Genomic DNA, 144,179 nt, shown 5'->3' with positions numbered 1-144,179 from the left:
AGAGACATGGGGCCACTTGCTCTTTCATCAGGAGCCCCCAAGAAGCGCCCACAGCAAATTTGGGGCTTCTAGTACTTGAGGAACCCTAACCCTAACCTTAACCCTAACCCTAACCCTAACCCTAGCTTCAGCCTTATTTCAATGCAAGTCTATGGGGTGAAATTTCAACTTTGTCCTAGAGACATGGGGCCACTTGCTCTTTCATCAGGAGCCCCCAAGAAGCGCCCACAGCAAATTTGGGGCTTCTAGTACTTGAGGAACCCTAACCCTAACCTTAACCCTAACCCTAACCCTAACCCTAGCTTCAGCCTTATTTCAATGCAAGTCTATGGGGTGAAATTTCAACTTTGTCCTAGAGACATGGGGCCACTTGCTCTTTCATCAGGAGCCCCCAAGAAGCGCCCACAGCAAATTTGGGGCTTCTAGTACTTGAGGAACCCTAACCCTAACCTTAACCCTAACCCTAACCCTAACCCTAGCTTCAGCCTTATTTCAATGCAAGTCTATGGGGTGAAATTTCAACTTTGTCCTAGAGACATGGGGCCACTTGCTCTTTCATCAGGAGCCCCCAAGAAGCGCCCACAGCAAATTTGGGGCTTCTAGTACTTGAGGAACCCTAACCCTAACCTTAACCCTAACCCTAACCCTAACCCTAGCTTCAGCCTTATTTCAATGCAAGTCTATGGGGTGAAATTTCAACTTTGTCCTAGAGACATGGGGCCACTTGCTCTTTCATCAGGAGCCCCCAAGAAGCGCCCACAGCAAATTTGGGGCTTCTAGTACTTGAGGAACCCTAACCCTAACCTTAACCCTAACCCTAACCCTAACCCTAGCTTCAGCCTTATTTCAATGCAAGTCTATGGGGTGAAATTTCAACTTTGTCCTAGAGACATGGGGCCACTTGCTCTTTCATCAGGAGCCCCCAAGAAGCGCCCACAGCAAATTTGGGGCTTCTAGTACTTGAGGAACCCTAACCCTAACCTTAACCCTAACCCTAACCCTAACCCTAGCTTCAGCCTTATTTCAATGCAAGTCTATGGGGTGAAATTTCAACTTTGTCCTAGAGACATGGGGCCACTTGCTCTTTCATCAGGAGCCCCCAAGAAGCGCCCACAGCAAATTTGGGGCTTCTAGTACTTGAGGAACCCTAACCCTAACCTTAACCCTAACCCTAACCCTAACCCTAGCTTCAGCCTTATTTCAATGCAAGTCTATGGGGTGAAATTTCAACTTTGTCCTAGAGACATGGGGCCACTTGCTCTTTCATCAGGAGCCCCCAAGAAGCGCCCACAGCAAATTTGGGGCTTCTAGTACTTGAGGAACCCTAACCCTAACCTTAACCCTAACCCTAACCCTAACCCTAGCTTCAGCCTTATTTCAATGCAAGTCTATGGGGTGAAATTTCAACTTTGTCCTAGAGACATGGGGCCACTTGCTCTTTCATCAGGAGCCCCCAAGAAGCGCCCACAGCAAATTTGGGGCTTCTAGTACTTGAGGAACCCTAACCCTAACCTTAACCCTAACCCTAACCCTAACCCTAGCTTCAGCCTTATTTCAATGCAAGTCTATGGGGTGAAATTTCAACTTTGTCCTAGAGACATGGGGCCACTTGCTCTTTCATCAGGAGCCCCCAAGAAGCGCCCACAGCAAATTTGGGGCTTCTAGTACTTGAGGAACCCTAACCCTAACCTTAACCCTAACCCTAACCCTAACCCTAGCTTCAGCCTTATTTCAATGCAAGTCTATGGGGTGAAATTTCAACTTTGTCCTAGAGACATGGGGCCACTTGCTCTTTCATCAGGAGCCCCCAAGAAGCGCCCACAGCAAATTTGGGGCTTCTAGTACTTGAGGAACCCTAACCCTAACCTTAACCCTAACCCTAACCCTAACCCTAGCTTCAGCCTTATTTCAATGCAAGTCTATGGGGTGAAATTTCAACTTTGTCCTAGAGACATGGGGCCACTTGCTCTTTCATCAGGAGCCCCCAAGAAGCGCCCACAGCAAATTTGGGGCTTCTAGTACTTGAGGAACCCTAACCCTAACCTAACCCTAACCCTAACCCTAACCCTAACCCTAGCTTCAGCCTTATTTCAATGCAAGTCTATGGGGTGAAATTTCAACTTTGTCCTAGAGACATGGGGCCACTTGCTCTTTCATCAGGAGCCCCCAAGAAGCGCCCACAGCAAATTTGGGGCTTCTAGTACTTGAGGAACCCTAACCCTAACCTTAACCCTAACCCTAACCCTAACCCTAGCTTCAGCCTTATTTCAATGCAAGTCTATGGGGTGAAATTTCAACTTTGTCCTAGAGACATGGGGCCACTTGCTCTTTCATCAGGAGCCCCCAAGAAGCGCCCACAGCAAATTTGGGGCTTCTAGTACTTGAGGAACCCTAACCCTAACCTTAACCCTAACCCTAACCCTAACCCTAGCTTCAGCCTTATTTCAATGCAAGTCTATGGGGTGAAATTTCAACTTTGTCCTAGAGACATGGGGCCACTTGCTCTTTCATCAGGAGCCCCCAAGAAGCGCCCACAGCAAATTTGGGGCTTCTAGTACTTGAGGAACCCTAACCCTAACCTTAACCCTAACCCTAACCCTAACCCTAGCTTCAGCCTTATTTCAATGCAAGTCTATGGGGTGAAATTTCAACTTTGTCCTAGAGACATGGGGCCACTTGCTCTTTCATCAGGAGCCCCCAAGAAGCGCCCACAGCAAATTTGGGGCTTCTAGTACTTGAGGAACCCTAACCCTAACCTTAACCCTAACCCTAACCCTAACCCTAGCTTCAGCCTTATTTCAATGCAAGTCTATGGGGTGAAATTTCAACTTTGTCCTAGAGACATGGGGCCACTTGCTCTTTCATCAGGAGCCCCCAAGAAGCGCCCACAGCAAATTTGGGGCTTCTAGTACTTGAGGAACCCTAACCCTAACCTTAACCCTAACCCTAACCCTAACCCTAGCTTCAGCCTTATTTCAATGCAAGTCTATGGGGTGAAATTTCAACTTTGTCCTAGAGACATGGGGCCACTTGCTCTTTCATCAGGAGCCCCCAAGAAGCGCCCACAGCAAATTTGGGGCTTCTAGTACTTGAGGAACCCTAACCCTAACCTTAACCCTAACCCTAACCCTAACCCTAGCTTCAGCCTTATTTCAATGCAAGTCTATGGGGTGAAATTTCAACTTTGTCCTAGAGACATGGGGCCACTTGCTCTTTCATCAGGAGCCCCCAAGAAGCGCCCACAGCAAATTTGGGGCTTCTAGTACTTGAGGAACCCTAACCCTAACCTTAACCCTAACCCTAACCCTAACCCTAGCTTCAGCCTTATTTCAATGCAAGTCTATGGGGTGAAATTTCAACTTTGTCCTAGAGACATGGGGCCACTTGCTCTTTCATCAGGAGCCCCCAAGAAGCGCCCACAGCAAATTTGGGGCTTCTAGTACTTGAGGAACCCTAACCCTAACCTTAACCCTAACCCTAACCCTAACCCTAGCTTCAGCCTTATTTCAATGCAAGTCTATGGGGTGAAATTTCAACTTTGTCCTAGAGACATGGGGCCACTTGCTCTTTCATCAGGAGCCCCCAAGAAGCGCCCACAGCAAATTTGGGGCTTCTAGTACTTGAGGAACCCTAACCCTAACCTTAACCCTAACCCTAACCCTAACCCTAGCTTCAGCCTTATTTCAATGCAAGTCTATGGGGTGAAATTTCAACTTTGTCCTAGAGACATGGGGCCACTTGCTCTTTCATCAGGAGCCCCCAAGAAGCGCCCACAGCAAATTTGGGGCTTCTAGTACTTGAGGAACCCTAACCCTAACCTTAACCCTAACCCTAACCCTAACCCTAGCTTCAGCCTTATTTCAATGCAAGTCTATGGGGTGAAATTTCAACTTTGTCCTAGAGACATGGGGCCACTTGCTCTTTCATCAGGAGCCCCCAAGAAGCGCCCACAGCAAATTTGGGGCTTCTAGTACTTGAGGAACCCTAACCCTAACCTTAACCCTAACCCTAACCCTAACCCTAGCTTCAGCCTTATTTCAATGCAAGTCTATGGGGTGAAATTTCAACTTTGTCCTAGAGACATGGGGCCACTTGCTCTTTCATCAGGAGCCCCCAAGAAGCGCCCACAGCAAATTTGGGGCTTCTAGTACTTGAGGAACCCTAACCCTAACCTTAACCCTAACCCTAACCCTAACCCTAGCTTCAGCCTTATTTCAATGCAAGTCTATGGGGTGAAATTTCAACTTTGTCCTAGAGACATGGGGCCACTTGCTCTTTCATCAGGAGCCCCCAAGAAGCGCCCACAGCAAATTTGGGGCTTCTAGTACTTGAGGAACCCTAACCCTAACCTTAACCCTAACCCTAACCCTAACCCTAGCTTCAGCCTTATTTCAATGCAAGTCTATGGGGTGAAATTTCAACTTTGTCCTAGAGACATGGGGCCACTTGCTCTTTCATCAGGAGCCCCCAAGAAGCGCCCACAGCAAATTTGGGGCTTCTAGTACTTGAGGAACCCTAACCCTAACCTTAACCCTAACCCTAACCCTAACCCTAGCTTCAGCCTTATTTCAATGCAAGTCTATGGGGTGAAATTTCAACTTTGTCCTAGAGACATGGGGCCACTTGCTCTTTCATCAGGAGCCCCCAAGAAGCGCCCACAGCAAATTTGGGGCTTCTAGTACTTGAGGAACCCTAACCCTAACCTTAACCCTAACCCTAACCCTAACCCTAGCTTCAGCCTTATTTCAATGCAACCTAACCCTAGCTTCAGCCTTATTTCAATGCAAGTCTATGGGGTGAAATTTCAACTTTGTCCTAGAGACATGGGGCCACTTGCTCTTTCATCAGGAGCCCCCAAGAAGCGCCCACAGCAAATTTGGGGCTTCTAGTACTTGAGGAACCCTAACCCTAACCTTAACCCTAACCCTAACCCTAACCCTAGCTTCAGCCTTATTTCAATGCAAGTCTATGGGGTGAAATTTCAACTTTGTCCTAGAGACATGGGGCCACTTGCTCTTTCATCAGGAGCCCCCAAGAAGCGCCCACAGCAAATTTGGGGCTTCTAGTACTTGAGGAACCCTAACCCTAACCTTAACCCTAACCCTAACCCTAACCCTAGCTTCAGCCTTATTTCAATGCAAGTCTATGGGGTGAAATTTCAACTTTGTCCTAGAGACATGGGGCCACTTGCTCTTTCATCAGGAGCCCCCAAGAAGCGCCCACAGCAAATTTGGGGCTTCTAGTACTTGAGGAACCCTAACCCTAACCTTAACCCTAACCCCTAACCACCTAGCTTCAGCCTTATTTCAATGCAAGTCTATGGGGTGAAATTTCAACTTTGTCCTAGAGACATGGGGCCACTTGCTCTTTCATCAGGAGCCCCCAAGAAGCGCCCACAGCAAATTTGGGGCTTCTAGTACTTGAGGAACCCTAACCCTAACCTTAACCCTAACCCTAACCCTAACCCTAGCTTCAGCCTTATTTCAATGCAAGTCTATGGGGTGAAATTTCAACTTTGTCCTAGAGACATGGGGCCACTTGCTCTTTCATCAGGAGCCCCCAAGAAGCGCCCACAGCAAATTTGGGGCTTCTAGTACTTGAGGAACCCTAACCCTAACCTTAACCCTAACCCTAACCCTAACCCTAGCTTCAGCCTTATTTCAATGCAAGTCTATGGGGTGAAATTTCAACTTTGTCCTAGAGACATGGGGCCACTTGCTCTTTCATCAGGAGCCCCCAAGAAGCGCCCACAGCAAATTTGGGGCTTCTAGTACTTGAGGAACCCTAACCCTAACCTTAACCCTAACCCTAACCCTAACCCTAGCTTCAGCCTTATTTCAATGCAAGTCTATGGGGTGAAATTTCAACTTTGTCCTAGAGACATGGGGCCACTTGCTCTTTCATCAGGAGCCCCCAAGAAGCGCCCACAGCAAATTTGGGGCTTCTAGTACTTGAGGAACCCTAACCCTAACCTTAACCCTAACCCTAACCCTAACCCTAGCTTCAGCCTTATTTCAATGCAAGTCTATGGGGTGAAATTTCAACTTTGTCCTAGAGACATGGGGCCACTTGCTCTTTCATCAGGAGCCCCCAAGAAGCGCCCACAGCAAATTTGGGGCTTCTAGTACTTGAGGAACCCTAACCCTAACCTTAACCCTAACCCTAACCCTAACCCTAGCTTCAGCCTTATTTCAATGCAAGTCTATGGGGTGAAATTTCAACTTTGTCCTAGAGACATGGGGCCACTTGCTCTTTCATCAGGAGCCCCCAAGAAGCGCCCACAGCAAATTTGGGGCTTCTAGTACTTGAGGAACCCTAACCCTAACCTTAACCCTAACCCTAACCCTAACCCTAGCTTCAGCCTTATTTCAATGCAAGTCTATGGGGTGAAATTTCAACTTTGTCCTAGAGACATGGGGCCACTTGCTCTTTCATCAGGAGCCCCCAAGAAGCGCCCACAGCAAATTTGGGGCTTCTAGTACTTGAGGAACCCTAACCCTAACCTTAACCCTAACCCTAACCCTAACCCTAGCTTCAGCCTTATTTCAATGCAAGTCTATGGGGTGAAATTTCAACTTTGTCCTAGAGACATGGGGCCACTTGCTCTTTCATCAGGAGCCCCCAAGAAGCGCCCACAGCAAATTTGGGGCTTCTAGTACTTGAGGAACCCTAACCCTAACCTTAACCCTAACCCTAACCCTAACCCTAGCTTCAGCCTTATTTCAATGCAAGTCTATGGGGTGAAATTTCAACTTTGTCCTAGAGACATGGGGCCACTTGCTCTTTCATCAGGAGCCCCCAAGAAGCGCCCACAGCAAATTTGGGGCTTCTAGTACTTGAGGAACCCTAACCCTAACCTTAACCCTAACCCTAACCCTAACCCTAGCTTCAGCCTTATTTCAATGCAAGTCTATGGGGTGAAATTTCAACTTTGTCCTAGAGACATGGGGCCACTTGCTCTTTCATCAGGAGCCCCCAAGAAGCGCCCACAGCAAATTTGGGGCTTCTAGTACTTGAGGAACCCTAACCCTTAACCCTAACCCTAACCCTAACCCTAGCTTCAGCCTTATTTCAATGCAAGTCTATGGGGTGAAATTTCAACTTTGTCCTAGAGACATGGGGCCACTTGCTCTTTCATCAGGAGCCCCCAAGAAGCGCCCACAGCAAATTTGGGGCTTCTAGTACTTGAGGAACCCTAACCCTAACCTTAACCTACCCTAACCCTAACCCTAACCCTAGCTTCAGCCTTATTTCAATGCAAGTCTATGGGGTGAAATTTCAACTTTGTCCTAGAGACATGGGGCCACTTGCTCTTTCATCAGGAGCCCCCAAGAAGCGCCCACAGCAAATTTGGGGCTTCTAGTACTTGAGGAACCCTAACCCTAACCTTAACCCTAACCCTAACCCTAACCCTAGCTTCAGCCTTATTTCAATGCAAGTCTATGGGGTGAAATTTCAACTTTGTCCTAGAGACATGGGGCCACTTGCTCTTTCATCAGGAGCCCCCAAGAAGCGCCCACAGCAAATTTGGGGCTTCTAGTACTTGAGGAACCCTAACCCTAACCTTAACCCTAACCCTAACCCTAACCCTAGCTTCAGCCTTATTTCAATGCAAGTCTATGGGGTGAAATTTCAACTTTGTCCTAGAGACATGGGGCCACTTGCTCTTTCATCAGGAGCCCCCAAGAAGCGCCCACAGCAAATTTGGGGCTTCTAGTACTTGAGGAACCCTAACCCTAACCTTAACCCTAACCCTAACCCTAACCCTAGCTTCAGCCTTATTTCAATGCAAGTCTATGGGGTGAAATTTCAACTTTGTCCTAGAGACATGGGGCCACTTGCTCTTTCATCAGGAGCCCCCAAGAAGCGCCCACAGCAAATTTGGGGCTTCTAGTACTTGAGGAACCCTAACCCTAACCTTAACCCTAACCCTAACCCTAACCCTAGCTTCAGCCTTATTTCAATGCAAGTCTATGGGGTGAAATTTCAACTTTGTCCTAGAGACATGGGGCCACTTGCTCTTTCATCAGGAGCCCCCAAGAAGCGCCCACAGCAAATTTGGGGCTTCTAGTACTTGAGGAACCCTAACCCTAACCTTAACCCTAACCCTAACCCTAACCCTAGCTTCAGCCTTATTTCAATGCAAGTCTATGGGGTGAAATTTCAACTTTGTCCTAGAGACATGGGGCCACTTGCTCTTTCATCAGGAGCCCCCAAGAAGCGCCCACAGCAAATTTGGGGCTTCTAGTACTTGAGGAACCCTAACCCTAACCTTAACCCTAACCCTAACCCTAACCCTAGCTTCAGCCTTATTTCAATGCAAGTCTATGGGGTGAAATTTCAACTTTGTCCTAGAGACATGGGGCCACTTGCTCTTTCATCAGGAGCCCCCAAGAAGCGCCCACAGCAAATTTGGGGCTTCTAGTACTTGAGGAACCCTAACCCTAACCTTAACCCTAACCCTAACCCTAACCCTAGCTTCAGCCTTATTTCAATGCAAGTCTATGGGGTGAAATTTCAACTTTGTCCTAGAGACATGGGGCCACTTGCTCTTTCATCAGGAGCCCCCAAGAAGCGCCCACAGCAAATTTGGGGCTTCTAGTACTTGAGGAACCCTAACCCTAACCTTAACCCTAACCCTAACCCTAACCCTAGCTTCAGCCTTATTTCAATGCAAGTCTATGGGGTGAAATTTCAACTTTGTCCTAGAGACATGGGGCCACTTGCTCTTTCATCAGGAGCCCCCAAGAAGCGCCCACAGCAAATTTGGGGCTTCTAGTACTTGAGGAACCCTAACCCTAACCTTAACCCTAACCCTAACCCTAACCCTAGCTTCAGCCTTATTTCAATGCAAGTCTATGGGGTGAAATTTCAACTTTGTCCTAGAGACATGGGGCCACTTGCTCTTTCATCAGGAGCCCCCAAGAAGCGCCCACAGCAAATTTGGGGCTTCTAGTACTTGAGGAACCCTAACCCTAACCTTAACCCTAACCCTAACCCTAACCCTAACCCTAGCTTCAGCCTTATTTCAATGCAAGTCTATGGGGTGAAATTTCAACTTTGTCCTAGAGACATGGGGCCACTTGCTCTTTCATCAGGAGCCCCCAAGAAGCGCCCACAGCAAATTTGGGGCTTCTAGTACTTGAGGAACCCTAACCCTAACCTTAACCCTAACCCTAACCCTAACCCTAGCTTCAGCCTTATTTCAATGCAAGTCTATGGGGTGAAATTTCAACTTTGTCCTAGAGACATGGGGCCACTTGCTCTTTCATCAGGAGCCCCCAAGAAGCGCCCACAGCAAATTTGGGGCTTCTAGTACTTGAGGAACCCTAACCCTAACCTTAACCCTAACCCTAACCCTAACCCTAACCCTAGCTTCAGCCTTATTTCAATGCAAGTCTATGGGGTGAAATTTCAACTTTGTCCTAGAGACATGGGGCCACTTGCTCTTTCATCAGGAGCCCCCAAGAAGCGCCCACAGCAAATTTGGGGCTTCTAGTACTTGAGGAACCCTAACCCTAACCTTAACCCTAACCCTAACCCTAACCCTAGCTTCAGCCTTATTTCAATGCAAGTCTATGGGGTGAAATTTCAACTTTGTCCTAGAGACATGGGGCCACTTGCTCTTTCATCAGGAGCCCCCAAGAAGCGCCCACAGCAAATTTGGGGCTTCTAGTACTTGAGGAACCCTAACCCTAACCTTAACCCTAACCCTAACCCTAACCCTAGCTTCAGCCTTATTTCAATGCAAGTCTATGGGGTGAAATTTCAACTTTGTCCTAGAGACATGGGGCCACTTGCTCTTTCATCAGGAGCCCCCAAGAAGCGCCCACAGCAAATTTGGGGCTTCTAGTACTTGAGGAACCCTAACCCTAACCTTAACCCTAACCCTAACCCTAACCCTAACCCTAGCTTCAGCCTTATTTCAATGCAAGTCTATGGGGTGAAATTTCAACTTTGTCCTAGAGACATGGGGCCACTTGCTCTTTCATCAGGAGCCCCCAAGAAGCGCCCACAGCAAATTTGGGGCTTCTAGTACTTGAGGAACCCTAACCCTAACCTTAACCCTAACCCTAACCCTAACCCTAGCTTCAGCCTTATTTCAATGCAAGTCTATGGGGTGAAATTTCAACTTTGTCCTAGAGACATGGGGCCACTTGCTCTTTCATCAGGAGCCCCCAAGAAGCGCCCACAGCAAATTTGGGGCTTCTAGTACTTGAGGAACCCTAACCCTAACCTTAACCCTAACCCTAACCCTAACCCTAACCCTAGCTTCAGCCTTATTTCAATGCAAGTCTATGGGGTGAAATTTCAACTTTGTCCTAGAGACATGGGGCCACTTGCTCTTTCATCAGGAGCCCCCAAGAAGCGCCCACAGCAAATTTGGGGCTTCTAGTACTTGAGGAACCCTAACCCTAACCTTAACCTAACCCTAACCCTAACCCTAACCCTAGCTTCAGCCTTATTTCAATGCAAGTCTATGGGGTGAAATTTCAACTTTGTCCTAGAGACATGGGGCCACTTGCTCTTTCATCAGGAGCCCCCAAGAAGCGCCCACAGCAAATTTGGGGCTTCTAGTACTTGAGGAACCCTAACCCTAACCTTAACCCTAACCCTAACCCTAACCCTAGCTTCAGCCTTATTTCAATGCAAGTCTATGGGGTGAAATTTCAACTTTGTCCTAGAGACATGGGGCCACTTGCTCTTTCATCAGGAGCCCCCAAGAAGCGCCCACAGCAAATTTGGGGCTTCTAGTACTTGAGGAACCCTAACCCTAACCTTAACCCTAACCCTAACCCTAACCCTAGCTTCAGCCTTATTTCAATGCAAGTCTATGGGGTGAAATTTCAACTTTGTCCTAGAGACATGGGGCCACTTGCTCTTTCATCAGGAGCCCCCAAGAAGCGCCCACAGCAAATTTGGGGCTTCTAGTACTTGAGGAACCCTAACCCTAACCCTAACCTTAACCTTAACCCTAACCCCTAGCTTCAGCCTTATTTCAATGCAAGTCTATGGGGTGAAATTTCAACTTTGTCCTAGAGACATGGGGCCACTTGCTCTTTCATCAGGAGCCCCCAAGAAGCGCCCACAGCAAATTTGGGGCTTCTACTACTTGAGGAATCCTAACCCTAACCCTAACCCTAACCCTAGCTTCAGCCTTATTTCAATGCAAGTCTATGGGGTGAAATTTCAACTTTGTCCTAGAGACATGGGGCCACTTGCTCTTTCATCAGGAGCCCCCAAGAAGCGCCAACAGCAAATTTGGGGCTTCTAGTACTTGAGGAACCCTAACCCTAACCTTAACCCTAACCCTAACCCTAACCCTAACTTCAGCCTTATTTCAATGCAAGTCTATGGGGTGAAATTTCAACTTTGTCCTAGAGACAGGGCCACTTGCTCTTTCATCAGGAGCCCCCAAGAAGCGCCCACAGCAAATTTGGGGCTTCTAGTACTTGAGGAACCCTAACTCTAACCCTAACCCTAACCTTAACCCTAACCCTAGCTTCAGCCTTATTTCAATGCAAGTCTATGGTGTGAAATTTCAACTTTGTCCTAGAGACTTTCATCAGGAGCCCCCAAGAAGCGCCCACAGCAAATTTGGGGCTTCTAGTACTTGAGGAACCCTAACCCTAACCTTAACCCTAACCCTAACCCTAACCCTAGCTTCAGCCTTATTTCAATGCAAGTCTATGGGGTGAAATTTCAACTTTGTCCTAGAGACATGGGGCCACTTGCTCTTTCATCAGGAGCCCCCAAGAAGCGCCCACAGCAAATTTGGGGCTTCTAGTACTTGAGGAACCCTAACCCTAACCTTAACCCTAACCCTAACCCTAACCCTAGCTTCAGCCTTATTTCAATGCAAGTCTATGGGGTGAAATTTCAACTTTGTCCTAGAGACATGGGGCCACTTGCTCTTTCATCAGGAGCCCCCAAGAAGCGCCCACAGCAAATTTGGGGCTTCTAGTACTTGAGGAACCCTAACCCTAACCTTAACCCTAACCCTAACCCTAACCCTAGCTTCAGCCTTATTTCAATGCAAGTCTATGGGGTGAAATTTCAACTTTGTCCTAGAGACATGGGGCCACTTGCTCTTTCATCAGGAGCCCCCAAGAAGCGCCCACAGCAAATTTGGGGCTTCTAGTACTTGAGGAACCCTAACCCTAACCTTAACCCTAACCCTAACCCTAACCCTAGCTTCAGCCTTATTTCAATGCAAGTCTATGGGGTGAAATTTCAACTTTGTCCTAGAGACATGGGGCCACTTGCTCTTTCATCAGGAGCCCCCAAGAAGCGCCCACAGCAAATTTGGGGCTTCTAGTACTTGAGGAACCCTAACCCTAACCTTAACCCTAACCCTAACCCTAACCCTAGCTTCAGCCTTATTTCAATGCAAGTCTATGGGGTGAAATTTCAACTTTGTCCTAGAGACATGGGGCCACTTGCTCTTTCATCAGGAGCCCCCAAGAAGCGCCCACAGCAAATTTGGGGCTTCTAGTACTTGAGGAACCCTAACCCTAACCTTAACCCTAACCCTAACCCTAACCCTAGCTTCAGCCTTATTTCAATGCAAGTCTATGGGGTGAAATTTCAACTTTGTCCTAGAGACATGGGGCCACTTGCTCTTTCATCAGGAGCCCCCAAGAAGCGCCCACAGCAAATTTGGGGCTTCTAGTACTTGAGGAACCCTAACCCTAACCTTAACCCTAACCCTAACCCTAACCCTAGCTTCAGCCTTATTTCAATGCAAGTCTATGGGGTGAAATTTCAACTTTGTCCTAGAGACATGGGGCCACTTGCTCTTTCATCAGGAGCCCCCAAGAAGCGCCCACAGCAAATTTGGGGCTTCTAGTACTTGAGGAACCCTAACCCTAACCTTAACCCTAACCCTAACCCTAACCCTAGCTTCAGCCTTATTTCAATGCAAGTCTATGGGGTGAAATTTCAACTTTGTCCTAGAGACATGGGGCCACTTGCTCTTTCATCAGGAGCCCCCAAGAAGCGCCCACAGCAAATTTGGGGCTTCTAGTACTTGAGGAACCCTAACCCTAACCTTAACCCTAACCCTAACCCTAACCCTAGCTTCAGCCTTATTTCAATGCAAGTCTATGGGGTGAAATTTCAACTTTGTCCTAGAGACATGGGGCCACTTGCTCTTTCATCAGGAGCCCCCAAGAAGCGCCCACAGCAAATTTGGGGCTTCTAGTACTTGAGGAACCCTAACCCTAACCTTAACCCTAACCCTAACCCTAACCCTAGCTTCAGCCTTATTTCAATGCAAGTCTATGGGGTGAAATTTCAACTTTGTCCTAGAGACATGGGGCCACTTGCTCTTTCATCAGGAGCCCCCAAGAAGCGCCCACAGCAAATTTGGGGCTTCTAGTACTTGAGGAACCCTAACCCTAACCTTAACCCTAACCCTAACCCTAACCCTAGCTTCAGCCTTATTTCAATGCAAGTCTATGGGGTGAAATTTCAACTTTGTCCTAGAGACATGGGGCCACTTGCTCTTTCATCAGGAGCCCCCAAGAAGCGCCCACAGCAAATTTGGGGCTTCTAGTACTTGAGGAACCCTAACCCTAACCTTAACCCTAACCCTAACCCTAACCCTAGCTTCAGCCTTATTTCAATGCAAGTCTATGGGGTGAAATTTCAACTTTGTCCTAGAGACATGGGGCCACTTGCTCTTTCATCAGGAGCCCCCAAGAAGCGCCCACAGCAAATTTGGGGCTTCTAGTACTTGAGGAACCCTAACCCTAACCTTAACCCTAACCCTAACCCTAACCCTAGCTTCAGCCTTATTTCAATGCAAGTCTATGGGGTGAAATTTCAACTTTGTCCTAGAGACATGGGGCCACTTGCTCTTTCATCAGGAGCCCCCAAGAAGCGCCCACAGCAAATTTGGGGCTTCTAGTACTTGAGGAACCCTAACCCTAACCTTAACCCTAACCCTAACCCTAACCCTAGCTTCAGCCTTATTTCAATGCAAGTCTATGGGGTGAAATTTCAACTTTGTCCTAGAGACATGGGGCCACTTGCTCTTTCATCAGGAGCCCCCAAGAAGCGCCCACAGCAAATTTGGGGCTTCTAGTACTTGAGGAACCCTAACCCTAACCTTAACCCTAACCCTAACCCTAACCCTAGCTTCAGCCTTATTTCAATGCAAGTCTATGGGGTGAAATTTCAACTTTGTCCTAGAGACATGGGGCCACTTGCTCTTTCATCAGGAGCCCCCAAGAAGCGCCCACAGCAAATTTGGGGCTTCTAGTACTTGAGGAACCCTAACCCTAACCTTAACCCTAACCCTAACCCTAACCCTAGCTTCAGCCTTATTTCAATGCAAGTCTATGGGGTGAAATTTCAACTTTGTCCTAGAGACATGGGGCCACTTGCTCTTTCATCAGGAGCCCCCAAGAAGCGCCCACAGCAAATTTGGGGCTTCTAGTACTTGAGGAACCCTAACCCTAACCTTAACCCTAACCCTAACCCTAACCCTAGCTTCAGCCTTATTTCAATGCAAGTCTATGGGGTGAAATTTCAACTTTGTCCTAGAGACATGGGGCCACTTGCTCTTTCATCAGGAGCCCCCAAGAAGCGCCCACAGCAAATTTGGGGCTTCTAGTACTTGAGGAACCCTAACCCTAACCTTAACCCTAACCCTAACCCTAACCCTAGCTTCAGCCTTATTTCAATGCAAGTCTATGGGGTGAAATTTCAACTTTGTCCTAGAGACATGGGGCCACTTGCTCTTTCATCAGGAGCCCCCAAGAAGCGCCCACAGCAAATTTGGGGCTTCTAGTACTTGAGGAACCCTAACCCTAACCTTAACCCTAACCCTAACCCTAACCCTAGCTTCAGCCTTATTTCAATGCAAGTCTATGGGGTGAAATTTCAACTTTGTCCTAGAGACATGGGGCCACTTGCTCTTTCATCAGGAGCCCCCAAGAAGCGCCCACAGCAAATTTGGGGCTTCTAGTACTTGAGGAACCCTAACCCTAACCTTAACCCTAACCCTAACCCTAACCCTAGCTTCAGCCTTATTTCAATGCAAGTCTATGGGGTGAAATTTCAACTTTGTCCTAGAGACATGGGGCCACTTGCTCTTTCATCAGGAGCCCCCAAGAAGCGCCCACAGCAAATTTGGGGCTTCTAGTACTTGAGGAACCCTAACCCTAACCTTAACCCTAACCCTAACCCTAACCCTAGCTTCAGCCTTATTTCAATGCAAGTCTATGGGGTGAAATTTCAACTTTGTCCTAGAGACATGGGGCCACTTGCTCTTTCATCAGGAGCCCTGCTCTTTCATCAGGAGCCCCCAAGAAGCGCCCACAGCAAATTTGGGGCTTCTAGTACTTGAGGAACCCTAACCCTAACCTTAACCCTAACCCTAACCCTAACCTTAACTTCAGCCTTATTTCAATGCAAGTCTATGGGGTGAAATTTCAACTTTGTCCTAGAGACATGGGGCCACTTGCTCTTTCATCAGGAGCCCCCAAGAAGCGCCCACAGCAAATTTGGGGCTTCTAGTACTTGAGGAACCCTAACCCTAACCTTAACCCTAACCCTAACCCTAGCTTCAGCCTTATTTCAATGCAAGTCTATGGGGTGAAATTTCAACTTTGTCCTAGAGACATGGGGCCACTTGCTCTTTCATCAGGAGCCCCCAAGAAGCGCCCACAGCAAATTTGGGGCTTCTAGTACTTGAGGAACCCTAACCCTAACCTTAACCCTAACCCTAACCCTAACCCTAGCTTCAGCCTTATTTCAATGCAAGTCTATGGGGTGAAATTTCAACTTTGTCCTAGAGACATGGGGCCACTTGCTCTTTCATCAGGAGCCCCCAAGAAGCGCCCACAGCAAATTTGGGGCTTCTAGTACTTGAGGAACCCTAACCCTAACCTTAACCCTAACCCTAACCCTAACCCTAGCTTCAGCCTTATTTCAATGCAAGTCTATGGGGTGAAATTTCAACTTTGTCCTAGAGACATGGGGCCACTTGCTCTTTCATCAGGAGCCCCCAAGAAGCGCCCACAGCAAATTTGGGGCTTCTAGTACTTGAGGAACCCTAACCCTAACCTTAACCCTAACCCTAACCCTAACCCTAACTTCAGCCTTATTTCAATGCAAGTCTATGGGGTGAAATTTCAACTTTGTCCTAGAGACATGGGGCCACTTGCTCTTTCATCAGGAGCCCCCAAGAAGCGCCCACAGCAAATTTGGGGCTTCTAGTACTTGAGGAACCCTAACCCTAACCTTAACCCTAACCCTAACCCTAACCCTAGCTTCAACCTTATTTCAATGCAAGTCTATGGGGTGAAATTTAAACTTTGTCCTAGAGACATGTGGCCACTTGCTCTTTCATCAGGAGCCCCCAAGAAGCGCCCAAAGCAAATTTGGGGTTTCTAGTACTTGAGGAACCCTAACCCTAACATTAATCCTAACCCTAACCCTAACCCTAGCTTCAGCCTTATTTCAATGCAAGTCTATGGGGTGAAATTTCAACTTTGTCCTAGAGACATGGGGCCACTTGCTCTTTCATCAGGAGCCCCCAAGAAGCGCCCACAGCAAATTTGGGGCTTCTAGTACTTGAGGAACCCTAACCCTAACCTTAACCCTAACCCTAACCCTAACCCTAGCTTCAGCCTTATTTCAATGCAAGTCTATGGGGTGAAATTTCAACTTTGTCCTAGAGACATGGGGCCACTTGCTCTTTCATCAGGAGCCCCCAAGAAGCGCCCACAGCAAATTTGGGGCTTCTAGTACTTGAGGAACCCTAACCCTAACCTTAACCCTAACCCTAACCCTAACCCTAACTTCAGCCTTATTTCAATGCAAGTCTATGGGGTGAAATTTCAACTTTGTCCTAGAGACATGGGGCCACTTGCTCTTTCATCAGGAGCCCCCAAGAACCGCCCACAGCAAATTTGGGGCTTCTAGTACTTGAGGAACCCTAACCCTAACCTTAACCCTAACCCTAACCCTAACCCTAGCTTCAACCTTATTTCAATGCAAGTCTATGGGGTGAAATTTAAACTTTGTCCTAGAGACATGTGGCCACTTGCTCTTTCATCAGGAGCCCCCAAGAAGCGCCCACAGCAAATTTGGGGTTTCTAGTACTTGAGGAACCCTAACCCTAACATTAACCCTAACCCTAACCCTAACCCTAGCTTCAACCTTATTTCAATGCAAGTCTATGGGGTGAAATTTAAACTTTGTCCTAGAGACATGTGGCCACTTGCTCTTTCATCAGGAGCCCCCAAGAAGCGCCCACAGCAAATTTGGGGTTTCTAGTACTTGAGGAACCCTAACCCTAACATTAACCCTAACCCTAACCCTAACCCTAGCTTCAGCCTTATTTCAATGCAAGTCTATGGGGTGAAATTTCAACTTTGTCCTAGAGACATGGGGCCACTTGCTCTTTCATCAGGAGCCCCCAAGAAGCGCCCACAGCAAATTTGGGGCTTCTAGTACTTGAGGAAACCTAACCCTAACCTTAACCCTAGCCTAACCCTAACCCTAACCCTAGCTTCAGCCTTATTTCAATGCAAGTCTATGGGGTGAAATTTCAACTTTGTCCTAGAGACATGGGGCCACTTGCTCTTTCATCAGGAGCCCCCAAGAAGCGCCCACAGCAAATTTGGGGCTTCTAGTACTTGAGGAACCCTAACCCTAACCTTAACCCTAACCCTAACCCTAACCCTAGCTTCAGCCTTATTTCAATGCAAGTCTATGGGGTGAAATTTCAACTTTGTCCTAGAGACATGGGGCCACTTGCTCTTTCATCAGGAGCCCCCAAGAAGCGCCCACAGCAAATTTGGGGCTTCTAGTACTTGAGGAACCCTAACCCTAACCTTAACCCTAACCCTAACCCTAACCCTAACTTCAGCCTTATTTCAATGCAAGTCTATGGGGTGAAATTTCAACTTTGTCCTAGAGACATGGGGCCACTTGCTCTTTCATCAGGAGCCCCCAAGAACCGCCCACAGCAAATTTGGGGCTTCTAGTACTTGAGGAACCCTAACCCTAACCTTAACCCTAACCCTAACCCTAACCCTAGCTTCAACCTTATTTCAATGCAAGTCTATGGGGTGAAATTTAAACTTTGTCCTAGAGACATGTGGCCACTTGCTCTTTCATCAGGAGCCCCCAAGAAGCGCCCACAGCAAATTTGGGGTTTCTAGTACTTGAGGAACCCTAACCCTAACATTAACCCTAACCCTAACCCTAACCCTAGCTTCAACCTTATTTCAATGCAAGTCTATGGGGTGAAATTTAAACTTTGTCCTAGAGACATGTGGCCACTTGCTCTTTCATCAGGAGCCCCCAAGAAGCGCCCACAGCAAATTTGGGGTTTCTAGTACTTGAGGAACCCTAACCCTAACATTAACCCTAACCCTAACCCTAACCCTAGCTTCAGCCTTATTTCAATGCAAGTCTATGGGGTGAAATTTCAACTTTGTCCTAGAGACATGGGGCCACTTGCTCTTTCATCAGGAGCCCCCAAGAAGCGCCCACAGCAAATTTGGGGCTTCTAGTACTTGAGGAACCCTAACCCTAACCTTAACCCTAACCCTAACCCTAACCCTAGCTTCAGCCTTATTTCAATGCAAGTCTATGGGGTGAAATTTCAACTTTGTCCTAGAGACATGGGGCCACTTGCTCTTTCATCAGGAGCCCCCAAGAAGCGCCCACAGCAAATTTGGGGCTTCTAGTACTTGAGGAACCCTAACCCTAACCTTAACCCTAACCCTAACCCTAACCCTAGCTTCAGCCTTATTTCAATGCAAGTCTATGGGGTGAAATTTCAACTTTGTCCTAGAGACATGGGGCCACTTGCTCTTTCATCAGGAGCCCCCAAGAAGCGCCCACAGCAAATTTGGGGCTTCTAGTACTTGAGGAACCCTAACCCTAACCTTAACCCTAACCCTAACCCTAACCCTAACTTCAGCCTTATTTCAATGCAAGTCTATGGGGTGAAATTTAAACTTTGTCCTAGAGACATGTGGCCACTTGCTCTTTCATCAGGAGCCCCCAAGAAGCGCCCAAAGCAAATTTGGGGTTTCTAGTACTTGAGGAACCCTAACCCTAACATTAATCCTAACCCTAACCCTAACCCTAGCTTCAGCCTTATTTCAATGCAAGTCTATGGGGTGAAATTTCAACTTTGTCCTAGAGACATGGGGCCACTTGCTCTTTCATCAGGAGCCCCCAAGAAGCGCCCACAGCAAATTTGGGGCTTCTAGTACTTGAGGAACCCTAACCCTAACCTTAACCCTAACCCTAACCCTAACCCTAGCTTCAGCCTTATTTCAATGCAAGTCTATGGGGTGAAATTTCAACTTTGTCCTAGAGACATGGGGCCACTTGCTCTTTCATCAGGAGCCCCCAAGAAGCGCCCACAGCAAATTTGGGGCTTCTAGTACTTGAGGAACCCTAACCCTAACCTTAACCCTAACCCTAACCCTAACCCTAACTTCAGCCTTATTTCAATGCAAGTCTATGGGGTGAAATTTCAACTTTGTCCTAGAGACATGGGGCCACTTGCTCTTTCATCAGGAGCCCCCAAGAACCGCCCACAGCAAATTTGGGGCTTCTAGTACTTGAGGAACCCTAACCCTAACCTTAACCCTAACCCTAACCCTAACCCTAGCTTCAACCTTATTTCAATGCAAGTCTATGGGGTGAAATTTAAACTTTGTCCTAGAGACATGTGGCCACTTGCTCTTTCATCAGGAGCCCCCAAGAAGCGCCCACAGCAAATTTGGGGTTTCTAGTACTTGAGGAACCCTAACCCTAACATTAACCCTAACCCTAACCCTAACCCTAGCTTCAACCTTATTTCAATGCAAGTCTATGGGGTGAAATTTAAACTTTGTCCTAGAGACATGTGGCCACTTGCTCTTTCATCAGGAGCCCCCAAGAAGCGCCCACAGCAAATTTGGGGTTTCTAGTACTTGAGGAACCCTAACCCTAACATTAACCCTAACCCTAACCCTAACCCTAGCTTCAGCCTTATTTCAATGCAAGTCTATGGGGTGAAATTTCAACTTTGTCCTAGAGACATGGGGCCACTTGCTCTTTCATCAGGAGCCCCCAAGAAGCGCCCACAGCAAATTTGGGGCTTCTAGTACTTGAGGAAACCTAACCCTAACCTTAACCCTAGCCTAACCCTAACCCTAACCCTAGCTTCAGCCTTATTTCAATGCAAGTCTATGGGGTGAAATTTCAACTTTGTCCTAGAGACATGGGGCCACTTGCTCTTTCATCAGGAGCCCCCAAGAAGCGCCCACAGCAAATTTGGGGCTTCTAGTACTTGAGGAACCCTAACCCTAACCTTAACCCTAACCCTAACCCTAACCCTAGCTTCAGCCTTATTTCAATGCAAGTCTATGGGGTGAAATTTCAACTTTGTCCTAGAGACATGGGGCCACTTGCTCTTTCATCAGGAGCCCCCAAGAAGCGCCCACAGCAAATTTGGGGCTTCTAGTACTTGAGGAACCCTAACCCTAACCTTAACCCTAACCCTAACCCTAACCCTAACTTCAGCCTTATTTCAATGCAAGTCTATGGGGTGAAATTTCAACTTTGTCCTAGAGACATGGGGCCACTTGCTCTTTCATCAGGAGCCCCCAAGAACCGCCCACAGCAAATTTGGGGCTTCTAGTACTTGAGGAACCCTAACCCTAACCTTAACCCTAACCCTAACCCTAACCCTAGCTTCAACCTTATTTCAATGCAAGTCTATGGGGTGAAATTTAAACTTTGTCCTAGAGACATGTGGCCACTTGCTCTTTCATCAGGAGCCCCCAAGAAGCGCCCACAGCAAATTTGGGGTTTCTAGTACTTGAGGAACCCTAACCCTAACATTAACCCTAACCCTAACCCTAACCCTAGCTTCAACCTTATTTCAATGCAAGTCTATGGGGTGAAATTTAAACTTTGTCCTAGAGACATGTGGCCACTTGCTCTTTCATCAGGAGCCCCCAAGAAGCGCCCACAGCAAATTTGGGGTTTCTAGTACTTGAGGAACCCTAACCCTAACATTAACCCTAACCCTAACCCTAACCCTAGCTTCAGCCTTATTTCAATGCAAGTCTATGGGGTGAAATTTCAACTTTGTCCTAGAGACATGGGGCCACTTGCTCTTTCATCAGGAGCCCCCAAGAAGCGCCCACAGCAAATTTGGGGCTTCTAGTACTTGAGGAAACCTAACCCTAACCTTAACCCTAGCCTAACCCTAACCCTAACCCTAGCTTCAGCCTTATTTCAATGCAAGTCTATGGGGTGAAATTTCAACTTTGTCCTAGAGACATGGGGCCACTTGCTCTTTCATCAGGAGCCCCCAAGAAGCGCCCACAGCAAATTTGGGGCTTCTAGTACTTGAGGAACCCTAACCCTAACCTTAACCCTAACCCTAACCCTAACCCTAGCTTCAGCCTTATTTCAATGCAAGTCTATGGGGTGAAATTTCAACTTTGTCCTAGAGACATGGGGCCACTTGCTCTTTCATCAGGAGCCCCCAAGAAGCGCCCACAGCAAATTTGGGGCTTCTAGTACTTGAGGAACCCTAACCCTAACCTTAACCCTAACCCTAACCCTAACCCTAGCTTCAGCCTTATTTCAATGCAAGTCTATGGGGTGAAATTTCAACTTTGTCCTAGAGACATGGGGCCACTTGCTCTTTCATCAGGAGCCCCCAAGAAGCGCCCACAGCAAATTTGGGGCTTCTAGTACTTGAAGAACCCTAACCCTAACCTTAACCCTAACCCTAACCCTAACCCTAGCTTCAGCCTTATTTCAATGCAAGTCTATGGGGTGAAATTTCAACTTTGTCCTAGAGACATGGGGCCACTTGCTCTTTCATCAGGAGCCCCCAAGAAGCGCCCACAGCAAATTTGGGGCTTCTAGTACTTGAGGAACCCTAACCCTAACCTTAACCCTAACCCTAACCCTAACCTTAACTTCAGCCTTATTTCAATGCAAGTCTATGGGGTGAAATTTCAACTTTGTCCTAGAGACATGGGGCCACTTGCTCTTTCATCAGGAGCCCCCAAGAAGCGCCCACAGCAAATTTGGGGCTTCTAGTACTTGAGGAACCCTAACCCTAACCTTAACCCTAACCCTAACCCTAACCCTAGCTTCAGCCTTATTTCAATGCAAGTCTATGGGGTGAAATTTCAACTTTGTCCTAGAGACATGGGGCCACTTGCTCTTTCATCAGGAGCCCCCAAGAAGCGCCCACAGCAAATTTGGGGCTTCTAGTACTTGAGGAACCCTAACCCTAACCTTAACCCTAACCCTAACCCTAACCCTAGCTTCAGCCTTATTTCAATGCAAGTCTATGGGGTGAAATTTCAACTTTGTCCTAGAGACATGGGGCCACTTGCTCTTTCATCAGGAGCCCCCAAGAAGCGCCCACAGCAAATTTGGGGCTTCTAGTACTTGAGGAACCCTAACCCTAACCTTAACCCTAACCCTAACCCTAACCCTAGCTTCAGCCTTATTTCAATGCAAGTCTATGGGGTGAAATTTCAACTTTGTCCTAGAGACATGGGGCCACTTGCTCTTTCATCAGGAGCCCCCAAGAAGCGCCCACAGCAAATTTGGGGCTTCTAGTACTTGAGGAACCCTAACCCTAACCTTAACCCTAACCCTAACCCTAACCCTAGCTTCAGCCTTATTTCAATGCAAGTCTATGGGGTGAAATTTCAACTTTGTCCTAGAGACATGGGGCCACTTGCTCTTTCATCAGGAGCCCCCAAGAAGCGCCCACAGCAAATTTGGGGCTTCTAGTACTTGAGGAACCCTAACCCTAACCTTAACCCTAACCCTAACCCTAACCCTAGCTTCAGCCTTATTTCAATGCAAGTCTATGGGGTGAAATTTCAACTTTGTCCTAGAGACATGGGGCCACTTGCTCTTTCATCAGGAGCCCCCAAGAAGCGCCCACAGCAAATTTGGGGCTTCTAGTACTTGAGGAACCCTAACCCTAACCTTAACCCTAACCCTAACCCTAGCTTCAGCCTTATTTCAATGCAAGTCTATGGGGTGAAATTTCAACTTTGTCCTAGAGACATGGGGCCACTTGCTCTTTCATCAGGAGCCCCCAAGAACCGCCCACAGCAAATTTGGGGCTTCTAGTACTTGAAGAACCCTAACCCTAACCTTAACCCTAACCCTAACCCTAACCCTAGCTTCAGCCTTATTTCAATGCAAGTCTATGGGGTGAAATTTCAACTTTGTCCTAGAGACATGGGGCCACTTGCTCTTTCATCAGGAGCCCCCAAGAAGCGCCCACAGCAAATTTGGGGCTTCTAGTACTTGAGGAACCCTAACCCTAACCTTAACCCTAACCCTAACCCTAACCCTAGCTTCAGCCTTATTTCAATGCAAGTCTATGGGTGAAATTTCAACTTTGTCCTAGAGACATGGGGCCACTTGCTCTTTCATCAGGAGCCCCCAAGAAGCGCCCACAGCAAATTTGGGGCTTCTAGTACTTGAGGAACCCTAACCCTAACCTTAACCCTAACCCTAGCTTCAGCCTTATTTCAATGCAAGTCTATGGGGTGAAATTTCAACTTTGTCCTAGAGACATGGGGCCACTTGCTCTTTCATCAGGAGCCCCCAAGAAGCGCCCACAGCAAATTTGGGGCTTCTAGTACTTGAGGAACCCTAACCCTAACCTTAACCCTAACCCTAACCCTAACCCTAGCTTCAGCCTTATTTCAATGCAAGTCTATGGGGTGAAATTTCAACTTTGTCCTAGAGACATGGGGCCACTTGCTCTTTCATCAGGAGCCCCCCAAGAAGCGCCCACAGCAAATTTGGGGCTTCTAGTACTTGAGGAACCCTAACCCTAACCTTAACCCTAACCCTAACCCTAACCCTAGCTTCAGCCTTATTTCAATGCAAGTCTATGGGGTGAAATTTCAACTTTGTCCTAGAGACATGGGGCCACTTGCTCTTTCATCAGGAGCCCCCAAGAAGCGCCCACAGCAAATTTGGGGCTTCTAGTACTTGAGGAACCCTAACCCTAACCTTAACCCTAACCCTAACCCTAGCTTCAGCCTTATTTCAATGCAAGTCTATGGGGTGAAATTTCAACTTTGTCCTAGAGACATGGGGCCACTTGCTCTTTCATCAGGAGCCCCCAAGAAGCGCCCACAGCAAATTTGGGGCTTCTAGTACTTGAGGAACCCTAACCCTAACCTTAACCCTAACCCTAACCCTAACCCTAGCTTCAGCCTTATTTCAATGCAAGTCTATGGGGTGAAATTTCAACTTTGTCCTAGAGACATGGGGCCACTTGCTCTTTCATCAGGAGCCCCCAAGAAGCGCCCACAGCAAATTTGGGGCTTCTAGTACTTGAGGAACCCTAACCCTAACCTTAACCCTAACCCTAACCCTAGCTTCAGCCTTATTTCAATGCAAGTCTATGGGGTGAAATTTCAACTTTGTCCTAGAGACATGGGGCCACTTGCTCTTTCATCAGGAGCCCCCAAGAAGCGCCCACAGCAAATTTGGGGCTTCTAGTACTTGAGGAACCCTAACCCTAACCTAACCCTAACCCTAACCCTAACCCTAGCTTCAGCCTTATTTCAATGCAAGTCTATGGGGTGAAATTTCAACTTTGTCCTAGAGACATGGGGCCACTTGCTCTTTCATCAGGAGCCCCCAAGAAGCGCCCACAGCAAATTTGGGGCTTCTAGTACTTGAGGAACCCTAACCCTAACCTTAACCCTAACCCTAACCCTAACCCTAGCTTCAGCCTTATTTCAATGCAAGTCTATGGGGTGAAATTTCAACTTTGTCCTAGAGACATGGGGCCACTTGCTCTTTCATCAGGAGCCCCCAAGAAGCGCCCACAGCAAATTTGGGGCTTCTAGTACTTGAGGAACCCTAACCCTAACCTTAACCCTAACCCTAACCCTAACCCTAGCTTCAGCCTTATTTCAATGCAAGTCTATGGGGTGAAATTTCAACTTTGTCCTAGAGACATGGGGCCACTTGCTCTTTCATCAGGAGCCCCCAAGAAGCGCCCACAGCAAATTTGGGGCTTCTAGTACTTGAGGAACCCTAACCCTAACCTTAACCCTAACCCTAACCCTAACCCTAGCTTCAGCCTTATTTCAATGCAAGTCTATGGGGTGAAATTTCAACTTTGTCCTAGAGACATGGGGCCACTTGCTCTTTCATCAGGAGCCCCCAAGAAGCGCCCACAGCAAATTTGGGGCTTCTAGTACTTGAGGAACCCTAACCCTAACCTTAACCCTAACCCTAACCCTAACCCTAGCTTCAGCCTTATTTCAATGCAAGTCTATGGGGTGAAATTTCAACTTTGTCCTAGAGACATGGGGCCACTTGCTCTTTCATCAGGAGCCCCCAAGAAGCGCCCACAGCAAATTTGGGGCTTCTAGTACTTGAGGAACCCTAACCCTAACCTTAACCCTAACCCTAACCCTAACCCTAGCTTCAGCCTTATTTCAATGCAAGTCTATGGGGTGAAATTTCAACTTTGTCCTAGAGACATGGGGCCACTTGCTCTTTCATCAGGAGCCCCCAAGAAGCGCCCACAGCAAATTTGGGGCTTCTAGTACTTGAGGAACCCTAACCCTAACCTTAACCCTAACCCTAACCCTAACCCTAGCTTCAGCCTTATTTCAATGCAAGTCTATGGGGTGAAATTTCAACTTTGTCCTAGAGACATGGGGCCACTTGCTCTTTCATCAGGAGCCCCCAAGAAGCGCCCACAGCAAATTTGGGGCTTCTAGTACTTGAGGAACCCTAACCCTAACCTTAACCTAACCCTAACCCTAACCCTAACCCTAGCTTCAGCCTTATTTCAATGCAAGTCTATGGGGTGAAATTTCAACTTTGTCCTAGAGACATGGGGCCACTTGCTCTTTCATCAGGAGCCCCCAAGAAGCGCCCACAGCAAATTTGGGGCTTCTAGTACTTGAGGAACCCTAACCCTAACCTTAACCCTAACCCTAACCCTAACCCTAGCTTCAGCCTTATTTCAATGCAAGTCTATGGGGTGAAATTTCAACTTTGTCCTAGAGACATGGGGCCACTTGCTCTTTCATCAGGAGCCCCCAAGAAGCGCCCACAGCAAATTTGGGGCTTCTAGTACTTGAGGAACCCTAACCCTAACCTTAACCCTAACCCTAACCCTAACCCTAGCTTCAGCCTTATTTCAATGCAAGTCTATGGGGTGAAATTTCAACTTTGTCCTAGAGACATGGGGCCACTTGCTCTTTCATCAGGAGCCCCCAAGAAGCGCCCACAGCAAATTTGGGGCTTCTAGTACTTGAGGAACCCTAACCCTAACCTTAACCCTAACCCTAACCCTAACCCTAGCTTCAGCCTTATTTCAATGCAAGTCTATGGGGTGAAATTTCAACTTTGTCCTAGAGACATGGGGCCACTTGCTCTTTCATCAGGAGCCCCCAAGAAGCGCCCACAGCAAATTTGGGGCTTCTAGTACTTGAGGAACCCTAACCCTAACCTTAACCCTAACCCTAACCCTACCAGCTTCAGCCTTATTTCAATGCAAGTCTATGGGGTGAAATTTCAACTTTGTCCTAGAGACATGGGGCCACTTGCTCTTTCATCAGGAGCCCCCAAGAAGCGCCCACAGCAAATTTGGGGCTTCTAGTACTTGAGGAACCCTAACCCTAACCTTAACCCTAACCCTAACCCTAACCCTAGCTTCAGCCTTATTTCAATGCAAGTCTATGGGGTGAAATTTCAACTTTGTCCTAGAGACATGGGGCCACTTGCTCTTTCATCAGGAGCCCCCAAGAAGCGCCCACAGCAAATTTGGGGCTTCTAGTACTTGAGGAACCCTAACCCTAACCTTAACCCTAACCCTAACCCTAACCCTAGCTTCAGCCTTATTTCAATGCAAGTCTATGGGGTGAAATTTCAACTTTGTCCTAGAGACATGGGGCCACTTGCTCTTTCATCAGGAGCCCCCAAGAAGCGCCCACAGCAAATTTGGGGCTTCTAGTACTTGAGGAACCCTAACCCTAACCTTAACCCTAACCCTAACCCTAACCCTAGCTTCAGCCTTATTTCAATGCAAGTCTATGGGGTGAAATTTCAACTTTGTCCTAGAGACATGGGGCCACTTGCTCTTTCATCAGGAGCCCCCAAGAAGCGCCCACAGCAAATTTGGGGCTTCTAGTACTTGAGGAACCCTAACCCTAACCTTAACCCTAACCCTAACCCTAACCCTAGCTTCAGCCTTATTTCAATGCAAGTCTATGGGGTGAAATTTCAACTTTGTCCTAGAGACATGGGGCCACTTGCTCTTTCATCAGGAGCCCCCAAGAAGCGCCCACAGCAAATTTGGGGCTTCTAGTACTTGAGGAACCCTAACCCTAACCTTAACCCTAACCCTAACCCTAACCCTAGCTTCAGCCTTATTTCAATGCAAGTCTATGGGGTGAAATTTCAACTTTGTCCTAGAGACATGGGGCCACTTGCTCTTTCATCAGGAGCCCCCAAGAAGCGCCCACAGCAAATTTGGGGCTTCTAGTACTTGAGGAACCCTAACCCTAACCTTAACCCTAACCCTAACCCTAACCCTAGCTTCAGCCTTATTTCAATGCAAGTCTATGGGGTGAAATTTCAACTTTGTCCTAGAGACATGGGGCCACTTGCTCTTTCATCAGGAGCCCCCAAGAAGCGCCCACAGCAAATTTGGGGCTTCTAGTACTTGAGGAACCCTAACCCTAACCTTAACCCTAACCCTAACCCTAACCCTAGCTTCAGCCTTATTTCAATGCAAGTCTATGGGGTGAAATTTCAACTTTGTCCTAGAGACATGGGGCCACTTGCTCTTTCATCAGGAGCCCCCAAGAAGCGCCCACAGCAAATTTGGGGCTTCTAGTACTTGAGGAACCCTAACCCTAACCTTAACCCTAACCCTAACCCTAACCCTAGCTTCAGCCTTATTTCAATGCAAGTCTATGGGGTGAAATTTCAACTTTGTCCTAGAGACATGGGGCCACTTGCTCTTTCATCAGGAGCCCCCAAGAAGCGCCCACAGCAAATTTGGGGCTTCTAGTACTTGAGGAACCCTAACCCTAACCTTAACCCTAACCCTAACCCTAACCCTAGCTTCAGCCTTATTTCAATGCAAGTCTATGGGGTGAAATTTCAACTTTGTCCTAGAGACATGGGGCCACTTGCTCTTTCATCAGGAGCCCCCAAGAAGCGCCCACAGCAAATTTGGGGCTTCTAGTACTTGAGGAACCCTAACCCTAACCTTAACCCTAACCCTAACCCTAACCCTAGCTTCAGCCTTATTTCAATGCAAGTCTATGGGGTGAAATTTCAACTTTGTCCTAGAGACATGGGGCCACTTGCTCTTTCATCAGGAGCCCCCAAGAAGCGCCCACAGCAAATTTGGGGCTTCTAGTACTTGAGGAACCCTAACCCTAACCTTAACCCTAACCCTAACCCTAACCCTAGCTTCAGCCTTATTTCAATGCAAGTCTATGGGGTGAAATTTCAACTTTGTCCTAGAGACATGGGGCCACTTGCTCTTTCATCAGGAGCCCCCAAGAAGCGCCCACAGCAAATTTGGGGCTTCTAGTACTTGAGGAACCCTAACCCTAACCTTAACCCTAACCCTAACCCTAACCCTAGCTTCAGCCTTATTTCAATGCAAGTCTATGGGGTGAAATTTCAACTTTGTCCTAGAGACATGGGGCCACTTGCTCTTTCATCAGGAGCCCCCAAGAAGCGCCCACAGCAAATTTGGGGCTTCTAGTACTTGAGGAACCCTAACCCTAACCTTAACCCTAACCCTAACCCTAACCCTAGCTTCAGCCTTATTTCAATGCAAGTCTATGGGGTGAAATTTCAACTTTGTCCTAGAGACATGGGGCCACTTGCTCTTTCATCAGGAGCCCCCAAGAAGCGCCCACAGCAAATTTGGGGCTTCTAGTACTTGAGGAACCCTAACCCTAACCTTAACCCTAACCCTAACCCTAACCCTAGCTTCAGCCTTATTTCAATGCAAGTCTATGGGGTGAAATTTCAACTTTGTCCTAGAGACATGGGGCCACTTGCTCTTTCATCAGGAGCCCCCAAGAAGCGCCCACAGCAAATTTGGGGCTTCTAGTACTTGAGGAACCCTAACCCTAACCTTAACCCTAACCCTAACCCTAACCCTAGCTTCAGCCTTATTTCAATGCAAGTCTATGGGGTGAAATTTCAACTTTGTCCTAGAGACATGGGGCCACTTGCTCTTTCATCAGGAGCCCCCAAGAAGCGCCCACAGCAAATTTGGGGCTTCTAGTACTTGAGGAACCCTAACCCTAACCTTAACCCTAACCCTAACCCTAACCCTAGCTTCAGCCTTATTTCAATGCAAGTCTATGGGGTGAAATTTCAACTTTGTCCTAGAGACATGGGGCCACTTGCTCTTTCATCAGGAGCCCCCAAGAAGCGCCCACAGCAAATTTGGGGCTTCTAGTACTTGAGGAACCCTAACCCTAACCTTAACCCTAACCCTAACCCTAACCCTAGCTTCAGCCTTATTTCAATGCAAGTCTATGGGGTGAAATTTCAACTTTGTCCTAGAGACATGGGGCCACTTGCTCTTTCATCAGGAGCCCCCAAGAAGCGCCCACAGCAAATTTGGGGCTTCTAGTACTTGAGGAACCCTAACCCTAACCTTAACCCTAACCCTAACCCTAACCCTAGCTTCAGCCTTATTTCAATGCAAGTCTATGGGGTGAAATTTCAACTTTGTCCTAGAGACATGGGGCCACTTGCTCTTTCATCAGGAGCCCCCAAGAAGCGCCCACAGCAAATTTGGGGCTTCTAGTACTTGAGGAACCCTAACCCTAACCTTAACCCTAACCCTAACCCTAACCCTAGCTTCAGCCTTATTTCAATGCAAGTCTATGGGGTGAAATTTCAACTTTGTCCTAGAGACATGGGGCCACTTGCTCTTTCATCAGGAGCCCCCAAGAAGCGCCCACAGCAAATTTGGGGCTTCTAGTACTTGAGGAACCCTAACCCTAACCTTAACCCTAACCCTAACCCTAACCCTAGCTTCAGCCTTATTTCAATGCAAGTCTATGGGGTGAAATTTCAACTTTGTCCTAGAGACATGGGGCCACTTGCTCTTTCATCAGGAGCCCCCAAGAAGCGCCCACAGCAAATTTGGGGCTTCTAGTACTTGAGGAACCCTAACCCTAACCTTAACCCTAACCCTAACCCTAACCCTAGCTTCAGCCTTATTTCAATGCAAGTCTATGGGGTGAAATTTCAACTTTGTCCTAGAGACATGGGGCCACTTGCTCTTTCATCAGGAGCCCCCAAGAAGCGCCCACAGCAAATTTGGGGCTTCTAGTACTTGAGGAACCCTAACCCTAACCTTAACCCTAACCCTAACCCTAACCCTAGCTTCAGCCTTATTTCAATGCAAGTCTATGGGGTGAAATTTCAACTTTGTCCTAGAGACATGGGGCCACTTGCTCTTTCATCAGGAGCCCCCAAGAAGCGCCCACAGCAAATTTGGGGCTTCTAGTACTTGAGGAACCCTAACCCTAACCTTAACCCTAACCCTAACCCTAACCCTAGCTTCAGCCTTATTTCAATGCAAGTCTATGGGGTGAAATTTCAACTTTGTCCTAGAGACATGGGGCCACTTGCTCTTTCATCAGGAGCCCCCAAGAAGCGCCCACAGCAAATTTGGGGCTTCTAGTACTTGAGGAACCCTAACCCTAACCTTAACCCTAACCCTAACCCTAACCCTAGCTTCAGCCTTATTTCAATGCAAGTCTATGGGGTGAAATTTCAACTTTGTCCTAGAGACATGGGGCCACTTGCTCTTTCATCAGGAGCCCCCAAGAAGCGCCCACAGCAAATTTGGGGCTTCTAGTACTTGAGGAACCCTAACCCTAACCTTAACCCTAACCCTAACCCTAACCCTAGCTTCAGCCTTATTTCAATGCAAGTCTATGGGGTGAAATTTCAACTTTGTCCTAGAGACATGGGGCCACTTGCTCTTTCATCAGGAGCCCCCAAGAAGCGCCCACAGCAAATTTGGGGCTTCTAGTACTTGAGGAACCCTAACCCTAACCTTAACCCTAACCCTAACCCTAACCCTAGCTTCAGCCTTATTTCAATGCAAGTCTATGGGGTGAAATTTCAACTTTGTCCTAGAGACATGGGGCCACTTGCTCTTTCATCAGGAGCCCCCAAGAAGCGCCCACAGCAAATTTGGGGCTTCTAGTACTTGAGGAACCCTAACCCTAACCTTAACCCTAACCCTAACCCTAACCCTAGCTTCAGCCTTATTTCAATGCAAGTCTATGGGGTGAAATTTCAACTTTGTCCTAGAGACATGGGGCCACTTGCTCTTTCATCAGGAGCCCCCAAGAAGCGCCCACAGCAAATTTGGGGCTTCTAGTACTTGAGGAACCCTAACCCTAACCTTAACCCTAACCCTAACCCTAACCCTAGCTTCAGCCTTATTTCAATGCAAGTCTATGGGGTGAAATTTCAACTTTGTCCTAGAGACATGGGGCCACTTGCTCTTTCATCAGGAGCCCCCAAGAAGCGCCCACAGCAAATTTGGGGCTTCTAGTACTTGAGGAACCCTAACCCTAACCTTAACCCTAACCCTAACCCTAACCCTAGCTTCAGCCTTATTTCAATGCAAGTCTATGGGGTGAAATTTCAACTTTGTCCTAGAGACATGGGGCCACTTGCTCTTTCATCAGGAGCCCCCAAGAAGCGCCCACAGCAAATTTGGGGCTTCTAGTACTTGAGGAACCCTAACCCTAACCTTAACCCTAACCCTAACCCTAACCCTAGCTTCAGCCTTATTTCAATGCAAGTCTATGGGGTGAAATTTCAACTTTGTCCTAGAGACATGGGGCCACTTGCTAGAGACATGGGGCCACTTGCTCTTTCATCAGGAGCCCCCAAGAAGCGCCCACAGCAAATTTGGGGCTTCTAGTACTTGAGGAACCCTAACCCTAACCTTAACCCTAACCCTAACCCTAACCCTAACCCTAGCTTCAGCCTTATTTCAATGCAAGTCTATGGGGTGAAATTTCAACTTTGTCCTAGAGACATGGGGCCACTTGCTCTTTCATCAGGAGCCCCCAAGAAGCGCCCACAGCAAATTTGGGGCTTCTAGTACTTGAGGAACCCTAACCCTAACCTTAACCCTAACCCTAACCCTAACCCTAACCCTAGCTTCAGCCTTATTTCAATGCAAGTCTATGGGGTGAAATTTCAACTTTGTCCTAGAGACATGGGGCCACTTGCTCTTTCATCAGGAGCCCCCAAGAAGCGCCCACAGCAAATTTGGGGCTTCTAGTACTTGAGGAACCCTAACCCTAACCTTAACCCTAACCCTAACCCTAACCCTAGCTTCAGCCTTATTTCAATGCAAGTCTATGGGGTGAAATTTCAACTTTGTCCTAGAGACATGGGGCCACTTGCTCTTTCATCAGGAGCCCCCAAGAAGCGCCCACAGCAAATTTGGGGCTTCTAGTACTTGAGGAACCCTAACCCTAACCTTAACCCTAACCCTAACCCTAACCCTAACCCTAACCCTAGCTTCAGCCTTATTTCAATGCAAGTCTATGGGGTGAAATTTCAACTTTGTCCTAGAGACATGGGGCCACTTGCTCTTTCATCAGGAGCCCCCAAGAAGCGCCCACAGCAAATTTGGGGCTTCTAGTACTTGAGGAACCCTAACCCTAACCTTAACCCTAACCCTAACCCTAACCCTAGCTTCAGCCTTATTTCAATGCAAGTCTATGGGGTGAAATTTCAACTTTGTCCTAGAGACATGGGGCCACTTGCTCTTTCATCAGGAGCCCCCAAGAAGCGCCCACAGCAAATTTGGGGCTTCTAGTACTTGAGGAACCCTAACCCTAACCTTAACCCTAACCCTAACCCTAACCCTAGCTTCAGCCTTATTTCAATGCAAGTCTATGGGGTGAAATTTCAACTTTGTCCTAGAGACATGGGGCCACTTGCTCTTTCATCAGGAGCCCCCAAGAAGCGCCCACAGCAAATTTGGGGCTTCTAGTACTTGAGGAACCCTAACCTTAACCCTAACCCTAACCCTAACCCTAACCCTAGCTTCAGCCTTATTTCAATGCAAGTCTATGGGGTGAAATTTCAACTTTGTCCTAGAGACATGGGGCCACTTGCTCTTTCATCAGGAGCCCCCAAGAAGCGCCCACAGCAAATTTGGGGCTTCTAGTACTTGAGGAACCCTAACCCTAACCTTAACCCTAACCCTAACCCTAACCCTAACCCTAGCTTCAGCCTTATTTCAATGCAAGTCTATGGGGTGAAATTTCAACTTTGTCCTAGAGACATGGGGCCACTTGCTCTTTCATCAGGAGCCCCCAAGAAGCGCCCACAGCAAATTTGGGGCTTCTAGTACTTGAGGAACCCTAACCCTAACCTTAACCCTAACCCTAACCCTAACCCTAGCTTCAGCCTTATTTCAATGCAAGTCTATGGGGTGAAATTTCAACTTTGTCCTAGAGACATGGGGCCACTTGCTCTTTCATCAGGAGCCCCCAAGAAGCGCCCACAGCAAATTTGGGGCTTCTAGTACTTGAGGAACCCTAACCCTAACCTTAACCCTAACCCTAACCCTAACCCTAGCTTCAGCCTTATTTCAATGCAAGTCTATGGGGTGAAATTTCAACTTTGTCCTAGAGACATGGGGCCACTTGCTCTTTCATCAGGAGCCCCCAAGAAGCGCCCACAGCAAATTTGGGGCTTCTAGTACTTGAGGAACCCTAACCCTAACCTTTAACCCTAACCCTAACCCTAACCCTAGCTTCAGCCTTATTTCAATGCAAGTCTATGGGGTGAAATTTCAACTTTGTCCTAGAGACATGGGGCCACTTGCTCTTTCATCAGGAGCCCCCAAGAAGCGCCCACAGCAAATTTGGGGCTTCTAGTACTTGAGGAACCCTAACCCTAACCTTAACCCTAACCCTAACCCTAACCCTAACCCTAGCTTCAGCCTTATTTCAATGCAAGTCTATGGGGTGAAATTTCAACTTTGTCCTAGAGACATGGGGCCACTTGCTCTTTCATCAGGAGCCCCCAAGAAGCGCCCACAGCAAATTTGGGGCTTCTAGTACTTGAGGAACCCTAACCCTAACCTTAACCCTAACCCTAACCCTAACCCTAGCTTCAGCCTTATTTCAATGCAAGTCTATGGGGTGAAATTTCAACTTTGTCCTAGAGACATGGGGCCACTTGCTCTTTCATCAGGAGCCCCCAAGAAGCGCCCACAGCAAATTTGGGGCTTCTAGTACTTGAGGAACCCTAACCCTAACCTTAACCCTAACCCTAACCCTAACCCTAACCCTAGCTTCAGCCTTATTTCAATGCAAGTCTATGGGGTGAAATTTCAACTTTGTCCTAGAGACATGGGGCCACTTGCTCTTTCATCAGGAGCCCCCAAGAAGCGCCCACAGCAAATTTGGGGCTTCTAGTACTTGAGGAACCCTAACCCTAACCTTAACCCTAACCCTAACCCTAACCCTAACCCTAACCCTAATCCTAATCCAACCCTCAACTTTGTCCTAGAGACATGGGGCCACTTGCTCTTTCATCAGGAGCCCCCAAGAAGCGCCCACAGCAAATTTGGGGCTTCTAGTACTTGAGGAACCCTAACCCTAACCTTAACCCTAACCCTAACCCTAACCCTAGCTTCAGCCTTATTTCAATGCAAGTCTATGGGGTGAAATTTCAACTTTGTCCTAGAGACATGGGGCCACTTGCTCTTTCATCAGGAGCCCCCAAGAAGCGCCCACAGCAAATTTGGGGCTTCTAGTACTTGAGGAACCCTAACCCTAACCTTAACCCTAACCCTAACCCTAACCCTAGCTTCAGCCTTATTTCAATGCAAGTCTATGGGGTGAAATTTCAACTTTGTCCTAGAGACATGGGGCCACTTGCTCTTTCATCAGGAGCCCCCAAGAAGCGCCCACAGCAAATTTGGGGCTTCTAGTACTTGAGGAACCCTAACCCTAACCTTAACCCTAACCCTAACCCTAACCCTAGCTTCAGCCTTATTTCAATGCAAGTCTATGGGGTGAAATTTCAACTTTGTCCTAGAGACATGGGGCCACTTGGTCTTTCATCAGGAGCCCCCAAGAAGTGCCCACAGCAAATTTGGGGCTTCTAGTACTTGAGGAACCCTAACCCTAACCTTAACCCTAACCCTAACCCTAACCCTAACCCTAGCTTCAGCCTTATTTCAATGCAAGTCTATGGGGTGAAATTTCAACTTTGTCCTAGAGACATGGGGCCACTTGCTCTTTCATCAGGAGCCCCCAAGAAGCGCCCACAGCAAATTTGGGGCTTCTAGTACTTGAGGAACCCTAACCCTAACCTTAACCCTAACCCTAACCCTAACCCTAGCTTCAGCCTTATTTCAATGCAAGTCTATGGGGTGAAATTTCAACTTTGTCCTAGAGACATGGGGCCACTTGCTCTTTCATCAGGAGCCCCCAAGAAGCGCCCACAGCAAATTTGGGGCTTCGAGTACTTGAGGAACCCTAACCCTAACCTTAACCCTAACCCTAACCCTAACCCTAGCTTCAGCCTTATTTCAATGCAAGTCTATGGGGTGAAATTTCAACTTTGTCCTAGAGACATGGGGCCACTTGCTCTTTCATCAGGAGCCCCCAAGAAGCGCCCACAGCAAATTTGGGGCTTCTAGTACTTGAGGAACCCTAACCCTAACCTTAACCCTAACCCTAACCCTAACCCTAACCCTAGCTTCAGCCTTATTTCAATGCAAGTCTATGGGGTGAAATTTCAACTTTGTCCTAGAGACATGGGGCCACTTGCTCTTTCATCAGGAGCCCCCAAGAAGCGCCCACAGCAAATTTGGGGCTTCTAGTACTTGAGGAACCCTAACCCTAACCTTAACCCTAACCCTAACCCTAACCCTAGCTTCAGCCTTATTTCAATCTATGGGGTGAAATTTCAACTTTGTCCTAGAGACATGGGGCCACTTGCTCTTTCATCAGGAGCCCCCAAGAAGCGCCCACAGCAAATTTGGGGCTTCTAGTACTTGAGGAACCCTAACCCTAACCTTAACCCTAACCCTAACCCTAACCCTAACCCTAGCTTCAGCCTTATTTCAATGCAAGTCTATGGGGTGAAATTTCAACTTTGTCCTAGAGACATGGGGCCACTTGCTCTTTCATCAGGAGCCCCCAAGAAGCGCCCACAGCAAATTTGGGGCTTCTAGTACTTGAGGAACCCTAACCCTAACCTTAACCCTAACCCTAACCCTAACCCTAGCTTCAGCCTTATTTCAATGCAAGTCTATGGGGTGAAATTTCAACTTTGTCCTAGAGACATGGGGCCACTTGCTCTTTCATCAGGAGCCCCCAAGAAGCGCCCACAGCAAATTTGGGGCTTCTAGTACTTGAGGAACCCTAACCCTAACCTTAACCCTAACCCTAACCCTAACCCTAGCTTCAGCCTTATTTCAATGCAAGTCTATGGGGTGAAATTTCAACTTTGTCCTAGAGACATGGGGCCACTTGCTCTTTCATCAGGAGCCCCCAAGAAGCGCCCACAGCAAATTTGGGGCTTCTAGTACTTGAGGAACCCTAACCCTAACCTTAACCCTAACCCTAACCCTAACCCTAGCTTCAGCCTTATTTCAATGCAAGTCTATGGGGTGAAATTTCAACTTTGTCCTAGAGACATGGGGCCACTTGCTCTTTCATCAGGAGCCCCCAAGAAGCGCCCACAGCAAATTTGGGGCTTCTAGTACTTGAGGAACCCTAACCCTAACCTTAACCCTAACCCTAACCCTAACCCTAGCTTCAGCCTTATTTCAATGCAAGTCTATGGGGTGAAATTTCAACTTTGTCCTAGAGACATGGGGCCACTTGCTCTTTCATCAGGAGCCCCCAAGAAGCGCCCACAGCAAATTTGGGGCTTCGAGTACTTGAGGAACCCTAACCCTAACCTTAACCCTAACCCTAACCCTAACCCTAGCTTCAGCCTTATTTCAATGCAAGTCTATGGGGTGAAATTTCAACTTTGTCCTAGAGACATGGGGCCACTTGCTCTTTCATCAGGAGCCCCCAAGAAGCGCCCACAGCAAATTTGGGGCTTCTAGTACTTGAGGAACCCTAACCCTAACCTTAACCCTAACCCTAACCCTAACCCTAGCTTCAGCCTTATTTCAATGCAAGTCTATGGGGTAAAATTTCAACTTTGTCCTAGAGACATGGGGCCACTTGCTCTTTCATCAGGAGCCCCCAAGAAGCGCCCACAGCAAATTTGGGGCTTCGAGTACTTGAGGAACCCTAACCCTAACCTTAACCCTAACCCTAACCCTAACCCTAACCCTAGCTTCAGCCTTATTTCAATGCAAGTCTATGGGGTGAAATTTCAACTTTGTCCTAGAGACATGGGGCCACTTGCTCTTTCATCAGGAGCCCCCAAGAAGCGCCCACAGCAAATTTGGGGCTTCTAGTACTTGAGGAACCCTAACCCTAACCTTAACCCTAACCCTAACCCTAACCCTAGCTTCAGCCTTATTTCAATGCAAGTCTATGGGGTAAAATTTCAACTTTGTCCTAGAGACATGGGGCCACTTGCTCTTTCATCAGGAGCCCCCAAGAAGCGCCCACAGCAAATTTGGGGCTTCGAGTACTTGAGGAACCCTAACCCTAACCTTAACCCTAACCCTAACCCTAACCCTAGCTTCAGCCTTATTTCAATGCAAGTCTATGGGGTGAAATTTCAACTTTGTCCTAGAGACATGGGGCCACTTGCTCTTTCATCAGGAGCCCCCAAGAAGCGCCCACAGCAAATTTGGGGCTTCTAGTACTTGAGGAACCCTAACCCTAACCTTAACCCTAACCCTAACCCTAACCCTAGCTTCAGCCTTATTTCAATGCAAGTCTATGGGGTGAAATTTCAACTTTGTCCTAGAGACATGGGGCCACTTGCTCTTTCATCAGGAGCCCCCAAGAAGCGCCCACAGCAAATTTGGGGCTTCTAGTACTTGAGGAACCCTAACCCTAACCTTAACCCTAACCCTAACCCTAACCCTAGCTTCAGCCTTATTTCAATGCAAGTCTATGGGGTGAAATTTCAACTTTGTCCTAGAGACATGGGGCCACTTGCTCTTTCATCAGGAGCCCCCAAGAAGCGCCCACAGCAAATTTGGGGCTTCTAGTACTTGAGGAACCCTAACCCTAACCTTAACCCTAACCCTAACCCTAACCCTAACCCTCGCTTCAGCCTTATTTCAATGCAAGTCTATGGGGTGAAATTTCAACTTTGTCCTAGAGACATGGGGCCACTTGCTCTTTCATCAGGAGCCCCCAAGAAGCGCCCACAGCAAATTTGGGGCTTCTAGTACTTGAGGAACCCTAACCCTAACCTTAACCCTAACCCTAACCCTAACCCTAGCTTCAGCCTTATTTCAATGCAAGTCTATGGGGTGAAATTTCAACTTTGTCCTAGAGACATGGGGCCACTTGCTCTTTCATCAGGAGCCCCCAAGAAGCGCCCACAGCAAATTTGGGGCTTCTAGTACTTGAGGAACCCTAACCCTAACCTTAACCCTAACCCTAACCCTAACCCTAGCTTCAGCCTTATTTCAATGCAAGTCTATGGGGTGAAATTTCAACTTTGTCCTAGAGACATGGGGCCACTTGCTCTTTCATCAGGAGCCCCCAAGAAGCGCCCACAGCAAATTTGGGGCTTCTAGTACTTGAGGAACCCTAACCCTAACCTTAACCCTAACCCTAACCCTAACCCTAGCTTCAGCCTTATTTCAATGCAAGTCTATGGGGTGAAATTTCAACTTTGTCCTAGAGACATGGGGCCACTTGCGGGTTCATCGGGATCCCTCAAGACACAGCCACGTCAAATTTGTTCTTTGCTCCTAATTTGGTGCGCAAGTTGCGTCCGTGCATGTGTGCCACTCGTTTGAACCACAGACGCACGTGGCTGAATCTGAGGTGGAAACCGAGAGCTTTGGTGTAAATCCAGCCACTGATCACTGATGGCATTAAATCAGTGGTTGAGTGCCAGCTTCTTTGATTTTTTTTTACCTTGTTAGGGTTAAGCAGTTGTGACCTACGAGGTCCCATGCAAGCGTTTACACGCTTAGATCGACGTTACGTACACACGCTGGTGTTCTGTGGGAGCCATCGGATGAAGACTCAACACCTGGTCAAACAAAATTGTTTACTTCTGCGCCGCGACACAGAGTTTTAAGGATCTTTTTCACAAATACTTTTAAAGCCAGAAGGTTTTTAAATGTCTCCCATCAATCAAGCTCCTCATGGCAAAAAAAGATCCAAACCTGTAAAGCGACTGGAACATAAAGTCCCTCTGCTGGGGCGTCTGTGTACAAGCCAACGGTCAGTGACCACGAGTGCAGCAGCCAGAGACTTCTTTTTTTTCCCTCCATTCCTGCAGCAATGAGTCATGTGCAATAATGCAACGTAGAGGGAAAGAAAAGCCCAGTGAGGCGATAAGAGAGGGAACGCCGGTCCAGCAGTTACCTGCCTGTTCGTGATCTAAGGCTTGATAAAGCCTCCAGTAGCCTGAGTCACTGCGGTGGCAATGCTCGCTTTCCCTCGAATTCTCACTGCTCTTGTGTGCAGTTTTGACTCGGTTGTTGTGTGTGCGTGAATGTGACGGTGTGGAAGCGTTTGCAAACCTCTCTTCGCCACTCGTCTCCTCTCCACTAGCTGTCAAATATAGCATAAACTGGAACCAGGCTCCATGAAGCCTCTCATTACCAATACTACCCTACAAGGTTCTGATTTCCAGAACAAATACTTGTTACTGTACTCAAGTAGATTTTTCAGGTATCTGTACTTTACTTGAGTAAACTTTTTCTGATAACTTTTTACATTTACTCCCTGCATTTGTTCACAAATATCTGTACTTTCTACTTTTTACATTGGAAGAACATGCTTGTTACTTTTGTGTTTAAAAGTTTTTCAAAGATACAAATTCCGGTGAAAGTAATTTGTTGTTGCTTGAAGTGGAGCTATTTGAACTATGCTGTTGTCTTGTTAAATTTTAGATTTAGATTATTTGAGCATAGCTCAACGTTGGAGTCACTCTGGTCAGTTCAGTCCAGATTGTTCTGTCATAACTTTTTCATTATTGCACAATTACATTACATTCTCACTTTTACTTGAGGAAAGGAGTTGAATCAGTACTTTTACTTTTACCAGAGTATTTTTTTTTTTTTTTTTTTACACAAGAATCCATACTTTTACTTAAGTACAGAATGTGAATTGTTTTGCCACCTTTGCTGATTTCTACAACTACTGCTACTGATTGAGGGAACAGGGCGGAATCCTAAGGTGAACTGGTTTTCCCCAGAGAACTGGCTCACTAACTGGAACTAACTGGGATATTGTACTGAACTGGCGCTGCTGTCAGTCGGTTCAGCTTGCAAATGAACCTTATTAATCGTTCAAAATTAAAAAGTGAATGTCAGACTGCAGAAAGGCTGCCTGATTATGTATTCTGAGTATTCAGTGAGTCACTCAGCCAAGTTTTTCCTTAGCTGCTGAATTGGCGGAAGAGGGTCACTGGTGTGGAACTCAGAAATTTAAACCATATAAGACCATTTCATTAATACTGATGTATAAAAAACAAACAAACAAATGAGAGAGCTATATAAGATATATGATATTATATGATAGACAGGGGTTACAATGTTTCTTAAAAAAAAATGTCTTGCTTTCCGGATTCTGGTGCACGAAACATCCCACAGCATGTTTTATGTCTCCACCAAGGACCACAAGTCAAGGAGACAGGTGGTTTGCACCATGGAGACCCGCGGCATCTTCACATCCATCATACTGATTTCTTGGTCGTTTTTACTTTACTTTTTAAACATGTTTATAAATTGTATGCTCGGTATGGTAAAGCCCACTTCCAAGCCTTGTTGTCGCAACAGGAAAAAAGAGGTGGATCCAGGCTGGTCAGTCACTGGATGTGGTGGAAAAGGGTCATAGTGCTTCTAAACATTCACCAACATCAATAAAACATGGACACACTGAAGCCTTGGGCCTTATATTTAATGCAGTCTGAGGGCACTGCAGGCATGAAGTTGTGGTGCTCCTGAAAGATTTGCATTCATTTAATAATGTATGCTTTAATAATGTAAGTCAGCTGTTTTGTAATCATTCAGTACGTGGAAAGCAAGACTGCTGATTTTGTATTCTGTGTGACACCTTTTTTAAATTAGCTACACGCTTCACACCAAAATTTCAGGTTTCGTTGAGATACTAAAAAAATATCCAATAAACTGTCCAGCCTGATGTCTGAGTAAATTAAAACTGAAAAGATGAAAAAAGGGCATTTTATCAGTCAGTCATCGTGCATGTTTTTTTATACAACATTTTAAAAGTCATTCAAACTTCACAATAGATATATGTGGAAAAAAGTAGGATCATTAATATGTATAAGACTTTAACTCAGATTCAGAAAACTTTATTTATCCCACGCAGGCAATTCAGTTTCCAGCTCCCAGTTCACACAAATAACACAACAACACAACAATCATTCATTGGCCATTCATTGGTTCATATTCTTGAAAGGTGAACAAAGTTCACTTTGTTTTTCGATGAAAACACTTCCTGGGAAGCGCTTCATACGTTTTCTGATGTCCTACAAATTCGTGGGTGTAACTTTGATTTGCAGCCAATACATATAGCGATTCAAAACATATGAATATCAGACACAAAATGCTCTTCAATATTGTATCATTCAAAATCTTGATAGCAGCGTGTATATGTATGTTGTGTATGTGCGGCTGCACCAGGCACATTGAGCCCAAGACAAAGTTCCTTCAGGACAATAAAGTTAATCTAATGTAATCTAATGTTCTCTAATGTAATGTAATGTAGTGTAATCTAACCTGTTTTGCTCTGCACTGCAGGACTTTGATTCTGCATCCTAATGGTAACAAGACCGTGCTGTGAAGGATATTTCAGATCAGTCAGGACTGGTCAGGCTCTTGTTCAGGAACCTGACTTTGTAGAGGTCAGGAAGTTTGTTTGAAGGCCCCCACCAATTTTGCTGCACGCATTCTCAACACCCTGCATGCAGGATTTTCCTCTTTGACAGAAAGTGAGCTGTGCTGGGGGATAAAGTAGGTGATAAGCACAGATTGCACAAAACAGGATTGTTGTACAATCTGCCATCAAACCCACAAAGCGTGCGATTAAAGTCCTTATGCTTATGCGCTTTTTCAGACACCAACCTGCTGAGTTTACTGTTTTTCATAATACCAAAGGAATTTGTCCTGCTGCTTAATTTCAACAACCTAATTGTCCATCACAACAGGTGCAGGGATTTTTCCTACATCTGTTTACTCCTATTTAGATTTTGGCTTTTAGAAAAGATGATCTGCACCAGTTTACAAAAACAACTGACTACAGAACCATTTCCGGAATCATCTCTGCTACAACAGAATCATCTTTGAATGTGATAATGCAGGGGGATTCCACCGGGGGAGATACTCTAAATCTGTTGGAAAAACTGTTGTTTGCTCTCACACGTTGTAAACTCACTCTTAAGAAATCCATCAGCCACCAAATCAGATGATATGGAAATGTTTTTCAACCTGCCTACTAAAATACGGGGATGGATGCAGTTAAAATCAGAGAAGAAATGCCCTCTGGCTTTTTCCAAGTGCTTAACATTACACATGAACGCCTGTCTAGTCTGAGCTTCTTGGCCTTATTCTGAAGTTTTCATGCAGTCTGGCTTTACACACTGCTGCCTCTGTGATGTGTTTCACCAGTGTCCAGTTTGTTCTCACCTCCTGCTTGGCCAGAGTCTTATCTCTGAGTTCCCTTCACATCACCTTGTCAGCCTCTGTCTTCTTCATTTCTTTAATTTTAATTGGTGTGTTCTTGTTTGTTTTTTTTTGCTTTCTCCCTATTTTAATGACAGAGCTTCTCTACCGGGCACACTCCTCGTTGATTGACTTGCACACACATTCTCTCGCGAGCCTCTTTGTTTGCTCATTGAGCTCCTGAGCCGAAGCCACTCTTGATAACTCAGACCTCCCGTTTCCTCGTGTGTTCTTCTGACACGTACAAGACAGAAAATAATAAATAAAAGTGACAGAAAATGAATTTGCATGACAGATAATTTGTCACCACTCTGAAATTGAGCTTCCCCAGACAAACACTCGTGGCGCGCCGGATGTCAAACTGAAATGACATCTCTCGAAGACAGCAGCCCGTCGAGCCGAGAGACACGTCCGTTCAGGAGTGAGGGAGGATAACATTGTATAATTCATGTACCGTCTGACCCGCGTGCCCTGTTAGACTCAATTATTTATAGGCTTTTCCCTCCCTGAATTCACAGATACGTAAAGGAAAGGGCAGGAAGTGCAGAGCTGTAAGTCACACAGGTTTAAACATGCATTGCAACTGTGAATGCGGAGCAACCTCTCTATTGTTGTGAGGTCACACGGTAAACAGAGCAGAAGCGTTGGTATCTCTTCATGACACCAAAAAACACTGAATGGCAGCAATATCCCGAAAATTCCACATAAATCTGGATTCCAGCTCTCTAAATTATTAGACAGCCCTGAGGTTCTGACAAGTTGACCTACAAATTTTCCATTTTTAACTTTATTCATGATGCCCCCCTAAAAGCTTTGCCCTACACTGGTAAAGTTTGTGGATGTTTGTGGCTTTATTTATAATGACTTTGCAAATAAACTGACAGTGATGGAAAATCTAAAATTTAAAATCAAGACTGAATGCAAATGGCAAAAGTTGGTATATTTATAAACCCTGCAAGATTGATACTACACTGACGAAAAAAGATGGATAAAGTTTATTCATTTTACAAAAAGAAAGAAAATTGAAAAGCTGTATCGTCAGAGGTGAAAAGCCTCTGGTTTAATCAATTTATAAGCACAACTGCGGAACGCTCGAAGATTCGTCGAGATCAATACGACAAGAGTTTCATCTTGGAGTTATTATCGGCGAAATGACTTCAGCAGCGAGACTTCAGAAGTGCTTCACACGGATTAGATGTGCGGAGAAAAGGTCTGTAGCGATCGCCCTGGTGTCACTGCAGCCTCCAGTTACAGGACAGGCTGGAACCGCCAAAGATTTAGCGCTGCTGGCAGCTCCCACAAGCCATCAAACTCCTCCATGTCAGCTGTCGGCGCTGCCACCGTCTCCACAGAGGACGTATGGAGGCTAACGTTCTTTAGGGGAGGAGATGGAGGAGGTTGTAAATTATGCACACGTCTATGACGGCAAGATAATCCTTCTGTTTGAAATGAGCGTCACACAAGACTCCACCGCTTCTCTGTGCCAGTGGAACAGGGAAGTTTCGCCTCTTCACCTGCTCATACCGGCTTTTCGTGCACGTCTTTCTTTTCTGGACGGGGGAACGGAAAGCACGCTGTCCTGACAGATTAGAGCTTTGCAGTCTGTGCAGGCACAATAGTTTATGAACAGAGGTATGAAAGAAAAGACAAAGAAAGGATTGCGAGGGATGAAAATAACTATGTTGCTAGCTAAATCTTAGCTGACTGGTGGAGTTAGCTGTATACTCACTAGACTTACTAAACTTACCTCTACTCATTATGAAAGAGCACACTGACTACTGAAACTACATTATGATTACCATGCCCTAACACTACTGAGACTTCACTGATCTGCCCCATTTATATGTCTTGTGAAGACACGGCATTAAGATTGGTTGTGGGTTTTTTTTTTCTAATCAAGCGACCTTCCACAGGATCAGATAGACAAAGTTGTTCATTTCTTTATTCTACCCACAATGTGCTCTTCAAGTTGAACTGTAATTAGCCTTGGCATGATTGGTTTGGAGTCTCACAGAAGTGCATGACTGGTTGTCAACCTGTCATAGCGTTTTGAATAAAACATTGCTCTTATGCAATACATTTTGTTCAAAATTCTTTAAGAATTTAAAGCGACGACAACAACAACGGCAGCAGCATCCACAAGCTTGAGAGGCAGAGTGAGAAAAGATCCTCAACGTGATCTCGTGCGGATAAGTTGCCCTGGTAACGACGCCTATTCATCGCCAATATTTGAGATGGAGAGCTACGATGGCATCTGTGAGAGTGTATAGATGACGTTCAATAGGGTGAGTCCACCTAGAGTCGGATTCATTGTTACTCACAGTCACATGTGACATTCAGTTAATCCTGAGGCCAAGATGATCATCTGGGGTCCAGTGCAATTGATGCTGCGGCTGCAAACAGGGACTGTATTCTGGTGACGACTAGGTGCAACATCCAAGGAGGCGCGGATAGAGTGGATTCATGTCAATCACGGTATTCAATGGTCTCAGGTCAGAGCAATCAGCTTCTACTTAGTGTGGACATAATAAAACAGCAGTTGTAATTGATCCAGCTCTAATTCCAGCTTAATTTGTGTCTAACTTTTACAGCTTTGCATCAATATTCCCGAACATCCTTCTGGGTTGGATGTTGTAATGAGGCAGTTATGGGGGAACCGAGGGCTTTAGTTTACTGGTGAGCTGTCGAGGCTTAATCCCCGCTACTGATTGAATTTCGACCACTGTATAATGCCAGTGCTATACCTGTAGGAGAAACTCCCTGAAGCCAAACCAAACACGTGTATGAGTAACTTTAATTTGAAGTGGCTGGTAAGAAACGGTCACGGCAAATTCAAAGAAAGATTTAGAAAAAGTTTAATTAGCTGGCGATGCTACACAAAAGGCAGCATCTAATTGGTTGTTTTTGTCAGAGAGGTGACTCAAAGCCTGCCTATCTACTTTGAAAGAACATTTTGAGTCATTTGCAGGTTATGCCGGGTTCAATACGAAGTTTCAAATCTTTTCACCTCATTTCACGTCTCGATGCTCTAAACTCTGCACTTCAAATTTCATAGTTTTTTTGTGACTCTTACCACATTAAGTCGTGTTTTCAGCACATCACTGCTAAGATACAGGAAGCCTTCTGCTCACCCTGAGGTGCTCTCGCATAAAGCATTGCATCAATACATTATGCACCGTAGCCCTTTGCAAATTCCACGAGAGCTGAAGCACCCAGAGGTTTGGGGAGTACACAAATTTCCTATTCAGGTAGAACAGGCTCAAAGGAAACTTGTATTGCAGAAGGCAAATCTGGTCAAACTTTCTCATATGCTGGCAATGGTGAACTGTGGAGAGGAGGGGGAGACGCATGCTTTTCCATAACTTTCCTTGTGGTGAAAATTATTGATGGCGAAGTTAGTGTTTGCGAAGTTGTCTGCATTTATTGACACTGTATTGACAGTATCCCATATCACCATGTATTGTCTTTCAACTGACTGCTCCCTTCCATAATACTGCTTACTACAGGCACTGCAGTAGTACTGTAAACGTACTGTATTGTCAGATTTTTTTTCTTGCTTTCTATTAATAACTCAGTTCTATCTGTGAACAGTCAGAATTCGCTCGGATCCCCAGTCGTACTGCAGCAGTAGTGGACCAAAGTCGTCTCCGACAAAACACATTGCCCAGTTTCGTAACAGAACCATGTAACGACGCCACTTGAGCAATGTCAAAAGAAGTAAGTGGGTCATTCTTTTTTCACTTTGCCTCCTTACGACTGAGTATTGCTAACATGACCAAAATAAAGGGCCTATTATTAAATCCTTCCCGGCACTTATGGCCACGAGAGACTTTCAGATATATACTTTCCTGCACGACTCAAAAGGCAAAAGAGAATGTATCAAGACCTAAACCGACCGCACTCAGAGCACTTCCCTCAAATCAATGCCCTGCGCTGGAATGCTGCCCTCAAAGCTGCCGTCGCTACAGCAATGGAAGGTTGTTGTTGTTATTTTTATTTTATTTTTCATCTTCCATCTCCTGTGAGCAAACAAAGGGAAAGTCCCCCCCCACCCCTTCAATCTGAATTTGAATCAGCTCTCAAAACTCAAGGTTCCGTGCTCAAGGTTTCTGGCACCGGTGGATTAGCTGCGAGGATTATCTGTGGGGGAATTTACACTTGAATATGTTGATAAAAGTGATGATTTGCAAAGCCAGTTTTTAGGGTCGGCGTGTGTTTAATTCGCACTGTTGGGATTGAAAAAAAAAATTGCAATCTGAATAGTGTGCTGCCTACAAATAGGTTCCGCTGCCTACAAATGTGCTTTCATTTCCAACTTAAATGTTAAATGCAATATTGATTTACGACTTTAGTAATTGTAATATATAAATGCAAATGAAATAAAAGCAATCAAATGAAGAAATTAAAAAGTCCCAATAATGATGCACAAAAATAGAAATCTCCAGCCTCGGTTTCCACACGCTTTTATGAAACCTGCATGCATGGTAATGACAAACCAACCTGTGTGTGTGTGTGTGTGTGTGTGTGTGTGTGTGTGTGTGTGTGTGTGTGTGTGCAGTTACTAAGGTAACAGTTACATGTGCAGAGCGCTATCACTGCACACAATACATTCTCAGAAAGCGCAGCGAGGTCTAATGGGAGGTTATGTATGTGCTCTGGTTAAACTAGCTGTTAAGACTGATATTATTTTCCCTATGTGATCGTTAGTAGCGACTTACTGTGACAGCTGCTCAGTCAACTTTCCATGACTGCTGCTGATGAAAGAAGCTGCAGCTGCAGCTGCGAGCACAATGACATTAAAAACAATCTGTCTTCCCTGGATCATACAGATTGATTCCCGCCTCGGATCCGAGTCGGTCCTTTTGTTGAAATGACTCTCCAACACCAGTTCACTATTGACGCCTCGCTGCGGCTCCCAGCGGAGCCTGGTGCACCGAGCGGTCGTATCGACGTCATCATCAGACACGCCAAGGGCAACACGAAGGTCACGCAGGCAACAGTGCACGAGTGGTCTCTACTGATTCCCAGAAAAATGATCCAAAAGGAGCACAATTGCCAACTTTCATTCAGAAAAATGAAAGGCCATGACCATCACAGGCCAGTGGCTCGCCAGTAGTGGTAAATCTTAACTTAAAATAGGGTTTCAAAATAGTAAATGGTTCACATAGTTTGAACTGCTTTGTTACCAATAGACATTAGAAATAAGCTGAATGTTTAAATTGAATTGAAATCTTTCAATTAAACATATTTTTACACAACCATCAATAAAGTGCAGGATGGATGGCTTTTACAAAGGAATGCTGAAAAGAACGAGCGATCCTGATTCATAGCCTACTCTACGCAAGCCAGTAACCAGTTGTTCTGATTGGGTTGGGCAGTGGTAGTGCCTGCAGCTATGTAGATTACGTTTTTGAAGGCAAACTCTGTGGAAACGAGCATGAGTTTGCATCGAAAATAAATTTACATTTAAGACAACCCCGACATACGGGACAAACCTCGCCCTGTATTGATTTTTATTTTATTTTATTTTATTTTTAAAATCACATCTACTCACACATTAACCAGCGGTTGCTTGAGTTGCTATTTGCTTAGCATCATCTCCAACCATTCTGTCCTATGACCCCTGACATCAACCAGGAGTTTTCCTCCACACAGCTGCCCGCTCCCATACTCTCATATACTCACATACCGCTACATATTCTCTGGTGGTTTGATGGTTGTGATGTGGTGAAAATCCCAGTAGCTCAGCAGCTACCAGTCTGGCACAAACGACCCCGTTCAAAGTCACGTAAAAAAAAACCTTTCTCTTCCATTTGGATGCTCAGGTTGAACTTCAGTGAGATGCTGTCATCATGACTAGCTGCTGCCATGTGACTGGCTTGCTAGCCATTTGTTTTAACAAGCAACTGACTGACATTTTACCTGCGGAAGAAGAAGAAAAAGCCAGTGGGAATAGTAGCTGGGTCTTCCTCTTATTTTTTCAGCTCGGCTGTGCACTAACTCCAAAGCAGAGGGAAGAACATCTCTGGCTCGCTAAAGTGCAGCCTTGTTTACTGTCATGCACCAGAGATGCGTTTCTTGCCCCTCGTGGCTCTGATGGTGCAGAACAGCAGCTGGAAGGGTGTCCAATCAAAGAGCTCACCTGTCAGCTCAGGACCGGATGTTCACCCTTTGTGGATTGTGTTTGGAAGGTCGAAATGTGAGATGGCTCGTTAAATGCTGGGGTCGGCAAGATTCCGACGGCGTCTAACGGTCAACGATCATACTGTGTGCGCAGTGTTAGTTTTAATCCCTGTTGTCTGATGTCCAACCTTATCCTACAGTTGTTGTTTTTTTTTTTATGCGAGCTGTAAAAATCACAGAACCAGAAACAGATCTAGCTAATGTCGTGGCACAATAGTTATGCAAATGTTTCTAATTAGCATTTTTGTATTATAATAAATTACATTTTGCACTTAATGCTACTATAATGTATTGCTATTACATTTCTCTAAGTTAAGCCTCTAAAAAGGATTTTAGTTTTAATTTATTTAATTTTCCTATTGAGCTTGTTTCATTTAGGAACAATATTACTATTTGACTCCTCGCTGGTACTTTTCTTGAAGTGAGGCGGGACCACTTAGCACAGATTGACAACTATTCAAAGGTCTGGCTGAGTCATGGCACTAAATTCTTTGATAAATTAGAGACAATGACAAGTAATTAATTGAATGACTGGAATCTGCCTTGTAAAATTTCCCTCCAGGACTCACTTGCACTCTTCTGCTCCGCCTCCTGCCGCATTAAGGCTGAACACCATCACGTCTCAGCACTCTGGAGGCTGCCGCTGCTGTCCGCCTCCCTTAGTCACAGCTTGACGTCTCCGTCAACCTGTAGTGACGATTTGCTGGGGACCGGGAGCTTCCTTCCTGCAGACTGTCAGCAGCAGCGAACTTCTTAACCTTCCCTCAGTCACAGCCAAGGAACCACGCAACCCTGTCTGGAGTGAACAGAGGTGCTCAGGAAAGAACCTTTAAAACAAACAGAGAGACTTAGCTGCTAAAGACTGGAGTTCAGATTAAATCAAAGAGACTCAGCATAGGAAGCAAAAGTTGACTAACTTCTAAATTTCTTCTTATCTAACGATAACAATGTCGTGCTGCCTGCACCTTTGGGAAATGATTGAAAAATTTAAAAAACAATTTGAAGGAGACTGAATGCTAATGATTTCCAAATGCCCAAAGACTGAAATGTCAGCGATATCTAATCAGCTCAGTTATCAAGTTTTATGAATTCCCCCACAGGCCTCGGCATGCTGAATCATTGAACCTTGGATTTGTGGAGGCTTTCACTCTTTATTTGCGACCGACTGCCTCGGTCACATTGGCACATCATCTGAAAGATTAATGGAGGGTATCCTCACCAAATCAGCACTTCACCACAGTGGTCCAGACTTAGAGACTGAAAGGTCATGCTGTGGATCTCAATTTGTCTGTTGGAGAGATGAACTAGCGCAGCGGTGCCCAAACGTTTTTCATTGGGGGCTAAAAGGTAATCTCAAAAGACCCGTGGGCCAACACCGCGAAGATCCGTTGACGGTGGGGCGGGGGGCGACCAGCGGAGGTGATCACGATCGTTCGGGTCCTGCTTATATCGTGTCGGGGAGTCCAGCGGTGGAGATTGAAGAATTCCGAGTAAAGTCGCGGGCCACTTAAAATCAGTTGGCATTTGGCCTGCGGGCCGGACTTTGGGTATGCCTGAACTAGCGTTAACACATCTTGACTAAAATGCAAAAACAAATCGATGAAGCACTGAGCAGATCTGAAGGAACCACACAGCTAAGTGCAGCAACACTTCTTACAATCTCACCAGCGACCCTGACTGTCAACATTAGAGAAATAAGCAAGATAGCTACTGACCCGCAAACAGCTTGATCGACATTAGTGACGGTTGCAACAAAAGATCCTCACTTGAAATGCAGTCTTATCGTCTTATTATCTGTGTTATTAATTTTGATTATTTTGGCGATATGCTGCCAAACAGGCTGTTGACCAGTAAAACAAAACAGTGAGCCGAGAATGAGTGTGCCACCTACTGGCTTGGAGGTACAAACGTTATCCACAAATTCTCGCACAATAATTTTTTTTGTGCATCATCCATGAATAAAAAACAAACAAACAAACAAAAACCCCTATACAACAACACAGACTCTACTTCCAGAGTGGAGGGAACAGGGGGTAGGAAACCTCCACCTCCAGGTGGGGGCGAAGGGTGGGAAACCGTCAACAACGACGACAGGCGCCAGACGCTCCCCGCCTCTGCCTGCCGGCCTGACATGCCGGCGCTGTCATTGAGCAGTTGATGTTGTAATAAAGGGACCCTGAGTGAGTAACCTTTGGTCTCGCTGAATTAATGATGGCGCTCGTACATCTGCCTCGTGGCGGAGGAAATCTGCGGAAGGTGGTGAATGTGTTTTGGGGGGAGGGGAGGATGATGATGGAGTTGATGGAGTGTAAATATAGATGCGTACACATACGCTTCCCTGTTGAGTTTGGCGTCTGAATGTCACCGACTGGAGGAATGTGAGTCAGTCCGTCGCTCTGTCACCTCAGGTGGACGTGTGGCTGCGACAGTCAGTCGGCCTTGATGCCGTGCAGGGAGACACACTGGAGTGGGAAAAACTGCGTTTTACCTCACAATGGAAGCATCTGAGGAATTCAAATGCGGAATTGAGATCGCCTACATGCGTTCGAGTGACAGATGCCAGGGGATAAACGGCCTGATGGAGCCGAGCTGCGACCTTTTCACTTCTCCTCCGCCGTCGAGTCAAATGCCAACCGCGACGCCAGGTCCTGAAACCTCGCAGCGGCGACGCTCCAGGTTTTTTTTTTTTTTTTTTTTTGCACTTTCCGGCTTGAGCGGAATCATCACGGAAACGCAGACCCACTGCTTGACAGTCAAAAATAACGGGGGAGTATTTCAATTGGAGGACAAACGGCCTGTCGCAGCCAAAGGAGCAGATCAAACTCCATCCTTCCCTTCCTTCGCATCCCACTTCACACCCACATTTCAACCTACTCGTGCCAGCGACGCGCTGTGAGAAATCCAAAACCTGACAGATAGACTCGAGCTTCTTGTCTTTCGTTCAGGGAAGCAATTCTAAAAATTGTAACCGACCCTCCTGATTCTGGAAGAGGACACTGTGTTTTAATCCCTGCCTCCCTCGGAGTGAGGCTGTAATTAACACGCGACTTTTTCTTGGCCACCGAGCATGCGAGCAAAAAGTTATCTGAAAAATGTAAATGTTAATGTATGGAAATGGTTTTCGTGAAACAGATGCCAGCTCCGTGCCCCCCCCCATTCTAAATTCAAAACATGTCAGTAGGTGTTGCAAAGTATTGGAAACAAGATGTTTACAAGCCTGTTCCAACATTATGTCCTCAACTATATTTGATGGAACTTGGACTGCTTAACATCACTGTTTTAGTCAGATGAGATATACATATACATTTAATATATATATATATATGTATATATATATATATATATATATATATACATATATATATATATATATATATATATATATATATATGTATATGTATATATATATATATGTATACATATAAAATAACTGTTTTATTGGAATGCAACTGAGCAAAAAAAAATGGATTCCTCTATTATAAAAGCAGCTTATATTTACAGTTGGAGTGCTTTCAATTTAATCCTAATCACCCCTGCCTTTGCAAAGTATGAGCTTGATCTCAAGAGGCTCGTCAAGTGTACAGCAATAAAACACATTAAAAGTATCCGAAAAGCATTTAAACTGCTCTTTAAATTATGGAGAACTTCGGAGAGTGGACTTTGTTGTAACAAATGGGGCTTTTAGGTGCACAAAGAGGCCAAAAGGGGCAGATTTGCAGCCCTGTGGTTTTTATTTAAACCAAAAGTCGTATTTATTGACCTATTTAAATGTACACACCTACTTTTTAAAGAGCTCTCCCTCCCGGTCTCGGAAGTGTAGTTCCCCCGATGAAAAATGCAGCAGTCTATTTCCTCATCCCCTCCATCAATCCATCACATTCACCTAACGCATCTCATGTCTCTTGATGTTCAGCGCTCTCCCTCCCGCCACTGATTGGAGGATCAGATAGAATAAACTGCAGAATATGCTAATTTGCTCGCCCACCCCTGCTGTTAGCTGCCTGCTCTGCCAACAGCGCATTACCAGGGAATTACAGTTCAGTCTAATTGCTCATTCACATTCATACAACTCAAAACTCTCCCCCTGGCGAGGTTTATTTGTGTCACTGTGTGGCTGAGATGAAACCATCCAAATACTTTTGACACAAATAGAGTGTTTGTTCCTGGTCCCAGCTTTGCCTTTATTTTGGACAATGTGCAATTATATGCAGAGGGAAATTAAGATATCACAGTTGTGATGGGTAAAAAAAAAATGCTGGGTAAATAAGTTCCTCCAAATATTTTTTTTCCATTTGAATGTCTGGCTATAGTGTTGTTGTATACTTACTGGGTCCAACTTCTGGCATGTTGAATTTGCAGGGCAACACAGTCACCTGGATCCCAGCTCGGAATGTTGTTTTGGACCATGTTTGATTTTTTTGATGACATGGATTTTAATCTTATAAGATATCAGGTGACCGACACCCAACCCAACTACCAGCTTCCCTGAGAAGGCCCCAAAATAGAAAACAGGAAGTGATTGTAAGTCTAGCTACTACTAAAGAGATTAGCATGACTCCAGTTTTATCAGAACGGCATTCACATTTTCACTTGAAGAAACAATATTACTCGATTTGTCTTGATTCTAACAGTAATTTACCTCATCTCTGCTCTTGCATTTTAATCGGCCTCCAGACAAAAGCACCATACTTGCGTGTTTGATTTGCTTACTTCAAATCACCAGCTGTTCTGTAAATATATTTCTGCTCTGCTCTGAGTTAATCCAGGTTTTCGTTGGTTTGAAGGAATCCCACTTCATATAGTATGTGTGTATATCACACATGCCTCCTTTACGGCCATGAATTGACTTGAAGTTCTCAAGGTTGTTCATGCAAACAGCCACCACTTTAGCTCTTTCCTATATGGCCGTCCTGGTCTTTCAGTGTTTGGGGAAAACAGCGGCCTCCCTCTGATGCAGAATCAATAATGGTTACAAAGGAAGGAAGAAGTCACTGGGGGCACTGTCCGCCTCTTTGTCCTTGTGTTCTGGTTGAAATGTTTCACTGAGGTTGAAAAGCAGATCAGGTGACAGTGTTTTTGTATTTGCTTTACAGTCCCTCAGTGAAATGAAGTCCCAACAGGTCGCTGGCATTTTCCATGTAGCCTCCAGCGGCGAAGTGAATGTGCTGACAGCGCAGAACGTGAGGTGATCCAGGCGAGTGACATCGGGCCAATAACGTCATTCAATCTTGATGAACTTAAATGGAAAAGGTGGAACATGTTTAAGTTGATGGTGGAAGAAATCATGTGACACTTTGTTTAAATTGGATCCACAGTTTAGAGGCAAACTGGCCGTGACAGGAGGTTACACATCGAGAGCCGGTGCAGTGACGCATGAACTCCGCTGTGTGTGTGCGTGTGTGTGCGCGTGTATGTGTGTGTAAAAGAGAGACAGAGAACGGGGGCCTTCAAGGATATTGGCTGCTTTTTCAGTGGTTTTTTGAAGTTCAATAGACAGATTGAAGAAGGTCAACGTTCATCTTATTCATACTTTAGAATATTTAATTGATTTTTTTTTTAAATAGAAAACCAGCAATAGGCCTTTCTGTGACATTTTAGTTATTTTGAAGCTATTTATAATTTCTGGCGCTGGTGGTTCAACTTCACAAGAAACCTCAATAAAACACATCAATAAACAATTCTGCTGCACTTTGCTGTACAATAATGGCTTCTAAAAGCTGTTTAAGGGAGTTACTAAAAGCAGAGCTAATGCATCATTACAAGCTTACTACAGGCTATAGGCAGTAAGTGATGGGCAGAGAGAAATAAGAAGTGTTCAGACACACTATGTTGCCGCAAGTGAAATTTCCTACATTTTCCTTTCCAGTCATTTTCAAACTCACCTGTAAACAACCTCTGCATGCGCTGTCGTGACCGTAGTGCCCTCCCCCACCCGCTGCAGCCATTCAACCGCTGACATGTGATCCTCTTGTGTGGGCCTCTAACAGCATTACGTTGTTTTGTTTCAGGCTTCTAATTCTTCGTCTCGGCCATGTTTGGATTTCCTGTTTCTGTTCGCGTGCGCGCTTCCTCCATCCCTGTGTTCCGACTCCGGGGAACCGCTTTGATCTCTATCCATGCAGATTTCGAGTCTTGCCCCTGGGTCGAGCGCTTAACCCTTGCGATTATTATTTATTTATGGCTGTATTGACGCACATGGTGTAAAGACGGTGCGGGCAGGCTGCAGGGAATTGATGTGAAATGTAATTATGGGGCGCTGGAGTGGGCGGGGAAACAATAACTACACTTTAAAAATCATTTTTGCAATTCATTGGTGTAAAAAAATGATCTTGAAACTATGATTTTTAGTTTTGAGGATGAAAAGCTCCACAAGACCTCCACATAAGCGGAAATAAACATGGCTGGATGATCAGTGAGTGCGCCGGTTAATTTACCAGCAAGCTGTGAATGGCGAGCATCCTGTCATCAATGAACTAGACTAATTAAAACGCAGCTGTAAAACACAAACACAACGTACAGGAGCAATTTGCGGCGTTCACACTCAATTAAAGACAACGCCCACAAATTAAATAAAGGAAGTGTTTGAGTGTTGAGGAGATATTTTTGTATGCAGCGGAATCCAGAGAGGGAAAGGATTAAAAGATTTCCCGAGTCTACAATAATTGGTGAAACATTTTAAAACTTACATGAGATTTCCAAAGATTAGTGAGATTTTTGTTTCTTAAAGAGGCTCAGCTCGCCGGTTCTTGCCGCCATCGGCATGTAAACCGCCGTAATGAGGAAGACTGGGATTCAACCGCTACGTGTCATTTGCTTGAGGAATTGACGCAGACAATAATTTATGTACATATAAACAGAAGAAATTAATAAATATATAAGGTGGCGGGGAACCAGGAGAATCGATGCAGCGGTGCTTCAGTCTGACTCCGTGTCCAAACGCTGCTATTTTTATTGCCGATGAGCGTAATTCAGCGGTAAATGAAAGAGCAGTGACAGCCGTGCGGCTCGTGTGTGCTGAAAAGGTGCACCTGAGGTCACTCAATGCATCAAAACCTTCCATAATAAGGGGGTTTATTAATAACAAGTGCATGGACAATGACAAATTGTGTTGAATGGTGAGTTGAGTGTTGGATTTTACAGCTCATTTACAAGAGTTTCCTATTTTGGGGTGTAAACTTGCCTCTGGAAAATATTATTCCACATTGTTCGCTCATTTTTGTGTGCTAAAAACCTGCTAGTTTCAGCTCACTGGTAAACCAGGAGAGGTTCTGAAAATGCAACATCTGAGTGTATACTGTCTGCAGTTTGTTTTTCTGAAACTGTCCAGCACTGTCCAGGCTGTTCGCTGACATAATGAACAGCTGTTGATGAAGGCTTCGGCAAACACCGACACGCACATAAACACAGACCCGCAGCCTCGTAGTGAAGGGGGGGGGACGCACAAATGACCATTTTTTTGCACGTGGCGACAATCAGGAGACAACTTACTAATTAATTATTAACATTCTGGTCAGAATGTTAACAAGACAAAAGGTAACGCCCACTTTTTGCATAGGTTCCTGTTGTTGCTCTGGTCTGGTTAACTGTAAAGTTGGATTGCTGAATTGCTTGAATGTTCACTGTCTCAGAATTCATTCCGTCCGACATTTTGCGAGTTCGCCAAACGCCCAAAAAAATAATAAAAACATCACCTCAAGCAAGGCTATAAACTTTCTTTGAACTACAAGAATATTTCCCCCCACGCATTTTCTAATGCAATATTCTTTGAAACGCACATTCAGAGGCTTGCTGGAAACTCAGCTAATGAAAGCAGCCCTGCTCCTGGCCCTAAAATCTGTGCCACCGTCGCTCAGCCTCGCTGGACACTCGGAGCTGCTCCGCCTAACAATCCCTCCGCCGGTTTTCACACGGTCCCATCCACGCGTCTCCCGAGGACGGAGCTTAACAAGAAATCCTGCTCGCAGCCTCGTCCAGTCAGCATTTAAAATTGGGGCTCCTTGCTGGGATTTGGGGGCAGACGGACCTCGGACTTCCGAGCAAATTTCCAAGAGCAATCGGTGGCAGCGGGCGCACAGAATTAATGAGCTGCTTTTTCCTTTCCATCTTTTTGATTATACAACACAACTGTAAGGAAGCGGCGGATCGGATGGAGCGTGCATGGGATTCGGACAGGCGGATCCCCCCCTGGTGTTTGCAGCCTCGGACAGATGATTGGTGGGGGTGGGGGCTCAACATCTCCCTGCATAAGAATGCAGCTTTGGATTCCAGATTGGTTTTGAAGCGTGCCCAGATGTGAGAGTTTGTTTGTGGAAATACAGCCTGGGTGGTTTTGAGCGGCTTGAATTTCCACTCCACATGCACAAGCTTGGCCATTGATCTGCAGCTTTTATTTTTTTTACTTTATCCCCAGAAAGAGTGGCCACGTCTGAAATCCACTTTAATAATGCCGCACCATCTCGCTCTTGCTTCCACCCAGATGTATAATAAATATCTCCTCACGAGGGGCTTAGTTAATAGGACACAGTTACAGTTATTTATAATCCATTTGCTGAAAGAATAGACTCATTAGTAGCTTGCAGCTGAAATAGATTCCACTGCGCAAACCAGCGGCCCCAAGTTCATTTGTGCTGCATTTATTGATATTTTTGTGGCGGTGGAAGGGGGGGGGGGGTGGGAGGGCGGGGAAGAGGGAGGGGGCACTCACTCTCTCTGATTGGATTAATCAGAGCCCGCCTCCTCAGGGCATTTGGGAATAGGAAGTACACATACTTCTTAATACTTCACTAGAATAGTGATTATATTCGCAGGTGGCCTTCGGCTCGTCGCATGTGTGCAAACAATTAGTCGTCTTTATTCTGTATGTTGAAAAAAAAAAAAAAGTAACAGACTTGAGAAACCATCGGGACAATGCAGTTTTCCTCTGGGGATTGAAGCAACCTTGACAATGTGCTTCATTTGTTTTGTTTGTTTGTTTGTTTGAATAATTGCTCACTGGCGGTATTAAACAAATGGCAGAAATATTAAGAAGAAGCGAGTCGATTATCTGGCAGCAGTTTGATTCAGCTGCTGTGTTTAGTTTAATGCCGAATCTGTCTTGGGTGTGATAGTGATAGAAGGAGAGAGGAGATGAGGCAGAGACACACACTCTGTCATGGTCTGCTTTACTGTTACCTGGTGTATTTTAAGAAGTCTCGTCTCCTCTTGTACTTTCTGTACTTTACTTCCTGTTTCTGTTTCCCGCCTTTTATGTTTTTCACATGTGTCTCGTTGTCAGTCCTGCCCTTTTTCTCACCTGCACTCCCCTGCAATCATGTATAAATAGTCCTTGTCTCCCTTTGTCTGTGTTCGGTCGTTGTTTCTGCTCCGTTGTCTGTGTCTCCAGGTCTACAAGTGTGTTTCCTTTTTAGTATTAGTCTCCCATTTTGTTTTTTGTTTGATTTTTTTTCCCCTTGAGGGCACCTTTCGCTGAGTTTTTGTTGATGAATATTTAAAATCAATTGTTTTCCATTTCCAACACCCGGTGCTGTCTGCATTTGGGTCCTTCCTTCACCACCACGTGGCGCAGTATTTTTGCATTTGCATTTATTCAGCCAATCCAGTCTATCCAGCTCTGTCTGTTAAATATCTGTTAAAAAGTGCAAATTGAGAAATGCGTAACGAAAAAATAAGAGAGATGATGCTGTCGATGGGGAGTTATTACCTCTGGGTGCTGGCTCAGGTGTTTTGTGTTTGCTCGGCTTCCTGCTTCGTAAGTGATAATAAAGCAGAAATCACTCTGCCCTCAAATTACTAAAAGAGAACGTTTCTCTTTTTGCAGACAAAGCTGAAAAGTTTCGCATAGACCGGTTGAAAAATAAAAGCACTCAGTTGTGGTCAAACTTTGGTTTTGCCAGTTCTTCTTTTACACATTTTTTTCCCCCACACTTGGGCTGTGGAACTGAGCCAAGATGGCATCACCCGAATTGTAAGCGAAATGCCCAATCCAATCCCAACAATCCAGAAACCTTGAAGTTATTTGGGAAGAAGCAATTTTCACACCAACACGCTCAGGCACTGAAACCTTGTCGACAAGGTTGAACTGAGTTTTATATTGACAGTTTCCACTGCCAACTGAGACCTTTTGACCTTGCGTTACAGAGCTGTTAACATCCTGAGACGGCCAGTTTGCTAACTACGGTTGTTCCCTTTTCACATCGCGTCTCAAACAGACTCTGTTAGGGGGAACAGATGGTTCCAGTAAGACAAAGAAGCAGATTCACTTGCTCCTTCTCCTTCCAGCAAAAGAGGGCCAACATCAGGAAAGCCACAAGAAGGAGAAAACTGTGGTTGTGCAGTTGTTGTTGTTGTTGTTGTGATGGAGAGGTTCCCAAAACTCTGTTAGACTCCCAGCGTTGAAATTCATGTTCGTCAACAAAAGTTCCTGCATTAGACTGCAAGCGCGACCTGCGCGGTCGCTGCTACATTAGCATTTGCCGAAAGATCCGCCGGGAACTTCTTATTGAGAACTATTTTTCATGCTCTCAATGAGAAATAATGACCTGGGGGGCTGACATGTTGCCATCCCATCTGGCGTCTGGAGCCTTTTCTTCTAGCAGATCCACGGAGTGCTGCTCGGCACCGAGGCAGCGTAAAACCTGACTCGGACACAAGACGCAAGTGTATTAAGGATTAGGCTAACGGGTGACACCGGTGTTATTCTATATTTTCTGCGTACTTAGGGGGAGCCCCTGTGGGAAGGCAAAAATGTCAACATACTGGCTCACACTTGGCTGCTGCTAGGTTTATGCAGGGCAAATTGCGCTGAACACATCATGACTTTCATTTATGCAACTTTGAAGTTTACAAATGCGTCCAGTTAAAGACCCACTCGGTGCCCATCAGCGTGCTGGACATCTGTATTATTAATGCTGCAACGTATGACAGTTTGCAAGCAAAATATCCATAACACAAACTCCAATTGGGCCCAACACATCATTTTATGTGGTCAGTTAGAGGTTGAAAGTGTGTGATTGTCTCCAGATTAAAGTCTATGCTGCTTTATAGTGCACAACGATCATACATCACCTCTCCAGTAAGACATGTTGACTTTGTTGTGAAATATTTCTCCAAAATAATGGAAAACAATGATGTTGAAGGAAGGCATGTCAATGGAAGTTTCGACAATTGATGTAATAACATGTTTGTGAATATTTTTGTATTTGTTGTCGACTTGTTTGTCGACACACAAAATTGAAAGGACTGATGTCATAATAACATACAATTTCTATGTAAGCTTCTAGAAATATTGGCAACTTAACTTACTATCATTTAATGGAGGGAGAGTTACTTAACAATATATCCTGATTCTGAGTCACTCATAAAGAATACACTGCCCAGGTTGTATTCAGTGCTGATGCACCCAGCAGCAGCAGTCCAGGACCGTCAGCGCAGGGTTTTTGAAGTTCTGACTTTTTGAAGACAAAGCCAAGTGGGAATTCTAAAAGTCAGACTTCCAAGTTCCGTCGGAGCTCAAAGCACGGGATGTTTAGTCGCCCCCAAACAATCACTCCTCTGCAATCGCTTTGATGACAAATTGAGCAGTGTTTGATTTAAATGTCAGCAGGGAAATGGCTGCAGTGCTGCTGTATTATATGTACGTGCACACGTGTGAGATAAAGGTCGTCCTTTTCACACTCCGTCACTCTGTCTTTTAACACATTTCTGTTATCGGCTCTGCCTTAGGAAAGAAAAACAGGTCAATTATCTTGTGCATACTGTGTGAGAGACAATTTTAGGTTCTTGCAGACATTCAATCCCGAAAAATTGATTTTCTAATTGGCAGGCCAGCAGGACAAAAGAGGATAGAAACCCCTGACACAACGTTTCCACTCCTCCTCCTTGGTGCTTTTACTTTTCATTCATGTGCACTGTTGAATAATTCATCCTCAGACAAGTCACTTTACATCCAGCTTCTTCCACAGAACATGAGCCCCGGGATCGGATGCCATCCAGTTGCGTGCATATGTTTGATGATTACTGTAATTTTTTCTTTAAAAAAAAAATAATAATAAATAAATAAATGCTTTACCCCATGAATTACTGTCGCGGATGAGGGAACATTGTGATGGTGTGTAGCTCATCCGTCATGTTCATCAATCATAGCTCCACTGTGCTCTGCCTGTGTTTGTGAAAGTCCCGGAGCATTGTATGCTAATATCTAGTCGTCAGACAATTCCTGCGCACTCGCACACACACACACACACACACACACACACACACACACACACACACACACACACACACTCATGCCTACTGGAAATGTAAAGACTTCTGAGAAGGGTTTCTACACTGTTGAGCCATGTTAAAGGAAAAAAAGTATTCTGATATTCTGAGTGACTCAAAGTTCAGCTATGGGCTATACAACACGGCAAACATGCTTGAGATTTGTTACCGCTAGCTTAGCCAGCTAAAAGTCAATGCCTCCTGTTGGTTAGAGTGGAGCGTTCGTCGCAGGTTACAGCCTTGTGTGTTTACCTCCTGGTTGGCTTTGACAAAACACATGAGGAGTAAAGTGAACAATGTCCACCAAGAAAAGGATTCTGTGATGTTTTTTCCATAGCAGCAGCCATGCTAGTCACATTAGCAGCAGCTGTTGTTTACGTGTCAGAGTGGCTTTGCCTTCCTGGTCTTCATCTGCGGCAGCTTGGAGCAGTGGCCGCTCAGTTCTGTACCTTGACTTAATCCCTTTCGTACCTCCAAATCTCTCCAACCGTCAAGGAGGCAGATTGTCCGTGGAAAGCAGCAATTGAAAACCCATTTCTTTTCAATGCATGAGCGTGATTTCAGAGCAGGAAATCCATACGCCACTGTGCCGGAAAAGAAAACCCAGACCGGTCGACCAAATCCAAGAAAAATGTAATGATGTACCTGTCATGGGAAATCCTGTTTGTGATTCAGGCACGTTGTATTTGTCAGACATCACTTAGAGAGAAGCAGTCGTCTCCACTTGGGAGAGTTGAAAAGAAAACCAGTTTCTCATGAATAATATTTTAAAGCGGAACCATTAAAAGTCTTTATCCGCTCCATCGTGCGGGGCTCCTCCTGGGGGACGAGTTCCTTCTTTGTGGATTTTTTTAAAGTGAGAGCTTTTTGTCCTGGGCTTTACAAACTGGGAAGGGGGTGGAGAGAGGAGGCAAGAAACAGTTCTGCAAAATGTGCACACTCAACCTGCCTCTCTCTCTCTCTCTCTCTCTCCCTCTCTCTCTCTGCCACTGTCAGATCAAGATGTGACACCGTGCACACAGCACGTATACAAACGCTTGACGTGCGTCAGACAGTTGTGAGAGGGTGAAATATATCAAAGTGGAATGAGAGGGAATGTGCTCTGATTTTGATTACTTCCTCACGCTTTTCTGCAATTTATTTTAAATACTTTTTCACAGCCACACCTACATGTGCACAACCACACACATGACTGTTTGCCTCTCTTGCTCGGTGTGGACTTGAACAGACCTTTCCAGTATTCTGTGCAAGTAACCCAAACCCATTCTGACCCAAACTTTATTCCAAGCCTTCAGACTCGAATTTATGCAAAAAGTTGTGTCCTTAAGTCGCTTCCTGCCCACGTCCTAAAAATGGTGATAGGAATGGATGGATAGACGGATGGAGGGAACCTCTGCAGTTACTGCTGCTAATGTTGCTATGTGTTCCTTCCCTCCTCTTCTCTTTCTTTGCTTTCCACTCTGACTGGCGCTCTGGATTAATTTCACTCACGACTGCAAAGGAAGAGTTTTCTAGGACCAGGAGGCCTTTAGACCTTTCTTCCCGTATATGCCTCAGGTCTCAAACAGGACAGCTTGAAAAAAAAAAAAAAACACAACAAAACAAACAAACAAAAAACCCACAACAAAACAAAACAGCACAGATAAAGTATGCAAGAAAGGTCTCTGCGCTGACGCTCTTCCTGACTGACTCATTGGTAACAGTCTGCATCTGTGTTTCTTTTTTGTCTCTCTAAAAACAGGAGAGGTGAAAACTCCCGAAGAGATGGAATGAAAGCCGGCAGTCTCGGCTTCAGTCTGTCCGAGGCAGTGATTTCATAAGCACTCCAGCCGTGTTTACGTAATTTACCTCCACTGCCGGGTTTACATGTCGTGCATGAGTGACTTTTGAAGGGCGGTGGGGGCGGGGCGGGGGGGTCGGGCTATCTCCTCGTAAATTGATGACTGATGAAAATCAATTCATCCTTCGAAAAAAAAAAAAAAAATTCGGTCTCCGCACAAAAAAAAAAACAACACCCACACATAATTGAAGTCTGTGGAAGCTCGCGTGACTCGTAAAGAGTGTATAAAATGTATTTTCACTGCTTTCACTGCAGCCAAATTTTCTGGTTCCACGCCTGCAATTTCAGCCTCACAGCTGCGGATGATTTATGCGTGGAAATGCCTGGAAAGAAAAACAGATTGGCAGTGGGGTTTGTCGATGCGGAGAGGACTTCATTTTTATTTTGTGTTTATCACAGGAAACTGTTAATTAACGCCCCACTCCCCCATCCTGGACATTTAAAAACTGGTTGACTCGATCATCGTCTCTTGGGGACAAATATTCCTTTTTTCTCCCCCTTCAAATACTCAAGAAGCCCTGGCCCACAACCAAAAAACGAATAATAGCGCAAAACAGCCCAAGCAATATCTTCACACCCAATGGGGTGGGGTGGAGATATGCTTGTGACCCCCGGTTTAGAGGGAAAAGCAATTGAAAAGGGGACTAAAGTGAAAAACAATCCTTCCCTGTCTTTCATCCCTCATGCGGCTGCTTCATCTCATCGTCCGTGCTGGATAAAAGACAAATCTGTCCACTCAGAGCTCAGCACTTTTTTTATTTGCCGCTGAAAATAGCCCATGTAGCATGTTTCTCTCTCCCTCTCGGTGTGAGTGTGCGTGCGTGTGTGTGTGTGTGTGTGCACATGTGTCGGAGTGGCGTGCTGTGCTTCTTCATTAACATTTTCCACAACTTCAAGCGCCTCCTAATTATCTTTTGCCGTGCCGCGATCGATTGGGCTCGAGATTAAAAAAAAACAGAAGAAGGAAAAAATACAGGAGAGGAAAGAGAGAAACAGGCGTTCAGTCGCGGCGCGTGATGAACCGGCGGCCCGTCCTGCCCCTCCTCCCCAGACTCACCCACCCCCCCGCCAGGTTTTCCACTGTGGGTCGTGTTGTAGTCGGGTTTCCAGCGAATCTATCCGGAGTTGAGGCGCTTTTAACCGGACTCCCTCGAGATTCCTCGCCTAACGTTGAGAGGAAAAGGAGCGATGTGATCACTCAGCGTGCGGAGAGCCGTTTAAAGGGAGGTTGATGTTTTTTAGTCGCGTCGTCACCTACAGGAATTTACCTCCGTGATGCTGAACTCCGCACGCGTCTGGGTGTGTTTTCCGGGAAAGAGTTTGTACCTCAGATGGGGCCATGAAAGCCAGTGTGATTTTTTTATTTTTTATTGGAGGCCTGTTTTCCGTCACACCGGCAGCTGCTTCCCCTATGAATTCACAAGACACCGTCCCTAAAACTTTGCTATAATACAGATATAAAAACCTTGTGTCATCCTCGCGGCTTCATCCCATCGCAGGTAGAAGGATGCAGCTTTCAGAGGCAGGAGGATATTTTCAGCCTCACCTCTCCGGGGACGGGAGACATTTTTTTTTTCCCTTTCCTCATCTCAGTTTATTTTTCGCCATAAAGCTGTCTGATGGGAGTATTTCAAAGTCGCTGGCGAGACGGGCCTCCTTCTGAGATGATAAACAGTCTTGTGTGAGCTCGAAGGAAACACTTCAGGGGGACAATAAAACTCCAGTATTTGGTTTTCGGTGCGACGTCTGCGGCCACGTGTCCACTGCATTGTGTTTGCTGTGATTGCCTCAAAGGTCCTTAAATACTGGGCTTCCTTGAAAGTGGCAGCGCAGGATGGTAGCGAGACCCTTGCTCTATTCATATTATTATATTTATGGGAACCGTTTTAAGGGTCGGATATTACTTTTTTTGTACTGCGAGCACACACTTTTATTTATGGGCAGCATGTTAAGCTTTTACCAACATAAAAATCATAAATCGAGGTAGATTTTACACACCGGATCTTTCAGGACGTTAGAGGCTTTTATTTATTTTGTTTTGCATTTCTCTCTCTAAACCTTCCCAAGCTTCATGAGGGCATCTGGCTGCACATTTATAGGAGTGTGTCAGTGTTGGTTTGATGCCTGTTAAATCCTGTATGGGCCAGTCACAGCTGCTCCATCCAATTGGCTGCTTGACATTACACTTCATTATCACAGTCTACATCCCATAGTGGCACGTTACAAAGACGCGGGGGTCACCTTTAACGGGATTTGTCACTTGGAATCATTCCCCGGCGCTGCTCTTTGAAATAGAAAGCCGCCGCTCGCTGCGCTGGCTGCTTCGGTGTTGTGCCAAAACCTGTCAAGTGCCTATTTTAGCGTTGAGTGTCTATTAGCGTTCAGAAGCAACGTTGTGACTCTTCGATCAATTCCAACTGTTCACTCATGCGATCACCGGCAGCTGCGACCTGCTCTTCCTGTTGTGCCCTGCTGACTGGTCACGCCTGCTTCACGGCCAGGCTGCCGTCAGAGATGATATCGTTTGCTCATCTGTGATCCGTTGAGCGTCCGTCGCGAGCCGGGAACTGTCAAAGAGGGGGAGAGAAAAACAAACAAACAAACAAACAAAAAAAAAAAAAAACTTGGAAGCGCGCCTCTCGCGGAAGGGGAAGCCGAGGGGGAGGGAAGCCCGCGCGTTTCTCTGCGGGAGTTTAATTGACGCGCTGCGCCTTGACGCGTCGCACCGAAGCCCCGCACGCTTTCGCTTCCGCTTCCAACACACTTCGGCGAAGGGCGCGTTGCCCACGTGTGGAATTGTTCAAGTTTTACGGGCCAGCCGTGCGTTTTTGAGCCGACTCGAGTGGGAGCGTGTCGGACAGACGGGCAGAGAACAACCGACAGAGGCTGCGCGCGGGTCCCTGAACGCAGCAAACTCGCGCGTTTTCTCCTTTCGCGCTGGACGTGCGTAAAAGACGGGACACAGCCGCCGGGGAGACGCCGTAGCTGGGTCACTTTTACCAGTTGAGGCGGACAAGTGAGCTCCATCGTCACAGGAAGAAAACATGGTAAGTGTCTCTGTGATTTTGTCCCCATACCTCATTATTTGGTCCTCGTTTCTGACCATTACGCACGGAACTGACGGTCGTACGAGTCATGTAAATATTTGGAAGGCAAATAAACTACGCCTCAGATGTGAAAGCACACATCAAAGATCTGACAGCTCAGCAGTAAATCTGACAAAAATCGCTCGGGATGCAACAGAGCGTGATATTGCCAGCGGCGCGGTCTCAGTCTCGGCAGGACCGTTCGGGAAGATCTCACGGTGAGGGCTATGATGGGGGTCCACAGGGGCTGCTGAGCCTCATGGTGATATATGAGCCCCTATGGGGGGAGTGGGGGGGGAGGGGGGGGATATTAGCTGTGCATTGGATGTTGTGTCAACAGCGTGAGGCAAGTGCCAGTAAACAACTGAAGGATGCTGATTTTGAAGGAAAGGCACCAGGTCTCACTACTCCACCGACTTGTCCAAGATCGGTGTGTACAGATTTATGCAATGCGCACGCACACCCACGATGGTTGGGTAATTCCTATGAACTCCAATATAAAAAAAAACAATGTTAATTAAACAAGGAAAATTCCTTCTGGCTTGTCTATTGGTGATGTTTGGAACTCTGCTGCTTCAGTTACATTTGATTGAGTGCAAAAAAAAATAAAAAATACAGCTGGGGTAGCTGAAGCCGTTCACACCCCTGAAGCAGCACATTTGTTACAATATATAAGAAAAGTGCATTAGAAATCTGCTCCCAGACCACCTTCTGAAAATTCTGCTTGATTTCAATGAAAATGTTGTGTGTTGTGGCAATTTTAGCACTTTATTTATCAATTATTTCATTTCATGAGTGTCTCTCCCCCCCCCCCCCCCCTCCAGAAAATGACAATTACAAAGCTTATTTTGCCATCAGTAGCTGCTGGTTGAGGGCAAGGGACGAGCAGCGCCAGCATCAAGTCCATTTCATGTTGGGGAAAAAAATAGAACCATCCTCTGAGCTCTGGTGCCTTTTCCCGAGTAGACCTCAGGCTCTCTTCAGTGAGGGAGAGAGGGAGGGGAAGGGGAGGGGTCGGAGGGAGTGCGTTGCATTTCTGCTTTAAGTAGCTGACTGATGTGAGAGATTGTCGGGGGGGGAGGGGGGAGGGGGAAATAAAGGAGAACCACCTTGGCGGCGCTGTGATGAAAAGCTCTGTTCTGGCGGACAGCGTCCCTCCATTTCCCACTGAGACTTTTCCTTTCCTCTCATGGCCCATCATTGTTTCGCTTACAGTTGACCCGACACAAGAATAATAACACAATCCGAGTTTCACATCATGCCACCACACCGACGCTCCTTGATATTCCTGTCTTGACAATGGAAACAATGAGTTCTGCTAATGATGCCATTAAATATGTAGATTTCCTGTACAATGGCTGGGTATTCCCTCCTCGTCTTGGGACAGAAGATAATATCATAGACAAGCTTAGTTGTAGCTAATTAGGCAAAGAAGTTCTGGCTTAATAATGAATGCAGGGGGAGGCAATTTATGGTTTCCAGGGAGAATAGCGCCGCGAGATGAACATGATAATCACATGGAGATCAAAATCATTATGTTACCCTGGGTTTTTTCCGACTTCGCTACAACAATCGCGTGGAACAAGACGCTTTCAGTGCTTTATCATTACTGGGCCAGCAAAGGAAAACTCACGCTGCAGGCTGTTGCTCTTCATCTTCTCGGACTACGAGAAACATTCGTTAGCCGCCCTGAGGCTAAAGAATCCGCTTGCGGCACTTTAGGGCGCAAAACAGTGTGCTAATCGTAGAATCCTGAGTTTGGCGATTGGTACGATCAGTTTTTTGGTTCTAAATATATGATTTTCACACAAAAACAAATTGCATTGTCAGCTTTCGGTAGTTGCCCTCAGGCTAAAGAATCCGCCTGTGGCACTTTACAGCGCAAAGCAATGTGTTTATTGTAGAATCCTGCGCTTGGTGATTAATATGATCAGTTTTTAAGGATGTAATTACATGACAATCACACAAAGACAAATTGTATCGTCACTTGTTCTTAGTCTCAGTCTGTAATATTTGGTGTTGTTGTTGCTAAGATGCTGAGAATATTATTTTGGTGCTAACAAGCTTGTTAAACTAAGCCAAGTTGTTCAGTTTTTTTCTTTTATCCATGGAAATATTGTCCAAAATATAATTGCCCAACTCCTCATGATAAGAAGTCACTGCTCACCATCAGGCGAAAAAACACGAGCAGTCTTACTTCTTGCGTCACTAAGCAACAAAATCCGTCACGGTCGCAGTAGCAACATCAAAACTTGGCCAACGCTCGGCAAATGACTTCCGTTTGGTGAAGTTGCCAGAACTTCAAAAGAATTTTTGTCAGCCGTTTGTAGAGCTGAGTTGCGTTTTTTGCATTAATGGGTTGCTATCACAGCGCTGCAAATTCCTGCAGGTATTGATTAATGCGCCGCACATTCGTCGTCGTGCCCGGCAATACACGGCTGATTATTCACTGGCGTGGACTTAATCCAAGAAGCAGCTGAGTTGGTGCCAAGAAGCGGCAGCGTAATCTTTCAAAGCTGCATTTAAAAGGTCTTTTTTTTTAAACGGGAAAAACAACAACTTTTTTCTCCAGATTCGGCTACAGGACGGAGTGTAGCAAACATGCTAAACCACTTAAGGCGATGGAGCATCACCGCGCTGCCGCGGTTTGTTTACAATTCCGTGCAGCACACGAGCGAGAGACGGCGAGGCAGCATCGGCGAATGTCGTCGTCGCCGCTCAGCTGTAAAATACATATTTTTCTCTCATCCCTTTGAAGTAGCCAGCAAATATGTGTGCCACGTGCGAGGAATGTCAATATTGTAACGTGCACCCCAACACCTGTTTCATCCTGTTTGGTTTTTTATATTTCTGCTACGAAGGCTGTAGAACGAATGTGCAGCACAGGATTTCTTTTTTTTTTTCACAGGAGGTTACTAGAGCGGCTCTGAAACCTGGAGGCCAGATATGTTCAACACCCACAGGTTTTTCCTGCAGTGCTACACTGTGTCAAAGGAAACCATTAAAATTTCATATTTGAAAAATGCTCTAAATAAGCCTAAGGCAGAGCCGTGGCGGAGTAAAAAGGCCTCACATTCAAACAGTCATTTGCGTTGGTAGAGCTTTGTGACTAATCACACTCAATACAAATTTTACAAGTGCAAAATTGCATTGTGTAAATTCCCTTTCCTTGTTCTGACAAAATCTCCAGAGATTAGTTCCGTAAAAAAATGTTTTTTACTCTTGCCATTTATTGGATCGGCAAATGGTTCAACTCAAAAATTACTCAATCAAAAAAACATAATGCTTTTACCCCCCCTGGCCCGTCTCTCAGCACCATGAGAGACTTCCAGCATCCAGCACAAATGGACCAACCAAGTTTCCGTCTCACTGTGTTTTGCTTCTGTCATCAAATCCTCTCGACTTCTGCTGCCTAGTCTTCGTCTTTGCAGTGGAATTAAAGCGGTCCAGAAAATTGAGACCAGTATCGGCTGTAATCCCATTGGATTTAGAGGCAGGATTATTCATGTACCAGGGATTGGACTGCGTGTGCTCCCCCTCGTAAAGCAACATCTCTTTCTCACCCTTTGTCTTGATCCCTCCTCCCTCCTTTCTTCCGTCTCACCCCTCAGTGTTTGACTGACGCCATCGGTCACGCCCTCATAATTACGGCGCCGGGCTGTGCGTTGGTACCCCTCCATTTGAAAGTTGTAATTATAGATGATGGCAATTTTCCCTCTTCCAGTGACATCGACCACAGGGGGTGATGTCGGCAGGGCCTGCAGTCGCGGCAGCAGTCCTACCACCGGAGCCATTAGCCGGTCGACTCCGTGCGAATGACTGCTGGTGGGAAAAACAATCTGTTATTACTCAGAAGTCAGACGATGGAGGTCGTTTGAACGCTTGACTGCAAGAATTTTGACGGTAAAGGTCAGAGAGTCTGGTGAAAGAAAAGTAAAAAAGTCGGATACTTTTGAAAATATTACCAGTGTTATTGTCACTTTATTGGGCAACAAGTTCACTCGCTTGATCATAAAGATACGCCCGCATGCCCTCTGAACATCTCTGCAAATAAGAAGGCAGAGCTCATTTGTGACATCTCAGAGAGTTTGGAGCCCTGTATTGATTCTGTCACCACTTGAGCAGGATGGATCTGCGCAGCTCTGCGCAGCTCTCGCCAAAGCTCGCGCTCATTTGCAGCCTTGACATCTTGACTCTGGACTGGAGCAAACACGACGTGCCGGAAAACAGTCGGCCTTGTTGGCTCCACATTAGGGACCTGAGCACGGAGGCACGTCTCTAGCCCAGAGCTCCCCTCCTCCCATCCCCCCGGAGCTTTCAGTACATGGCCGTTCCTGAGCCTGCTTGTAAAGGTGGACAGTAGCACGCTTCCTGTGGACCAGGGCGTTTTCAATGTGATTCATGCAGATTGAAAAAAAACAAACATTCCATGATACCCTTTGTCAATTTGGGAACAGAAGAAAACACGTCAGTCCTTCATCAGACCTGCAAGTCAAATGTGAGTCCACATGAGTCCAGCATCGTCATAAAAGTTCCAACTCTGCAAAAAGAAGACACTAATTAAGCATCGTCCTCCTGTTCGTAGAGACTTTCAGAACCTGCTTGACGGTGTCTTGAATCAAAAAACGCAAGCTGATATTATTTATCTGTAGCTTTTTCGCTCACAACGATATTGAACCCTGTCTTATGCTGGGTCGATATCTATTTATAAACACCATGCAGCATTATGTAAGACGTGCATGAAAACACTGAAGAAAATCAGCATAATTCAAAGTGAAGAGACTTGTGCTCTTGCAAATATGAGGAGGACACGTTGGCCGTTCCTCACTAATATTTCAATTTTATCATTAACCTTTAGGCTGAAGACTTAAATCTCAAGGCGATACATTAACTCGGGTCAGGGTTATGATTAGGATTTGGGTTGGGAGTCAGAGAGCAGAGACAAACTGTGTGTGTGTGTGTGTGTGTGTGTGTGTGTGTGTGTGTGTGTGTGTGTGTGTGTGATTGATCACAAGGCCGACGAATGAAAAAAATAAATAAACAACCACCCACGCATTCATAACTTAGGGGCAATTTCGAATCCCCAATTACCCTCAAGAGTTTGAGTGTGGATGTTGGTAGAAATGTATCCAGCCTCCACGGAGTTTCCGGGCCCGAAGCTGAACACTGAGCCTAACACCATCTTGTTGTGAGGCGACGGCCCAAACCACTGCAGCACCAGACCGTGTAATCACGCTGTGTCCGAGCACAAGCCTTTGAATTAAAGCTCTGTCTCCAGTTGTCACCGAGAGCTGGAGGCTCAATCCAAGAAAGAATCATACATTTTAATCATGGGCCCGGAGTTAAACAGAAAACAGGAATGAAACGGGAAATGAAAACTCACAACCGTGTTTGTGCTTATCGCAGTTGTTGGGTTGATACGTCTTTGTTTGTTTGTTTTTTTGGATGGATCCAAGTGAGTCTCTGCTGAGGATCCCTGCAGTCTGGGTCATCTGCTGCCGAAGCTCCAGATGAGCCTCTTGGTGCTTCAGTGGCACATCGCAGCTCCTCACAACACACACGGAGCTGCAGGGTTCAGTTCCCACTCGGCCCCCAGCCAACACGCTAACCCTCGGCCATGAATCTCAATTTTCATGTCGAAGATAATTAAAACCCCTGGCGCCATGGAACACTGGAAGGATCCTGAATGTCAGGGATGTTCTTAACATTAAGAGATAATACTGTACAAACTCCCTGGTGCTCCCCGGCCTGGGTGCGCCTCCTACACTTCTTTTATGCAAATTCCAGTTTGCGAGTGAATCCGCTTCACTGCCTTTTGGAATTATGTATGAACAATAGATGCATATTGTCTGTGAGGTTTGACAGTAGCTCGGTGGTTCTGCTTGAGGGCGTTTCATGTGGGGAAGAGTTAATGGGGAGTCGGCTGTATACCATCACGTTCTCCTGTGGAAACTGAAATGAAGTAGAGAAGATTTGGAGAACTGGGAATGAAGTGGGGTAGTTGTTGAACACACATTCACCAGTCACTTTTTTTGGTAAATTGCTCGGTTGCTTGTTAACACAACTAGCTAATCATCCAATGACACGACAGCAGCTCAACACATTGGAGTTTAAAGCGAGCATCAGAATTTGGGGAAGAATGGACGCTAAAGTGGCTTTGAATGTGGTGATTGTTTACATTCGCCGATGACACTAGAGTATGCTCCCCTAACGCGTTTAAACAACAGGTTGCTTCGTTTTGGACATTAAAAACGTGTCTTATCATAATCTTTTCAGTCAATATTTTAAATGTGTCACATCACTTGATACTTGAACAAGGCAGACTCCTGATAGGTCGCTTGATCGTGGCTATAGTGGATATCTGGGCTGAAAACAAAACTCAATCAAATCAAACTGACCCCCACATCCTCACATCATTTCAGGGTGGCAGATGTGCTTTTGTTTTCCTTTTTACATCTGAACTATGAGTCCTTGGCCTCATTTGGCTTCAACTGGATGGTTCAAGTAAGAACAATCATGGAGGTTTTGAAAAGAGGGACGTGTGCTTGTGCAGATCAGCCCTTGCGGAACATTTTTGCAGAAGACAGGGAATTTAATTCCCCTTCCACTCTACATTAAGTTTATCCAGCCCCATTTAAACAGCCGAGTGAGTTCATATACAATGAGAAAGCACAACATCTGATTAGGCTTTATTATTCACAGGTAGTTTATTGCTTATTCTAAATTATTACCACCTCAGTATAGCCTCCGGTCCCTCCATCCTTTTTTATTCTCTTCCTCACTTATCCAGGAAGGATATGTCTTTTTTTCTTCTTCTTTTTAATGCAAATCGTAAAGTTTTTTTTTCCATTACTCATACCGCGACCTGGAAAAAACTTGAGCTCCGAGAGGCTTTCACACCGTCCTTTGCAGCACTTGTGGAACAAACATCCGCTGTTGTATCGTGGATGGATCGTTGTTTCTCAACCCCTGTTGTATTACCAACCCTGTACTTTTATGACTCATGCGCACACTCAAACACCAGAGATACACATGAGAGCCCCCACTTTGACATCGCAGGCTTGTGTTGTTTCCAAGTGCAGAGCTTCTTCTCTTTAAACTCATTATGTCTACATGGATTGATGCCGCTGGCCAGAACTTCTTTATGACATTCGGAAATGACCAATTCCCTCTTGGAACATGAGCATGTTCCTAATTTTCTACCGTGTTGAGTGCCGCGCTCGCGAGATCCCGGCACTGCAGTCGGAACATGTAGCTCATTTAAATTCACGGAGATAAGGCATAACAATAGACCCACCAAGGTGACGTAGAGCAGTGGCGAGCCTTCCGCAGTAGGAGAACACTTGATTGGATTTAGGTGGAAAGCGGGGGGTGTGCCATCGGAACGTCGGGAAGCAGGATTTTCCTGCAGGATCTGCTGGATCTGCTTCAGGTTTGATCCGTGCAGGTAGGATTCATGTTGAGTGGAGTCTCCACCTGTCTGCCGTCTAATTTCATGCAAATCTTTTGAAGGTTTGCCGGAAAAAAGGGTCCGTGAAAAGAAAGCAAATGATGCGCATTTCTATTTAACGGCAGGGGCGGGAAACATGTTTTTCACAAGGAGGTGGCGGCGTAAGCACATGCTATAACATGGTAGAACTTGGCAAATCCCATCCATATTTTTCATGGATAGGACCAATGAATATTTTTGTTTTCTTATCTGTTGACACACACCAGCCAACTGCATTGTGTGTCATCCGGAAAGCATAAACAGTCACGATGCATCAGTTGTGTCCTCTACCTGGACTTCAGTTTGCACATCAGTTTAATTGAGAATTCTTAATTGCCTGTTGGAGAGTGTGGATGGTTGTTTGTGTCTCTGTGCGGCCTCTGCGATGAACTGGCATCTTGTCTAGGCTGCAACTCTGCCTTCGCCCCAAGACAGCTGGGATTGGCTGCGGCACCTCTGTGACCCTGAGTGTAGAAAGTGGAGGTTTCCTCCCTCGACGTCAGTTGTTTCCTCCTGACTCTGCATTTCCTTTTCCCGCGTCTTCCTCCTCCTCCTCTGCTTCATCAGCCTGATCGGGTGCACCTGCTCCTTGTTTAGCCCGTCTGACTCATCTGGTATATTAGACTTTGTTCAATGCTTTGCTCTGTTTTGTCGCCATGATAATGCCCCTTCTTATGAAACTTGTGTTTTTTTTCCTTAACTCCTTTTGGATTTGTTTGCACTTTCTGTACCTCTTGGTTTTATTTTCACTGTATAAACTGCTCCTCGATCTTCAAACCCCACGTGCTCCCATGTACTCCCACACTGTGTGAATCCGTTCCAAGATCAGTCGTTTAGGGTGAAAAGATCTTATTATTTCCTCCAGTTTTCACCGTCTGTGCTACAGCTCAAGGCTTAATGGAAGCCGATTGTTCAGGCTGTTTGTTCTCGTTACACATTCATGGTTGTTTTTCTTCTTCAGACACTAGAGTGGGGCCCTGTGATTCTTGAGTGATTTTCCCGGCCTTGGGATTCTAACCTCTCGCTCTTACTTGTAGTGTGTGTCACTAGGCAGCTTTTTAAATTCTTCCGCTTGAAGGTTGATGTGGTGGAAAAAAAGAAAACTGCGTGTTCGAACTAAGCCATAGCAAGTATTCCTCCAAGTGTCATCATATTCAAAAAAAACAACTTTTTTTTCCCACTCAATTTAAGAAATGTGTATCCAGAATATCATTTGCCTTCTGGCATCAAGCATCTACTGATCCCAAATACTTAAATACCAAAAACACCAGCTTTCTGGTGCACACTGCACTTGGTGCAAACTGGTCAAGGTAGCGTGTAAACTCACGATGAGTCAACATGAGTGAGAGCTCAGTAAACACCTTAAATTACACGGGACGTGTCTGAAGTCCATAGATCACCGGCTCCTCGCCTCACACCAGCACGTCCAGCTGTCAGGAGAGCAACACAACAAATCTGATACTCGGGGGCGGGGGGGGTTGTCAAGGTCTGGTTGAATTAGGACAAACATGAACACGGTGACTGCAGATGTTTGATTTGGTGTATTTCTGGCAGTCGGTGTGGATAATGGATAATTACAGCAGTCTTGGTATTAACAGGCAAAAGCGGCGCTCTAATCTTTGCCGTGAAATTAGAGCCTGATGAACGAAACATTCGATGCAATCCTCATTCCCTCTGTTGTTCAGCGGCGGTTGCTGCAAGACTGCCGTCGGTGGGCTGTTCAGGAAGGCAATCGACCAAGAGATAAGGCTTTTACTTTGAGAGCACAATAAAGCAGATCAACTCTTCACACCCAACTCCTAACCACTTTGAGAAGGTCATGCTTGGGAAAATGTTTTTTAAGCACTTGCACCAGCTCGTTTGGAAGAAGTGGTGGTTAAAAGGAGGCCTGTAAAAGGGAACAATTTTTTGGATTTGCTGCAGGTCATTGAGTGACAAACCTGTTAAAAAGAAAGACGGAACGAAAAACTCGGTCTGTCCGACAATGTCAAGGATGACAGCGGCAAGAAAAAAGTTTGGAAAACAAAGTTGTACGTGAAGGCAGCTGTGAAAGGAGAAATTTCTTTCTTTTTTTTCTGTGTATAAACTGTGGCCCCGGGATGGAACAAAAGCCTGATTCTCGGGGTGTGTTGTCTGTGACCTGGGCGAGTTATCAATGCCCTTGTGTGACATCACAAGGAGCTTATCAGAACGTGTTTCAGCACATGCTTCCTAAACAGTAACAAGCCAAAGAAGCAAATGATAGACTTTTCTTCATTTCTGGTTCAAGGTCACGGATAGGCTGCAGACACAGATTATTGGAACGGAGGAAATTTCACCAACGGAACCTCAACGATTATCAACGCAAAGCCGAACAGATTTCAGATGTCTGTTCTCTCCTCTCAGACGCACATTTGCACGCAGTGGGCTTGGACAGGATAATCTGTGCATCAGCTCACCCCTGAGCCCATTCCTAGTGAAGGACCTCTCATGTGTCCTACATTTTGTGCTGGACATGATTCACTTTCTAGGCATGGTGCACATATACAGCGAGAAGAGTGACCCTGGAGAGCCACGTAAAAAGCATCATAGTCCTCTGTAGTGTGAAAGAGGCTTGAGGTATGCTGGGGTCGACTCTATGCAAGTATTTATATCAAGGAAAGATACGGAAGGCAAAGTAACTCTCAGGACAATTGGAAGCAGAGAAAAAGAGGCCAAATTGTTCTGGGTTTTTTTTTTTGTTAACAATCTGCTCCCGTTTTCAGCGGCTTACGGAGAAGATCAGATTATCCTTTCCAGCCTCCGTAATGAGGCTGGAGGTTTTTTGGGGCCCAAAGGTTTGAGGACGCTCCTGTCACACGTGGCTCCCTCTCTCTCTCTATCTCTGCGCTACATCTGTCGGCCACAATGCACCACAAAACCTGCGCGGGTCTCCTTCGATGTCCTCCAGTGGCGGCTCCTGCGAGGATTAATTGATGATTTACGGCCGAGCTCACAGCTGTGGCTGTTTCCTTAAGAGTGGGTGGACGGTTGGAGGGAGGGTGGCGAACACGCTGCTGAAAGCTGCACATGTGCGCACGCTCGTGCACACGTACGCGCCCAGGCAGACGGCAGAAGGACAAACGGCGACTCTCCGCGCTCCCCCAGTGCGCCGGCGAACAATGGGGACGAGATGAAATCCCTGGAGGGCGGAATAAAAAGATTTTATTGACGATTTGTTGAATTGTGCGTTGGCCATTCGTGAAATCTGTTTCCATTTACTTGAGCGCAGGATTGTTGTTTTTTTTTTTGGTTGGTTGAACGGTATTATGGGTACTCCTGTGATTTTGGCCACTGTATTTACACCTCTGGGCTGCAGCTTGCCAGATGTCAGTTCTGCAGCCGTGTTGACTATTCAACATTCCGACTAATTTATATTTTATACCTTCACTTTCTTGCATGTGATGCAGCGCGGCTATCTATAATTCAATAGTCTCATGGCGCTAAACAAACTACAGTGTAAAAAAAAAATAAAAAAATTGTGTTCTCAAATCAAAGAAAGCCTCCTGGGCTGAATGCTTATTAGCAAAAAGGAACCACTGAGTTTGGCTTTGAGGTGGGTAAATAGCCAAAGGAGCTTCTTGGACTGTGATTGTTGTCGCTAGCCAGGGGCGGAGGTGTGGTTTCAAAAGCGGGGGTTCACACCTCGAGGAGAAATGTAGGTTCCCGCATTAATTTACTCCAGCCTATGTAACGTGTGACTTATTGGAGCATAACAAAAGTGAAAAATATCCATGATATTCATATTTTTTTTCAATGTATATATATTCAAGATAATGGCTTACTGGCCTTTTCATGAGACCGTGTGCATCCCTGGGCTTTAAAGCGCCGTGCCAAGGAAGCCATCTGCCAGAACGCCACTTCCATCAGAAAGCGTGCAGTACAAAGAGTCCCCAAAGCCGGAGAAGCCAGCTTTGTGCCGCGGATGAATTGGTTGTGTGGTAGGCTTTCATTCAGGAGCCCGCGATTTGTAGTGTGTCCAGCCTATTAATAACGCTTAAAAAATATTTGCGGTTGAGATTTTTAGCGACGGCTTCGGCAGACTGAGTTACATTGACAGAAATGGTGACGGTTCGAGGGCAAGACCGACATTTTCGCCACATTAAATATGCATACAATAGTCCCTTCTGGAACAAAGCATTCCCTGGCCGACCGCTCCCATATGGCAGCTTGAGAATTGACCGCCGCTCGTGCGCAGCCTGGAGGTGGAAGCAAAGGCTAGTCGTCACTCGGGCGGCTGCTTATTGCTCGGAACAAGTACAGTGGCGCACCAATAAAAGGACACTTTCCCCCGCCTTGCATACCCCGTACAAATTGTTTTTGCTTTATAGAGAAATTACATGAGCTTATTACTGAGATTATTGAGAAAATCTATAAGAAACATTGTCACAGTGTGAAAACGGCAACGGGCCCGGCGGAAGAAATACCGTCTCAATCCACCGTGACCTCTTTTGCAACTCCCCCGCACTCTCTCGCCATTGATGTGCGCATCTAAGCCCCACACACACACATACACACACACACACACGCACACACGTAGTGCACACTTGAGTAAACACCAGACACTAGCTGACAGCGGAGGTAGCCGTGGCTCTACCTCCTCTCCGCTAAATCAATTAGTCCTTCTCCAGAGGAGCTGTGCTGCGTTCGCAGGCCTGCCGGTGTCCAGCGGGTATTGCTGCTTCGCCCCGGCCGGCCAGCGCGCTCTGCAGCATCTGCTTGGACCAGAGCCCAAGCCTTGAAGGGAGGAATTGGATTTGTAGCTAGCTAACCGGGCGTGCTGCGGTGGAGCCGCCGAAACCCTGTTTTAAGCCGTGAGTTCCGCCTCGAGCGACGAGCCTCCTCACCGTCCCTGGATCTTCAATTGCCAAGCCGGCTGCGGAACGCAAATATGTTGGGTTTTTTATGCCAAACAGCCTGCAGTTCAATTTAGACATGGCCTGGTTTTGATTGGAAATCTTTTCCTCTCATTCATTCATAATGAACGTCATTAGCTCATTGTGCTATAAACCAGACCCTGAGAAGATAAGCCCTGTCTTCGACCTGCTCGATGGGTAAACAGATAAGATGCTCACTCATCTCTCTCGCACATTACTCTGTGTGTGTGTGCATGCATGCATGTGTGCGTGTGTGTGTGTGAGAGAGAGTGGGGGAGGCGGGGTGGGGGGGAAATGATCTGCGGCTGTAACATTTGGCAGAATGGCATTACAGAGTCTTGCAACAGATTCGCTCGAATGAGTAAGATCACCCCTCGCCCGCGACAATCTCCTGTCTGAGCCCACTGTGCAGTATTAGAACACCAGTCAGCACGCCGCGCTAACAGACTCTCACTCTGCTGATGCAACTTCGCTCAACTGTCGGCTGCAAGGTCGCCCTGCTGCGTAATGTTTCGCCCGCCGGAGGCCACGGTCGCATGCGATGCATCCGTTCGTGCCTATATGGCCGTCATCAGGGAGGCCATTGACTCGGTAGGATGAGCCGTATGCGGCCGCGCCCTGTGGTTTAAAATGCTATTTGAGCGCGTGCAAATGTAACAATGAAATATACAACACAGGGTTCAAGGGAGCACGTTATTATTATTTAATCAAAGATCTCCTTCGGCCTATAGCGGCTGAGTGCTATTGATATACTGTACAGAGGCGATCCTGAAGTGACTCAAAGGAACTATGAAACAGCGCGATGGTTCCTCTGATGGTTGCACATTTTCTGGAACTGCAGAACTGCTTTACTATTAATCGGCAAGAAGTCAGATGAAACCATTTGCTGCAACAGCAGACCGCCGTGTCTGCGGCGCTTCTCCCAGCTCGAAGGAATCGCGACAGGAGAAGTTGTCGCCGGGTTTGGATTCCACACGCCACCGCAGCCTCGTAGAGAGAAGACAAAGACGTGACATCCTTTTTAAAATATCAGTGCTACTTATTAAACGCAAGTTCTCCTCCGCTATTATATTAGATAAAAGAGCCTAAAGCAAAACATCTCAATCCTTGACCTGATCTTGCCTTGTTTATTACAACGCCTGAGGTAAGAACAGCTGCCTTTTTGCTGCATTGATATAATAATAAAAAAAAAATCAAACTGCCGATCCTGACATCTGACCTGTTTGATTGTGTTTTTGCGTGCGCTGATTGCACCCATTGATATATACTGCGCGTGTCTATACGTTAAGAGGGGAAGTTAATGAAATCAAGACTTATCGGACATCCTTCCAAGATTCTTAATAAGATTAAGATCTCCTGCAGACACGCAGCACCCAGAGAAGCAACCGGGCAGAGCTGCGCGGCCTCATTAAAGTTCCTTTTTATTCGTCTCCATAAAAGATTTTTTATTATTGAGGGCAAACTGAGCGGACATTAGTGGTTTCGCAGTCACCGGGAGAGTCCACGGGCAAACACGTTGGTTTTCATCTGCCTGTTTAATGTCACAGCCGGCCGGCGGTAAGCTCCCCCGGCGCCCCGGCTGTCAGTCAGCGCCGCCGCTCCCATCACGCCGCAGTCAAAATTTGCACGAGCCGGGAACTAAAGCGCTCTTGGAAATGGGCCTTGACACTTGCAAGGCGCCGGCAGGGGAGCCGGGCGTGTGAACTGCTAAACGGCACGAATTTGTTAGCTGGCAGACATCATTGTTTGTTTGCTGGCAGCGTCGAAGGCCGAACGTTCCAAACATCACTGTGCAGCTTTGCCGTTGTGCGAAATAAATAGAAAAGAAAAATAATTAACAACTCCAGAAACTTATTACCGACACTCGACGCTCGTCAACGTTTAACTCTTGGCTTTGTTGTGCGTGAATATTTCATAGCATATTTATTTACTACACTGAGTATTCTGATGTCAAGTTTTTGTCAATTTGAGTCTACACAAGCACAATACAATTTGTTTCCATACACATAGTGGAAAGTCGAGATTGGGTGAAATCTCAGTTTTGGGCAGACTTTCCCTTTAATCCACTCGAATTCAACTACCTTGGCACGGCAGAGAAAATTGTCAAATCACTTTTTTTTCTTTTCATTTTTTTGTGCCAAACTTTTTGACAGAAGTCGCAGTTAATGAGCCGCTCAGTGTGTTTCCACATGTGTTTCTCTACGTCCTTTGAATTCCAAGTGGTCAGTATCCAGTACGCGGCTGCTTGTGAATAATGAATTAAAGCAAACCTAACACATAGGAAAGGAAAAGGAGAGGGGAAGAGAGAGGAGGGGATGCTCTCTGTGGTGATTAACAGGCATTTGATGTCTTTCCTCCCGCCAGGACGTCACATCACACTTCCATGTCTCCTTCTCCATCTTTTTTTCTTCCAATTTTTTTTTTTTACCGCGCTCCAAAGAAAGTCAGCTCACCTCCTTTTGATCATTCCTTGTAGCTCTCACCTGGATACATACATATAAATAAAGAAACAACCCTGACATTTTTGGCGTTGTGCTAATCAGTCTGTGACCGCCATAACGCCAGTGATGATATTTTGAAAATATAGAGAATAGAGTGGAAAAGAAACCAAATATATACTTTTGTTTACATAAAAGTTTATGTGACAAAATGTGCCTACAAAATGTACATCCTTCACTGTCCTGTTGTATTTTCTTATTATTTTATTTACCTACTTGGGGTCGCTAGTACGCTGCTAAACTGCTGTTGCACTGCGACGCAGTCTACAGACTGTATGTTTTGTGACAGAAATGACATGAACATGCATTTCTATTGTTAGTGATAAGCTGTGTTGTGGCCCCATGTTTCCCGAAGGGGATGTGCTGGGTTTGCCGATGTTTCTCTGACATGAACGATGATTGCAGTTCTTTTTCTCACCATTAAATGATGCTAAATCTCACATACTGGGTGTGTAACATGCCTCTCTTATGATTAATCCCACTGACTTTCGTTTTTGCACATTTTCTTATAACTGATGATTTTCTTTTTTACTTTTTACCCGATATTCATGGCAGAATTTTATGTTTTCAAACAGCTGGCCGTGCGTGGGTGTCGATTCTGCGTATTAACTCCATTTGCAGGTCGAGGGCAAAGTTAACCGCGCTCCATTTGCATTCATTGCCCCTGTTGTGTTTTAACTCACCACGTAGGTGGTTTGTATGCATGTGTGCAGCACGGCGGAGGGGATGATGGCGAAGCTGAATGTGACTAATGATCACTCTTCTCCCTCTGCCTCTCATTTTGTTTCTCGCGCAGGATGAAGACGGCGCCGAGGAAGCTGGATGAAAAGTCTGATGACCACTGAAAAGCAGCAACAAAAAGAAAAATACAAACAAACAAAAAAACAAGAACGCCTCAGCTGTGTGGACACAACTGTGAGTTTGTGTGACAGACTGTACAAGGAGAAGCTAATGAATTTAACACCGGGGACCTGAGACAAAGCTGCTCTAATCACTGCATTTTTGTGCAAACCTCAATGAAACTGTCATGGGCTGTATGGATATCGAGCAATTACCTACAGGACGGCTGGGGCGCTTTCCCTTGATCTTCTGGCTTTGCCATGTCATCAAAGACATGAAGCGCAGCAAAGTTTTAGTTGGAACCCTAATTTAGAAGACTTCATGTGGTCTGGGGACACGATAAGAGAGACAACAAGCAGATCTTTGTATCCGGCACCGTCTTCTTCCTACATGCGGCTCCCCGCTTGGCTTTATTGAAAAGGAGGAGCCCATTAACGCATTTGATAGATAGGAAGACTCGGTCCGAAGGTGCTGTGGCTGGCTGGCTGCCAGTAGGAGATGAGATAAGAGAGAAAAGAAGTGGCGGTTCGACGGCCACAGAATACAAATTAGGATTTTTTTCTCTCCTGCAGCTACGCCGGTTTGGCAAATCAATATTGAGGAAGTGAAACTGACAAGCTGGTCGCGATCGGCCGACGGGCGGTGACGTGGACCGGAACACCAGCGGAGCCATCCGGTATTTATTAGCGGACGACGTGAAATTGCATGCCGATGCAAGGCATGCAGAATGAAATCGAGGGGCTAGCAGGAAGTAACGTGAAGCCGGCTAGCTAGTCTGCCTAGATGAGCGCTTCCCTCGTCTGATCTGATCCCTGCGCCGTTGTTTTTTTTGCGATAACGGTGATGTGGCCGCTGTGAGCGTCTAAAGGCAACTCGAGGCGCGATGGAGCTGGACAACAGCACCCTGGACTACTTTATCGCCAACCTCACGGACGCCCCGGCCACCGCGTCCGATGCCGCCTCCTCGCCGCCACCGCCGTGGACCGAGGCCACCCTGCTGGGCCTCCAGATCTCCCTGTCGGCGCTGCTGGCCCTGGTCACCCTGGCCACCACGCTGTCCAACGCCTTCGTCGTCGCCACCATCTTCCTGACCCGGAAGCTGCACACGCCGGCCAACTTCCTCATCGGCTCGCTGGCCGTCACCGACCTGCTGGTGTCCATCCTGGTCATGCCCATCAGCATCGTCTACACCGTCAGCAAGACTTGGTCCTTCGGCCAGATCGTCTGCGACATCTGGCTCTCGTCGGACATCACCTTCTGCACCGCCTCCATCCTGCACCTGTGCGTCATCGCGCTGGACCGCTACTGGGCCATCACCGACGCGCTGGAGTACTCCAAGCGCCGCACCATGCGGCGGGCGGCGGTGATGGTGGCGGTGGTGTGGGTCATCTCCATCTCCATCTCCATACCGCCGCTCTTCTGGAGGCAGGCCAAGGCACAGGAGGAGCTGACGGAGTGCATGGTGAACACAGACCAGATCTCCTACACCCTCTACTCCACCTTCGGGGCCTTCTACGTGCCCACCGTGCTACTGGTCATCCTCTACGGCCGCATCTACGTGGCGGCGCGCTCCCGCATCTTCAAGACGCCGTCCTACTCGGGCAAGCGCTTCACCACGGCGCAGCTCATCCAGACCTCGGCGGGCTCGTCCCTCTGCTCCCTCAACTCCGCCTCCACCCAGGAGGCGCACCTGCACTCCGGCGGCGCAGTGGGCGGAGGAAGCGGCGGGTCGCCCCTGTGCGTGAACAGCGTGAAAGTCAAGCTGGCCGACAGCGTGCTGGAGAGGAAGCGGCTGTGCGCCGCCCGGGAGCGGAAAGCCACCAAGACGCTGGGCATCATCCTGGGCGCCTTCATCGTCTGCTGGCTGCCGTTCTTCATCGGCACGCTCGTCCTGGCCATATGCAAGACGTGCTGGTTCGACCCGCTGCTTTTCGACGTGTTCACCTGGCTGGGATACCTGAACTCGCTCATCAACCCCGTCATATACACGGTGTTCAATGACGAGTTCAAACAGGCCTTCCAAAAGCTCGTGAAATTCAGACGGGGCTCGTAAACGGAAGCCCGGAGGATATAAATTGGGCCGGGGGCAGGGAAAAACATGAGATTACTGCGGAGAACAGGGAGTGGAGAAAGACCAACTGGAATGAAAATGTTGAAAAATGACAAGAAATAATGTCATCATGTCAAAACGTCAATCTTGTGAACAGATAAATGTGTTTTTTGTCTCTCTTTTTTTCTCTTTACACCAACCTGCTGTGTGCCATAGATCCTTAGATTCCTACTGCAAATCCTTTATATGGACCTATGCATGCTTTAAAACAAAAGAGTGAAAATCGTCACCACTTGCTTCCTTGAGAAATGTGGAAAGATGAAGCAAAGTCAGTTTCAGCTCCATCGTCAGCAAACGGCTGAAGAGTCAAAAAATCAGACGACAGCATGGACGGGAAAGCCAATAAGCCATGAAAAAACCGTGTTGTCGTCTCTGTCTGCTGCTCACTCTGTGTCTCTGTGGTGAAACACTCAGAAAACTAGAGATCCGCTTCTAGTCTCACAGCATATGCAATCATACCACTGGAATGTGTGCGTGTGTGTGTGTGTGTGTGTCTGTACGAGTGTGCTTTATGGCAGTTACTTTAATATATGCGCGCACCAGGGATGGAGGGTCGTTGAGGCTCTGACTCTCATGCTCTCATCTCGTCATTACATGGACTGAAATGGAAGCCTTTTTTCCCACCTGAATCCAAGTACAGATATATATATGTATATATATATATTTCTTTATTTCAGACCCAAGAGATCCATATCACATTTAAAAAAGGGGGAAGACAGAGAAAAATAAATATATATATATATATATATATATATATATATATATATATATATATATATATATATATATATATATATACATATAAAAAAATATATATATATATATAGAATATATACAGTATATACATATGGAAGAAGATAACAGTCAGGGCCAACAGAATGCAGTTCAATTTGCTTTTTTTGAGGAGTGCGGGGGGTTGGTGTAAAGTCATGAAACTGTTGAATCATATTTTCTAGATCTTTAATTTCTTACCATTGAACTCAAAGCATCACTTTTTTTATATTCATTTTCTTGTGGTTGTTCTTCATGTGCACCACAAAAGGACAAAATGATTCGGCATCTTAAAGTGACTTTGATTTGAGTTCAACATCTGGTTCAAACCAACAGCTTGGAAAAACACACTCTTTTTTTTTCTTTTTCTTCTCTTTTAATCAGAGGAGATGAAGCCGGAGCGCATTTATTTATTCTGATTATTCTGCCGAGACTCAGACTCGGCGTTATGTTATGTGACACGTTCGCGCTGTTCCATCTGCACGCACGCACACCTCAGTCTGTCACGCCGCTTCAGCGCCACCGCGTCCTCCCCCACCGAGATGAGGAAAACAGGGGTGGGAGATGGAACAGTTGTGCCAGGCGACAGGAAAGGCGTTGGCAGAAAGAAAGAATAATAATAAGGAGAAAAGATTTACACAACTCATCATCATTTGTTTCAATTGAAAGCAGATTTTCCAACGAAAAACATTAAAAAAAAAAATTAAAAAAAAGCAGATGAAACGTTAAACGCTGCGTTGGTAGTCAAACTGTAGGCGTGTGCATGTGAGTGCGCACGAGATCAGCGAGGACGAGACACAGCTACCCGTGTTGTTGTGTTTATCGGCAGCTTCAGCGAGAGGCGGCGAGCTGCTTGTGTTTTCCAAGTGATGAAGGCGACTTATCGCTCCAAGGCTTTTGGCACAATGAGACGAGTTAAATAATGTGCCCCGCGCTCGTCCTATTCAGTGGCGTTCACTATTTATTGAATAGACAAGTCTTTCAAGCGTTGCCTTTCCCGCACATCCTGGAAACGGCGTTCATATTTTCCTTTGAGCTCGCTCAAAATGAAAAGACCAAACATGACGGGAGCCAAAAACTAATATGCTGCAGTGAGTATTCCAAACCTTGTGAGTAAATCACCCTTAAGGTGAAACAGAATGAGCATTCTCTCCAAATTTATGGACAGATCACGTTAAAGTGGGTTAAACAAATGTGATTGTTCTGGGTCTGATTAAAGATCAGCATAATTAGGCCCACCAGCTATTGATTTATGCCCTTGATAATTACCCGGGCGCACAAATGTGCTGAAATTAATTCGTAATTCGAGAAGATATTGAAATAAATTGCAGGAAGTACGAGTCTGCGCAGGGAAACGGCTCCATCATGGACTTCGGTAAAAGTGCGTGAATCCAGGTTATTGAATAAATGTTGGGAAGAGTTGTGTGTGTGTGCAAGTGTGTGTGTGTGTGTGTGTGTGTGTGTGCACGTTTGTGTGTTTGTGTGTGCGTGCACCTTGCGTGCCCTCCGAACAAAGGAATTACCTGAAGTAGTTCTGTCACTGTGGATCAGCGGGGATAAGAGCCGCCTTCGGAAAGCGTTACGGCTGCCTTGAGAGGAGAAACTAAAAGGTCAGAAGTGATTCGAACTCACGTGAGGCGGACTGTCGCCCCTCGACTCGTGCGCAGAGTCCAATAGCGCTCAGAGGGAAAACGCTGCAGGAGCAGGAGTGCATGAAAGGAGAATGAAGTGGGAATTAATGGAGTGACAGCCTTGTAAACCAGTTCAAGCACACACACACACACACACACACACACACATGAATCCTTCTAGCAGATGTGCCATTGAAAAAGACATTCAATCTTTCTTCCAAAAAAAATTAAAACAACTTTGGTTGCTTCATAATTTATTTCCATGGATTTCATTAATGTGCTTCTGCTGTGAGTGTGCGTCTTATTGTGAAAATCTGCTACTATGATGTTTTGCACTTACCCCATCCCCAAGATTTGTCAATATGACATCCAAAATATTCAACGCCTACATCCAGTATGCTTCTTTTTTGACAATGAATTGCTGATGAGATGTGAAGTTGAAGAGAGACACACGTGTAATTTTTGGAGGGAGAAGCTCTGAACTCGGAGCCGGCCACCATTGGGAGATGGACTTGTGATCAGAGAACAATATTTATTTATTTTCATTCTTGCTCATCATCCTTTCTATCTGACAGAGTGGATCGTGGATGCGTCGGCGCCAAGAAGCGGGTGTTTTTGTAGCTGCGACCGGGAGGGTGTACTTTACCTCAAGAGCACACACAGAGAAAGACAGAGAAAGAGAGAGAGAGAGAGGGAGAGAGAGAGAGAGAGAGAGAGAGAGAGAGAGAGGAGGAAGAAAGAGGAAATACTGAGAGTACTGAACTGCTGAGTTTCGGGCAGTGGCTGAATCCAAGTCTGACTGCTTCGCCCGTTGTGCTTTCCAGCTTTTGGCTCATGCTCAAAAGTATTCTTGTTGTTTGGGTTAAATAAACAGCTGCCCACAAAATGATCTGTTTGCTTGTTTCTGCTTGAAAAATACTCAAGAACCCCCCCCCCCCCCAAAGCAAAGTAAAACTTCACACATATTTATTGTCGTGCTGTTTATCTTGGGTTTAAGCAGCCCAGAGATTGATCTTTTGCTTGCAGCCAGATTTTCAATTTTCATTGCATAAATGTGCTTCCTGTTTCCTTTAAACCCTTTTATTTTGTCAAAAAAGAAAGAAAACAAAACAAACTGTACTCTGATATATTAGAGATCCAGACTCAGATAGGAACTATTTAGCCCTGTGTTTACAGCGTCCCTTAAAAAATACATTTCGCCATTCCTGCTAAAAACTGATTCTTTGTTGGAACGTTGAAATATGGTTGGAATGAGTCATAAAACAAGCCAATCTCAGAGAGTAAAGAATACTTGGCGAGAGGAGAAGAATCAATGCCCTCTTTGACCTCATAAAAGGACGGTTTAAAAAGACTGTTATAAAGCAGAGCAAGCCAAACAAGTCCAGGATTGCTCTTTTCTCTTTTCTGAGGAGTTCTCTGACCGGCGAGATGGTTGCATATTGTTCTGAGAAAGTGCTGGAAGAGTGAACCCGGGACCCTGAAGGAGCTCTTGGCCACGGGGACAATACAGAACATACATTATACAGGGTGTTTTTTTTCTTCCAGACAGTGTTGGCCGTAGTTGGCTCGTATTTGTGTCAACAAGCACAAATGCAACCTGACAACCTCTCTCTTCCCCTCATACTGTACATGAACTCATTTAAAGGACTCGCTCCATGCATGCCCTCAGTGTGGTCCCTCTATGCTGTGACACATACAAAGCACACTGTTACAGGGGTCCTATTATGAAAAACCCACTTGTTCAGCTCTTTAACATGTATTTTTGCTGACATGCCGACTAACACACAAAGTAAAAAACTGACAAGTAGTAATAGTAGTCATAGTAACGCCACTGCAGACTTTTTTTTTTTTTTTTAATGTGGGCAAGGCATCACTGCATGTGAGCTGGTAGTAAAAAATGCATTATAAGAACTGGATACTGGACTGGCAATATGGTGGCTTGCTGATTTTTCCCAGTGGTCACTCGAGGTACTGCAGCAAAAAATTAGCCCAAAAAGCATTTTACCCATAGACCATTCATTCATTCATTTTCCATTCCCACTTAGTCCCGAGGTCAGGGTCACGGGGCATTTTACCCATAGACCATAATACAAAAATAAATGCATTTAAAACGGCTGACAGGATGACTGTGACCCAAAACGCGATTCAGAGAAAATCTTTCTATTGTAGAATTTTCAGTTATGGTCTTTTAGTCGTTAAGAATAATTAAAAAATAAAGGCCAGAAAATCACAAGAAAAGAGTTTATTCCCAGCGTGACGTCACAACGTCGTACGTGCTGCTGTGTCTCAGCTCGTTCTGATTGGCTGCGTCCTGACGTGTCTCTAAGTGACATTCTTCAGGATCGTTCTGATTGGCCAAATGGATCATATGAGTTTCAGAGGCATGATGGAAAGTGACACTACTGCGCATGCTCTATGAGCTATTAATGCAGAAGTCAAAAACCTTTTCAGCGTATGCGCTGGGTGAGCAACTTCATTGAAATGAATGGGCCGCCATCTTGGAGTCTGGGGGTGTCTTCCACAAGGGAATGGAGGAGAAAGTGGGTATGGATGGATGGATGGAAATGGCCATAATAGAGTCCCCTCAAAAACATCTACACTTGGTCACACACACACACACACACACACACACACACACACACACACACAAACTCACTTGCTTACTTAAAAGGCATAAATTATTTAAGCTGCTTATGAATATTTAAGGTCCCCTGTCTTGGGCATGATCCCCAACTGAGACCCCCAACATGCCATAACGGCAGCATCATGCAGGGGTAAGCAAACACAAGGACACGGCGCATCTAATTACACCACGTACCGAGTGTGGGGAAAGATAAATGAGGCAAACTTAATATGGGATGAGACCACCGGCCTTGCATCATAATTCAGACGTGCCTGGTTATGAGAGACATCTCCCGAACTGGCCGCGAAGCTTTGACAGTCGAGATTCCTGCCAGAATAAATGAAGCCGGTGCTGCCGAGGCTCCAGACGGCGCTGACAAAAACGGTGCTCCGTCGGGCGGTTTACCAACAGTATCCCCACGCAGGCTGAGAAGCCATGTTTAATGCATGCTAGTGGAGCGGACTCAAAAAGAACATTGGTTTAAACCGTGCATGACATCTTCGATGCATACAAGCAACCTTCATGCCGACTAACTTCCTCACTACTCCAACTGAAACTCTGATTTGAACTGGATGGAGGAACTGGATGGAGGAAACAGTGGGTTTGCCCCATGGGAACAGGGTAAATATTTTATTTTATGAGAAGATTTCATCAATAGGCTACATGCATAAGTCCACAAGTTGTAATCGAGGTGCAAATAAAAAATAGAAATTGGGCAAAAACTAATTTCAAGGAACAAATATTGTAGGAAGATTCATTTTTATAGGAGTAAATATATTCAAGGGAATGAAAATTAATGCAATTTACTCTGTCTGCTTATTTACAGGCCTGGGGGGGGATGTCTTACAACAACAATACTATTTTGTTGCATCTTTAACAACCGAACCTCAACTTGTTCTTTTATTTCAGTGATTAAATTGTTCCACCAAAACATTCCAACACAAGAGTAGTTAGATTGGGCTGCCATGAAAGGGTTTATACAAGACACCAGGAAAGAAAGACTTGAAGGCAATAATAATTATAATGGTCGACTGGAAGAGAAATTGTGGAAGATTCCCTAATTTCAGCGCCGGGAAGTTGTTCTGTGCTTCATGCGCCGCTGAGCAACCTTTTTTAAAAATGAACATTACCCTGCCTCTGTCTGTGCAGGCACACAAGCGAAAGGAAGGATAGTCATCGTGCATGCAAATAAAAAGTCAAATTCCAATTATTTTATTTCATGACTTGATCTAATATAATCCTGCCCGGACAGAATGTGTGATGGCCTTCATCTAAAATTCATTTAGAATAGGGAGCCGGGACAGTTCAGGGGTTCTGATGGGAGAGGAGTTCGGGAAACACTGCGGCGAAATTGACTCCAAGACAGAGTCGCTTAGGATGAGTTCATTCCGTTTGCTGACTCAGCGAAAAAGCAAAGGCGGGCAGATGGTTCACCAAGAGAAAATGGGACTCGGAGGAGATGGCGTGCAGCAGGAAGAACTTGGCCAGCAATCCGAGGGACTGAAAACATGATAAATAGCTGGAGGGGCACAATTCAAAAGTAGAAATGGGAACAAGTCGATCCATCTCCAGGTAAATTCAGGCGAAGCAGAACTCTGACCACTTTCCAAGGTATTGGCTTCTTGAGCGTAAGAAAAACAAAATCTGATCATAAAAAAAAATCAGCCAAAACCAATATTTACATATTTATGACATTTCGAGGTCGATAGTTGAAGTGCAGTTGAAAAGATGATGCTTTGCACCCAAACATTATATTTAGGAGACAGGAATGTTTCCTTGGCGCCAAAAGAAGGTCGTCAGGGGCATCGATTTGTCGGATTGTGACGCTTGTGCTTGGGTGGGAAGTTTTTCTTGCTTTCAGTTTCCAGTAAATAATTCACGTCATTCTATTTTCAACACGTAACCACTCAGATCTTTTGGAAACAGGGCCCTTGTGCGGGAACATGTTCTTCTTTTATGTCCAAAACTTGTTCCACTCGACCTCTCCGCAGGTCTCTCTCTCCACAGAAATCGCTCGATTCAGCCAGAGTAAAAACAATACTGGACCGGCACAGTCACTGTCCTTCATTTTCCGAAAAACTATTGTGTCATTTTAACTACAGCTTTGACACATCTACGGTGAGTGAGGGATGGCCAGAGTTCGGAAGGGAAGGGATGAACGAAGGTAATACAAAGAGGTAGACAGATAAAACTTTTCCGCGAGCCACCATCATTAATAAACCATGAAGTCACGTCTCTAATTAAAACCGCAGATGACCTCATAATCAGCCTCCTTCACTTGGGTGTTGACGCTTTGCCACTGTGGCAGTGATTAGGGGGGTGGGGGATAAGCTCCACACCTGGATATTATGTAACATACAATCAGACTGCACCAATGATTCAATCAAGTCAATCACATCCTAGATCCACTCAATTAAAATTTGTATTTTCCCAATTCAGACCTTATCATGAGTTAGTTAGTTCTGTTCCAGCATGGAACTGGTTCAGGGGTCCCACCAGCCTTTAGGCTTTCATATCTTGAGGAGCGAGATACCAAACTGGGACTTTTGTCGAGCGAAATGAGCGCAAATATTCAACTTGTTCACTCTCTGTGCAAGAGGCCTCAAGGTGTTTTTCCCTTGTCGGGTGGATGGAGTTGTTGTTGTTGTCTACAGTCCAGTGTGCACCGAGCAACCCGAGAACCCAAAACTCTCTCAGCCCACTTGAAATCACTTTGGCTGCGTTCCACCAAAGCAAACCCTCGATTAAACACCCGGCGAGCTCTTTATCGCTCTTCAAACAGAACCGTGATGTAGCAGTTTGGCTGCGTCTCTCCGACACTCTCCAGAGTGCCGTGAGAACTAATAATGTTTATGAGATTTAAAGTGAGCCGAGTGCACCGGAATGCATGGGGGGAGGAACAAATACGTGCACAAACCTCTGAGGGGAAGCTAAGTAAAGGAACTTCTTCTTTGGGCAAAGACATTCTGGGAGACGTCGAAACATTACAACAGGAAACGAGAGAGAGATAATTACGATTAAAGGCTGCTGCCCTCGGCGACCTGCAGACACACAGTAGTAATTACCAGGATGTTGTGCTGGTTGCAATTAGCCGACACAAACTAAATGCGCAACTGCGGTCAACACAAGGGATCGCGACACCGAGCGCAAGCATGTTTGTGTCTGCGGAAGCCAGAAAACACAAAACTGCCGAAAGAGCCTGACAGTAGGAGGCACTAATGGAGAAATTAAAAGTTTATAACACAGGGGAGAGGCAGAGCAGAGGCAGGGGCATCGACCCTCACATACACACACAAACACAGCCCAAGGGTCGTCAGTCCAGTCAGTGATACGTCTCGCTCTTACAGCAGGTGAACTACAGCTGAACCCAAATGGAATCATCTCTATTTAATGTCGGGGGATACACTGCTGAAATTATTTAAAGCAGCTGGTTTTGAAAAACTACATTCAGAGCTGCAACATATTTAATTAGCTCCTGGTGCCACTCCCCCGACTTTATCTAACTTGGAGCCACCGAGGAAATTGCCATTTTAATTATGGCTTCCAGGTAATTTAAATAACATTTGGCACAGGGTTGGAAACAGTGGCTCATTATTAATAGCCGCACTCGCTGGATTGTGTTACCTCAAAACTAATGAACTGATTAGAGACGAGCCGCAGAACGCCGCAGCGAGACACAACACGGTGGCCACACAGAGTTTCCTCTGGCCCTTCAGACGGACACGGAGCCAAACCACAAACTGGCACGTGTGCGATTTGTATTGCTCTGTTTAAAAAAACATGGAGCAGCTGCATCCGAGCTGTGCAAGGACACGCTTCAGCACTTGACCCTGTTTACATAGAAGCACAGTGACACAGCCAGAGCTGAGGTGAGTGCTTTTAGATGTCAGTTTGCCAGGAGTCGGAGTCGCAGTCTATACAGGTGAGGGTTTGCACCACCAGGGGGCGTCGTGTCCGGACTGTGACTGTCGTGACCGCTTGTATGTAGAGGGGCGCAGTCGACCATGTGCGCCTCTTCTATCCTTGCTGTTCCAGTTGATGATGAGCGATTGGCTGTCACTGCTATAAAAAGGGGGGGGGGGGCGGGGGGGGGGGGGGTGCCGACTTGTGGCTCTCTTCTTCTTCCTTCCTGCTTTGAACTGGAGGTCATGTAGAAATGTTTTATCAAATAGAATTGCGACCTCCCGTGTTTCCTGTTGAAACATTTAAGTTAATCAGTCCGCTAGCCTGTATGGGAGGGAAATGATTTCATCCCTTTCATTTTCTCCAGTCATTTTCTCCAGGGAGGTCAGTTTCATTGTCATTTGTTTTGTTTTTTTTGATAGGTAAGAACTTTAAGACCTTTTGTTTGCTATTTTGGCCATGCCAGACTGGTTGCCCAAGCTGGTTAGTTGTAAATAAAAATCTGTGTGACCAAGTGTTGCACGGTCTTCCTTGAGAGCTTGGGAGCCTTTGTGTTGTGTTCTGAAACGGGGGGTGGTGTGAACCCAAATGCAGCACAAACAGCGTAGTAGAAATTGCAATGAGGGGGTAGGTGTTGGATCAGTAGCAGGCCCGAACCAACAAGGGCCAGGGAACAGGCAGACAGACACCAGAGACGCAGAGGCTGTAGACGTGGTCGGGGGCAGAAGGCTGGTCGGGTTCCCGGGGAGCTGGCGGTCGAGGCAGGTCGGGGACTGAAGGCTGGTCGGGTTGCTGGGAGGCAGGACGTCAGGGAAAAACGGGGTCGGAACCGAGAAGGCAGGAGGCGGATTACCAAGAGCGGAAGCGGGCAGGTCAGAACACCAGGGAAATCCAAGCTGGATCGGGTCAGGGACAGGGACAGGGACAGGCTCGGTCGACAACGGGTGATCAGGCACAGAAACATTGGCAGGTCTTGCATGGGGACAAAGAACAATCTGGCAAAGAATGGGTGTGGAGCAGGAGCCTATATACTGAGCTGATTGCAGATGAAGAGCAGCTGTGAGCACAGGTGAGTGGAGTGGCTGATGAGGTGGGAGTGGCTGGCATGCTGAATGGAAAAGTACTGTGACAGTGTTCTAGTTCCCCCACAGACTGGGCCATAACTGTGACTGACACATCCGATGGCTTCCTGTCTGCCGTCTGCTGTGACTTCCCACCCGATGTGTTGCAGCGATAAAAGACACGGAGCGCAACTTAATGAGACCCTTATTAGCAATTGAAACACCCACGCAGTAATGTGCAATTTCCCGGCTATTTATTTAAAGACGGATGGCTGATGTCAAAATGGCTCAAAAGATTAATCCCTTGTTGGTGTCTTTTGTGCATTTTTCTGTTTTTTTTTCCAATGCTGCCGAAACGCTTTCCATTCGGCTCTCCCATCGCTCTGATGTTTTGTTTTAATGTCAAATTTAAATTTCCGGTACCTAAACCCGGTTTTTGGAGCTTCAGTGCAGCCACACAGCTGCTCATCTGCCGCGTTGCATATGCCTTTTTTCTTGCTCCCTTTTCTCCGGCGGAGTACATTTATAGGTCAGGTCGGACTGTATCTGATTCAGGCCGTGAGTGCAGCCTTTTATCGATGTGGAAAAGCCTGGCCTTTCTGTCTACCCCCGTCTCAGTCTCCAGCCACCTGTACACTTCAGATTAGCTCGGGGAGGCGGGCTCGTTTTATGGCCCTGCGCTCGCCAGCGGAGGAGCTGAGTGGAGATAGGGAGAGAGAATGCGGAGGCCAGATGGAGGTACGCGTGCAGGACACACAGAGAGGAGACAGCCGGTGGCGGAGGGGGGGGGAGGGTGGAGGAGCTGGAGAGTTTCTCTGCCGTGAAGTCCGACTGACAAAAGCGCAGAGCGTCAGCTCACTTCAGACACTTCCTCTCCTCCTCCTGAGATGTGGCCAGTAAAGGCAGAGAAACCGAGAATTCTGAAAGTTCGCTCTGTGTTTTTGGAGTTTACAAACTCGAGACGTCATGGGCGGCACGCACACTTCTAATTAAGCTGCTGGGGAATACCGAGAGACAGAGAGGGGGATGCAGACGGACGTGGGGAGTGACAAGGACGCGGGTCTTTTTTTTTTTTTTTTTTAGCTTGCTGCTGTGTGGAGGAGACAGTGCAGCCTGACTGTCTCAACTCTCATTAGCTGCCGAGTTCCGAAGGCTGTCGATGTGAAACCAGCGGATCTGGAGGAGCTTTTACGTGGCCAACTCTGAAAACGTGCTATTCCTGGCCAAACCCTGCGTCCCTCAGCCTCTTGATTAGATTCAGCGATGCGCAGTTTCAATCAGATCTTAAATGTGACAGTGCAGTTGGCATTTGGGATGCAAACACCCCTACTGTCAAACACTGCGTTTGCCACAAGTTTCCATGTAATAACTGACACAACATGCATTCATTTGAAAGATTTTTCCTCTTCTCGCCCAGTTTTGTCACCTTTGGAATTTTCCAGGGAATAAACAAAAGCAAAAACGATTGCACAGGGCAGATTAAAAACTTGAGATGGGGTAAAAAAAAAAAAAAATCAAAAGCGTGCATCACCTTTGTTTGCGTGCCTGTGTAAAAATACATTTGCAGGACTTGAAAACAGTCTCCCTCATCCCTCAAGATAAGAGCTCGTGGTGGAAGAAAAAAGTCACGCAGGAACGATCGCTGCAGTGCTTGTCAGACGCTTAACCAGTGTCTGAAGCTCTCACAGTGCATTTCATGCTTGAATTAAAGAGAGCATCTTCTTCGGAGCTGGTGATCATCCATGTGTGTAGGGGGGCACGACAGTTGGTTTGGATTTATCTCGCAGGAAACTCTTTATGTGCCAAAGCTGATTTTTTTATTTTTTTATTTTTTATTCTCAAACAGGTCCACAGTGCCATTGCCTGCGCCCCCTGATCAGGTGTCAGGTGATGCCTCAGTGTTCTGTTCCATGTGAGGAAAAACAAGCGCATCCTATGTAAACACATGCACATATGCAGGATGTAAAGTATCAAGAGATTAACCAAAACAATATGAAGAGACCGTGTCTGAGCTGTTCCTTCTTTAATTCACCTTTAATGCACCGCCAGCTGCGGCTGCGCTCGCCTTTTCCTCTCTCCCTCTCCCTCGCTTCTTTTTTTGTTCCAAATAAATCAGAGTGGAGACAAAAAAAAAAAGGAACGACCCTTTCCACTGGAACGCCGCAGGGATTAGTTGCATCACGGATTTGTGCAGAGAGATATTTGCCTGAATCACAATGCGCTTTTTACGAAGATCTCGAAATTAACAGACAGAAATTAAAAACCAGTCTTGCGAACATGCTTAATAAAAGGGAAAATAAATTAGTAAAATACAGATGTTGGTGTTTTTACTGGTCACATGACATGTTTTCCAGTTGGAAGTGGCTCCCTGGAACTTGATGCAGCAGGTGCAGCATCACATAACAGGAGCTGAGCAGGTCTTTCTGAACAGGTAACATTTAGGCTCCACAGTTTTTCTATGGAATTTCAACACTACCCCCCCCCAGAAATCTTGCATCATGTATAGCCCATGTAGCCCATCTTTCCATGACGGCTGCCATAACTCAGCAACATTGCAATAATAACAGCGTTTGACATTGGTGTGAGGAACCTGATGAGTTAGCCCTCATTTAGCCATCCACATCTCCCTTTGTGACAGGGAAAAGAAAATCTGATTTGGAATTCCACTTGCACTGCTATTCTCCTTGGAATGACTTAGCTTAGTCATTTTTCAACTGTCTATTGTTGACAAAGTTTTGAGCGACTCTGCAATGGAATCCCAGCTATACATACATACATACATACATACCGCTGATCTTTAATGGCAGTTTAGTTTACACAAGTCTCTCTCCTGTGCGTCGACATAAGCACCCTGTCAAATTGTTGATGCTGCGAAAGAAAAAATTGCAACGCATGAACTCCCCAACTTTCTCTTCGATAAGTCCCTTCCCCCAGCCTGCAGGAAAGAGAGAAAGAGAAAAAAAAATTGTGCGACGTCACCCTGCCTGTTTGTGTAAGTCTATATACCCGAAACTGATACTATTCCAAGTCAGCAGAGTGGTTTCACAGCCGCGGCTGCAGGCTATCGGTCCCCACCAGCGCAACTCAGACAGAGAGGTAACTTGGGATTCAGGGTACAAATACATGTGGGTGCAGGTTTCACAGCTGCAACTCTGAGTGCACTCAACGGAAGCGTAACTGTAGGGAGCAGTGAGTTCATGTTGACAGTCCCCCCCACCTCCTCCGCCTCCCTCCTCCCCCTCCTCCTCTTCTCGCACACTGCATTTTACCATTTTTTCCTCTTTTTTTTTTAAAGGAATTTGCTGTTTGATAGGATGCTGATAGAATGTTTGCCGATGCTGCTCTCTGCGTGTTCGCGCAGGCATGTGTGGGTGTGAGGATGGTGCTTCAAAAGAAGAAGAAAAAAAAAAAGGAAATCTTGTTTGTATCATATTTAATTTTTGATAATGAAGTGGATAATAGAAAGAAAACATTCCAAAAAACTTGTTGACTTTACAGTATAGTACGATATAAAAGCAGGATTTTTCTAGCTTATTCTTGTCCGAAATCCAATAAGAACCATTTATCATCACTTAAAATTTTATTTCCTAAAATGGTGCAGAGGCAGGACTGCAGTCCTTTAAACGATATTGAATAATATAAATGCCCCCCAGTTTTTTCTTCCTTTATAGCTACCCAGCTATATTAATTCACTATTGATTTAGATGAGTCCATACTTTTGTGTGGAAGACGCTCACCATGGTATTTACTTTTAACAGCCACTGACAGATAACAGAAAATTTGCTGTTTTTTTATTTTCTGGGGATTTTGACCATCTGGAGAAGTCTTTCAGACAAAAAAAAGAAGGGGGGAGGAATATCACAGGTAAATCACATTACCGCCCCAGTTCCAGCTCGCTGCTTAGCGGTAAAGCTGAAAAAGCAGGTTTTCTGCGAGAAGTAGGGGTGGGTGCTAGTGGGGGTGCAATTTGCCTCAACCAAAAGCAAATATCGTGTCTGTTATGGACTCTGAATGTGCCGAGTTTACAACTTCAGCTGAAATAAAATTTGCACATTTAATGCCAGTCTGCAAAACCTCAGATTTAAATATTCCCAAAGCACATCAGACTGCAGTAACATTATGCGGAATGTGATGGCTCTGTTTCTCCCCGCCGGGCTCTCTCCCTAAATATCTGTGCACTTCCGACCTTCAGCAGTTCAGACAAAGGCTCTCTGGTTGAGGGGAGATCAAACCAAAGAATCTCTTTTCACAACCCAATTGTTGAATTTTGAGTCTTTTCCTTCTGCTTGCTCAGGTTCTGACGTGACTGTGCGTGTCAGATGCAAGAAAATGAACGGCTTGAGTCAGAATAATTGATGAACTGAATATGCTGAGACTCAGATGAGCACATCATTGTCATCAGTTAAAGTTCTGCAGGGGCATACTGTTGAGGTTCAGACAGCACAAAGTCAATTCAATTTATTTAAAGTAAAAGATGTATGTTTCCTGAATTCATAAAGAAAATATTGTTTTGACACATATTTGTTTTTCTACTTCTTACCTATCATCGAGTGCAACCATAGCATCACATCATGGACAGTAGAAATTTGCCATGTTATGCAAGATTGATTTTTCTAATGTTCTTTAACTGCAATCTGTGTCTAGGTCAGTCCCTTCCTGCTTGCTCCACTTTCGCATTGTAATGTCACACAGGGCATTGATAGCTCTCTTACCCCACAGTGAAACACAGTGACGGCTGTAAACAGAGAGCTAAATATGCTGTTTGGAAAATGAATATATAGATGTGTATGGACGGATGAACGGGTATAATATCCCTGCATCACCTATTAGCTATGGTGTATTATCTATCTCCCAAGTGTGCCACACTAGAGATGCAAGAAGCGAGGGTCTGAAATCTCCCTCACCAAAACAGGCAACCTTTAACATGTTGCTGCCAAAAAAAAAACATCCTTTGAGGTGCAAAAACAAACCAAAAAACAAAAATATTTTCAGGTGGAACAATATATGGATAAAAGTAACAGAAAAAAGGTAGAAATCAGGTCACAAGTAGGTCCAGCACCGAAAAGATCTTCAATATCTGGGGAGTGATCCAACACCTCCCCAGCCCCCCCGGGAAAAGAACATGAGGTTGGAGCCGGTGCATCACAAACTGCAGGCTGCAGAACATGAGAACTGGCATGAAACAGTGAGGTGATGGGAGGACCTAGCTACAGGCAAAAGGCAAAAAAAAAAAAAAAAGAAAAGAGGAAGACTGAAAGGTCACCTTAGAGAAGCTGGTAAGTCGAATCCCAGCGGGGGCCGTTCCTGAAGGAGGCGGTACATGATGTTCCTCCAAACTCATCAGACCAGCCATCTGCCGGGGCAAGGTGAGGTCACTGGGACGCCGTCTCTGTGCACAGAATGGAACGGCTCCATCCTGCCAAACATAAGCTTGTCAAAGTAGTTGATTGCGTCCGGGGAGACGTGTAAACGGCAACATGCTGGCAACATGGAAGACACGGCACCAGCCTTGGGGATGTTATATGCATGATTCATAGCATTTTCAATTTATTTTGGTTTTGTTAGATGTTCCAATGCCCTTTCAGTGATTATTTTTTGGGCACAGAGTTTTAGATATGAAATGATTTTTCAGAGAAGACATCTGAAATGGGGTGACACACTGGTGCAGTGGTTAGCGATGCTGTCTCACAGCGGATCTGAAATGGTACGTGAGGCAAAGGTGCTGCTTTTGGCTAATCAATGAGAAGTTCTCAGAAAAAAAAACAGCTGGAAAGTGGAACTAGCAAATAAGTCAAGGATGGACTTCTAATTCCTGAGGAGTTGACTGACCAACTGGAGATGCATTATTATTTTTATTTTTTTTAGAAAAGTCAGAAGTCCAGAATTTGAGTTCATTGAATTTCCTAGATCTTGAATAAGACTAACCTGATTTTAATAGTAATAATCAATTAAATTGACTTGAGTAATTGATAATTGAGGAAAGGTGAATCAAATTATTCAGCCTCCTCTCAAAAATATGACTTTAAGATTGACCTTTTCTTTCAGCACACAGATGATGTTTCACATTGCACAGACCAGCTGAGTACCAGTTGTTGCAGATTTTATTTCCACGGCATCAAAATGCACCTGCGATACAGCACCGTGATGACAATCAATCAAAGCCACCCCCCACCCCCCCACCCCCGCCCACCTCCCGCAGCAGGTTTTTTTTTTTTTTTTTGTTCTTAACCTTTTCCATCACAACAACCTGTCTGCTCCTCCCTCCTGTTCGCTCTCTGCTAAACCTGACCGTGCCGGAAAAGTAAACAAGCTATTGTGGAGCTGCCCTGCTCATTAGCCTCTATTGGTTTGACAGCTTCCACATAAAACAAGCCGGTGTTATAGTAACTCATACGCAGGTGCAGACTGGGTTCAACTGCTGTAGAAAAGACTGCAAAATTCAATGCAGTTTCCTTTTACAAAGCGGTGAAAACAGACTAATGGTTGTTGTGAAACGGGGGAAACACATTTGCCTGAAAATTGTACTATTGAATTATGAGGAATGGAAAATTTGGTTCATTTATTAGAGCATGGCAGAAATGTATTGCTGATATTTCTCATGATACGAGCTGCCTGTGTGACACACACACACACACACACACACACACACACACGTATGTACACAAAAAATCCAACCAGTTTCTTCCCTCCACATTGTTGCCAAGGCAGGAAATGAAGGTAGCCGTATCGGCAAGTAATAACACCATGTTGACAATGCAGCTCTGACTGTGGATTGATAAAGAGAGATAAAAACACAGTGACTCAAAGGAGTGAGAGGAGCTGCTGCTGCTGCTGCTGCCTGATCAATACATATCAGTGTACTTTATCCAAAACCAAAATAATAATAATAATGATGATTTAAAAAAAAAAAAAACAATCCCTGCCCACACATGCATTCATTGCTCATGGCCAATCCATGGATCATTAAAAGACTGCATGCATAATAACCAAAACAGGCTAATTCTTCAGGATAAAGTGGGAATTCAATTGTTTAGAAAACTAAGCTGAGCTACTTGCAGTAGTTATCAACAATGTTGCATACCTACCTTAGATTACATTAATACATATAATAACGGAGATAGAGATAGAAACATTAAAGTTAAAGAAAAGGAACGTGTTAAAAGGGGAAACTAATTAAAGTGAATGATTAAAGAGCGTGCAACAGTGCCACACTATGGGTTCATGTGTGAAATGCAACAAAATATATAAGTAAGAGAACAGAACAAGTACCAGAAAGACCAACGATGCAAACAAATCAATTGTGACTCGGTTTTACATAAATTCTTTTTAAAAAAAGAGGGCTATTTAAAAGATGTCTTAATTTAAATATGTTACTAAAATATTTAGTGTCTTATTGCCACCCAGCCACATCAGTTTTGCAATGGGGGGGATCAAAAGCACACAGTAAAGCTGCCTGCTACAGAACAAAATTCTATGAGCTAAACAAGTGCAGCATAAAAGTCTGATTTAAAATTTTTCACCGCATAATAATCCGTTTGATTAACAGACACGGGCGACTTTGTGTTTTCGACAATCAACAAATCAACAGAGACCTCGGGCCTCCCGTACACAGGTAAGAGGCTCGCCTTGTATTTAGAGGTACAACACTGCCCTCATGTGGAATTTTCCCGCACTACAACCCTTCAAAGGACGGGCGTCCCTCTGCCACAGGGACACCGCGTTCGCCGGACGGACAGAAAGTGCAGCCTCAGCGGCGGCCAGCTGGTCGCTGCCCCCTCGAGAAATACCTCCCGTCTTGTTTTAAAAGAATGAACCATGTGCTGTTCCGCAGCGCGTGAATGGGAAGCGTGCGAGCGGCACGCCGGGAAGATGATGACACGCTGCCGTGGCTTGGACTCGCCGGTCACATGCTTCAGTGGTCAGTCCGGGAACAAGCAGCAGGCGAGCTGCTGTCAGTGACTGGTGACAGCAGCACTGCCCTGCCGACCTACTGACACTCGGGACTTCCGCCCCAGCATGCCTCACAAGAGCAAGAAGGACAAGGTAGCGATGATATAACGTGTTTGTTTGTTTGTTTGTTTGTTTGTTTTGTTGTTGATTTTAAGAACAATATTGTGATTTTGTATGATGCCTAATCATTGTCCTTTTTTTTTTTCTTAAAAAAAAAAAATATTAATAATAATAACAATAATAATAATAATAATAATAATAATAATAATAATAATAATACACAGGAATCGTCCAAATCTGGAAGATCCAAAAAATCTGCAGCGAAAAATGGGCCTTCCACTGACCAGGACGTAAGTGTTTCTTTAAATACACCACACAGTTATGAATCACTTTATTAGGCGTTTGAGAATTACGCATTTGGAACAATATATATATTCTGTTGTGTTTTGTTTCCTCTGCGCTGAGTCAGCACGGTAGCGTTCATAAACGTCACTGTGTACTTTTAACAGGATTGTTTTCTGCGGAATCTCACCTTGACCTCTGTGACACACTCAAGTTTAGCCAACAGATGAAGAAAGCTGTTGTCTTTGCAACTGACAGCGTCCCCGAAGAAAGTCACTATTCATCCATGCTCAGTGAATAGAAGTAAAGTTGCTCATGTGACATTGCAGCTTGATCTTATGACTTTATGTTGTTGTTGTTGGGTTTTTTTTCTTTTTCTTTCATAGATTGGCTTGCGCTGTCTATACTTGTCTGGCCCCCGGGGGTGTACCAGCCAGCCGCTGTGGCTGTTATGTTTGTCTGTCACCATACATGACCTGGATCCGCGATGTGTCTAGTATTGGACCAGACCTGATTGACTGACTGCTGCTCCTGCTGTTTGTTCCCATTGACAGCTTTATCAGCTCCATCCACTCAATTATTCTGTCAGCCGAGGTCCATCCCAAAACTCTGTCAGCGGATGCTGCACAGTACACCGTCGTCTGTGATCGGGTTGCTTTGCTGAGAACCACCCGATCTGATTCGGAAGGGAATTTGAACCCCTCTTGTCCTCTCTTGTCCTCACCTCTCCTCTGGACTCCTCCACTCCCCTTCTTTCCCCCTCACCTCGCCCTCCTTGCCTCTGTTGACCGTACTCATCCTCTCCTCTCGCCTCCCCTCGCTGGCTCCACGTTGACTCCTGAGCTCTGGCGCAAAGTGATTGCCTTGCCGTTTCCTCCGGTGCCGACACTTCCTGGCCCTGCCCTTCCCCAGTAACGTGAACCCCTTCCTCTGTGACTCTTGTTTCTTTTTTTTTTTTTTTGCAGGGCTCCGCCAAAAAAGTACCTCCCGCTGCACAGCTGATGAGGGTGAAGCAGCCGGGGTCCCACTCGGCCGTGAAGAGGGAGAAGAGGTTAAGCACTTCCTCTTTCCCTCTCAGTACAAACAGAGAACTGCAGAAGCTGCTTGCGCTGGAAGGTACGCGATCCCCCTTGGGAAAAAGAGCAATCAGTTGTTTCTTTGATTGCGGCTCATCTACATTTCCTCACTGCGTCAATAACTCATAGAGCTCAGCGCCTCCCCGGCGTAACACCAAACAACTGGTATCGAAAACTGCATGTTTGGCCTATATGGATGAAGGGAATCATATTAACAATTCATAGCCCGGGTGGATCTTTATAACCTTCTTTTTAACCCTGAGGTCTTTGCCCGCTACATAATTTATAGCTGAGGAGGCTGCCTATCAGCTGTATCTGTAATGCAAATGATGTGCAATTAGCTGTATCTCAGGCTTCCGATGCGGGGGGGCCTTACCTCACGAGAGGTCACGCATTAGGGGTAGCGCTGACTGGATGGACCTAAAGCAAGGGATGTTGTGTAATGTAAGCAATAAAAAAAAAAGAAGTGCAAATAGATTAAATTTGACTGACGAAACACTTTGAGAATTTTTGTTCTAATTGACAGGCGGCATGTGAGGAAAAACCTAGCTACCATCCAAGCCGCCACACAGTGTCAGTTAATGCGAGCCATACTGATGACGATTGTCCGACCGGTGAGGTTGAGGTTTGAACATTTACATCAATCTTTCATCAGGAAGGATCTGGCTTAAGTGGTTTCCTGTAAGCTACACCCCGCCATGCTTTTGTGCTCATACCTGGATGAGCGCAGCAACAGTGTGGAGGGACAACAGAGGGTTTGCAAGCACAGCGGGGACACTGCCACGGTGGGCAGCTTGTGGCCAAAAATAGCTCGTGTGGATGTGAGCTTGAGACGAAGGTTAGAGAGGAAAGGAGGGTGAGGAGGAAAATAACCTGTCTGACGTTGGTGATGTTGAGAATAGAAATAAAAAAAAAAGGCAGGCAGCATCTTGGGCATCATTGTAAACATACACTGAAGGCTCGTCAAGAGCTGCACTGCTATGATTTTGGGCTCCACAGTTTAGATGCAGGGGTGTCTGCCTTCTCCACACTCATGGAATTACATTTAATGAAACCCTTTTCATTTGAAACACAGGAATTCACTCCAGTAGGAACGCTTTTGTTTTTCACTGTTTTCCATCTAATGAGTTTTGGTGGGGGAGGAATCAAAGCCCTTTCCATTATTTAGTTTACCTTTTCTTGAGATCAGTCTGGATATTTAAGGAACCCGTAAAATGATTTTTCACACTTAACAAACATTTAAAGTGAATTGTTAAAGGCTCCATGAATGGACTTCCAGAAAAGTGCTACAGTCTTGGGAGACATGACGTCAGGCAATTGGTGAGGTGAAATTTTTGCACAACACGGAGGCTTCCATTGTCGCGTGACCATGAATATTTGATAAATAACGGTAAACTGTGTGTTATGCCAAGTGTTGGTGAAACATTTAGTGATTGGGCTTGAGTTACAGATGACTTTCCCACACGTTTGAGTCTCTGCTGACATCTTCTGGACAACAACAGAAGGATGTGTTTGGGGGTATGGGTTAGAGGGAAGGCTCTTTTTGTTCGGCCTCTCTAATTTTCATTGTACCGATGACGGATGGCTACCTACGACAGTCCAGCGCTGCACTTTTTTCACAGGGTTAAATTAAGCCAAAACTGTGATACACTTTATCGCCCTGATAATGAAAATATCGTCCACAAACTAGAGAAAAATAACATTAGTCCACCCTTGCACATTGGTGCATTTACCTTCGACCAAAAACAAAAAAAAGGTTAAATTATGGATTATTTCTCGTTATTAACTTTAAATTGAAACATTGCACATCGTCTTTTAAACCAGAACAGTATGCCCTGCCACATCCAGCATCAATAAATGTTAGAAAAGATTCTCACTCCATGGTGGCTAATAGCTTCCGTCAAAAACTGCACATTCTCAGCCTGTCCCACCAGCAAATAAGTGGCAGCTTTCAGAAAATACTGCTGCTCGTTGTCATGGCTGTGGAATGCGAAGTCACTTCTTGCCAAGGCTTTGGCCCCTCAGTCAGAGAATACCGAGAGAGACAAACCACTGATATGTTGGCCTACCCCCCCCCCCCACTACACTTCCTCATGTCTCATGATATCCAGTCTTCAGTGAAGAAAAAGGTAAATCATGTGACAAGTTCCATGCTGTAACCTGCTTATTTGTTGTGGCAAAACAATTATTCCTGTTTTTTCCGAAAATATCACGGGCCCCTGATTCTTTGAAAGTAATACTGTGCTGCAACTAGCAGATCCTAGGAAGTTATAACCATCCTGATTGAATAGCTGTCCTATTATAGCTGTCCTGATTGAATAACTGATTCACTTTTAGATCATTATCCATAGAAAAACAGATTAGTCTCTTTCCTTTTCCTTGACTGTAATATATTTGTATAAATGGTGTTTCTACCATATCTCTCTCTCTCATATATATATATATATATATATATATATATATATATATATATATATATATATGTATATGTATATATATATATATATATATATGTATATATATATATATATATATATATATATATATATACATATATATATATATTATATATTATATAATATATATATATATATATATATATATATATATATATATATATATATATATATGTAGAGAGAGAGAGAGAGAGAGAGAGAGAGAGAGAGATGTATGTATATATCTCCTCTTGGTGTGAATGTGATCTGTATGTGTCTCCTGATAAATCACATGAAATGAGGGAATCCTTCATCATGCAAAGATGAAAGACTTTTGTTTGCCTCGCAGCAGGACTTTTTGCAAGCAGACTCTTGAAATAATTCTTCCTTTGTAGGGACGCTCCAAGCAAGCTCAATTTATACATGTGATATCGGTTCAGCACGCAACACCAGTTGTTATGTCATGTATACATAAAGTCTTTTTACTTTTAGACCAGTGGCGTTCTTGTTTTGAGAGGCAGTTTGCTGTACTTTGTCACTCTGCACTCCTTTTGCGTTGATTTTGTTGAATAGGGCACCATTATTACTTATTACAGAAGCCTGCATTATGTGAAGCCACAGCCTCATTGTGCTTCCTACATTTTTACTTGCCCTGTTGATCTCATTTCCCCCCAGCCCTCTACATCAACTGAAACCGAGTTTCCTCTTCATTTCCATTTGAACTGTCAAGGTTTGAAGGCCTCTCGCACAACTTCTTACGATAAGGGATCCAGGCAAGATGACAGGGAGAAAGACTTTACAGATTGGGCCAGGTCCTTTCCCACCTCCTGCACTTTATCCCAATAAAACACCCATGGCAAGTTCTACCCAGCTTCTTAGCCTAAGTCAGATTAAGTTGAAAGCCGTGCTAATAGTTAGACTGTGGGAAAGACTTAAATCCATCTGATCCAAGATCTGTGACAGGGCCTGCTTTGCGAGAGCAGCCGTCGGCAGCAGGGCCCAGCTAGGAGAAACCTAGTGCCGGGGGGAGGGACGAGAGATCCCGCGCATGTCCCGCCCCCTCTGACTACCAAGCCAATCATCTACACGTTCTTCTGTCAGCTATTGGCCCCGTTGCTCTAGAGTAACCTGGCCTCAGCCAATCAGCGGGCCCCAACCCTGCTTACATCACACACTAGCCAGTTCCCTCCAGCAGCAGAGAGCTTCATTTTCTGATCTGCTTTTGTGCTAAAATGGAGGCTGGCCTGTCGCCCTGAGTTGATCGCCTTCCTGGTTGAGCTTTAGATGTTGTCATGCAATAAATCGGACAGGATGGTTGTGGATGCACCGAATTCCAACGGCCCCTTTCAGCCGGTGGCTCTAATGCACTTCAGAGGTACGTAAGGGCGACTTATTCCCCGTGCAATTCCAGGAGAATCGGGGAGGGAGGTATCGATAGCTGTGTGTTGCTCTGCTCCCGTTCCCCTCCGCTGTCCGGTTTGACAGCATTCATTTGTCATTGATAAAGACGGCAGTGCGTATGTCGGAGGCGTATCTGTTGCGTGTGAGCGGTTAATGGCGGCGGCAGTGAACCACGGAAGCCTCATTTTAAAATCCAGATTTTTTTTTCCTCTCCTTTTTTTGCTAGCTAGGTGAGCTATCTGCCCATCCCCCCGCCTCGCCAGTGATGTCAAAGGAAGTGAGGTCATAGCCCAGTGAAGGGTCCTCTTTAGTTTTTTTTTTTTGTTGCCCCCCTCTTTCTGTGTGTTTGTATCTAAATATGCATCTCCCACCCCAGTATATCGACTGCAGTTGCGCGCGGTCCAATTTGGTGGCGTTGCCAGGTTCCGCGTCGCTTCCGTTCGTTTCGGCAGCGCTAGCCGGCGCGGTGCTTTTTTTTTCTTTTTTTTTTTGTCACACTCCAGTTCATCCGGGCTCGAATTGGTCATAGTGTGTGTAGGCTGCAGACTGTCTGCTCTGCTGCAACCTTCTCCATCTCCAAACCCTGTCGCCCTCCTTTTCTTCTCCTTCCTCCTCCTCTTCCAGCACCTCTTCGCCCTCAAATGTTGAACCTCCTGTTATCAACGAGCTCCAGCCGAGAAATCTAATATCTGCTGCTGGTTTGGCACTCCTCAGTCAACACGGCAGCAAGGCAGCCAGGCCCCCCTTTTTGCCCCCCCTTTTGCATTTTACGGCACACTGCTCTGCCTCCTAATGTGTGTACACTGCACCCAGCCATGTTTGAAAGGCCCGGCCTGTTAGCATTGTACTCGGGTGCAGCAGCCCCAGCGTCAGATGAAGCCTCCGGCAATTATCGATCGAACCTTATTGAGCCACAAAGGCGGCTGCCTTGAATGACACCTCGTCGCCTGGGGGGACAGTCAGACTCGTTTAACGCCGATCGCTTCCCTGTTCGTCTCTCGTTCATATTTGTCATTTTCCCAAGAGCCTAGAACAAAGTTAGGTTTTAAATGTGTTTCTTTTGTTTCGGCAAGTTGTGTGAGACGTGCGAAACAAATTTTCCACCTCATATTTGTGTTATTTTATTTATTTATTTGAATAATGGGGCAGCCTTAATTTGACAATTCATTTCCTGGGATACAGTCCCTGGATTTAAAGGGGAAAGCCCTACAAAGGCACCATATTAATAAATAAGATCTTTATTGAAACAGTCTCACATGACGAGTCATCTAAAGTTGGGGGTTGGGAGCTGTACATCTGGAGAAGCAGTCTTCAAGTCTCCTACCTGAAAGATGGGTTTTGTCTCCCGGCTGAAAGTGATACGTTGCGAACTCTTCCAAAACACGGCGGCTGTGGACAGGGTAGTTGTCGTCAACTAACTCACTTGAGTTATCTCCCCTTTGTGACATCACAAATGGATGATGTTAGTGTTTTAGCATACCCTCTCTGCAGATTGCAGCAGGCATAAGAAACTGGAACTGACTTTACTCCAAGTAACTTAAAGGGAATTTTGCCTGTTGTGGACATTAAAAAAAAAACAAAATCCAAGGTTCTGTTCAAATGAACATTTCATATGCACACAAAGTGGCAGCATGCAGCCGCCTCTGCCTCGCACAGAGCAATCACTCAAAATTGATCATAACACACTGTCAATAAAGGCAGACTGCCTGGAACAGTGCTCTAGCCGCGCTGCTGTTAATTTGACCCCCTTTGCTGTGTGGAGGAAAAAAATAGATTGTGGCTTTTAAAATGATTCCAGTGATTTGCTATTTTTGTTTTGATCAGGAGGGTAACGGAATAAATCCCCTCTCTGTTCTGCGGCGGACCTCTTCAACCCTCCGTGGAGTTTCTGTTTAAAAAGATCCCATTGTGCTTAATGTCAATTTCAGGATGGCAACACAAGGCCTGTATCTGTTACACAACGGCCTGCAGGGGTATTTTGGGAGTGTACAGAAACTTTATAACACGGGCAGACGGACTTATGCAACGGTGGCAAGCACAAGTCTGAGGCAGCCAGGGGTGCGAGGCAAGGCAGCACATTCCTGACTGGCTTCAAGTCCCGCTTAGCTCAGACTAATAACACAATACGCCAAAGCTCAAACTGTTGCGTTTCCTCCAGTTTGCTAGAAGTGCTTTCCCCCCCAGGAAACGAGGTAGGCCGGAACTGAAAGCCAAAATGCGGCGCAGTGGCACTTCATCTTCTGAGGAAGAAATGGCCGTTTCCACCACCTTGGTCCCTTTACCTCTGGAATTCCCAGCCTCTTGCGGTCTTCACGACAAACTGGCCAACTCGAAACTGACACCGCGTGTCCCTTTACGTCTGAATGGGAGCTCTCTCGCCTTACCCACAGTCGGCAAGAAAACATCCCCCTCCAGTCTGTTCAGTGCTCTGTAATGCATTTAAATAAAACGGGGGCATCGTGTGTAAAAAGATGAACCAACGTTTGAGAAAAATCTAGACATATTTCTGAGGCTCCCGAACTCCATACAGTTTTTTTTTCCAGTTGGAATTGCAATTCATTTTCAGAAAAATGAATTGGTAATTTGTGTTAATTATGCCAACATAGTCTGTGGCGCCACAACTCCGAGCCCACAGCAACCATCTTCAGAGTATTGCAGCTTCGCATTCGCGCGGCGTCTCCGGCGCTGCGCCTTCATCGCCGGACTGTTTACTCCTCAGCCTCATTTGAACCTCGTGCCAGATTTATAAATCACGACTTGTCTCCCCATCTGATTAGCTTATCTCCGTAATTGCCAACCTACGGTTTGCATTTGAGGAGCCATGGAAGAGGAAAGGAAGCCGGCTCCCTTTACGTATATGCCGTGTGCATATCTGATGTTGCTCCTCTAAATGCAAAAAGACAGTCCCTCTGTGTTCGTGCCACACCCTCCACTGATTAACAATTACAGTGGTTGGAGCGGCGCTGGGATGACTTCAACGTCTTAAATCACAGACATGAGATGTTCCTGGAGCCAAAGGCACTGCATTGGTTTGCTGATAACAGAGGTGGCATCATGTCAAGCTTGTATAGCCATCGTGCTTCATGGCAGATTGTTCATGTTCCTGTGTGCGGGTGCACGCTGGATATATTTCACCGGGCTTACTATGCAGGTCTCTTGCCGGCACTCACGTGACGTATAGCCTTAACCCCGTCAAAGTGTCACGTTGCCAAGTGTGTCACGCGTGTCCCTGCTCCCAGAGAATCTATTTATACAACCGCAGCTGGAGTGAAGAGCGGCAACATCCCGTCGGCCGAACGTTGTGATAGAAAAACAGAATCTTTTCGACAATTTTTTCTTGTTCTAATTGAAGCTGCAGTGGAACTTGAAAAACTGAAACCCCGTCAATCTAAATCTTAATTTTTTTGTTTGTTTATGAAAGCAAAGGGTTAAAGGCTCCCTGTTGTGGTCTTTTTCGACCAATCCATAACATTGTTGTTACCAGCAGGGGTGCAAGTCAACGCCTTGTTGGCGCAATTAGCAGATTAATCAAACAACAGCACATCCTGTCTGCGAAATATATCAATGTTCAAGTTGAACGTCGCTTATTTGTCTAGCTTGACCTACGTGGAGGCTGTTGCTCTTGGCAATGCTATGGTGAGACATCCAACTATTTACACCTGCTGGCAGTTTTAGAAGAACCAGTTAGCCTGACCTGTGGTTTCAGACTGGTACACTTAGGGCGTGTTCTCATTGCCTCGCCTCGCCACGGTTCGATTGTGTTTTCATGGCCCCCGGATCACGAGACCGTGGGCGGAGTCGACGCCGCAAAGCGGGACAATGTTTTTTCGGCAGCATCATTTCTGTGCGATACACATCAGCGCAGCGATGGACAAAGTAGAGGTTGTTTCATACCTGCTGCTCGGTCTGTGGTTGCTTTTCTGTTAAAGAAATAACAGTTTTCCTCACTGAAGTCACAGTTGATCATTTATGCAGACAACATTTATAATTTCTTGTTTCGTTTTCTGGGAGAGTAAAGGTGTAGTTCAACCTTTATATTTTCACCAAAAGTAAACACGAGACAGATACAACGGGAAATAGCATTTATTTAAAAACAGAAAAACAGACAGTAAACACGCCTACTTATTTGAAGTCAAATAAGTAGGCGTTTGTTAAATGCCACGGTGTTCGCGGCGAAGAGCCACGTCCTCTCGTCGAATCCGTATTTCCTCTCGTCTCAAGACTCCTCGGATTCCCTAGCTTACCGCGCCTCACGCAGGAGCAACTCCATTTGTTCCGAGCGCTTTGCCATTGGCCTCTCGTCGTTTTCACAAATATGGTTGAACACACTCGCGACGTCAAGGGCATTCCAGGTTCGCCTGCCTCTCCCCAAAAGACATGTATTGAAAAAGCTGCTTTCAAAAAATGTATACACATATAAATATATTTGTACACCATCAACAGTAGCTACTTGTATTCACGGTAAAATGTACCTGACACGGAAGTTCCGTGTCGAAGGAGTTGGCGTCGATGTCCGCTGCGACAGGGAAAGTCGACGAGGACACCGAGCCAATCCAGTGCCATGCTCGTCGCTACGTCACCACTAAACTCGCTTCGTCTCGCTTGGACCCTGGGGGATTGAGGTACCAAAACGGCACCCCCTACAACCGTGTAGCGGCCAGTGCGAACGCCCTACAACCGTGGCGAGGCAATGAGAACGCCCCCTTAGTTTCGGCTGTTCCTTCCTTTTCTTGCTCCAAGCAGTGGAGCTTGTAAGAAGTCAACGTGTCAAAACCAGCGTTGCTACTTTGAATTGTAGTTGGATAATTATGTGCTAGACACGCAGAAGTTTGCTTGAAAGTTAGCATCGCCCAGTCTGCTGCATGTCATGCGGATTGAAGGCTGCGGTTTGGATCTAGAGTGAGTCGTGCCAGCTGATTCGCATTCCTGCTGTCAGCCTTGATGGGAAACCAACAGGGTTGGTTCTTGCATCACATCCAAAAGTCGGAGAATGTAATTAGCTTCAGTTTCGATTACTGTGGTTTCTGAGCACGAACACGTTGGTTTTTTCCGTAGAGCTGAAATGGCAAACGAGCTGGATCTCAGTTTTGTCCCATAGCATCTTAACTACACCGTCACCGTGTGTTATTTCTGTGCCGCTTGAAGAGAGAAAATAATCCACTGGAAGAGACTTTTCCGGCGTCCCGCGTGACACAGCAGAGATTGTTTGTTTACAAAGGCCCGGATGCTCAACTTGAAAACCTGGAAGTCATCAATCCACCGCAGGCAAATATGATGACGGCCTTAAATAGCGCCAGCTCCCCTAAATAAGAAGATACGTCCACCAATTTGCGTGTCAGATGGCCAGACGGTGACCACTTACCCAATTCACAAGGCCTGGTTCCCTTCAGCAGCCTTCCTCTGACACATTTACAAGTCTTTATTACTCATCCGCCAGCAGGGCCCTTCTCCAGAATCTGCTTCATTTAATTTTTCTCCTTTTCATGTCGTGGAATTTTATTTCCTTCCACCCTTGTTTTTGCTGCTTTAAACGCTGGATAGAGCATAGAGCTTTTCTTCTCCTTTCGACTGCAAGAGGTCTTTGTGCCCGTTTGGATCGACACTGCTGGCAAAAATGAGCAAAACAGCACATCACTCGATCCATAGTAGTCGTTCGGAAAGTCCTCGGCACTATAGGATAAGTTGCAGGTTCCTTTGCTGGCATCTTGGACGAGCTATACAGCCAAGTGTATACTTGCAGTACAATAAAAGTAATTTGGTTATCCTGCCCTTAGAATGGTTCTCATATGTATAAGAATTAGGGATGCAAATGATCGATTAATTCATTGATTGTTGATTGACCGTATCGATCGATTCACGATTAATTGATAAGCGGCAGTTTTTCCTGAGAACCTAAGTTTCACAATGAAAAATGTGCAAGGAACACATTATTTAACCCTTAGATAATGTCGAGGGTCCAATGTGACTCGTTTTTACTTTAGAGAACAGTAAATACACCCTAAACATTTGTCCTCTGACATTAAGTTTCTTCTAATGGGTCACATTTCAACTTTAAAAAAAAGAAAAAAGTTGTTTACAAGTAACTTGTTCTAGGTATATTATGACCATCACAGTATCTACAGGTGAATCGCTCTTTCCTGCCACTACACTGTTATGATATTATCTACCCATGTAATTTAATTTAATCAATTAATTTCTTAATCGACAATTAATCGATTAATTGTTAACATCCCTGATAAGAATATACATAGAGCAAGAATCTTTCTCCTTCTCAGCTCCCAGCTTGGAACCGTATATTTAAGGAAGCTCACCTGACAGTGCCCTAAATATGAAACATGTTGTCAAATTCCCAGCTCATGCTCCTGACATTCTTCTTTTTTTTTTTTTTTTTTTGGTTTCTTGGCAGCAGTAATTCAGCAGTGCACTCATCCTCTTCCCCAACCCTCTCTCTCCCTCCCTCCCTCTCTCGTCTCTTCAGATGTGGCGCCGGCTGAGCAGGAGAAGCTCTTCATCCAGAAGCTGCGGCAGTGCTGCGTTCTCTTCGACTTCCTGTCCGACCCGCTCAGCGACCTGAAATGGAAGGAAGTGAAGCGGGCGGCGCTGAGCGAAATGGTGGAGTACATCACCCACAACAGGAATGTCATCACAGAGCCCATCTACCCCGAGGTGGTGCACATGGTTAGTGGAAGAGCCGCCGCTTGGGTTTATTTGCAAGGAACCGATTCGTGGCGTCTGCGCAAATAAAGCAAACAAATTTTGATCGGCAGTCCGACAGGCTGGACTCAAGGTTTTAGCTTGATGGGTCTGGGTACATCCGCAAGAGCTGTTTCCAAAAAAAAAAAAGCATCTTCCGTCAACTTTCCATACATTTTGCTCATTAAGTCCAGCAGCTGAAGCAGCTGAGACTCGCCCATCAAGTTGCTTTCGATGAATCCTTCAACTATTCATGCAAAATTTTCCCAAACATCTGCTGCTTCCAGCTGCTCGAGCGCCGCTTTGTGTTTGGATGGCTGTTTGCGGAAGAAAACTTTTTTTTTTTTTTTCCCCCGATGCTTTTATTTGCCAAACAGTCGCTTAATTGTCAGTTTCTCTGCCGGCACTTGGCGACTTGACGAGTGTCTGTTTTTTTTTGACTGATGTGTAGAGTTTATGGAAAATTAGTGTGGATATCTGGAAACCTGCCCAAACTATTTGAATGTCCGACTTGCCTTCATCTTTCTTTTTGTTGGTAAAATAAAACTGGAGAAACTGGAGAAGGGGGTTTAGAAAGACGCTGCTGCAAGGTTACCTGATGGCCTTCCCTCGCTCTCGGCTCTCTACACAGTCATCCTCAGTTTGTTCTGGGATACAGTGCAACACAGCTCGCTCTCATCTACCTTGTGGCCAAATCTGTTGAAATGGATCCTTCAACAAGGCTCCCAGTGTTGGAGCAGGCCACCTGCGCCGTCCCATGATCAGCCTGGCAGGGAGCAGAAACCCGCAGTGGTAGTCATTTGACATTAGGGGGGAGACCAGGAATACAACACACTCTGATTATTGTGGGACCATGTCTGCCCTGGAGGAGGCAGACAGGGAGGGAGGGGGGAGGGTGGGGAGAACAGTGCCAACGAGCAGAATTGTATTAGAATTTCCAAAAGAGGACGCGTCAACAGAGTTGAGGGAGAAATTCTGAACCGTTTGAGCTCACGTTGACCCGGCCGAGAATCGAGACCTGAAAGTGAGGCCCGCTGACTGAAACGCAGTCTTCCTGTGGTTTCACTCTTGGGTTGTGTCCGTGTCATGATGTCATGGGAAACCTCTCACAGGAAGTTGGGTTTTTTTTCTTCCCAGACTTGACGTTATTTCAACAATAAAACTCGGCCTTTGCGCGGAAACTGGTCGCTGAACTCTGACTCAACATCTCATCTCTGCGCGGGTCCTGCTGATGGAGTCCATCGCCAGCGCGAGTGTGAGAGGGGGAGGGAGGAGAGTGAGGCGCCACGTTTCTGCGCTGAGTAACCAGAAGAAAACCAGAAAGAAAGGAGCTTTTTCTCTCTTGGTCTGCCGATGAAGTGATTTGTTTTGGGTGTCGCAGTGGTAATAATTCTGTCAGAACCAGATGACGTTCCCACGTTTGAACCAACATATAAATGATGCTGAGTGGCTGTGAAGCTCACCGTATTCCTTCACTCCAGCTTGACTTTGTCAACGCTGCGGCTCTTAGCTCAGAGCTATTGTGATCTAATTGGTCCACTCACCGGAAATATGGTAAAAATTCTGTCTTCTCTCTCAACAAAAACCCTTCTATGGGCTCTTTCACTAAATAACTGGGATGTCGGATGCATGTACGACTAGTGCGCCTGGTCTTCTGTGTTCCGCCCTGTGGAATGAAACCCTCACCGCAGTCTCTCCACTCCATTCCCCTTCCAGTTTGCGGTGAACATGTTCAGAACGTTGCCGCCATCGTCCAACCCCACCGGAGCGGAGTTTGACCCAGAGGAGGACGAGCCCACACTTGAAGCTGCTTGGCCACACCTCCAGGTCGGCATTCAGACGATTGAAAAATCCTAAACTGCCAGTCGTTGCAATTATTTTTTATTATTATCATTATGGAACGTTCTTCCGCCATACAGGCGAGCAAGTCTGGCTCGCTGTATTAAATCATTGTTCAGCCTGAGGGTTAATCACATGATTTAAACCTCAATTAAAGGCACTAATTGCATTTTTCCTCTCTCCGTTGCAGCTCGTCTATGAATTTTTCCTTAGGTTTTTAGAATCACCCGACTTTCAACCCAACATAGCAAAGAAATACATAGACCAGAAATTCGTAATGCAGGTAAGGCAATCTTGCAAACTGTCTAAAAAAAACAACAAGTAATCACAGAAACAGAAACCTTGTCATCGGAGTGATGATGTAATTTCCCTGCGTTTCAGCTGTTAGATCTTTTCGACAGTGAGGATCCCAGAGAGCGAGACTTCCTCAAAACCACCCTGCACAGGATCTACGGAAAGTTCCTGGGGCTGAGAGCGTACATCAGGAAACAGATCAATAACATTTTCTATAGGTCAGTTCAATCGTCCAAGTGTCTCCCTTTGAAACATTTATAGACGCTGTCGTCAGGTAGGCTAGCGACTGTAAGAAATGATCGTTCTCAAAATTGGCCCTTTGCGATGTCACAATGGGCTGACGGGTCAGTGCCCCTCCAGCCTGCCGACTGAGACCAGCTCGTTTTTAACACTTTACCTTGTGCTTGCGACAACAAAGCATCAGTTTTAGTTTAGCGGGAGGCTTTAAAAAGAGGGCTAAAAATGCTCAGAGTTTATATTTTCTAATTTATGGTGGTGAGCTTGGGGGCTCTGGGGTGGACAATAAATGTCTGATAATGAGCATAAAATGGGATTGTGTTGAGGCAGTTTGGGCCAGTGTAGACAACAAACACTAAAGGTCAAACTCTGAATGTGTGTGTGTGTGTGTGTGTGTGTGTGTGTGTGTGTGTGTGTGTGTGTGTGTGTGTGTGTGTGTGTGTGTGTGTGTGTGTGTGTGTGTGTGTGTGTGTGTGTGTGTGTGTGTGTGTGTGTTACATGCAAGTGGTGGCTGGAATGCAAAAAGCAGCCAAGAACCTTCAGATCGCTGCTGGTGTCGACGTAATAAATGGCAAATTCTGGGCTGCAGTGAACACGAGACACAAGAACACATTTGTTTTGTTGTGCTCTAAAGAAATGCCTCCATTCTAATTGGCTGCAACTCCTGGCCTGTTTCAATGGCTAGTGCCTCTGGGAAACACCACCGCAGTCGCCATCGAAGGTGGATCACGATGCTGTGTCTGAAAGATGCAGCGGTGACGATGATCTTGCGAAGAATCACAAGCGCAAAGGAGTGATTTGTGTCTTGATTGCATGTAGAAACGCAGTGATTTCACCTCACTACAATTTCTATTCATTCAGGTTTATCTATGAGACGGAGCACCACAACGGTATAGCTGAGCTACTGGAAATACTTGGAAGGTAAGGCCTCGCATCAAAGGCGGGTGGATATTTTTATTTATTTTTCCAGCGAGGCCTTGCGCTCACATTTGCTCCGGCTCCTCCTCCGCAGCATCATCAATGGATTTGCCTTACCACTCAAAGAAGAGCACAAGATCTTCCTGTTAAAGGTTCTATTGCCTCTGCACAAAGTCAAGTCACTCAGTGTCTACCACCCACAGGTACGTTTGTTCAACCGCGGCGAGCCGAAACCGATATTGTTTGTGGGTCACATGTTTGAAGTTGCGCTCGCACGGTGCCGTGCACACTGCGGGCCGGCTCTGTCTCGTTTTGCACACGCCGTCATGAGATTTGGGTCAAAACTTGCAGACGGCCTGGTGGATGTGAGGTCAATTCCACTGCTGGGTCGCCCTTTGGTTGTCTGGCGCATCGAAGAGGGCTGCAGTCACCCGATAGAATTTGATCTATCAAATGATCGAATTTGAATAGTGATGCATTAATGCAGTGTTTCTCAAAGTGGGTGGCATAGTCACGTCGGGGGGGGGGGGTAGCTCCGCGAGTAGCTGCGGAACGATGGTGTCGTTCACGCCAGACTTACAGCGGGGTGCAAAAATTGAAAAATGAAAATCTTTCTTCCTCCAAGGTGGGGCATGACAGAGAAAGTTTGAGAACCACTGCCCTAATGCCATGCAAGTCTATGGGGTCAAAAGTCAACTTTGTCCTAGAGACATGGGACCACTTGCAGGTTCATCGGGATCCCTCAAGACACAGCCACGTCAAATTTGGAGGCGGGGGGGGGGGGGTGAAAAATTTTCTTCCTCCAAGGTGGGGCGTGACAGAGAAAGTTTGAGAACCACTGCATTGATGTAACCAGTTGTGTTCACCTTTCAAGCCAGACCTTGTTTCGAGTGCTTCAGCGGTTGCTCCTGTGTGTTTTGCAGCTGGCCTACTGTGTGGTGCAGTTTCTAGAAAAGGACAGCACTCTGACGGAGCCGGTGAGTGACACAAGCCTTCCAACACCCTACACACCTGTTAGGCTCTTCACTCAACTGTTATTTCTTTCCCAAGATTATTCACTCGATATGTAAAGGTGGAGGCTCACGCAAGATGAGAATGCTGTGTGTGGTCCTGTGGGAAAGAAACCAAGCCAACGGGTAGAAGTTTTATACATTTTCCACGTTGACCCTGCAGGTTGTAATGGCTCTCCTGAAATACTGGCCAAAGACTCACAGCCCCAAGGAGGTGATGTTCCTCAACGAGCTTGAGGAGATCCTGGACGTCATCGAGCCCTCCGAGTTCGTCAAAGTGCAGGAGCCTCTCTTCAGGCAGCTAGCCAAGTGTGTTTCCAGCCCACACTTTCAGGTAAGGCGTCGCCTCAAGGTCGTTCGGTCGGTGCCAATCCCACCGTTCCCGACTGACGCCCCGCTCCCCCCCCCATCTCTCTGGCTGCGTCGCAGGTGGCGGAGAGAGCCCTGTACTACTGGAACAACGAGTACATCATGAGTCTGATCAGCGACAACGCAGCCAAGATCCTTCCCATCATGTTCCCCGCGCTGTACCGCAACTCCAAGACCCACTGGAACAAGTAAGCCGAGTGTTTGCTCGCCTGCCTCCAGGCTGCGGGCCTCCCGCCCGCATGTGACACCATCCTGCCCTGCCCTGCCCTGCCCTGTGCTGCGCCGCCGCCGCGACGCCTCTCGAATCCTCGTCGACATTCAAGGGCTCGCACGGTCGAGCGCAGTCCTGCGCTGCAGCTCAAGGACGCACACGCAGCCGGCCGTTGTAGCGCGACACCTCAGGACGGTGAAGCTCACGGCTGTTTGTCAATGCAAGTTTAAGTCTGATTGTCTTTGCAGCTTCGCAAGGTAGAAACTGCAGCGTTCTTCATTTGTAGAATTTATTGCGGCGTTTCAGTTTCGGTACGAGATCTTTTTAAAGCTTTTTCTTTTTTTTCTTTTTTTTTTTTCTTTTTTTTGCTTGAACAAGATGTAGTACCGAAACGTCGCATTAAATTCTGCAAGTTGGCCACGTGAGTGAGAACTTTTTTTGTTTGTTTGTTTGATTTGGACTTAATTGTCACCCTCCAACGCACCTGCCAGGGAAATAGATGTGCGAAGATTTTTGCCTTGTCCAAAATTTAATTCTTAAAATATATCTTCGGTCTCCTCCAGGGCTCCATCGATTAGTGATGCAGCAGTTGTTAAATTCTAGGACGATACCGGTTTTTTTTTTTGTTTTTTTTTTTAAATATTGGCTTCTTTTGCTATTTTTCTCCACAGCTTTTTATTATTTTTCTCGAAGAAGCAAGAAGTCCTTTACAAATGTATAAAAATGATCATTTCAGCACATTTCAACTGATGAGTAAAACAAAAATAAATTTGCAGCGCCCTGTGCTAGTTGATGTAAAGGTGTTTTGTGTGTTCCCAGGACCATCCACGGCCTCATCTACAACGCTCTGAAGCTCTTCATGGAGATGAACCAGAAGCTCTTTGATGATTGCACACAACAGTTCAGGGCTGAGAAAAACAAGTAGGCGCCGGCTTTTCTTTTCGCTCCCAATTCACAAGCGGCCTGCTCACGTCAGCTGCTGGGTGTTCACTGGTGGTGACCACGCTTGACTTTGTTCCCCCCCCTCACCCCTGCAGAGAGAAGGCAAAGTCAAAAGAACGCGAGGAGGCCTGGATCAAGATTGAAAACCTGGCCAAGTCAAACCCACAGGTGAATGACTTTGCACGACTGCGCCCTCTACCTGTAGCACTAATTTGCAGAGTTCTGTATAATGAAACAAGTGTCTCGAGTTCTGTGTAAAACCACCTTTAACTTTGAATTGCCGTTCCACTCTCATTTCCCCCCTCATTTGTATTTTTTTTTTTTTTTCAGACCTTTTTTCCATTCACACTCTGAGTTGGTGTTTAGTGTTTTTCTTGAGTATTTTTTTGTTTTTGTTTTGACTTTTGTTCTTGCTCAGGCTGTGCTCGATACACCGAGGAAAAAATATTCAACAAAATCCCAAAAAGAATTTGATCAATTTTAAAGTAGCTCTGATACCTTTTGGATAATTTCAACATTCCCAGATTTTTATCTAAATATGTTTAGTCCTCACTTCTGTACAGTCTCTATAAAGCCCTTGGTGATATGACTTGTACAGAGGTCTTCAGAGTTTTTTTTTCAATAAAGCAGCTCCACTGGAGTGCTGAATGAAAAATGAAGGTCATACGTGCGCATTATGGAACCTTTTTCTATTTTTTCCAAAATGTCAAGTGCTTAAAATGCATTACATTTTAATTCAGCCCCACCTGTAATCAGCGCTAACACGTTTTCCCATTCCCTCTTGCAAATTCTAATATCCAGCAGTGAAAATCTATTGAGCCGTTTGGATTTTCGACTCCGCTCGATTGAGGCCCTTCGGGCCGTCGACCGTAAACGAAGGAGTTCCTTTAATCAGTTCAGAGCCACTTGATTCATTCTCCTTTGCATGCAACTGAAAGTCTTTTTCTCCATTCTTTTGTGTTTGTTTCCCTTTGTTTTCAACATAGTTCTCTATGTATGTTAATTCCTCTGACCTCAATAGTCCTGTAGCAATGGAGACGGATTTCCCTTTGATAGAAGATGTTCAGAGGTTAAAAAAGACAGTTGAGGAGGGCGCGACTCAGGTAAACCTGACTTTCTCTCTGTCTCTCTTCTCTCCTTTTAAAATGGCCTTATGTGGCGATAATATACCTGAAAGAAAAAAACACTGTTTTCTCAATCAACAATCATTGCTTCTTTGTTTTTAGTTATTGTCTTGCCTTTTGAAATTGAAATTGAAGTGTTTTTAAGAAAACTAACTTTGAATCAAACCTTTTTGTTGACATCTGTGTTTGTCCCCATGCTGTCTGAATTAGTCTGGAGCGCCGAAGAATTCAGTATGTCATAAATTGAAAATGAGCCGTTTCAGAAAGAACACTTTAAAGGATTGGAATGTGAATGTTAAAGCCACTATAATCCATAAAAGTATTATTCTAGTCTAAAATCTGTATGCAGCAGGATGATTTTCCATGAGAATAGACACAAGGTTGAAAAAGCAAAGGTGCAATCCTTCACGGCTTATGTAATGATCACCAAGGTCGTGTTTGTGTTTTTATGAAATACTGGGAATCTTCGGAGCTCTTCGTGTCCAATTCAAGACACCTGAATTGATTTTAATTTAAATCATCTGTCAGCGCATTCCGGCCCAGGAACACCCCCCCTCCCCCCAAATTCAAACATGATTTACCAAACGGTGGCGGGTAGGACGGGTGACAAAGATGAGCGCATCACGCTAACCCCGCGCACCCTCGTCCCCTCTCTCTCTCTCCCCTTCCCCAGTTGCAGCACGAGCAGCGGAAGGAGCGGCCGATGGTGCGACGCAAGTCTGAGTTGCCTCAGGATATCTACACCACAAAAGCCTTGGAGTCCCACCGCAGAGCTGAAGACATGTTGACCACTCACGACGGACTCTAGGCCCCCTTCCCCCTCCTCCTCCTCTTCCTCCTCCTCATCCCCCTCCTGACCCCCCCCCCCCCTGCTGGGGTGGCTCCGGCGACCCTCTCTCATTCCCAGAATCCTCACTTCTCCTTCATTCCTGCTGCTCCGCCGGCAGCGGCCCTCCATATCTGCCTCCCTCAGTATCGGCTTTCTCAGGTTTTCTTTCTTTGGTTTCTTTCTTTATTTTGAAGCTGTGTGTGTGTGTGTGTGTGTGTGTGTGTGTGTGTGTGTGTGTGTGTGTGTGTGTGTGTGTGTGTGTGTGTGTGCGTGCCCCACGCCTTGTTTTCCGGTCATTTCTTCCACCCCCCCCAGCCTCCCTCCCTTCCAGCCAGGTTTGCACTCACTGTAAATGTGGAATCTTAAAGAGTACGGACCAGCTCCTGCCCCGCGCCCCTCCAAATCCATCATCCCACCCCACCCCACCCCCAAGACGCCGCTGGTTCGTCTTCATTCCTCCATGCAGAACGTGCCCACAGCGGATCGGACTTGTGGAACAATAGGAAAGCGACTGACGCGCTCTTGTCAAAAGGAAACCGTCTCTCGGTGTCGTGTGCTCGGTTTTCTCCTCCGTCAAAGGGAAACAAAAACAGGAGCTGTTGTCGGGGCGAAAGGCGACACTTTTTCTTTCCCTCCCTCCCCTGTCGTCTGCTGTGCGTCGTTACTTCGTCTCCTCCTCCTCATCCAGTCGAACGGACTTTCTGTCAGTGCCATGACTGTTGTGTTCTTCACGTTTGTCTCTATTTTATTTTTTTTCTCTCTCTCTGTGATTTCTAAACAGGGACACACCTGCCTTTTTGTTTTACACTGGTGTTTTTCCAAGATTTTTTTGTTTGTTTTTTTTGTTTGTTTTTTTTTTTGACGGTTTTAAATTCAGGACACCAGACCAAACGGAGGCGCGTCCTTCGCCTTGCTGGGTCTGGGAGCGACGGCAAGAAGAGGTGGTGTCCCGTGGACATCCGACACTTTGAGTTTCTTTCATTTTGTGCCATACGCCGCTCTTTTTATACACTCTGTTTCTTTGCGTTGGTCGGTTATATTTGAGAGCTACGGCGACGCCTCCATGCTTCAAACAGTGGTACTGACACAGATGAGGACGAGTCTGGAGGAGAACGCACCCCGGTGTCCCGGCTCTCGCTTTGTTACTTTAAATAGCAGCGCGCAGCGGAGAGTCCTCTCTCACTCGGACATAAAGGCCGGTTGCAGTTTGTCGTGAAAGTGGATTTATTTGTCCGATTAGCTGACATCAAATGTTTTAACAAGCACTTTCAAAGACTCCGGTTGAACCAGAATCAGCCATGTTATTTAACAACTACTGTCAAGATGCTTTTAAATATAATTTGTGCATGTTTTCAGGTGATTTATGATTTGTTAGTTTGTAATTAGGTGTTTTCTCTTTTTTAATTTGCTGTCAGTCTTAACTTCCCACGCCTCCGAGTATTTCGGAAACACTTGCTTTCGGAGACGTCGGCGTCCTTTTCGCAATCTTAACCTGAAATTTAGCCTCTCTGACCTCAGCCTTAGCAACTGCGGGTAAATGTAAATTCCTAATAATGAAGCACTTCCTCCAGTCAGGCTTGTCTCGCGATTTCCTGGTTTCAGGGCCACTTCCTGCCTCCGCTCGGCCACGATGAAGACAGTTGGAGGTGCGGTCAGTTCAGTCAGTACCACTGTTTGATTGAGAAGCCGTTCCAGTTCTTCATGGTTTGACGTGTGGTGTGTCTTTTTGTCGCGTCTCTGGATGTCGGCGGTGTGGCTCGCAGGGTTTGATTTTTCGTCTCGTTTTCTCTCGCCATCCGGCGTGGCCAGCGTCAAAACGCACGCGGATGGCCGAGGGCCACAGAAACACCCGACGCTGAAAGTGAAGCTGACGTCAAGACTCGGGCCCGTTAGCTGTATTAATAGCGTATTTGCTTCAATGCAAAAAAAGATGTAAAGTTGAAAACTACCGCGGTGGAGGTCCACCTTCACCCCAGGAGGAACGCTGTTTACCAAACCCAACGGGCTTCTGTTATCGAGGCCGTTTAGGAAACGGCGCCGCCTGCTGGGTGGGGTGTTTTAATGGATTTAACGAGTCCAATTGAAAGAGACAACGGAGATTTATTTTAGTGTCGGGGAAAACAAGCCCTGTGCAACACAAGAGGTGATTTTTAAAAAAAAGCTAGAAATGATTCGCGGATGCTTGTTCCAGTTCTGCAGGATCATTGCAGATATTTTAATTTTAACATATTATTTGATGATAACTTAAAGTGTCCTTTTGTATGTGACCTGTACTATATGATTCATTTAATATTGTAAATATGATTTACCTTGTTTCATGTAGTGTTATATAATCTAGATTAATTTTTGTACAAACTGTCCCTCTGTACAGAATAAAACCATCAATAGCAAGTGAAAGAAGTCGATCTGGCACATACCGTCTTATTTTTCTCTGTTTCTGGATGTACTCTCAGTGACTTTACGGATTTAGAAAATGTTCTTATTTTTCATAAGATCTGCAAAGTTCCCTCCCTCCTCTATATAACTGAAAAATGTTGATGCCCGTTGTGTGCTCTTTTCACTGTCTTTAGTGGTGTATATCTATATAGAATGAATAAAGAGATTATTTAAATATATATTTTCAACCATGCATCCATTTTGGTTTTACTTTATTCGATCTGATTCGAGGCGTGTCCACAAAAAATGAAGATTGTGTCGCTAGCATGAGTTAGTGATGCACCAGCGTTGACTAAATGGCGCTGGTCGTGCTCTGGACACAAGAGGGCGCCAGATATGAACAAATAAGGCGAGACGGTCTCTCAAGGCTGATTGCAGAATTTTAACTGATGTGTAGCTGATCTGAATTCAGCAGCGTCAGGTGTCTCAGGCCAATCTTAAAAATGTGCATTTAAAAAAAACAAAACTGGATAAATTAAAGTTTCCATTTAGGCAAAATGCACCTTTGCAATTTCTTTCTGTCTGTAACATGAACCTCTGACCTCTCAATGAACTCCAGAGGAATTATCATTCAAAAAAGTTCCCTTCTTTTTCTTGCTCCACTTTTCAGAAATGATTTGTTGCAATATGCAGTTCTGAAGCTCAACTTAGCTTTGTTACGTGACACGTGACCTCTTTCAGCTTAGAGAAAGCACCTCTCACACTTTGCTTTTGTCCCCCAACATGAGGGACAAGCAAGCGTCAGTGTTTTTGGAGTTCTTATTGGAAAAGCAATTGTGCTCCATGGGGTAAAAACATACTTATTTGGTGGTGACCACCTCATGGCTTCCTTGTTCTTGTCTCCAATTATGTGGAAGGCCCAGAAAAGTAAGTCTTAGCAGGAAGATAATACAAAGGTTTTTTTTTTTTCCTGTGGAAATTTGCAAACATAGGGCTAAATATCTCCCTAAGATCAAGAGTGTTTTGTATTTTTGGACCATGAATCATATGAGGCCTCTGCCTGTGTATATTTGTGCTCGATCACGTCCCCCTCATCAAACAGTCTTTGTTTGCCTTGCGGTACGTTGTTATTGACTGGGGAGGCCGTGACAATGCCGCCTGTCGCCCCTGGAGACAAGCTCGCTTCCATTACCGGTGATCAGCTGACTGTCCAAAGACTGACTTCCTGTCAGCCCCTGTGTGGGAGCTTTCTCCTGTCTCAGCCAACGGTGTTGTGGCTCAGAGGTTTCACATGCATAGCCGACTAATTTGTGGGATGTGTGAGGATCATCTTGCTTGTCGAGACAGAGCGTCGGCTCATCTGAGTCCTGAAGATGCCAACCATCACACACACAATAATAATTTACCTGAAATTAAAGCCGTTTCCTCCACTTGCTTACCTTTATTTTATTGCCAGAAGTAGTAAGACTTTTTCTCTCATCAGAAATAGGACTGTCATTGAAGTCTTACAAAATCTTAATAATGAAGCAGCTGATCGTATAGTTTTACTCTCACCATGGACTTGTTAGCCATGATAATTAGTTGGCAATGCTCTTGGGTTAGCTGACCTTGATTTAAATTCAAATCTTCTGTTTTAATAACTGGAATTGAGTTCAAAATCCACTACTTGCACTTAGCAAAATTAAAGTTATTTGGCGTCATAGTTTAATACCCCTTTAAGCCAGATGAAAGTAGTACTATTGCTACAGTAATCGGAGCAGAGTACACTTGCAGATGTGGTGTTGGTGCGAATGGCGTCATTCACAGTAATGAGAGTGTTCTTTGTTCTTTGTTTTTTTGTTTTGGTGACGTCAACCGTCTCTGGCCGGGCAGCCGTCGCCCGCTGTAGCTTATCTAGTTCTGCCAGAGAATTATGTCTAGATGTAACACAAGGTGGAGGTCAAGCTACGAGTCACGCAGGATTGAAGTGGAGGACCTTTCGTCATCGAGGGGATGATTTTTAGTGGGGCAGACTTTTGGCAAAAGCCTTGTCAAGAGCCGACAGATGCCCATGAATAATCATAGAAACATTGAGAGGGACCGTTGATCTACATTCACTCTAAACTATTATTATTAATATCAATATCATTATTATTATTATTGCTACATGTAAAACTTGTAGAATTTTGTCCACCCTGCTTACAATCCTAATATATATTAGAGTGAAAGGTATTATTTATTCATTTTCATTTTTTTCTTCTCAAAATGGCAGCATTTCAAGACCATCTTCAAAAAAAACCCAGCACATTTACCCCTCTGTTTGCAGCCTCCTGCAGGAACTCTCAGTAATAATAAAAAAAAAAAAAAAAAGAAGAAAAATCATCCTTTCCTTTCCCTTTCTTGGCTGTTCCATATGTTTGGAAGGGGAAAAAAAAGAAATTGGTTGCTGGGTGGGGTGTATAAACTTAGCAGAGGCATCAGCGCCCCTTGTGACATCACAAATGGCTGATTTCCAGGGCTGTTTTGTTAACTGGACACTGTACTTGTAGTCGTAGAACAGTTCAGTCCATTAGCTTTATGCTGTGTGTACGCAGTGAGTTAGAATTGCATAGCGCAGAGCCTAGATGAAATGTATTGCTGGGATTCGTGCTAACAGGATAATGTGGCCCTATTTCTGTTTTACAACAGTGTTGTCTGCAGCCTGTGATGCAGCAACAAGATGTTTGCACGACTGCAGACAGATTTAATGTGCTGCGGCCTCAGTGGTAGATTATAGAAGTGATTTCATCTTTTTTGTCTTGCCGCGTATAAACTACAACGAGCTGTAAAAAATGCAGCCAGCGTGCTGATGTGGGGTTCTTCTCGCTGCAAGGTCTGGAAAATGTCCAGTCAAGCAGCGTGAATAAAGGAGATTGCTGTCAAAGACAGTAACATTTACACACTGGGAAGAGATGGTCTGTTGTAAGCATTTACTTTATGTGGATGACTGAGAATGAAACGGTTAAGGCCGCAGTCAAATCTGAACTACTGAAACAAAAATGCATATGAGAGGCTCGGATGAGAAGTTTGTGTGGGGAAAAAGATGTAAGCGGAATATTACGATGCTTCTGTGAGACGTCTGCACTCAAACCATTTGCCTCCGTGTGAGGAAGGAGTTTAAATCCCTGCGTGCTGCTGCTACAAAGCCACTTTATGAGGCGCGAATAAATGCACCTCCAAGAACCACAGACTTTGTTTATCCCAGCAAGGAGACGAGCCAAAAGGGGAATGAACGGCCCGGCATTTGAGCTTCAGCCACTGGGTACCTTGCAGATCAAGTCAAGAATAGGACATTTTATGCCAGACGTGCAGCACAAGAGACGAAAAGACGCTGAACGAGGAGGAAATTTGACTTGGGATCACACTGTTACGCAACCTGAGCACCACTAATTTTTATTTTTTTTTAAATCACATTAGCCAAAGTTTGGCGAGTTGATTCTTGCTGATCCAGGTCAGACACCAGCCTGCTCTCTCCCAAATCCCACAGCATCCCCACGGCTTGTTGTATCACCGCCGAGTCGTTGCCAAGCTGTCCTCACTCGCCCCTACCTGACTCACAGCTGGCTGCCGGCCAGCGTTGACAGGCTGCTGGAAGGGAAACCTGCCGCCATCTGGAACATCACACAGGCTCTCCCGTCGAGGCCGTGCTCGGCCCAGGCCATCCTTCCCCACATCTGCCCACCCGCCTGCGCCGCTCGAATAATCGGGAGGTGACGCTGAGCGACGCCGTCTCTCAGTGCAGACGCAGCCGCGCTCAGACTCCCGCTGTAGTAGAACGAATGTCCGATGGATCTTTATGTGCGTGTGGTCTTTGGTTTTTATCTTCGCAAACATCTGCAGGCCATCAGCTAGATGTGTGTTGGGCCTCATGATGCAGTAAAACGCTGATGATCTTAAATGTAAAAGAGTGAAGACACACTCACAATGTCAAGCTTTGCTTCAGATTTGCTGACGCTAACCTTGGAGAGGTATCAGGTGGGTGAGGTGGCTTTGCCCTTGATGATGTCAGGATGGGTCCCAATTTCCAGGACTGAAAAAGTATGGCAGCAATATAATAAAAAAAGATGACTTTTTTTTCATTTCTGGGAATTTCCTTGAAGTCAACTTTCCACATTATGGGACCTTTAACATCTAATCTGTGGGCAAAAGCTGTTGTACTTGCTCGAATGCACAAGTTTTCCAAAGTAATGACGCGAGTCAACCCAAAGGACTCTTTGAGATCTTCACGAGAAATGAAGCAAAGTGGCAGTGACAATATTTCACTTGTGCAACGGACTCCAGTCACAGTACCCTGTAGGGCATTGCAAAGCCATGCATTTCAGGACATTTCAGTTCCTTTAGAAGTAATTTCCTTTTGCTTGCCTGTCACAGTATTGTACCTTTGTTTTCAGGTGCTGTCCCAAAGGTCCAGAATGTTACCGGCAAACACTCAAATAGAACTCTTAACGTGCCAGGTACAGATATCACTGAAATCTTGACGAGGTCTTTCCTCTTCTAATGAAATAAACTGAATAAAAAACTTTACTGTCCCCCCTTAAGTTTGATTTGGAATACAAGTTGAGGCCCTGGCACGATCCTACAGGGGGAGCTGTTACCCTGCTGCCGACGGATGGAGGAGAGGGCATCTGAGGTGAGCGTCGTGGCGGCAGCCACAGCCTAAAGCCTCGGCGCAGCCCCAGCATGGTAATCTAATCAGCCATTTCACAGACTCTCTTGGCCTCTGCATCTCACTTCATGGGAATGATAAGAGCTTATCCCTTGTTTAAAGATGATGTGCCTCATCTCAGCATCATCATTTGGGTATGTAGTGGTTCGCTGCCCGAGGAAAGAAGCTTTACAGTGTGTTTTAGTTGTGGTTTGTTTCAATCTTTGCGTACCGCTTTGAGGCAGGGTGGAGAGCCATTTTATTTGGAGGGATTTCATAATTTGTATGATTTTATTTAAAAAAAAACAAACAACAACTCCATAATTGCATGGTACTAACACAATATTGTGCATGTAAAGCTCAAATGATGGCAATAGCTTGTGTTCTTGTAATGTGTTTTTTTCTTAAAATACCAGATGATAAATGGGAAGGACGAGCATGAATCAGTTGCTTAATTTGATATGAAAGGAATACAAAAGAAAACATGCTGTCCGCAGGAAATAGAATATGTTTATATATTAACGACATCAGGGAATTCAGATAAAAGAAAGCCTTTTTGTGTTTCATTAGATTGCTTTAGCCTCAGAGGCATCCTTGCTGGCCTGGCCGCACAGAATTTAAGACTTCTGTAGTTGCAAAATAACCTTTGAGAAACAGTCAGTATTTCCAACAGCAGATCAGCTATAGCCAAAAATATCTCGCAATGACTGTGTAAATACCAGTTTCAGACTGGATCAAATGCTGATGTTTTGACCAAACAACAAGTCTGTTGTTTAATTGTCCCACTAGTGCCCCCCCCCCCCCACACACACACACACACACACACACGCACACATTTTTTAAAAACCCAAAATGTCATGGGTAAAAAAAAAAATGGAACAAATTCGTGAGAGATGAATGCATGAGAACATTTTAATAAATATAAAAATATGGAAGCAACAAAATAACAAACCGTTTATCACACAAATGGCACACCTGCGGGAAACAGAGCCTCTAGGAAATAATCTGTAAATTTTGCAGCATTGGATATTCAGCTGCTTTACAAGGAACAGTTCACTGCTTTCCAGAAGTGCTATCAATCTCTGTGAATTTTGCGAAACATCATCCGAAGCGATGTGCGTCCCCTTAAATCTTTACTGCTTTGCACTTGTCCTGATGGAGCGGTTTGGAAAATTATACTCTCCACAGCCACATCTCTTTCCAGCCCATAAAGCAACTATTTCCCTTCCACGGCTGTGCTCCTACCAACCACAATATCTTTTTTACATTTCAGAAAGTTTAGACGTGTGCAGCCAAGAGCACCACCAGTTGGTAGGATTTACAAGGTGTATTTTTATTTTACTGAGAATACTATGTACATGTATCTGGTATTGCAGCGAGGTGGCGTGGCAAAATGGTCGTTGAGAAGTGAAGTGGGATAATAAAGGTCTAACATGTTGGTTGGCCAAAATGGGCAAAAAACACCGAGCCGCCAATTTTTTTTTTTGCTTGGTTATCATATATTTGTAGATTGGTCTCGTTTTGTATACCACCACTAAGTGTATGAATAAAGTTATGAGTAGTCGATAGCAACCAGGAAGTCCCCAGAAACTCTCCGACGGACGTTTTTCAAAATGGCGCTCTACCGTCAGCGTCAACGTCACCAACCAGCCGTCGACCAGCCAGGCTGGCCGCCTCTGACCAGGTAGGCTCCGGGCGAACTGTTACTTGTTACCTCTGTGCTGCCGCTCCGAATCTGGCGCTTTCCTGGCGTGTCACCTCCCCTCCTGAATCCGAACATTGAACACGCCGTTTTTCCGCGGCTTTACGATTCCGAGCATTTTCCTCGCGTGCTAGTGTCGGCGTTCGTGTTCGAGTAAAAGTTGAGAGCCACTTCGACGACTCTTGTTTTAATTATGCGTTGCTGTGTTGAGTGCATTGGTTGCAATGTACTGTGAAATGTTGGGCATGTGAAAATACCGCAGTGACTTATGGGCTGCAATGTGATTGCGTAATTTGTTGTTGTTGTATTTACTTGCGTGTCTGGTGTGCCGAAATGGTACACCAGACACGCAAGTAAATAGTGAAACTGAAAGTTTGGTGCTACTTTGCTACTGTTGTTTTTGTGTCTTGTTTGAGCTGTAGGAACAGGTGCAGACTAATATAAATGTTTCCCTAACCACATTCCTATATTGTTGCATTGAACTTTTCGATTGTGCAGCGGCAAGTTGCCTGATCGTCTCTCCCTTAAACTTGTTGACAGATGCATTCTGTGGTTCCCCTCCCCATCCCCACCACCACTATTCATGGACGATATTTCAAAGGCCTTGCCTGTCAAGCATGCCTGTCAAGTGAGGGATGCCACAATGATTGATGATCAATGATTATTTTATTTTGTGTATGTGTGCATTCAGAAGTGCCTCAGAAATCTGAGAAATTGAGAAAGCAGTTAAATTGACAGCAACGGCAAATTCATATTACTGGAGTGACTTTTAAATGCGCTGTGAGAATTAGCCCCGTTCAACCACGAACAGAGTGGGCTAGACTTTGCTAAGCCCCCAATGAGTTTCAGCATTGTTTATTGCTCAGTTGGCTTGATGCATCCAGTGTTGAACAACTGGAGAAGGAACTGTAACAAATTGCACCCATATGTCTCCTTATGCTGTTTACGAGCGATTACAAGAGAATATGCAAGAATATATGCCGTCAATTCTTCCTGTGGAGGAGTCAGGCCAACATATGTGGTGGGTTATTGCTGAATCATGCGGTTTGTGACAATTGGATTTATAGAGACATTTCAGCAGGCCTTTAGTATATGCAGCCTCTCTAACACTAAAGTTAGGTCAGGTTGACCAAAACAGATTGGCGAACGCGTCAAGTAGCTCAGATAGGGGTTTGTATCTTTGTCCAGCGACACTGAGTCTGGAGCGAATCCAGATATTGTTGTGGAGGTGTTCAGCAAATTACATACTGCTCATTGTATGCTCATGTTTATTCCGTGGTATAAAAGACTTGTACTCATGGTGTTCGATGAACAACTGTGTCGGACACCCGCTTGTCTTGGATACCCTTGTTCCTCTCGAGAGATTAAACACTTGCTTCTCATCAGCCAGAGTTCAGAGCCATCCTTTCACTCACACCGCAGAGGCGCAAAAACGCTCCACGACACATACCACTTTCACCCACGTGGGGCTTTTGTTTTTGTGTTCTTGGCTCTATTTTTTTTCTTATCTTGATGATAAGGCTTACAGCAACGCCGCTTGCTTTGCATATTTCTATGCAATTGAAAATATTAATCAGTGCCCATTTACCTGCGTCTCTTGTTTCTTTGTTAATGAAACTACTCAAAGCCGATTTTGATCAAAAGATGACAGATGAAGAACAAATATGTTTTTTTTGTGCTGATCTAAATTGTTCGCGGTCAGGTTTTTTTCTCCTATTGTAATGTAGAGTTCATGCCACCACTGAATTGTCACTACAGCTGATTTTTTTTTCACACTTTGACTTCAAACCTGCTGTAAAGAAGCTCAAAGGAAAAGTTGTGATGAATGTCACAGTCAAAAGTCACAAGTCACATCAGAGCTTCTCAAATGGATGCAATTTGGTGTTAAAACTCTCAGAAGATAAATAAAGCGGCACCAGAAAGATGTTTCTGGCTAACGACTATGCGACATTCACTCCTCCCACATGCAAGCTGTTTTTCCTGACATTTCTTGCTTCTTCCCCTTCTTTTATTTTTTTTTGTTTCTGCCTCCCGCTGAGCTCAGTTTGAATTATAGCACTTGCTTGGTACTCAGCCCTCACACATCTCTCCCATCGCAAATCACCCTATAATCTGAGCTCAAGTAGGGTCTTCGGCAGAGTGAATGTGACAGTCACGGAGGGCAGCTGATCAGAACTTTGATAGCTCTATATTATTAGATGGAAAGCTATGATGTTTGAGGCTGTTTGAGGTGACGCCTTTCATGCTGTTCACAGTGCGTTGTGAAGGGAGGTTAATGGCCTGATCTGTGATTATCTTGTTGACAGGATGGAGAGATGCTCTTGTCAACATCATTCAAATTCACAGCGTGACTTTAAAACAGTTTGAGGGAGAATTGGAAGCCCATTTATTCTGATGTTCTTCTTAACTCGCCCTTTGCCTCAGATGATAAGGGCAGCGGTTATTTTTCCTGTTTTTATTAGGTGCAAAGAAGGAACCATTTCCTCTGGTGACTCAGACTTGCCAGATGTTGCAATCGGCACGTGTGTTTTACAAGTGCATTCTGCAAGTCTTACTCGTTGGTATTTCTTTGAGACAACTTTTCAAAAAACAAAACAAAACAAAACAAAAAAAAACAAAATAAAAAAACTGAAACCATACTTTTAGTTCTAATCACTTCCATAGCCATAATAGCACATAATAGACAGAGGACATATATCTTCAGTGTTGACATGTTCAGAACTGGAGCATATGCAAATACATTTCTGGTGGTCTGAACATATTTTGTTGAACTGTTTACATGTTTGGACTCTGAACAAAATAATGATTATTGGCACTGTGGATTTATTGTGTGCTGCATTGTGTGTGTGCATGTGTGTGTGTGTGTGTGTGTGTGTGTGTGAAGATGCTCTGATTGGCCTTGTTAAACATCTATTTTTGTCTTTTTTTGCTGCGTCATCCATACCTTGGTTTATATTAACATCCTTTCTGCCGGCAATCAAATTGTTATAATGGTTGTGCTTCAGGTGGCTTCACTTCACAAGCTGTTTTTACGAGTGAGTATGAACCCAAATAAAAAAATCCCCCCCCAAAAAATCCACTCCTGTAAAAAGCATGACCAAAGTTTCTCTCTGGAATCCTTTTCGGCCTTAAAATAGACATTTTAGTATTCATAGGCTGCTTTCAAGAGCAGCTACAACATTTCAGAAGACTGTCACGTTATTAACCATCCATCCATCCAACCGCTACCAAGAGGCTTTTTGACTCGACCTAGTGATATAAATTAAAGGTTTCCGCAGTTTGGAACCAAGCCAGCTTCTTTCTCTTATGCTGTGCGAGTGTGCGTCTGCCTCCCTGGCCCAGCGTAGCGCTCACGTGTCCGAAGAAGAATAATCCCTCTTTCTCTAAGATCAGCCTCTGCAATCATGCCCAAGATTTACATTTTCCTCCCCACTTCCTACACTCGCCTGGCTTTACCCTATCGGCTCAATTTCATCTCATTTCCTGTAGTTGGTGGCCGGTATTAATAGGGCACCATGTCACACTTTAAAGTGATTGGCACTAAGCCCACTGACCTGAAGGTCCAGCGGCTGTAACCAGGCCACCATCCCAGTCACCTCAGCCATTGTGCCCGCCGCGGTCGCTGCCAGCGTCTGATGTAATCTTGCATGCCAAGGAAATCGGCCCTTAATTACGATAAAGATCAGCTGTGCAACGTGTCACCGGTTTTAGTTTGGGGAATTAACACAAACGGTCCGGCAGAACTTTTCACATGAAGTTTTGATCTGTGAGCGTCTCCCACGTCGATTCCCAAGGAGAGTTTTCTTTCGTTGGACGTGTTTTTACGAACAAAGACGGTCGGTGATAATGGTAGCACGGTTGTGAGTGTGGCCAGAAGAGGCACGTGAGACGGCTTTTCAACACAAGGAGACTCCCTGTGTGCTTAAGGATACCGTCACAATAAACAACTTTAAGCCGCCGGTTTAGTCAGAATTTCCCTTCTGTGCCACAAAACAGGTGTGGCACTCGGTCAAAGCGGCGCAGAACATAAAATCTCAGGAGCTAAGGTCTTGGTTAATCATCCAGGCCTGTTAAGTGTCTATGAGGACATTTTAGTAAAAATGACGGTTCGTTACCGTGTAATGTTGCGGCCCGTCAACGCAAACTACCGGATCTTCAGCACAAAAAAGAAAACAAAAACAGCGCTCATCAGTGACGGAACTCGCGCGGTCAGACGCACCGCGAGACGCTTGAAGGGGCCGCCAACCCCTGAGCTACATTCCCCTCTGATCTCTCCCCCTTGCCCCTGCCTTAGTTCAGATCACACCCAGAGGTGAAACGAGTCCAGAGCGGTTCTGTGGCCCCTGCATTGTGGTGGCTGAGCTTAGGTAGGATTTAAACACTACTACTTAAGGGCTCTTAACCTCGCTGACCCTTTTGGAGCTATTACAAATCCTGTTGTGCCAGAGAATTACATTAAGCCCTCTCTTTGAACCAAGGCCCGGCGTGCACATGGACTGCCGCCGCCTTTATGAATCCCTCCGCCGCTCGGAGCGCGCGCAGGATGGGGAGGCCTCGCAGCGTTAATTGTGGTGTCAACTCGCAGCGGTCGCATTATTCCCTATCAGACAAATCTGCCCTTCGTCGTTCCTGTTTCAGCTCAACAGCGGTGGGCATTTTGAGATTTTCGACGGCTGGTGAAGGCCGGTCGATTGGACCGTCTCGGCCTCAGCTCCGTCTTTTTGCAGACGTCCTCTGTTAGTTACAGATTAGTTCATTAGTTCCGTTGATCAACTTGACTGCTGAACGCGTCCTGTTGCCTTCCTGTGAGAAAGTAATTGGTGAGTGAAGGTTTTGGGGTCTTCACTGATGCAATGATGTCTTTATTTATTTATTTATTTATTTAAAGAAAAACCAATAGCTATGGCCTCATTAATAACCAGGTTTAGGCACTGGAAATTCAGGCATAAAACAATACAGGTTTACAAATTCAAATAGAACTGTCAACAACTTGAAGCGGAGCGGAGCCTTGACAACATTCTAGGCTTATTTTTAGGTAAACCTGCAAAATGACCAGCCAGAGACATTCATCATATTCTTTGTTGCCAAGAAAACGTTATTATTATCACGGGTTTTATTTTCCCTGACATGTTCCTGAAAGTTGACTTTCAGCGTGTCCAAGAACGCGGCGCTCCACTGTGACTTGGGTATTTACCATATCTTTGGAGATTACTGCTATGTAATCTTTAACCCTGACCCCGGCACTGACATTACTCCTCCGATTACGTTAATCTCGCCGCAAAAAATAGACATTTTGATGTACGCAGGCGGCTTTCAAGCGCAGCTGCAAAGAGTCACATTCAGGTTATCGACGCATTTCTAGACGTTATGATGATGCTTAAAAGCAGCGATATAAATAAATAAATAAAAAAAGGTTTGCACGATCAAAGGTTTGGATCAAAGCCAGATTTTTTCGTCCTTTTTTTACGCTGTGTGTCGAATCTCTCCGGTTGCAGCGGCGTCGATGGACAAGCGCACCAGACACTGTTGCATTCTTTGCAGAGTTGAGCCCAGAGTCACTCCCGGGACGCCGCAGCGCCCCTACCAGAATAACAAGCATGGTCTGGATTGGCCGCGAGCAGCTCCGCCGTCCAGGTGGAGCTGAGGTGTCGCTGTCAGTCGCTCCCTCTCCTCCCCTCTCGCTCCGACTGCAAAACACCAGCGCCTGTCACACTCGGCGCTGCCAGGAGGACTGAGGCGTATCTGATGCGCCGTTTCCTCCCATGTCTGCCTCTTGGCTTGAGGCTCAAATTGCTCGACATTGTATCCTAAAAAATATTCTGCTCGACTGAGCATTTTGATACCAAGATGCTTGTTACATTCAAACCATTACATTTGTATCTTGATGCAAAATTGTGTATTTGGCCTCACTGGTGATGTAGGTTTATTCCGCTGCCTGTAACATTGCTTGGCAGTGTTTTTTTTTTTGTTGTTTTTTTTGCCCTCTACAAAACAAGTAGTCGCTTGTCCAACCAGTGACCTTTTGTTTCTGTTTTGATAACGATAGAACAGAGCTGATTTAGAGTTGACATTTTCAGGGGTACATTGGAAGTCTTGTGTGTTCCAGTGTACTGAAACGGAATAAGGATAAAAAAAAAAATCTGACATAAAAATAAGCACACAAAGGCATGAATAATTGAACAAAACACAATTAAACACTAAGAATACAAAAAAAAAAAAAAAAAAACTGCTGAGGAAACTTTTTAGAGTTGCCTATCTTGCACATTGTTTTCAAAACGGTTTATTTAAAAAAAAAAAACAATCACCCTTCAGGGAAAAGTTATTAAACATCTTGGTCTAATTTACCAGCTCCCTGTTTCACTTTCCTCGCACGTTTGCTTACGTATTATATTTCATCATGGAAGTTAACAAGTTTGCAAAGTTTTTAAGCGTCACCTTTCTCACATCACAATCCGCTCAGCACCTTCACACGCATCGGAACGCCAGAGCACGATAAAATGCTGAGTAGATCTGTGAGACTCGCAAAAGACTTGCAAACTGTTGTGCACTCCGAGTGGAGCCAACGGGTTCATTTACCAAGACAAATGTCTCCGGAACACGACAAGCATTACTGAATGTGGTTTGTGCTTCGTCTGAATGTGACCGTACTTTGATTAAAGTGGGGGTAAAATGCTGTTTACATACTTTGCTCCGAATTCGATCCCAACCAAGTCAGTCGTGGATTCTTTTTTCTCCCCTGTTCATTTCTTGAATTTGATTAATTCATGATGTGACTCGTCAAGTTGTGCATCATCAATTAAAATGGCCTTGACGGAAAAACAGAGGAGTTAACACGTTCTCATTAATCTTCGCGATCCCGAGATGAAGTTGTTTTTTCTGGTTTCAGTTGTGTGAAACTCGACCTGCATCACACTCATTTTACGCAGACTTGGCTCTCAACGCCTCGGTGTTATTTCAGCTGATCTTTCGTGAGTCACCGTGCATGCGGTCCGTTCTCTGAGTCTTCCAGTAAAAAAACTGTTCAGCGACAGGATATGCATCACTGCCTCTCTTCTCAAAATGCAGGCGCTACTGATGCACAAACCACACAGCGAAATCCTTCAAATCACTTTCCGAGAAATAAAAGCTAAAGAAATGAGTCATCGTGCCTCTCTCTGCTTTTTGTTGTTGAACTTACTGTAAATATTTCCCAGACGATTTATTTTGTCTCCGCGAGGCCTTGAGCCCAGCCTCGGCTCATGCGAGCTGTTACAAATTAATTTGCATACTTGATACATTCACGCCGACTGAACTCCCACTGGAATGTTTTTTAAGCACATTTGCATCAGTCCAGCAGCAGCGGGAAATGGCACCGTCGAGTGTTTGCTAAGGTCACTGCTCACAATTAAAATCCTGAGCATTTTTATGGTTTAAAGGATAGTAAACAAATCAACCAGGCTTTTTCATTTACTCTGCCCCTTTAACTGCTCATCCCTAGGCCAACCTTAAAGCTTGACTTATATAAGATCTTTTTTTTTTTTTTTTGGCAGGGGGTAAAAGCTGTTTTGGGTTAACAACCCCTCCTCCCCAAATTCCTCCGTGGGGTCCGTACTGTACAGAAAGAGGGCCTCACGGCGCAGTTTGTCAAAAACATTCAGGAAAAAAAAAAAAAAAAAAACTCTTCTCATTACAAAAGCGCCACTTGGCTTCCCGCAAACGTTTCTCACGTCTGGCCTCCAGTCGTTGAGCACCGTACTCGCTCTTTGAGGCGTCCGTACGCTGAAACAGCGGGCGCAAGGGGAGCGGAGGGGCTGCCGCATGCCGGCGAAACGGAGCGGTCACTCGCGCATGCAGAGCACGTCCTGCGGGGGAGCCCTCCACATACGTTCTGCTTCTCATTATACTCACTTACATGCTTCCCATTATGTCCCAGACATCCTTCCCCCAAGCCTATAGCCTTCTTGCTATTTATGTGTCAACAGCATTACCATGGAGAGCCCCCCCGCAACGCCGGCCCGCCACCTCTCTCCACCCCCTTCAACCTCCCCAGTCTCAGATGGAGGTTTTGTCCTCCCTTTGCCTTTTGTTCTGCTCTCATGTCTCAAGGCCATATGTGAAACTTGCCCAATCGCAGGATGAGCCGTATAGGTCCCCCCGGACCCTAAATAATCTTTAACCCTTCTGTCGTAGGAAGGAATGGTGAGAGACAGTTGGGGTTCCCTTTTTTTTTTTTGTCTGGTCTCCGTCGTCTCAACAGAGCGAGTAGCGTGGTGTGCTCTCGTATCAAAAACCCAGGGGCGGGTTTCGCTTGAGCAAAATTGGCTCCGTCCCTCCTGTTTGCTTGTTTGCTGCCTTTTGAAAAGACTGTGCTTAATCTCAAGGCAGCGAGAGTGCGGGCCTGTCCTCGTGTGAACTTTTAGGGTGGATGCACATCTGAATCCGCTGCCTCTCCCCTCCTCCCTTCTCTCTCTGTCTCTCTCTCTCCCTCTCTCTCTCTCTCTCTCTCTCTCTCTCTCTCTCTCTCTCTGTTCAGCATTAGCTCGCCTTGCTCCGTCGCCTCCCACCATGCTCGCAGCATGTCAACAAGTAAGATCCGAGGTGCAGCCGGCGTCCGCTCGGACTTGCGTCTGGCGTGAACGTGCGAGGGGCGCGCTGGTTGGAATCTCACCGCGCGGGGAGACAGTCAATCAGGACGAGAGCGCGCGGGGACGCCGACGCACGCAAATGTTTCAGAAGCAGCGAGGGGAAAAGTTCTCAAGTCATCTCACTCTTAATGAGAAAAGTCCAATGATGACACAAATAAAATAAAAAAACAGGGGAGGGGGCCTTTATTTCCGTGGCAACCGTTGAAACGGCCGGAGCAGGAAAACCGAAAAATGCTGCATTGCGTCACAGCGTTAAATCCCAGCGACTTTCGTGACCGCAGCTGTATGACTGTGGATCTTCTCAGCGCTCCTTCAGTCTGGTCCGAGACGAGGAGGACGACGACTCTGAGAGGACGAGTAGAAAAGTAACATGTGGAAGCCCCAGCTGAGTGTTTTAGGCCACGGTTGTCTCGCATGAAATTGTTAGCTGCGTTTAAATGCCGCATCCGTCAGTATGTCGACGAGCTCGATTTAGTCAAGGAACATTTCATCGATGCACTGGGCTTTTTAATGCTACTGGTCGAGGCAATTTAGCTGGGGGGAGGAGAGGGGAGGCAATATATTGACTGGCTCTGGTCCAACTCTAAAACACTTGGCGGCCATGACGGTCACGTTGGCCATTTGTACTGTTGATCTATCAGCAGGTACTGAGGCCACGCCTTCAATAAATTAGCTGGTAGTAAACTGGTAGCACGTCACAACACAGCAAACAGATTCTGCGTAGAGAAACGTCTCTCACCTGCCAATATAAGAGTTGAAACGGCATCTCAGCCGGCTTTGGACACATTCCAGGATGCTGAAATAGTTTGAGGTGTTTTTTTTATAGACACTCGCACCTCATCTGAGGACAGAGCAGCAACTGCCAGAAGGATCTTTACCTATAAGCATGCTGTCTGTCTGAGGCGTTCCTTTCAGCTGTGTGCTACTGGTACAAACAAAGGCCTTTTAAAGCCATCGTTTCAGCCCGAAAAATTAATTTTTCTGTTAAACAGTCTGATTTAAGTCCAGATGGTTTTATTTTTTTCCCACCATCTGTCCATAAAGCCTGGTTTAAGAGGTGTCACAGTTAATAAAAGCAGATTCCTCGCAGCCAAATCACAATACCATGGCAACATGTGCACAAATCAATGCCAAACGGCCGGCCGGTTTATGACATTGTTCATAGGCAGAAATGACACGTCGCCGAATAACTGCTATTGTGATAACTGGCAATACTGATGCACCTCAGTCTGACCTCTGAGGATTTTGAGAATCAAAAACATGTAAATATGTAACTCTTGATACATCGTTTAGTGTTAGTCCTCTGTATCCTTTAGATAAACTGTAACTAGCGATTATTTTTGTTGACGACGAATCTATCGATTTTTTTTCTCTCGATTAGCCATTAGGATTATCTTCTTTATTTTCACCACCTATTTTGGGCTTCTTTTAAACCTAACTTGTTTAAATCTCCACATCTGTGTGACACTGTTGTACCCTGACATCATACGTTTTTGAACAAATATATCAAATTAATGACACACAGTCTAATTGTTGCAACTCTATTTAAGATATTAGGACCTATGCCTATGATTGATCATCCTTGCACTTTGAGCCTTGGTTATACACTGCTGTGAACATTGCCATGTTGACTCTGCGCACAGATTTCCTTTATTGAAGGCCCAGCATGAAGAGATCCATTTTTATCAAGCGGAATAGACAACGCATACGTATGTTTTCTAATCTGACATTCCTCAATAATCGGCATTCATGTTTACATGAAGAGGAGGTCCATATGGGTAGGAGGCCACAGTGCTTTGCTGATCTCAATCAACTGTGATAATAAATCTCATGTTGTCACGTTGGCAATTCAAACTGAGTTTCCAGCTACTGCCTGAGCTATTTTCAAACCCTCCGACTGTGGCTAAGAGCTCTGGGGAGCGATTTAAAGGACCGAGTGGTAGCCAGACTCAACATAGGTCCTAGAGTGAAGTTTATGGGTTAAACTATAAGAAGGTTCTGGTTGCATTCAATTTAAGGTCTTCTCGCCTTGCCCATCTGGAAGATGTTAACATAAACTCCGAACTCTGAAGGGAAAATAAACTTTGTCCAGCCTTGGAACATTTAGGGGTTTCTAGTTGAAGCTGGGAAACTGTGATTAGGAAAGTGACTAATGAGTTGGCTTTTGTCAATACATTCAAAAGCGAGGAGGCCAAGATACAAAGGCAAAGTGCATAAAATAGTTTTTTTTTTTTAATATATTTGATCTGATATGTGCAAATTGTAATGGGGATACTGCAAATAGCATTAGCAAATAATCCACAGAAATCACGTGCAAAAATACACAATTGCAAGGTAGAGAATGGGTTTTCAACATGAAGTGACCTGATAGTACAAATATGACTTGGGCTTCTCACTTTTTCTCTCAGTTTTGTAACATATGTGGCCCATTAGTAGAACTATTGGATTTATTTGATCAACCTGGCGACTTGAGGATACCGTGTACTTGCTCCACGTGAGTTGTAGGCAACCAATTTTATCACCCTGTTGCAGGAGGCCACAAAAAGCACATATTATTTGTCAGGCGAATGTCAAGGAGATTGGGTGGATATGAAACTTTATGGGTTGAACTTACTGTGTAACAGATGTGAGAAACCCATTAAATCACACCTGGCAGACTTGTCTGAGAGGCAATCACTGCGGTTGCCAGGTCTGGCAGGACTGATCACATTCTTCTCACTCCTCAGAGTTAAACAGAATGTTTATACCAGGTGCCTCTGAGGTCAAACCAGGTCTTTCTATTGTTAGCGCTTGAGTTCAGTCTGTCACCTGTGTTTTACAGGCATCTGGCCCTTCTGAATGTAGTTAAAGGCTTAAAGGAATATTTTGTTAAATGTTGTACAGTAACAGAAAAAAAGTCCCACCTGAAAAATGATTTTCTGCGGAATAAATAGAAAATTGCCCCTCAAATTGTGTATTCCAAGTTATGGCTTTGGGATAATGCAGCTAAAATGGCCCAAATGGCCCATAACCTTCACAGTTTTCCAACTGTTCAATCTGTGACTGGTTAGTGCATAACACTCTGTTGCTCTAATAAAGTGATCAACCACAAAAGTCACAAACACAACTCTCTGATCCATGAATCGAACACGAAATGTTCCAGTGTTTAAACAATCCTCCTACACATTCTGACATGAGACCAAGACAACACAAACAACAAGGACACATAGTTATCAACACATGGACAATTTCTGTTGTGGTCAACCCATCACTGTTGTTTGCTTTTTTTTCCTTTTTTTTTTTCTAATAATTTGTTTGGGATGAAGAAAGGACCATTGCATGCTTCTACTTAATGTTGCTGTTCAATGTCACTGAAGCATTAACGTCTTACATGTTCTCGGCTGAATGTTGAATATCCCAAACTATATATATTCCAGGCAGTTCAGTAGTTTTCAGCCCGACTCTGTAATGGCAAAGGTTTTTTTTTTTTTTTTTTTTCGTCCCTCCAGGCTCTCAGACAGCTCCAGCACATTGGCTGGTACGTAGGCAGGTGTTTACTCGGTTATAAACGCTCTCACTTCCCCCACAAACACGTTAAATATGGAATTGCAAACTGAAAGTGGACTTTGTTGCGTTATGCAACCGCAGTGTAATGATATTTAACAAAAACTTTTGCTGATGTGTAGGTGGAGAGCGCATGTTTTTTTTTTTTTTTCTTCTCTTCTGTCTCTCTGGACACACCGTTGACTGAAGTGTTTTTGGGGAGTCAAAGACCTTGTAAAATACTTTTTGTTTTTAAAAGACTTGCGGCCGTCGCCCGTATGGGCAAACACTTAGCAAAACCAGACGCCACCCCGTGTAGTTCTCTGAATAATCAAAGTCCTTTCTCAGAAATGAAAACAGAAGTATGTAATGATGTCATGGACTGTTACAAGCCTAAAACGAAGCCGGTTCCTGTTCCTCGTAAATCCATTTTTGAAAAAAAACTTCTCATACATTTTTATCGACGGGCCTCCGACACCGCAAACCTAAAACGGTTCACCCAAAGTAGTGCTGTGAAGTGATTTAAAAAAAAAGAAGAGGAAAATGTTCACTTTGGCTTATTATGTTGCAGTTTTAAAAGTAAGAGAATCCTTGGAAAGGCGAGAGATGAAGGCAAGTGTTTTATTATAAAATGATTGCTTCCATGTGTTGAATGAGGTTGGCAAAATCTCTGTAGTGTCGAACAGCCTCATGAGAGCTCATCTTAATATTAACACCGTTTCTGTGAAATTATTTGCGCACATTTCTCAATGTTTGTCTTTATAGGATTAAAAGTTTTGGCAAATGAATGCCATCCAAGGTCACACGTTTACTTTATCAACGTAAGATGCAACTGATCTGCAAACGTCCCCCAGCTTCTTTTTCAAAGTTACTTCTCTGGTCCCTATAGTGTTGCAATAATTGAATCGTGTCTGCTCCTCTGCTTGTGTTGCGTCTTATCTGCTGCATTTTCATTTCCTCCCCGCAGATTTTGTGGCATTTGCGCCTTTTTTTTTTTTTTTTTTGGATGATCTTAACCCTAGCCCCTAAATGCTGCGTGTATGTGTTGCCAGGTTGATGAAGACGTATTCTTAATTTGCTTTTGTTTTGTCTATTTGCATGTGTGTGTTTTTTTTTTTTTCCTTTAAGATGCAGTGTATTGAGTTCTCTTGGCGTCCGTGCATGACCCTAATTAAATGTGGATGGTGATACTTTCTTAAGAGGCCCGGGCTAATTTTCTATGGCTTTTGTCAGCCCTGTTGGCTTCCTTTCCCTCTTGCCCACACAGGCATTTTTTTCTAGACTCTTTGCTAGTTTCTTTCCCAGTTATCTCTGCTTTCGAAGTCTTGGCTAAATCGAGTCTTCTCGACCTCCTTTTTATTGCTGAAGAGCCTTTATCCAAAACACCTCACCTTTTTTTTTTCTGCATTATTGGCAATTTACAATTCCACCAAAATTTTTCCCAGTCTTTCCCAGGGTCTCCAATATATTTCATTTGGGATGAATAAGGCATCAGTCAGTTCATTCTGTGTTGTTCTCACTGAAAGGAGGAATTGCCCA

At 45.6% G+C, this 144,179-nt stretch overlaps 3 protein-coding genes across 7 annotated transcripts in view; all 3 read left to right on the top strand.

Annotated features, from left to right (window-relative positions):
- The first annotated feature begins 65,875 nt into the window (after positions 1-65,875).
- htr1d (5-hydroxytryptamine (serotonin) receptor 1D, G protein-coupled) lies at positions 65,876-84,776 on the top strand. Its single transcript, XM_076017947.1, has 2 exons — positions 65,876-66,223; positions 81,941-84,776. Exon 2 carries the CDS (start codon positions 82,868-82,870, stop codon positions 84,035-84,037), a length of 1,170 nt encoding a protein of 389 aa, XP_075874062.1. The 5' UTR covers positions 65,876-66,223; positions 81,941-82,867; the 3' UTR covers positions 84,038-84,776.
- A 17,121-nt stretch (positions 84,777-101,897) lies between these two features.
- ppp2r5ca (protein phosphatase 2, regulatory subunit B', gamma a) lies at positions 101,898-124,368 on the top strand. Of its 4 annotated transcripts, XM_076017943.1 has the most exons (16): positions 101,898-102,126; positions 102,318-102,383; positions 103,341-103,491; positions 113,766-113,965; positions 115,697-115,807; positions 116,010-116,102; positions 116,201-116,331; positions 117,212-117,271; positions 117,363-117,471; positions 118,192-118,245; positions 118,442-118,612; positions 118,708-118,835; positions 119,678-119,779; positions 119,896-119,968; positions 120,787-120,903; positions 121,598-124,368. In XM_076017943.1, exons 1-16 carry the CDS (start codon positions 102,100-102,102, stop codon positions 121,730-121,732), a joined length of 1,728 nt encoding a protein of 575 aa, XP_075874058.1. In that variant the 5' UTR covers positions 101,898-102,099; the 3' UTR covers positions 121,733-124,368. The 4 variants fall into 4 exon arrangements, with proteins under 4 accessions (XP_075874058.1, XP_075874059.1, XP_075874060.1 ...); XM_076017944.1 differs by lacking the exon at positions 120,787-120,903; XM_076017945.1 differs by lacking the exons at positions 101,898-102,126; positions 102,318-102,383; positions 103,341-103,491 and adding an exon at positions 107,088-107,261.
- Positions 124,369-130,203: 5,835 nt separating this feature from the next.
- The window catches only part of dio3a (iodothyronine deiodinase 3a), a 27,279-nt gene continuing 13,303 nt past the window's right edge, over positions 130,204-144,179 (top strand). For both annotated transcript variants that reach the window (XM_076017940.1, XM_076017941.1), the window contains exon 1: positions 130,204-130,476. The gene's annotated coding sequence lies outside the window, so the exon portion shown is untranslated. The remainder of the gene's footprint in view (positions 130,477-144,179) is intronic.

The sequence above is a fragment of the Nelusetta ayraudi genome, unplaced genomic scaffold (assembly GCF_046127955.1).
Source record: "Nelusetta ayraudi isolate G7.1 ecotype Tasmania unplaced genomic scaffold, CSIRO-AGI_Nayr_v1 ptg000007l, whole genome shotgun sequence".
In the NCBI taxonomy this organism is placed as follows: Eukaryota; Metazoa; Chordata; class Actinopteri; order Tetraodontiformes; family Monacanthidae; genus Nelusetta; species Nelusetta ayraudi.
Note: the sequence above shows the minus strand (reverse complement) of the source record. Positions and strands in the feature narration are given on the sequence as shown.

What these genes read in the sequence shown, in the direction of transcription:
- htr1d (XM_076017947.1), top strand. Translation starts at nt 82,868, where the DNA reads ATGGAGCTGGACAACAGCACCCTGGACTACTTTATCGCCAACCTCACG.
- ppp2r5ca (XM_076017943.1), top strand. Translation starts at nt 102,100, where the DNA reads ATGCCTCACAAGAGCAAGAAGGACAAG. An exon ending in ACCAGAAATTCGTAATGCAG is followed by an intron (nt 116,103 to 116,200) that starts GTAAGGCAATCT and finishes CCTGCGTTTCAG; the next exon opens with CTGTTAGATCTTTTCGACAG. An exon ending in TCCAAGACCCACTGGAACAA is followed by an intron (nt 118,836 to 119,677) that starts GTAAGCCGAGTG and finishes GTGTGTTCCCAG; the next exon opens with GACCATCCACGGCCTCATCT.